This window comes from Martes martes (assembly GCF_963455335.1).
Source record: "Martes martes genome assembly, chromosome: 9".
NCBI classification, from domain to species: Eukaryota; Metazoa; Chordata; class Mammalia; order Carnivora; family Mustelidae; genus Martes; species Martes martes.
The window spans coordinates 107,436,146-107,580,324 of record NC_137896.1 but is presented as its reverse complement, the minus strand read 5'-3'; the positions used below and the strand labels follow the sequence as shown (position 1 = coordinate 107,580,324).

Sequence of the window (144,179 nt, the reverse complement as noted above, 5' to 3'; positions counted from 1 at the left end):
GTCAGAGCTGAGCTGGCAGCCGTCCTGAGAAGGGCTCTGGAAAGTGGGCTGGGGAGCTGGAGCATTTTCACCGCAGGCAGATTCGGTTGCCTTGGTGAAGTCCCCACGCATCTGAAGAACCGCTCATCTGCTCCTGGTTGGGGAGCCCCAGTGCTTCCCCAGGCGTGGCCCCCACCAGAAAGCCTGGCCGGCTTAAGAATCAGCAAACAAAACAGACAGTTGGATTCACCACATTTCCGAGAGGACGAATTTTTGGAAAAAGAAAAAGCAGTCACAGGAGAGTTTCCGGTGGTGTCGGGGCCCTTGGACACCAATGGCAAGTTCTGAAGGAGGAGGGGAAAGGGAGAGTGAGACCCAGCAGGGAGGGGGTGGGGTAAGCGGGGAGAGAGAGTCTCAGCAGTTGCCTTGGGTGCAGAGAATTATCTAAAAAAAGATTTTAAGGATGTAGCCTTCATGATAGGCTATGGAAAAGCCTCTCACTCCGCTCCTTTATGAAAATCACTAAATATCCACAGCCCATTCTTTCCAGTGTAAGGACCAGGAGGCATGTGCAGATCCCAAGCCACTGAAGCGTGCCTGGTCCAAACTCAGATGTGCCTGGGATTTTGAAAAATTTATAGGGAAAAAAGAATGTAAAACATTGGCGTCACTGAAAACTTTTTACATCAAATACTTGTTGAAATGATATTATCGTTCATATATTAGATTGAAGTACATGATTCAAATTAGTTTTACCTGTTCCTTTTTATTTTTTTTTTTTTTAAACATGTAGCTTACTAGAAAATTGGAAGTTACATCTGTGGCTCACATTATATTTCTATTGGATACAACTAATCGGCGTCATCCTTCAGAGATTCTGGGGTTAGATTCGGGATTATTTTGGATGGGTAGGGGCGGTGCTGCAGGGTGGTTCCAGCAGACCTTCACCTCCGTGCCTACTGTGGACCAAAATGGAAGGGAGGGTTGGACTTCATCTGTCACAGTCTCCAAAAGGAGCATTTGTCAGCACTCTGAGGTCAGCACATGTGTGTGCTGAGAGTAGCAGGCATAGGCATGCAGAATCAGAGAAACATCCAGGAGAGATGCAGTCTGACTTCAATATGTCAAAAGGAGACCGAGTTTTCCTACAAGAATGGAACTAGTGTTAACAGAGAAAGCTCAGAGGGCAAGGTCGGAAACTAAGGGTGAGCCCTGGAGAGAAGATGTAGCCTCCTGGGTGAGTGTGACCACCACGTGTCATGCCTCAGTCACACAGGCTGGGAGGGAGGAGAGCCAGGAAAAGAAGAAAGGAAGGAGGGGAATAGTAGAGAAGGAATGGAATGGAACTGAATTGAGAAAAATAGCTGGGCAAGACTAGACACCGTCCATGTGGTTTCTAACCGATGTTGTGTTTGAAACAGCTTGAGAAATGACCACCCCACGCAGCAGAAATCCTCTGTAAAACCACCACGAGCTAAGGAAAAACGCAGGTTTCCTGAATGTTCAGTAGTAGCCGCCTTGAGTCTATGTATTTGAGAAATGGCTTGGAAGCTGCCCTCTTTCTATGTGAAGACAAGACTAGGGAGGAAGGAGCATTTGGGTGAGTGGTGAGGGAAAACGGCTTCTGGGGTCCTCGAGGTCTGCGATGGAGGTGTCCCTGAGCGCTCGCCACAGAAGGTCCGTCAGGGCGGCCTAAGGGAGGCCCTGGCTTGGTATGATTATGTCTCACTGTGTATAAATCATCGATGCAGAGAACATGTGGGCCCTTTCCATAACCAAAAAAGCACCCTTCGTTTCAGTTTACAGCAAGAAAAGACTCTTACTCCAAAGAGTTAGTAGAAACACGTGAAAACGCTCCCACAGACTTCAGCCTATGCTCTGAGTCTGAACAAATTCAGTTCAATTTCTTATCCTCTAACTCCCGTGTCTATGGAACTGGGCAATGAGGATGAATGTTCTAAATAATGACCCGGGGCTCTGTAAAAGCCTGAAGTGCCTCACAAATCATCAAAGGAAGATTAAATTATGTCCCAGACTCACCAAAGCCAAAAAAAGTGAACTAATAATATATTTTAGAAACAGTTGCTCTAGGAGCTGAGACTGAAAACGTGGTAGTGATTAACCCCAATTTAACTAGAACATCTAAGTAACCAAAAGGCTCCACTCTTAAAGCTTCCCAGTTAATTGACGATTCTTTTGCACACTGGTAACAGGTATGAAAGGCTTTTATGTGTTAGGTTTTCTTTCAAGCAGAATTGTTAACACTACCAGCTTGGCAGAGCAGCCCATAGGTTTAGTGGGACTAGTTAGAAATGCAAATTCTCAGGTCCCACCCTAGACCTAGTGAATGGATTTAGCATTTTAGCAACATCTGGGGGCAGGATTCATAGGCACTGAAGTTTGAGAAGCACTGGTGTGTGTGTGTGTGGGGGGGTGGATTCTAGCTCTTGGAAAGGGAGAAATCCTCTTTTTTTCCTCTCTCTCTCTTTTTTAAAAATTTGATTTTATTTTTTCAGTGTTCCAAGATTCATTGTTTATGTACCACACCCAGTGCTCCATGTAATACGTGCCCTCCTTAATACCCACCACCAGTCCCTCCCAACCCCCCACCCCCATCCCCTCCAAAAACCCCAGTTTGTTTCTCAGAGTCCACAGTCTCTCCGCCTCTGGGAGTTACAACAAAGGTTTATTTTATGTTCTAGGCACAATGCTAAGAACTTTACGCGATTCATCTCACTTTAATCCTTCATCAGCCAGCTGGACAGTAGTATAAAAATTAATCCCATTTTACAGATAAGGAAACTGAGATACAAAACCATTAAGCAATTTGCCCAAACCCCCACACACTCTGTCGTGGAACCAGGATTCACCTCTAGGCTGCTACTTATTGGCTTTATAAGTACAGGTCATTATTTTGTCTTTCTTACTTAGGTTTTGAGCCATCTATCTACAAAGTGGGCAGATATGGAGTTCTGTTGGTCTTATCCCCACGAGTTTTCCTTCTTTCCAAAAAGCCCAGAATTTCCTGCTTGAAATGCCCACAGAATCTAGACAGTGGCATGACATTCAGTAGTCATTCAGTTAATGGCATAATCCTGGCTGGAGAGTAGGCTTTCATATTACAATTTAAAAAAAATACTGAAAGCAAAAGTGAGACCAAAAAATTGATCTGAAATATCATTTTTCTGAAATAATATGTTAAATTTGAAGGTTTATTCTTACATGACTCAAGATAGTTCAACTAAAGGGGACTTATTTTAAAGTAGAGAGAAGAGGGAGACAATGAGACCCCTCTCTCTACCCATCTAAGTAACAAAGCACACATTCTGTTTCCCTGTCCTACTCCTCTCCTTTCTGCAGACAAGGCTCTCTGCTTCCTATTCCATTCGCAGGTGACTGAAGATGGCCAGCCAGCCCTGATTTGACAATATCCTTCACAATCATGGGAACACGGTCTTTGTGTCTCTTGTCAATTGCTACTTAGAGAATTCCGGGCTATTAATTGGGTTCTCACTTTAATCAGCCAAAGTCAAGTTGTTATTAAAACAGGGCACCCCCTCCTTTTAAAAAAAGATTTTATTTATTTATTTGACAGAGATCACAAGTAGGCAGAGAGGCAGGCGGGGAGCAGAGAGCATGATGTGGGGCTGGATCCCAGGACCCTGAGATCATGACTTGAGCCGAAGGCAGAGGCTTAACCCACTGAGCCACCCAGGTGCCCCAGGGCACCCCTTTTGGTAAGGATTGTAGGTGGGGGTTAATTCTGAATCATGGATCGTGGACTAGGCAAGCATGCTCAGATAGATCTACCTCAACTGTTGAAATACGAAACGAGATCATGCTTCCTGTAACTACTTTTTTCACTTCATATTTTGGCAACATACCTCCCCGTCCATAAATATGATTGTACCTCATTAGTGTTACTGACACTGCAGTATCCTGTGTGGATCTCTGCCTCAGTTTGCCCAACTGCTTTGCTATTGCCGGGTATAATTTCCTCCACACATTTGCCATGAGCACGAATGTTGTTATGAACACTCCTGTCCAAAATCTTCGTGACCATTCTGAATCTTTTTTTTTTTTAGGGTAAATTCTTAAAAAGCCAAATTGCTAGTTAACAAGTATTCATTTTATTTAAAGGCTTTCAAAATACATACTCAAATTGCTTTCTGAGAAAACTGTACCGGTTCATTCTCCTACAAGCAATGTATCATCCCTTCTCACGGCCTCACCAGAACTGAGGATTATTTTTTTTTAACTTTGCCCACTTGATAGGGAAAAATGAAGCTCATTGTTCTTTTAATTTGTGTGCCCACTGAGGTGGAACAGTTTTTCATACATTCATTGGCCTTTTGTATTTCTTATTTGTGACACCTTTCTTTTTATTATTATTATTATTATTTTTAAAGATTTTATTTATTTGACAGACAGAGATCACAAGTAGGTAGAGAGACAGGCATCAACAGACAGAGGAGGAAGCAGGCTCCTCACTGAGTGGAGAGCCTGATGCGGGGCTCGATCCCGGGACCCTGGGATCATGACCTGAGCTGAAGGCAGAGGCTTTAACCTACTGAGCCACCCAGGTGCCCCAACACCCTTGTTTTTTAAAAATTCAACTGTACTTTACCCAGGAAAAGGATTTTAGCATTTGTCATTAATTGTCGTTTGATCCTTACTCTAGTTGTAACTAGTGGCTTGCTTTCTTTGATTACCCCCACTTAAAGATAAGCCAGCATCATGTTTTTTGCCTTAGGATCATATTATTTGAGTCTTAAAACAACAGGTAAAGCTATGCCTGTAGTTTGCTATCCATCACTGTCCCATGAACCCTTTATGGGGAATTGATCTTCCAAGCTCTGTGATAAAATGCCCGAGACCAGAATCCCCAGGTGGGCTGTAATGATGGCATTGGAGTGAAGGAAGAATGTGAGAGATGCCAAGTTCATCTACTCCCAAGGCAGTTGAAGTTATTAAGGGAAGAAAGTTTTTCGTATCACTAAATCTCACCGATCTCTAAAGAAAAATGAGAAAGCTGTATGGAAAGCTGTTTCTTTTTCATAAATCCTTGCTTTACATCTAGCATGGAAAGAATCGACCCCCATCTCCTATTAAAGTTGAAATCTGGGTAGTTTTGAGCCTTCTTCTTGTTCTTCTTCTCCTCTTCCTCCTCCTCCTCCCCTCTCCTCTTCCTCCCCTCTCCTCCTCCCCTTCTCTTTCTTCCCCTTCCTCCTCTTCTCCCCCTCCTTCCTTTCCTCCTCCTTCTTCTTCCTCTTCCTCTTATTCTTATTCTTATTCTTATTCTTATTCTTATTCTTATTCTTATTCTTATTCTTATTCTTATTCTTATTCTTATTCCTTCTTCAGTAGGCTCCAAGCCCAGCATGGAGCCCAACATAGGGCTTGAACTCATGACCTTGAGATCAAGAGATCAAGACCTGAGCCAAGATGAAGAGTTGGATGTTCAGCCGACTGAGTCCCCCAGTCACCCCTAATTTTGAGTCTTCTTAACAATCACTTCCCAAGACTTTGAGGTAACTCAGGATAGAAGATTCCCAAGATATCTGATTGTGGACAGAGTAGGTTCATTGAGAATCTTAAGCCAAGATATTTTGAGAAGATTTGTGGAATGGTGGGGCTGGGTGCACAGCTCACAAATGTCCTTTTGTATAGGCAGGAGCCTCTGTGTTTTGAGTCATCAAGGGTTTCCTGAGCTTCTCTCATAATAAAGATGACCTGATGCATTTACTACGAACAGACAGTCACAGGTTCCATCTGAGACCCATTGATTCAGACTCTTCAGGTGAGGATCTGATGATTCCACCATCAGGGAAGTTAGGAAAACACTGATTTTAAGGGTTCCCTGAAGGAAAACCTCTTTAGGAGATAGTTTTTAGGATGTCCATCCAGATAATAAGATACCAACTAACATAACTCCCCACCCATACGTAGGAACCGAGCATATGTGTTTGAGCTAGTCACCCCCACATCCCTGACCCTGAAGGGAGCTAGGCTGTACCAGTGAGATTTTCTTTCCACAAACTAGAAATGGTTTTTAGGGATGGACAGGATGTCTCTAGAACTGTAACATGGAATCTTTAGAACATGGGATGACTTTATTCTGCTATGTGGTTAAAGAAGCAGTTAAAATGGTCTACAGGAGAGAGAAGAATGAAACAGTGTCCCTTTTGGCTTGAAGTAGTTTGATTTGCTTTCAATAACTTGCATCTCAAGACCAGGATGTTTTAATATATATATTTTCTTAAATCGCCTACACTTAACTAAAACTTTTACATTGAGGATCAACCGGAGTTTGTTAATAGATCTTCTATTTTAAAAATGCATATGCTTCTGGAAAGATTACAGCTCATAATTTAATATAAATTACTTTAACCAGATTACTGCAAACTGGGGGAATAGGAGTGTTATTTGTGGGGAGTGGCAATTCGGATGAGGTGAGGAGGGGCAGACTAGGTGAGGAGCCCCAGTACCAGGTGTAGAGACCAATATGGAAACATGAAGACTGGCTATGGTCATTTCTATGTGGTGTTTTCACCGCCTCTCCTCGAGAGTGTGCAGGTATTTCCAATTCAGGATGATCTGTTCACCCGTGTGGATGTCAGGTAGCACTTGGGATCTGTCAGATTCAGATTTTCATGGCTAAAAACACTATCTGGTTAGGATTTTTGAATGAAGCTTAAAAACATGAATGGGTTATTTGAAGAGAACTCAATGTGCTCGATGGAGTTGATTCCCTGTTCATGTGTTCATTCATCCAGTCTACTCATTGCACAACTAGTTATGTTTAGCCCTTGCCCAGGACACAAGGGTAAGACAAATTTTTCCTCAACAGGGATTTGGCAATGGTTCCCTAACTCTTAGGGCTGGGTGCATACCTCTCCCAGGCATCCTGATCTGCTTTTCCCCCTTTGTTCACCATGAAAGGGCTTATGGACTCCTTTGGGACATTGTCTCAGTGTTCCATTTTGATTACAATTTCTAGACTTACCCGTGGAGTCAAAGAGTTGTTAAACCAACTGAAGGTTCTCTTCTGCTTTCTGAACTTTTAGTCTTCTTTGATTCTACTATTTCCTGTTTCCCATACTATTTTCCTATTTATTATTTTGTGTGTGGAGCTTGTGGGAGGCAGGCTTGCTGTCGTAAAAGGAAATGTCTGATTCCTTGGGATTTCTTTAAGATCCTTCATGCTGCCCTTCTTTAGGTAAGTCCCAAACTCACAGGAGGAGGTGAAACACTGACAGTTAGGTGTTGGCAAACTTCTGAGGATCCAATGCACTCCTGCCTTTAACCTTGTATCACCACGTTAGTGGTTCATTTTGTTGTCTTAAGGGCTTCCCTTCCTTTGCCAGGCAGGTCATTTTGAATTTTACTCTAAGGTCCTGAGAAGCTACAAGTGTGAGCTTCCTCTAGGTTGTTCCATGCATTTATACTTTTATCTGATGATCTGGGGAAAAGATTTAGAAAAGGAGTATCTTGAGGGCTGGTCCTGGAAGTCCAAGCCTGGATCCCTGCCTGAGTTCACAGGGAAATTACATGGCCAGGAGGACATAGCAGATCTTTTGGAGCCAAAAGGACCTTGAGGCTGCATTCTGACTGTGAATGGCTGGCTCTGACCCCTGCCACTGGCTCTTCAGCTGGGGGCTGGGACAGCATGGGAGAGTGAAGCTCAGATAATCTGTGTTCTCTCAATACCTTTCAAATGTGGGGTCTAACGTAATGCATGATCTGCATTAGAGTAAATTCCTTTCTGTTAACTCTTCTTTGGGTTTTCAGGGTAATTTGCAAATCTGAACTCCCAATCTCACTGCCTCTGCGCGTTGTTTCTCTCATTTATGGCCCTGCGATCAGAAGCATAAAGACATCCAATGGCTCGTCTGAGATCACCAAGTTAGTGAGGCAGGCGGAGCTAATAGACTGATCATCTCTTAGTACATGCCTCGCACAGCCCATCTGCCCTCACACTTGGTCTCAACATGACAGCTGCCACTCACAGCTCCTTAGAAAAGGGGAAATTCAAATGCAGATAAAGGAATGGGAAACGGTTTCAGTCCAGTGTTCTCTTCACACTTCACCCAAACCTGGGCTGTTGGGTGCGCAGCACCCACGTGGTTTAATATCATCATGATTAAACTCAGTCTAAAGAAGAAGAGCGGATGCACAGTAAGCTAACACTAATGCATATTTGGGGAGAAAACTGCTGACTTCAGTGAAATATACATTATTTCAACCACATGAACTTATAGGGACTGTTGTTTGTTTCTTTCTGTTCACTGAAGGATTAAATTGAGTTTAAGCCACCCGGAACCGTTTGATGACTCTTCCTTTCAGCCATGGAAAGTGCCAGGTGTCCAGCCTCTGGAGGCCGACGGCCTATTGGTGAGGATAATCCACAACTGAGGTCCTTCGGCTCCATGCAGGCCGATCTACAGGCTGATTTTGTTAGGGTTGTCAGTGACATGAGAAATAGATCAGAATAATGCAGAGGTAAGAGCATGAGTTTTGGAGACAAATGGTCTTAAGTTCGAATTCTGCGACCTAGTGATGGTGTGATTGAGAACTCCCTGAGCATTACCTTTCAGGTGATGGATTAGACAGCATACACTAGGTGGGTAATAAAAATGACAGTAATAATAAGGATCATTATTATAGGAGCTACCATTAAATGACTGCTTATTACATACCAGCCACTGTGCTAAGTGAGCTCAATGTCAGTTGTTTTCTTCCTTGACTGAGCAAGTATTTACTGAGTGTTGGTTGCATGTAGACATGGTACGAGGTGTTGGTATTCAACGTCAGATAGCTTGTGACCCCTTCTCTCAAGGAGTTCTCCTATTCCTGGGAGAATGGGGAAGAAAACAAAGGAAATATAATATGACAAGGACAATCAGCAGTATGACAGGAGCAAATGGAAAGGAGAATATAAGATAGACTTGGAGTCGGGGAAGGCTGGACCTCAAGGGTGTGGGGCCAGAGAGGTAGCTGGACTGCCAGAGGTCATGGGCTTCTGGGTTCAAGTCTATGCCCTCTGTTAATCCGTGCTTTCTGGATTGGCATCTTCACTGAGACAAGGCTCTAGGAAGATTCTTCCCAAGGAAAAGATTACTTTAAGAAAAAAAAAAATGAGGTTTTGTGGTGAAGTTTTCACATTCACACAAATAGAACAATAGACCCCTTTGCCAATTGCCAGATTCAATAGTTACCAACATTTTGTCACACTAACTATGTGAAAAGGACAATTTTAAGGGGGGGTCCTTCTGTCGCTCTGCTGGTGATTCCAGCGAGACTGAATAGATCCCATGTCCATTGCCCCTTGTCCTATATCCCTAAACTGGATCCTTTCCCCTCCTTCTCTTGGGAGGACACCCTCTTAACAGAGAAGTGAGTGTGGGACCTTCACTGTGATGATGCTAATACAGTGAAACAGCTTGTAGAGGCTGGGGTAGCATCTCTGTATAAACTAAGAAGAGCATTATTATTGCTGTGATCAGATTTGCATTCTCCATATATGGCACCTTTTTTTTTTCCCCCTTAAACATCAGTCCTACTGCCTGGTTTGGTGAACAATGCCTAATCATCACATGGTTGGGGTAGTGCGGGCGTCATTAACACATGGATTGGACACAATGAGGTCTTAGTTAGGATGCTAGACCTCATCAGGTGACTGCTGTCACCCACATCTCTTACTTTGCAATCATCTGGTGAATGCTAGATCTGATTGAGAAAATAGATCTGGTCTTCGTCTTCTCCTCTTTTTTTCCTTCAGCAGCCACCGTCCCCAGAATAGAGTCTGTGACAGGTTGCATGAGTGGCAATTTTGAAGGCAGGAGAAAGAACAAAAAAAAATTATGAGTGCTTGGATTACTAACCTGTGGGATTTATTTTGTGGTGCATTTTTTGGATTATAAAAGAACTGACTGAGTTTATAAAAGAAGGGTAAGTCATTCCTGGAAGGAAAATTCTTTTTAGCATTCAGTAAAGGGATAGACAGAAGTTTACCCAAGTTAGAATAGGACCACTTTTGTTAAAAAGGTAGTAATTAGGTACAGAAGAAAGCATTTTGAATTGTTGGACAGGAATCTTAACTGCTACAAGTCCCAGGCTCCGCCTTTGAAGACAAAGGTAGTATTTGGCTACGCCCTTCACACCTCTGGCCCCAGGGTCTTTAACCTGTTTGTGTGTGTGTGTGTGTGTGTGTGTGTGTGTTTTAAGATTTATTTTTTATTTATTTGACAGAGAGAAAGAGAGAGAGAGAGAGATCACAAGTAGGCAGAGAGGCAGGCGAGGGGGTGGGGGAAGCAGGCTCCCTGCTGAGCAGAGAGCCCGATGCTGGACTTGATCACAGGACCGATGCGGGGCTTGATCCCAGGACCCTGAGATCATGACCTGAGATGAAGGCAGAGGCTTTAACCCACTGAGCCACCCAGGCGCCCCCCTGTTTGTGGTTTAAAGAGAGTTTAATGCAGTGCAGTGGTTAAAAGCATGGTCTTTTGGAAACAGATAAAGCTGGGTTTCAAGGCTAGGTCAGCTGCCCGTTAGCTGTGTGATCTTGGAAAACTTACATAACCTCTCTGTTCTCCATTTCACCATCTGTAAAACTGGTGTAATAGTAATAGCTACAGCCCAGACTTATAAAATTAAATGTATTGTGCTTTGCATAGAGACTGGCACAATTTAGACGCTCCACATATGGGAGTTATTATTATTATATGTCCTTGTTACCCTTTATACCCTATTCTACCTAAATAATCAGAGATCCAGGAAGAAAAACAAAAGCCCTCAACAAGATTTAATAGAAAAACGAAGCAGAACACTTGTCGCTAGCGAGCATCGTTTTCACAAGTACTTTGCCCTGACACAGTGCTGACGTGCATGAAGAAAGGACGCATTATTAGCTGCATGTCAAGGCTATGGTTCATTTTTAATCTCATTCATTGAAACAACCCACCAGAAATTCAAGTGTGTTACCTGTTTACCATGTCTTTCTTTCCCTGTGATTTGTGAAAATTCTCTTGGATTTGGAATTCAGAGGCTAGTGCCCTAAAGTCAGATTTCTCTGTGATCCTGTTTGGTTCAGATGTGTCCCCACAACCCCAGATTCCCTGCGCTGAAGTCTGCAATCAGTACAATTCTTTTCTTTCTAAGAAGAATTTCTTTGGAAGAATATTTGAAACAAACTGAGAAAACGTGCAGATGTTTGGACAGTTACTTGAAACAAATGAGCAAGCAAACAAATGAGAAGAGCGAGTAGCCTGGTTCCACTTTTTTCCCACAACACTTTCACTTATTTATTTGAGAGAGAGAGCGTGCGCATGCACACACACAAGCAGGGGGAGGGGCAGAGGCAGAGGCAGAGGGAGAAGCAAACTCCTGCTGGACAAGGAGCCAGATATGGGACTTAATCCCAGGATCCCGGGATCATGACCCAGCAGACGCTTAACCAACTGAGCCACCCAGCCGCCCTTAGCCTGGTTCCACTTTAAGAAATAATAAACTTGGTTAATTTGGGCTGAATGCTCACTACGTGCCTGGCAGTGCTCTAACCTCTCTGTATATAATAATTCATTAATCCTCACAACAGCCATGTTAAGTCGATTTGGTGATCATTCCTGCTTTGCTGGTGAGAAAAACTGAGGGACAGGTAGGTTGAGTTATTCGCTGGTCGGACAACCAGTACGTGGCTAAACTGGGATTTAATCTCTTTCAGTCTGACCCCAGAATCAGGTTCCTAGAGTTTCTGAATTGCACAAGATACTTGTAATAATTTTCTATTGTTTTATTAAATATTGAACTCAAGAAAATTAAATCATAGCAGACTGCAAATATAATTCAAACTTTTATTAAATGTCAGAATATCAGATCCTTGGATGTATTTTACTTCTGGGCAATTATCCAGGTTTGAAGCATATGTTTAAGGATTTGCTGCCCTGGTACTTGCCTTGACTTCGAGGGACACGTTGGATGATGCGGCGGCGAGAATGAACTCGCTGACACATACTTTCGGGAGGATGCCTTGGAATCCAGGTGTGTGGGTTCAGATGTGACCTTATAACCAGCCGGCCCCTTGAAGTCTGAACGTTGACTTTGAATGGCCTCCTCTATTGAGAAAGTTGTCGTTTAACTTGGAACTTGTGAGTTTTGAAGTGGAAATTTGTTCTTTTTCCTTCAGCAAGGTGCAGACTCCCCTGAAAGGAAATGTTCCTGGTTTGTGAGTAAATTTATAGCTACTACCATAACCATTTTCTCTTTAGTTTGGAAAACCTAAAATTGTTAACTATGCCATCTTTTTTTCTTCCTAAAAGTTCTCTCAGATGCAGTTCTTTTTAGTGGAAATAAAAGATCTTTCTCTGCCTGTCTTCCTAGACTGTAAATAGTCATTTTTCGAGTCTGTGTCTTCTCCAGGAAGTATCCATATCACTTCCTTCTTGTATGTGTCTTTTCTCTCTTCCTGCTTCATCCTCCTGAATTCCTTAAAGTTGGCTTTAAAATGGACCCAAATCCAACCTCATGTCCACTTCCATTCCACAAGCAATTCTGGCAGGTGGCCTCACCTTAAAGATTAGTTCACAATTCCCAGCCTGGGTGTCCGGTGACGTGGCCACAAATGCCAGTCTTGGCGTTGGCCCCGAGAGCTCTTGCCTCTCCTACCATTCCCACCGGCCGCCTCCCACCTGCTGTCACAACGGAGGCTGCCCTACGAATCTCTTGCTACTGGGTTCTTCCCTTTGGGCTGAAGCTCTGTGTATCCACAAACTCTGAACCACAAACGCTGACTTCACAATCCCTCTTGACAACTGCACCTTGAGCCTAAGTCTGAGCCTTTCTAAGCCCAAAGCCAAGGGCAAAGGATAAGCTTGGGATGTTGGGCTGCCTGCTGTTGCCGGTGGGGGCAGCAAGCAGCCCATCAAGGGGGTAGAGCCCTTACTCTACTCCCATAGAGTAAGTCCTGAAGATAAGCTTGAGGGGTCATGATGCTCACGATGCTAGAAAAGCAGTTGGAGCATCTTGAAATGAGGAGGAAGAAGAAACATCATCACTGGAGGTGAGGGGTGGCTACCAAAAAAACAGATGGCCGGGGTGCCCAGCTAGAAGTGCATGGAGCTGAAGCGCATGGCTGGTGAGCCCCCTGGGCAGGGCTCTGGCAGGGAGAGAGAGGGCAAGAGTGGATCTTGCAGGCTCTGTGGCCTCCGTACCGGCCTGGGCGGGAGCACCTGTCAGACTGGACTCAGAAATCTCAAGTTTGCAGCTGGCCTGGCTTTGACTCTGCCTCACGCTGCCCATTCCTGCCTGCCCTTTGCTGCCAAGGCCCCAGCAAGCCTCCTGCCTGCCTAAGCCTGGGCTCTGTCCCATTTTCAGTTTAATAGAATTGATGTTACTCAGCGCTCCCAGGACACATGGCATTGCTCCGTTTGGCTCGGGCCTGGATCTCAACAGAAGGGGAGAAGAAAAGAGAACTGCCAACGAGGCCATTTCCTTCAACTGCGAGTCCCGCCGCGCTTCCTGCGTCTTCTGAGTGACAGCCTGAAGGGTTCTGAGGAGGATTTTTGAATTCAAATATTTTAAGTTCTCAATCACAGGACATAAATAGTGGAGGGAAGAGATCATCTCTAGTTAAAGTCGGCAAGTGTTTATCAAATGTCTAATGTTCGGCATTATCCCTCACCTCGTTATAAAAGTCACAGAGGCAAAAATATAAAATGTGGCTCCAGCCTTCAGGGGTGTCCCCAGAAGTCGTTATGCCGTGAAATCGTCTCGTGTATGTAGAAATTCACTAATACTCCAATATGGTTCCCGGATTTCGATGTACAATGACTCGAATTATGCCAACTGAAAAGAAACCATGCGGAGAACCCTTGTTACAGTCTTCCTTTCCAGTCCCTGTCTTTCGAAGAATTCTAACTTCAAGCTCGAAAGTTCTGGGAGTACCTATTGTTTAAACTACTAATAAAATCACACACACCTGCGTGCATATGGGCACACACACTTGTACCTTGCGTCGCTAATCAGTTGGATCAGACAGAAAGCTGGCCAACAGACAGCTAATGACTGGCTGGCCCATTGTTGGGCAAATTGGATCAAGCCACAGCAAAGTAGCTTCAGATAAAGTGAATGATTTAACATAATTTACTTTCTCATAGTGAGAGGCACTGTTTAATTTTCACACCCCTGTGTCTGATGTCTGTTCATGAAATATATTAGTCTACTTCTCAAAACTTCCCTGCTGGTGAAAGACATGCATTTATTTTTTTTAATACATTCTTAATTTGGGGTCTATAGGAATAAACTGTGCCTCTGGGAAAGAAATGTGTTGCATGGATACACTTGGTGAAGGTAAACACACAGAGGCATTCTGCTTTCTGTTAATTAATGATAGTGATGCCAAGTTTTTTTTTTTTTTTTTTTTTTTTAAATTTTTTTTTTTAAAGATTTTATTTATTTATTGGACAGACAGAGATCATAAGTAGGCAGAGAGGCAGGCAGAGAGAGAGGAGGAAGCAGGCTCCCTGCTGAGCAGAGAGCCCGATGCGGGGCTCGATCCCAGGACCCTGGGATCATGACCTGAGCCGAAGGCAGAGGCTTTAACCCACTGAGCCACCCAGGCGCCCCAGTGATGCCAAGTTTTTATAGGAAACCAATTTTGCTTTGGAACACTAGGGAGACCTTTAAGCATAAGAAACGTTTCGATTTAGGAAAACTATAGCATAGCCCAGAGTCCAAACGTTAACAGGTGAATTACAGTCGGTCTAGAAAATTGGATGCATTAGGAATTTGTCCATGAATGTTCAGGAAATACAACTGGACTCCTGAAAATATTGTCTCGAAGCTGAAGATCACTCTGAAAGTTGGGATTTGTTCCAGCATTTTCCCAGAAGTTGGAGTTGAGATGCATAGACTGGGACTGTGGGAGCTGAGAGAGGCTGGGTTGTGAGCAGCCCCCTGGGTAGAAGTGTGCCTTGGGCGGGCCAGAGCCTTGCCTGGCTGATGAGGGATCAATATTCCATCTCCAGATGGAGAATGAGTCTGACCTTATTGCAGAACGGTAGTTTTGGCGTCCTTTTGTTTGTATTCATTAGGAAGTTATTTATGAATGCTCCCTAACTCTGATGTGACCTCCTTGGTATATTTAAAGCAACCCTAGGCTGCCGTTGTCAAAAGTTTCATTATCCACACAGATGCCTGGAGTCGGCAGGAACACCAAGTTTGACAGGGAGAGAGGCACATGAAGTGAGGGCTGAGTCACTCTGCAGAGCACGCCAGATAACCCCTCTTACGCAACGGGCTCTATTCTGGTCCTGCTACCAGCTCTGCACCTTCTAGACTGCTGCAGCCTTGGGCTTCTGCACAATTGTCTGCCCTGAGGCGTTGCTGGTAAAGAAGGGGCGAGGAAAGTCAGCACAGTTACTTCAAGTGAAAACGTAAAAGCCTGGGTTCTCTGAGCCCTCCCAAAGGGTCTACCCTTTGCCTTGCAGAATCAGTTCTGCAAAAATACTCCAACAAGTGTCCCCAAATACATACACCGTGAAGCTAATTACGGAATTGTGCGTAGGCATGACAAATTGGGAACCACCTAAATGGGAGGGGGCCAAGGAAGATGCTAGGGCCATGCAGGAGAGTAGTATGCGGCTGGGAAAAGCAGCCAGGCAGCTTTACATGGCAACCTATGTCCACCATCCATTTTTAAAAAACTTGTTTTATTGTATTTTCATTCCAGTGGAGCTGACAGAGGGTTGTATTAGTTTCAGGTGTACGATAGAGTGATTCAACCGCTCCGTATATCAGTGCTCTCAGCAAGATAGGTACTTGTAATGCCCCTCACCTCTTTTACCCATCCTCCCACCTACCAACCCTCTGGTAACGAGTTTGTTTTCTCTAGCTAAGAGTCTGTTTCTTGGTCTGTCACCTTTTTTCCCTTTGTTAATTTGTTTTGTTTCTTAAATTCCACATATGAGTGAAATCATATGGTGTTTGTCTTTCTCTGACTGACTTCCTTCCTTTAGCATTATACCCTCTAGATCGCTCCACGTTATTGCAAATGGAGAGATTTCATTCTCTTTTACGGCTGAGTAATATTCCATCGTGTACCATCTCTTCTTTCTTCATTCATCTATCAAGGGACACTGGGACTGTTTCCATAATTTGGCTATTGTAAATAATGATGCCACATAGGGGTGTATATATCCTTTTGCTTAGTGTTCTCATATTCTTTGGGTAAATATCCAGTAGTGTGATGACTGGAGCATGGGGTAGTTCTATTTTTAATTTTTTGATGAAACCCCATACTGTTTCCCACAGTGGCTGCACCAGTTTGCATTCCCACCAAGAGTTTGCATCCTTGCTCACACTTGTTTCTCGTGTTTTTTATTTTACTTTATTTTATTTTTAAAGATTTTATTTTATTTGTTTGACAGAGAGATCGCAGGTAGGCAGAGAAGCAGGCAGAGAGAAAGGGGGAAGGAGGCTTCCTGCTGAGCAGAGAACCCAACGTGGGGCTCAATCCCAGGACCCTGAGATCATGACCTGAGCTGAAGACAGAGGCTTAACCCACCGAGCCACCCAGTCACCCTTGTGTTTTCTATTTTAGCCATTATGCCTGTCCACCATAGATTGCCAAAGGAAACATACCAAAGGGCATATATACATATATCATATATATATATGTGTGTGTGTGTATATATATATATATATACACACACACACATATTTGGTTTGTTACCATTTCTGTGTTTTAAAAACTATATGTGTGTAACACTGCTGCCTTTGGGGGTTGGAGTTTGGGAAGGTGAGGGAGGGATGATTGCTTGAGCTTCCTACGTTCTTGTGTTGCTAGAAAGTTTGCAATTAACATGTATTACTTCTGTAACTAAATACATATTTGCAAAAGGAGATTAAATAATTTAAAAGCTTTTCAGTCAAGATTCCCAAAGTAATCCTGGGATTACACAGTAGCCAAGAAGAATAAATCCATAATTACAAACAGAGGTTCTACAGTAGCTCCAGGCTACTGGCCGAAGTATTTCATCCCAGTGTGTTTCTAGAATGTGGGTTCTGTCTTCTGAGAGAAGGTGGAACTATAAGTCCAAGCCATTTATCGATCTGGCCCTTTTATTCCATCAGTTTAATGATACTATTAATAATATACATTATTCATTCCCGAGTTTACAGTTTACAAAGCACTTTTCACATCTTGAATAATGCAATGAAGCTGGGAAGAGATACTATTATCCATATTTGCAGAAAGAGTAGTTGAGGTTTAGGAAAGTTAGTTGATGTGCTCTAAATCACACAACAAGTTCGAGTAGAATTGTAGTAGAAGTCAGATAGTGATTCTACCCCCAGTTAGCCATTAATTTTAGATAAATCACTATTTTTCTAGGTCTCAGTTTTCTCAACTATAAAATCAAGTTGGGTAAGTTTTCTAAGAGTATACAATAATTTAAATGAAACCAAGTAAACCTTCTACCCTCCACCCTCAATTAGTTTTGGATGACTCCATGGATACGTTCAAAGATAATTGTGTTATAAAGACATGGCAGACATGCCCTCCATTAGCATACTTAGGTGTGAGTAAAAATCTAGATATTCGTAAAGAGATTTAAAGGACGAATTATTATAGCTTCGTTGGAAGGAACCCAAGGTCATATGGTCCTATTATCTCTGCTGTGGCCCTCCTTCCCAGGTGTCACAGATGGGAAATCATGATGCACCTGCACAGCGAGCATCTCTACTAATTCAGGTAGTCCTGGCCCACCAGAGATGAATTGTTCTCTCCTGATCTTGGGAATTACAGCTGCTTACATAAGGGTTCCACCTAAATAAGAGTAGAGAGGTTTTTTTTTAAAAAGATTTATTTATTTTAGAGAGAGAGAGAGTGAGAGAGCTAGCATGATGGGGTGGGGGAGAACAGAGGGAGAGAAGCAGACTCCCCACTGAGCCTGGAGCCCCACACAGGGCTCGGAGGTCTGAGATGGATCTCAAGACCCTGAGATCCTGTCCTGAGCCGACATCCAGAGTTAGACGCTCTATGCACTTTGCTGCCTGGGCGCCCCTAGAGAGATGTTTTTATGCAGATCTAGTTTATATACTGTAGATCTAAATAAATATTTGCTAAATAACTAAATTTGCAATGTGAATATTTGGCAAATTTAGGTCGGAGTAAAAGAATTGACTTTTCTTATGACTGAACTATCACCTTAGTCTTATTAGTCCGCTCAAACACCCGAATCCTCATGTTTTACTAATCAACACAGTTTTCATGAGTCTACACCCAGACGGCTGTGTCCTTTTGCTTGCCTGTTTGTTTTTTTCATAGGGCTGTATTTTGAGATGCAGATTTTGTTTTTATTTGAGCATGGGGAGGCCAATAGATGAAGAGATGACTGCTACTGAGAAAGTAGTTTGTTTCTGAAGGTTCCCAGGAGCCAGAGCTAAGCCATGCCATGCCATGGTGGGGGGTGGGGGAGTGGACACAGGGAAGCACCAGGATCAGCCAGGAGGCAGAGGGCATGAGGGGGAAACACAGCTTTTATTATGGTCTCTATAGGAAGAAACAGGTGAGGCAGGGTGAAGAGGCTTAGGATTGGCTAGTTGGAATAATTCCGGTGAGTTCTGGGGTAGAGGGGGGTGTCTCTACTTGCTGGGTACCTTGCTCTGGGGTGATTAGGGCAGGATACAGTGTCTCAGCATGTGGAACCCCAGGAAAGGAGGTGGTTTAGGTGTGGCTCTGGATTGGCTGGTCTGCCTATGAAAGCCAGGTGAAGTTTTTACCCTCCAGGAACTGGTTAGCCCTGAGAGGGGTCATCTCTCCAGGGTCAACAAAGCCCCAGTGGTCAAAGCATCAGAATGAAAAGACATAAATTAGGGTAACCTCAAAAAGAAGCGAAGAGGGACGCCTGGGTGGCTCAGTGGGTTGAGCCGCTCGCTGCCTTCGGCTCGGGTCATGATCCCGGGATCCTGGGATCGAGTCCCTCATCGTGCTCCTTGCTTGGCAGGGAGCCTGCCTCTCTCTCTGCCTCTGCCTGCCTCTCTGCCTGCTTGTGTGCTTTCTCTCTCTCTTTCTAAAAAAAAGGAAGCAAAGAATTGGCAAACAGGAGTGCTGATAAAATTGGATCTATAACCTATCACTCCGTATAATGTGTACTAACATATGACTATTCTATTGCCGATCCCTGATTTGGCATTAATAAGTATGGGCAAGGCTTATTTATTTATTTATTTGGGAAGGCTTGCTCATATGTTTTTTTCCTCCCAAGACCACTAGATTACTTTGTCATGTGAGCTAGCTTGTTTTTTCAGTTTTCCTGCAATTAAGGTATACAATTACCAGGTGGCGGTGGGTTCTTAGTGGTGGAAGCTTCTGGTCCCTCCCCCCGGCCCATTATACATACACATGTATATTAACTCACTTGTCAAGTTGAGAGGAGCTATATATTTATAAATGTGTGTGGGTGTATGCACACTTCTCACTATCTACCTTTTAACAAGGTACTGGAATCTAAAATAAAAACCTTAATATTAATTCCCATGGAATGTCAACAAAAATGCATCTTAAAGTTGCAAAAGATTTATCACATTATTGCCCCTCTACCCACGAACGCCTGCCCCTCCCCTTCTCTAGTTAGAGAGAAAAGATTCCTGAAAAATGTACAAATAAGCACACATCATCCATTTTTTTAGGAATGACTTAGGTAAAGACATTATCAGGATCAATGGATTTGTTTGCTGTAACCTGTGGTACCCTGAAGCAAGCCTACATCGAAAATGAGCCCACATACATTATTGAACATGGGTTTGTTTTTACAATGAATGGTTAATGCCACTGACTCTATTCTCTTCGATTTACCCACCTGGGTGGGCACACCCTCTGGAACACTGGTGAGGCAGGGTAAGTCACAGAGTACGAGGGGGTCAAAGTGCTTCTTGGCCTATGTATTGAGGATTTTCTTCCATGTAGGACTGGCAAGACAATGTTTATATACAAACACTTATTATTATTATTATTATTTTTTTAAATACCTATGCCCATTTGCTGGTTCAGCCAGAGAGGAAACAGGTCTCTGGGCCAGGAGCGCTCTTTGCTGGAAGGGTCCAAGTCAATCCTATAGACTCGTAACTAATTTCTTTCTTTCATGATCTCATTTATGGCTTCAACACACCCTTCCTCCAACCCCCTACTCAGATCTCCTCCCCAGATGGTGCCAATTAGACACATGTAGCCCAACTGTGTTTTTGACACCTTTCAACTTTTATAGTGTTGAGAATATTAACATTCTTTGGTTTCTCCTTCCTATTTTCCTTATTGTCATGATAGCTTTTTTTAAAGGTTTGATTCTTTTTTTCTTGAAGCATAGTAGGCATACAGAATTTTATTTCAGGTGTACAACATAGCTATTCGACAGTTGCAAACATTAGGAAATGCTCATCACAATCAGTGTGCTTAACGGCTGTCACCCTACAAAACTCTTTCCTATTTTGTTTTTTGTTTTGGGCTGTTTCTCCGTAAAATATTCATGATCTGTCCACATTCCCTTGGATTTATTAACTTAGCTCCTTTTATTTCTACTGGTTACCCTTGATGTCTTTCCTTCCTGCTGTATAGTAAATTCCTCCTTGGAATCAATACTACTCACCCAGTATATACCTGCCTTATGAGTAACTCTCAAGAAACTTGGGTCCTTTTTCGGAGTCAATATTCAGAGTTCAAATGCAACTTCTAGGGCCTTGATAACTTGGGTTTAGGTAATTGGGGCAATAGTTACATATGCTTCATTCTGTTAAACACCCGGTGGACATCCATTATGATTGAGGTCAACAGAAAGCTGAAAGGATCTTCCCGGCTGTTTGAGACCAGAAACAGCTCTGGGTCTGCACATGATCTGAAGAACCCACTGGATGTGATGGTAACAGACAATTGTTTGCACTTAGGTTTCTCTGTTCCTTTCTGGAGCATCCGCTGCCTTTACTGTCAAACCTCTCCTATTCCTGGATGGTAGCTAGACCAGCACTTTGGGTGGGGGAAGGAGGGCTCCGCCCAAGTACATGCCTGAAGAAAATGGCTGCCTGGAGCTCAGAGGGATTGGCTCAGACATTCCATCTCTGGCTGTCAGGAATTTTAATTACCTTCTCTTTGGAATGCAGTAGACCCTTGGAGGATGACCAAAGAGGGAACAGGGTAAAGGAAGAGGGGAAGTAGTGGTGAGTTATAGGCTACCTGTCTGAAAACTGTATTAGTTTCCAGTTGCTGCTATAACAAGTTACCACCATCGTAAGGACTTAAAACAAGACAATTTATTTTCTTACAGTTCTGTAGGTCAGACACTCAGAATTAGTTTTGCCAGGCTAAAGCTGAGGCACTGGCAGGGCTGAGTTCCTTTCTAAAAGCTCTAGGGGAGAATCTGTTTCCTTGCCTCTTTTAGCTTCCAGAGACTTCCTGCGCTCTTTGGCTTGTGGCCGACTTCCTCTGGGTTCAAAGCCAGCAATGATACATTTCTCTAACCCGGCTCTCATTGTACACCTCTCTCTCTCTCTGGTTTTAAGAATGCAGGTGATTAGATTGCTCTCACTTGGAAAATCCAGGATAATCTCCCTATTTCAAGATCCTTAATCACATCTGCAAAGTCCCTTTTGGCATGCAAGGGAACACGTTCCTAGGTTCAAAAGCAGGGAGAGGAATGAGTCTGTCCTACCACAACCACAAAGTTGTGGTAGAAAAAGGAAACTTCTACCTTTGGACCTACCTTTTTTTGTCTCCCTCAGGTCTAATGAGATATTCATAGATTTTTTTTTTTAATTCCCTATTTGATATCAAATCAGTCTGTGACAAATGAAATTTTATTAAAATGTAAGCAATAATAATATTAGTGATATCATGCTTTTTCTTTATTCAAATTATTTCTTTAATTTCCATCTTAGAGGAAACTTTGGTCTCTCCATCTCCATGTCTTTTCTTCATACAAACGTGACCTTTCTCTGTCTTCAAAGACTAATCTTTCTGGCCTCTAGTTATAGAATGATTCTTCTCCCTCCTTTGACTGCCAAAGTTCTACAAAAATTATTCAACTTGTGTTACCTTTTTTCCCTGTCAACTTTTTCAACTTCTGTTCATCCCTCAGACCTGGAAATTTTATTCCTGCCTTAACCTCTCTATTGACACTGACCGCGGAAGGCTCCAGGGATCATGCCACTGAGGCCCTTTCTCTCCCTCTACTGACTGCTGGATGTGCCCGCAATTCTCTAACCACTGACCAGGCCTTTTTGAAACTCCCTGCCCTTGGCTTGTGTGGCTCTCCTGACTCATTCACAGCAGGCTGCCAGACCCTGGTTCCTTGTCCTCCACCCCTCACTGGCCTCCAGACACAGCCCCCGCTTTCCTTTTCTACATGTACCCTCTCCCCCGCCACCAGATTTCTCAGCATAGTTGCCTCTAGGTGGATACCTGAGAAATCTACTTGTCTAGTTAGCCAGTGGACAGTTCCATACAGATGTCCTTCTGTCTTCTCAAACCCAAATGGTCAGAGCTAAGCCTTCAAATCCATTCTCCCTCCTGATTTATTTACCTACTTACCAATTTAAATGTTGTTTATTTGTTTTAGCAACAGATCCATCGTTGTCCTAATCATCTTGGCTTGAATTTCCAGAATTTGTGTCTCTTTTTTTCACTTCAGTTGACCTATTTACCATTTTCATTCATAATATTTCTGGCATCTCATCCTTTGTGTCCAATGCCACCATCCTGACTTTCACCACCATTGACTTCATTGCCAGTGCTAGAGTTAATTCCTAATCTCCCTTCCTCCATCAATCATTCTTCTTTTCTTCATCGCCTAAAATCTTAATGTTGTTTAAAGCCTCTACAGTCTGAATCTAATCAATATTTCCAAATTTATCCTAAACTTTTCATCACAATCTTTCCATTTTAGCAGGACCAGGATGCTCACTGTCCCAGAAACATAACCTTGTTTGTTACTATATCTGGGTGCACGTGGTTTTCCATCCCTGAAATATTCTCTTCCTCTCTACCAATTTACTCCCATAGATCTTTCAAAGCTCAAGTCCCAATTTCCTCATCAGTACTTCTTTGGCCATCTCTATTTATAAGATTTCTCCTTCCTCTGAACACATTAACATTTTCTGAGCATAATATAGATCAGCAGAGAACTTCCATAAGGTCCAATCATCCACCCACCCATCTTCCTGCAACTGTCATCATGTCCTCAATTTCTTTCACTGTTACTAGGGATGAACTCTGCATTCACCTACCTAAGACAGCCTCTCCACTCACCTACTCTTGGCCATTCACTGACTTTGCTCCAGCAGTTCTGTTCTTTTTTTCTGTATCAATTTCTCCATCTCTCCTAGATCAATCCCATCAGTAGGCAAATAGGCTGTTATCTTCTCATCTTCGATAAAACAAACCCTCTCTCAATCTCACTTCTAAACTCTCCCAGTATCCATTTTTTTCTCCTTCATTTCATGGCAAAATTCCTTGGAAAAGTTATCTGTATCCACTGCCCCAACCTCTCTCTTCCCATTCTCTCTCGAATGCATTCCAGTGAAGTTTACACACCCAACAATCTGCTGAAAATGCTATTATTAAGGTCACCGATGGCCTCCATTTTGCTAAATCCAATGCTCAATTGTCTTTTCTCATCTTGCTTAACCAGTCAGAAGCTTTGAGAACTTGATGACTGTCCCCTATTTGAAACATTCTTCACTTGGCTTCCAGGATGCCACACTCTCCTATCTCTCTGGCTACTCCCTTCAGTCTCTTTTGCTGGCTCTGGCTCATCTCCTAGACCCCAACTTGTAGCAGTTTTCCCTGTCTCAATCCTCGGCCCTATTCTCTTTTCTATCCACATTCCCTCCTTGGGTGACACCATCCAGTCTCATGGTTTAAAGTGCCATCGGTATGTGGATCTTGTTGGCTCCCAAATTTCTATCTTTAGGGATGCCTGGGTGGCATAATTGGTTAAACATCTGACCTCTTGATTTAGGCTCAGGTCATGATCTCAGGGTCCTGAGATTGAGCTGCAAGTCAGTTCTGTGCTCAGCATGGAATCTGCTTGAGAATCTCTCTCTCCCTCTGCCCCTCCCTGACCTCTAAAATAAATAAATAAATAAAATCTTAAAAAAAAAAAAAAGTAGAGGTAGGCGAGAAGATCAGGCGAATCGTGGAAATGGCCATTCTCCTAAGCATGAGCCATCCAAATTTAAGCACCCAAACCCACACCGACCCAGGCTTGGGAATTATTGTTCCAACCTGCTCTGACCCGTGCCTACTTCTTGGTATGTTACTCATTTTGTGCAGCTTTTACTATATAGATTTATAGAATAATAATACATAGGTAACATTTCTAGATTGTGTACTATTTACTATCGTTGCCTCATTTTCCACTGCTTCTTGATAGCAATTTCTGTAGCTCCTCTTCTCCAAGCTTCCTTTGAATTGCCAGGAACCTCAGACAGCCTTCGGTCTGATCCTGGCTATATTCTGGGTTGATCTCCCCCTTTCCGGATTCCATATCTAGTTTGCTGTCACTGCTACCAAATATAACATTTAAAAGGGTGCTGTACAAATCCAGTCAACAATTCTCTGTGAGAGCCATTTTAAGTTCCGTTTTATTGACACAAAGAACCTGAGCTTCTGGGCTAAAGTGGCTGATATGAAATGGAAAAGGGTAGAGTGCTGAGTGAGAGTGGGAAAAGTAAGTAATGAAAACTCTCCCCACAAAATTCAGAACCAAAAAAAAAAAAAAAAAAATCAGACAGTAAAGGAACTTGAGAAATGAAAGAATTTCCCTCAATATCCAGAAAGCAACCGCTTGAAATTGGGATTAAGCTTCAATGTTTTAAAAAACTTCAGAGAGTTTTTTTTAGCTAAATATTGGAACGCTTAGGAGAGAATCCCTTTCTGGTGTGTTTTTGTCTCAGCAGGATTCATAAGGGCACATGGTAACCTGGCGGGAAAACACTAAGATATATCTCCCCTACTGCCGCCCCCCCTCCCTGACTTGCCACTCACACAGTCCAAGGCTCTTGATCACATACAGATTGTAGACACCAGATAAATTAGGCAGATGGAACTCATACATCAAAGCTACCTACTTGGAATCCTTTTTGGCCATTGGTGCGTTTCCTCTCTCTCTTTTTAAATCAGCCTCATAAATCTGACCCTGACAAGGTCCTACCTCTCCATACCAGCAGTCGGAGGTGAGATGGTAATTTGTCCTCAAGGTTTCATTTGCTTCTCCACTTAAGTGACCCTCAGCTCCACGTGCCACCCATTCATTACAGGGGCTCAGGTGCAGCTGTGGGGAGGTGTGAGCCAAGTCCTGCAGACCTGGTTACTCCTTCCAAAAGCATGGGATGGTTCTCCAAGCACCGTGCACATCAGATGTTTACACTCCACTGTGTTGGATGAAATCCTTGGCATGCTGACAACCCTAAAGAATATAGCATATTGTTACGTGTTCTCCAGAGGATCTCCTTCCTGACAGCTAGTCGTGTTCTGGCTAACAATTACTTGGACCCAAATAACTATTTCAAGAGGGTTATCCAAATCAAGATTGAAGCTAAAAAAGGAGTTGTCCAGGATGGTGAGCTCTCTGAGATGGTGGCAGCTGCCTGCAGACCCGTGTTGAATTCACCCTTTTCAGGCACATCTGACTCAGTTCTTATCTCCCGGTCTTGAGAGTCTGAACCTGGAACGCTGACCTAGCTCGTGCGAGCCAAGCTTGGATTTCTCATCATAGGTAGAGAACTTCCTTCCGACTTCTAGCAGCTGCTTCTTGGCTATGTCTCGAGTCCTTCTTGAGTCTTTGCTCTTTTCTCCCGGGCCTTATAAGGAGACTGTCTCTTTCACTTCTCTCCTCTAGATGCTATCCCCTGCTGGCTTAGTGTCCTCTCGCCCTCTCTGGGTTTCCTCAGCCCCCCTGCTGAGGGAGGGGCAGGTCCAGGCACGCTCTGCATTCTCCTAACATGATTGGTACCCATACAATGCAGCAGCTATGGGCAGTCATTTCTATGGAGGCATTTCTATCCAGTCCATTTAAAGACCTTGAGAAATGCAGATACCTTATTGTACTCCTGCAGCTTATTTTGGCTATTCACAAAATAGCATTAAACCGCCTTTATGGGCTTATAACAGAAGAGCCTATTGAAAGAGCATAATGGTTTCTCGTACTTTTGAGTGTCCATCATTCTACCAACACTATAGGCGATTTATGTTTTTCAGGGCCTTATGGTAAGCCTCCAGGCTTTTCATTAGGGCACAATCCTTGGGAGAGTGGTGGTCTGTACTGTAACTGGGACTATGGTTTGCAAATGGGAGCAGTAACCAAATATTATTGTTGGAGATGATAAATGACAAGAGTTGCCATTCATCTCGAGCATTTACTATAGGTCAGGCTTTACGCTCTGTCGCTAAGTGTTTTGTATTCACTGTGGATTTGATTCCTATAGCAACCCTAAGAAGAATACTTACTCCTTGGATCCCCATTGTAGAGATGAGGAAACAGAGGTTTGGAGAGGCTATGTAAATCCCTCTTCCCCACAAAGAAACAAAAGACAAAACAAACAAACAAACAAACAAAACCCCAACATGCTAGAGCTTGAGCCCAAGTCTGTCCGACTCCACATCCCAGACTCTGCTGTCTCTCTATGTGTCACCATAGCATATCACTGGACTGCCCTGCCTTGGCCGGGGGACATGCATGGTCTTGATGCTTGAGGGCCTACAAGGGGCCCTTGACCTGAATCTCTCTGTTCCTCGAGCTACACTTCCCCCTAAGCTGTCTTATCCAGTCCTGAGAATTTAAATATCAACATACATATAACACTTATATGCTGACATCTCTAAAATCTAAATCTTCATTCCAGACTCCTTCCCTTCCTCTCAGGCTCATAGAGCCAGCTGAGATTTCTAAATGGCATCTCACACCTAACAAGTCCAAAACAGAATTTTTACTTCTCCCCAAGTACGCCTGACATTCCATACATGATACCATGGTTCAAACAGACCAGAAATGGAGGCGTGGTTCTTGATTTCTCCCTTCCCTCCTCTGGACCAATAGTAATTCTATGACATTGACCTCCACCCACTTCTCTGTTTCTGTTGCTGTCTCTTTAGTCTAAGCTACTAACAATACACCGTGTCTAGACTGTTGTAATAAGACTCTTGACTGGTTTCCCTGCTTTTGCATCTGCCACCCCCAGTGCCAATTCATTTTTCACATAGTCTTCTGACATTTAAAATGTGAATTAACTCATGCTCCTCCCTGCTTAGAACTCTTCCAAGGTTTTCTTTTGTCTAAAGTCCAAACTCCATAGCTTGGCCTTCAGGACTGCATACGATCTGGCCCTTGACTAACCCTGCAACTGAGCCTTATACCACTCGTGGCCTCACTCCCTCCTCTCTAGTTGCAGTGGTCTCTTTTCAGTTCCTCAGTAGTACGAAGCTCTTTCATGCCTCAGGACCTTCACACTGGCAGTTCCCTCTACCTGGAATGTTCTCTCCCTGGCTCATAGGTTGCTCAATAATGTCAACTGAACGAATGAGAACAGTAGATTGTCTCTCCTACAAGAATAATAGAAGCAATATGAAAAAAAAATCACATCATTAATAATATAGTCAGCCATTTGTATTTATGACATATAAATGATATGAGCTTAATATAATTAGGCCATGGGTTTTCTGAAGCATGTTTGTATGTTTACATGAATGGAGTAGGGACGAGAAGGGAGTGGGGGTTGGGAGGAAACATATTTAACATGTGGCCGTCATGAATCCTGTGGAGTAGATTGTTGATATCCCTGTTTTTCCAAACTTAGGTGATTTGGGGAGCTTAGGTAACTGGCCAAGAGCAAGCAGGTAGGAAGTAGCCACCTGGAATTTACAGGTGGTCTGACTCCAGCACCTCTGTGTGGTTCCCAGGTCCTGGTGTCTTAGAGCAGACCCAGCTGAAAGAGGACGTTCAAGGGTAAGGAAAAGGGGAGACACTGGAAACACTAGCTCTTTTGCTCATGTGGACAGCAGCTCAGGCTGCTATGAACTGGAGAGACTGAATATCTTAGCTGTATCCAAGTCTCTGCTGGTTGTCAAACATGGCCTAAATGAGCTGCATTAGACCTCAACTTCAAAACCCAGTATCCACACACACAGATAAGGCGGGGAATACAGCTACGTATGGCAATTAATAAGCCACCATCTGCTAAAACATCCCACTCCGAGTGGGATTTAACATGGTTATGGGTTTCTTTGAATGTGTGTGTGTGTGCGCGCGCATTTTCCCCACCATATGTGTTTAAAGGCTCCAAAAAGGAAACAGCTTAATCCAGAAATGTGAAAAAGAATGGTGACATTCTGTGGTGTGTCACTGAAATGAGAAACTTATCAGGCACCATCTATTTTGGGGGTTTTGTGGTATTTTATGGTTCCAGGCTTCGAGTTAGTGACAAAATGGCACTGCCAAGATGACTTAACCACATACGTGGGGTAGAGAGGAGTACTGTGGTAGGCACTGCTTCTAAAATTTACTTTTGGCTTTGCCCTGGACTGAGTTGACACACATACAGAAAATCTCCCTTCTCCTCCAAGGCCCAACTGAGAAAGCATCTATTCTACTTGGCTTACCTATATTCTTCCCAACGGAAATGAATCCCTCATTACTAGATTTTCCTGTGTGAACCTCTGTGATGGCTCTCATCCCAGGCAGTCCTTCCTTGTAGCCTCTTGGTTTCTATCTCTCTTCTCCACTGACCTAGTGTTCCTTGAGGGTACAGACCGTGGTGTTTTTCATCTCTGCATAAACCAGTGGGACCTAGCGCAATAACTCACTTGGGAGGTACTATATATATGTTTTTGAATGAAAATGAAATTGTTTCACGGAAACAATGTAGGGTGGTGACTTCAACCTCAGTTATTGGTAGAAATGACATACTGTAGATTAACAACATAATTGACTCCATCCTTATGTTAAAGGCTAAAAAAATGTGTGATATTTTATATATATATAAATTCTCATTTGTTATGAAAGCCAGGGTGTGGTTTTGGTGAAATGGCATTGTCTAAATCCTGTGGAATCTTAATGTTTGAAATGAGGGAAGATATTGCTTTTGGTCTTAGCATTGGAGCAAAAAAGAATATTCATGGTTAGCATGGGTGGCTTAGTATAGATATGTCAATAAATCATTGCCATAGTGCTGTGATGATTGGAGATCTGTGTGTGTATGCATACATACACACATGTGCACACACACACAGACTTTTTTTTTTAAGATTTTATTTATTTATTTGAGAGAGAGAGCATGAGAGAGGAGAAGGTCAGAGGGAGAAGCAGACTCCCCGTGGAGCTGGAGCTTGATGTGGGCCTTGATCCCAGGACTTCGGGATCACGACCTGAGCCGAAGGCAGTGGCTTAACCAACTGAGTCTCCCAGGTGCCCACACACAGACATTTTATAAGGAAATATTTATTTAAGAACTTCCTGACTGTCAAGAGAAATACAATGAATGTCACAAAGCACCTAGATATTATGATAAGTGTGTTTGCAGAAGACAAAAATATTTTGTTTTCTAAATATTTAAACATGGCCGACATGTCAGTTGGGGTGTTTAAATGTTATGGGAATAAAGAAGGACTCCAGAGTTATATAGCAGATGATTCTTTCCAACTTAGAAAGGAGAGTTGGAAGCTGAAGGATGACATAATCAAAGTAATATTTGAGAAAAAGGCATTTGGCGACAGTATCCAGGATAACTGCAGGCAGGGCTGCTCCCGGAACCATGGGGGCCAAGGTGGAAGCTGTAATGATAGTCACTTGTAAGGTGATGGAGGCGTCGTGATGACAAGTGATAGAATGTAGAGGAAGGATTGGCTATGAAAGACATTTCAAAGGGAAAATCCCTATGATTTTTGTGAAGGTGATAGATAATTCTAAAATACTGAGTCGGAGTAACTTGAATGACTTGTCAACACCGAGGAAGGAGAAGTGGGGAGGAGCAGCTGGACACAGGGAGATAGAAAGGTTTGCATTTGGACACGCGGAATTTAGTAAGGCAGTGAGACACGGCAATGACAACTCCCTGGCTCCACCCTGTCATTTTTGGACACTGTGGTCCTCTGGGGGACGCGCGGGGGAGATCAGACCTGGGGACAGCAAAGAGGAAAATTGAAGACAGGCAAAGAACCAGCGCAGTCACAGCACAGCCACCTTTGAGACCTGCCGCACAGCTCTGGCCGGGTATCTGGTCTCCTATAATTCTGAGTCTCTGCCGGGCTAAGTGCCCTCATCCACTGACTGTATTCTGGCTTCTGCTTCTGCTTCCAGTCACCTACAAGTATTTAGCTTGTCGTCAGGCATTAGAACCTGTCAGCTTTACCGTTTGAAAATGTAGAAAAAAGTTCTTATTTTATGGTGGCCCCAAATAGGAAAGCCTCTGAGCTTGTGAAGTAGATATACAAATCAAAGCAGTCTATTCTGACTGTAATGCCAGTATCTCTGATCTAATCCTCTTGGTGAAATTTACCTCATTCTTTGGCACTAACTTAGAAACCTCTAAGTAGCTTGCCTGCTTCCCCGGGCAGGAAGTTTTTTCCTTGTCCTCGTTCGCACAACTCTTCATTCTCATTTCTGCTCCAACACATGGAGCAGTTGATGTGACCATCTCTGGCCACTAGACTGGCAGCATCTTGAAGATGGGAACTATCCATTCATCTTCGTATCCCCACTCCTCTAACAGAGTGGGGGTTAGTGGGTGACACTTGGTAGTGGGAAATATCCAAAAGAGAAGTTTTAAGGACACGGATGGTGCAACGTGCAGTTGCTTTAGCAAAGCCTGTGTGCGTATCATGTGTCCCATCCCCACTGAGGCTGTTGATACCGCACCAGCAGAGGCAGCGCTCTCATTACATGCTGCTGGCCCATATTTGTAATGTGTGACATTTTTTTATGAAATACTATCAAGGGTAATCCATCATACAGTAACCTTTGGATTATATGCTGAGGCCAGTCTTAAACAGAGACATAAATGAGCTTCAAAAATAATGCTCTTCTCTAAGAAGGGTATGATCAAAGAGTTGTGGCTAGGAAAATAAAGCAGAATTATGCTCTTTAAAGTTAAACGAAAGTGCCTGAAAAAGAGGTTTCCCTCCGTCCACTTCTGTTGGGGACAGGGTTATTGTGTGAAGATAATCGAGCGGCTCTGAAATGTGGCAGGCTGTTTATGTCTTGTAGGGTATTGGTGTATGAAAATGGGGTGAGGGCTCGCCAAAGGTTCGAGAGCCCTTGAGGCTTGCAAGGTCTGTAATCACCTCCTCTCAAGAGGTGGTTTTTTGTTTTGTTTTGTTTTTAAATAGCAGGACACATGACAACTTGAGTGAATTTCAGATGTCAACTGTAGGCTTATAGTTAAAGGTATTTCTCTCTGCGTATCCATAAAGATCTAGGGTTTTACACACATTATAGTGTGTAAATAAAAGAAGGCTTCTAAGTCTCGTCATTTTGGTGTAAATCCAGATAAGACTCCTTTGATGAGCTTAGCGTTTCCTGTTAAGGAAAAGCTTATAGGTGAGAGAAACACTAAAATTATAATTCTTTGTCTTCCTTAATTAGACCAGAGCTCCCCATAGATCTTGCTGAAGCTGAGAGAAAACCCAAGCAATAATTCACACTGTCAGGTCAGCAGATACAGGCACAGGGGTCCGATACGACGGAAGGATTTGCTTAGGTGACCTATCTGTGAACTAAACAGCTCAGAAGAGGTCTACAACCTTCAGTGGAAATAGATGCTCGGAAGATGCCGAGCACAAACAGCAATGAAAATAAATCCCAGCAAGATTCTCATTCCACCTTTACAGATGTCATTCCAGAGGAAGTATATAAATCCCATTAATACCAATTGATGTGGGGCACTAATTAATAAGTCCCGTTAAATCATGGAGTAATGACATTTAGCGTCTAATGAATGCCTCATAATCTCTTGATCGTTAATATTTTATAGCATAAGAACACAAGGATTGGCATCCTGGGCTCCTGCAGCATGGTTCTCTGTCCCTGACATGGCCCCAAGGGCATTTAGTGGCACAAGGGTTTTGCACCTCTGTTGTAAGACTACACAGCATAAGCAGCTGAATCTTCCAGTAACCCTGGGTTCTAACGTTTCCTCATTTTAGTGAATGTGAATCTGTCAGTCTCCTAATTAACATCTATGGGCTGCACGGCGCCCTGAAAGAACAGAAGGGAGCTGAGATGGGGACTCCGTGGTGTAGCACTGCTTTCTGGTTGACCCTCCCATTCCATGCCAGAAACTTGCCTGGGAGAAAATCATTACTTTGATTTATTACCGGGGGGCTTTCTTTATTCAAATGCAATAATCACCTCATAGAGCAGGTGCCAGTGCAAGGGTTTATTGATCCTATGCTCTTCTAGAAATTCCAGGAGGCCATCACTCTGCCCGGAGATGGAGGTGGTCAAACAAAAAAGAACTCAGTCTCAGAGCAGCAGGCTGAAGGGAAGTGGGAGAAAATCCCCGGCCACCGTTCTAACGCTTCAGTGACACTCGGTGCCTTTTTTTTTTTTTTTTTTTTCCTCCTCCAGAAGAGAGGCTGGAGGAAAGAGAACGCTTAGAGGTGGCAGTGGGCAAGGGAGAGGCAGAGAGCACCGCCAGAGAGCTGCCAAGGGGTCTAAGAGGCTGCACCCTTCAGGCGTCAAGAGAAAGGGTCTTCAGCTCCAGACCACGATTCCAAAGAGTTAAATTTTACCACGCAGCCCGATCTGGATGGGATTTGCTTCTGGGTACAAAACGGGACACTGATCAAAATCAACTTGGACAAGTGACAAGCCCGAGTCTGATGTCGGTGGATGTCTTTTAAGGTCGTTGGAGGGGAGAGGACGCGAGGCAGTGTGCTCAGGGGTAGGTGGAGAGAAGCTTCGAGTCCAGGGCAGGGCTATAAAGGGACACGGAGTCCGCAAACAGCGAGACAAAACGAGTGGGGAAAAGAGAGAGGAAGAGTTGAAGAAAAGTAGGGGGAAGTGGGGACAGGGTTAGGGGAGAGAGGAGGGTAGGAGAGAAAAGTGAGGGCGGCAGGGAGGGTTTAAAAGGGAAGGGGGATCGCTGGAGAGAAGGGCGGACGGCAGACCCGGGAGGTGGAGAGGGAGCGAGGGGACCGAGCGGGTGGGGGGCGCCGAGAGGCGGGCGAGGGGCTGGGGAGGAGGCGGAGGGCTAGAAAGTGCGAGAGGCGCGGGGGGCGGAGGGGCGGCGGGGAGCCGGGGGGCCGGGAGGGCAGTCGGAGCCGTGCCGGGGAGGGGGACCGGGAGCGAGCTGGGCCGGGAGCCGAGGGCGGGGAGGCCGCGGGAGGGAGGTGGGGGGCAGGTGGGGGAACGCGGGAGGGAGCGCGGAGGAGAGCCGAGGCCAAGTGCATTGTGTCTGGCGGCGGCGCGCGAGCCCACGGGCGGCTGCGGCGGGGCGGGAAGCCATGGAGCCGCGGGCGCTCGTCACGGCGCTCAGCCTCGGCCTCAGCCTCTGCTCCCTGGGGCTGCTCGTCACGGCCATCTTCACCGACCACTGGTACGAGACCGACCCCCGGCGCCACAAGGAGAGCTGCGAGCGCAGCCGCGCGGGCGCCGACCCCCCGGACCAGAAGAACCGCCTGATGCCGCTGTCGCACCTGCCGCTGCGGGACTCGCCCCCGCTGGGGCGCCGGCTGCTCCCGGGGGGCCCGGGGCGCGCCGACCCCGAGTCCTGGCGCTCGCTGCTGGGGCTCGGCGGGCTGGACGCCGAGTGCGGCCGGCCGCTCTTCGCCACCTACTCGGGCCTCTGGAGGAAGTGCTACTTCCTGGGCATCGACCGGGACATCGACACCCTCATCCTGAAAGGTGAGCGGCGGGTGCGCCCTGCGCCCCTGGGCGCCCGCTCGGAGAGCGCAGCCCCCGGCTCCCCAGGGGCGCGCCGGTCCCCGCGGCCACCTCCCCGCCGCGTCCCCGCGCTCTGCTCCCCGGCTCATTCTTTCATCCTTCCCGGCCGTCTCCTTTCTTCATTTCTCTCCCTTTCTTGACGACCCCCTTCCTCCCTTCTTCCCTCTCTCGCTCGTCTTTCTTTCCATGACTCTCTTCTTTCCTTCTCATCCTGCTTTCCCTCTCCTCTCCTTTCCCTCAAGTCTGTGCCTTAGGCGCTCCCCCCCTCCCGCCCCTTTATCTGCTTCTTTCCTTCCTTTGCCTCCGTTTCCCTTTTTCCTTTCTTCTCCCCTCGTCCTTCCCTGTCTTTGTACACCTGCCTGACTTGGAATGCAGGTGTTGATTTTCTAGACGCTGCTCCCCTACGGAGGGTAACAATAAAAAAGACCCGACCCTTCCCAGCCGGGCACCTCTCAAGTTGTGCTTTCCTTTTAGAAATACCTTTGGAAGAAAAGTGGTGCAAGCCTCAGAAGAGGCGGCAAGGGGCTTTTTCTTATACTGTGCTGGTGTTGGCGTTAGATGGAACTGGTGTGGCCATCCCAGCCTGGCAGGCTAATGGGAAGCTAAGAAGGCCCAAGACCTTCTTCCCAACCCCAAAGTGCAGGGTTTCCTGTTGATTAGACCTCAGATAGCATTAATTCATTGGCGAGGCAGTTGAACACCGATAGGATATCTACTTTTTTTCCAACCTTCCTGGTGACTCCACACTCCATCCTCAACGTCTAGGCACACCAGGGTGAGGGGAGGAGAGAAGCTTCCCAACCCTTTGAAGTGCTTCTCTCTTGATTTGGCCGGGAATCTCTGGTGTGTGATACCTTGTAAGGTTGCTTTTGTGGTAGTTTTGGTTTTGGTCCCGAGTTGTAGGGCATCAGTTTGCTCTTTTGAAATCTATGCAGTGCCTGGATCCCATGTGTGGTTAATCAGAAGTTTGATTTTTTTTTTTTTTTTGTAGTCTCATTCATGTAAAAATATTCAAGTGACAATCCCATTGGTGAAGTTTCCTTCTAACTTTCAGAGCTCCACTCTTAATATAAATTCTTTTTCTCTGGAATGGGGGGGGGAACCTCTTTTCTTTTCCTTGGATTCATTATTGCAAGAAAAAGACAAAGTCTAAAATCACTGCATTTTAGTATTTAGTAGCCATTCAGCAAAGCCAATGAACAGACTGGTGTGGAATTGCAGTGTGGAATGGGATTACATAGAAAGGAGGGGGTTAATAACGTTTTGCCTTCGGAGTCTTGTTAGTTGGCATATTCTTCATTTCTCATACATGTCAACTTCCTCCTTCTCATGGCTAGCTCAGCTGGGGACTGCCATCTCAAATCTGTCTGCATGGAAGGACTCCAGCTCTTTTGGGGGGAATAAGATACAGTAACCTTCCTTTGGGAAGTGCACCTTTTTCTTTCTTCTCTAACTCACATCCAGATCTGATTTCACCTCATGAAGATGCTGCATAATTAATTCTGATAGTAGCCTAGTACATGAACAAACTGTAAAAGCTGGATTTGGAGGCTCAGTTATGGAATGCTCATTTAGGCAAGGCAATTTTGAAAGCTAAGCAGTGTAGTCTGTCTTTGGAAATGACAGAGCTGCATTGCCTTACACTCTTTCTATGCCTACAGTAGTTGATTGCATGTAAATTGCATATAGAGGAATGCCTGAAACAGCGGGGCAGAGTCTAACCCAACAACAGGAGAGAGACCCCCACAGGATACTACACATTCCCCACCTCTGGAAGTGCCCTGGCTGGCTGAGGTGCCCAGCTCTGGGGTAGTCCAGGATCAAATAATCCTAAAGGTAAAGGGACTTTAGAGGTCATTGAATCAGTCTCCCACCTATTGTTCAAAATCCCTTCTTCTATAGTCTTTCTGGCAAATGTTTGTCCAGCCGAACACTTCTGTAAGATACCCATACTTGTTAAAATCATTGGCTTTTTTTCATCATGAGTGCAGTGTTTTAGATTAAAACAATATCAGCTTTGTTGTATTGGTAGTGTTTAGCTAATCATTTGTGCAGAACAGCGAAGGGTTCTAGGCTGTAACCAGAAGACATGGGCTCCATTGCTAGCTCTACTGCTCAGTGCAGTGCACCCTCCAGGAAGGGTTCAGACCTCAGTGGCCTTCAGTTTTCTTGTCTATGGTATTAGGAAAGCTGACTCTTCTTTAGGGAATATTCTAGTTCTAAAATTTAACATTGTTGTAATAATAACAGCGTAAATTTAGCTTTCTGGGAAGTTAATGAGCTGACATTATTACGACATGAGGGGTTTGGAGAGAATGACAGATATCATTACATGATAGGATCATAATTTGTTGTTTGGGAGATGGCCAGAAATGCTTCAAGTACTTTTAACATTGCAACTAGCCTACCTCGGGCTAGTTACATAACCCTTCTGGATCTCCATTTCATTACCTATGAAATGAATAGGCAAAATGAACAGCTTTAAAATCCTATAATTCCATGAATAATTTGATTTTGATCATTACCTTTGTTTTAGCATCTGACGTTAGTGGCTGTGACATGAATTTCTTAAATGAGTCATATGTATCCAGTGGTTGACATTGCATCTAATTTAAAAATTTAGATAACTAGGGTCTTATGGTCTATTTTTACTTTCTTCTCTGAATTACCTTGTTTATGAGTTTTAACATTTAGCAATTTTAATCATCAGAAAAGAAGAAAAATAGCCTCAGATGGGAGAGTGGGGTGAGGTGGGAAAGGACCCCAGAACCACCTGGGGAATTTAGTGAGCTTTTGAGAAAAAAAAGAGATGAGCTGTTTTTCATAGGACTCAGAAGGAAAGCCTGGAGGTGAGTAAAAGTTGCAGAGAAGAAAGTGTGAGTTTGTAATATGGAAAGCATTCTCACAGTTGGAATTATTTTCATCTCATGTTACTGGAGGCCAGGGGAGTATTTCCAAGAGATGTAGCAGAGACAGAAACAGTCCATGTAAACAATGAAAAATTAGTTTAGAAATGAAATGTACAGACTAGCTCATCTTAATCTACTTAAGAGAAATCTCATGAGCCAGAAAAGCATCGATCTCGATGGGACAAGTATTTGGGAAAAATTACCAAATTCTAATTGTCACCCTTCATTATGATTCTAGTTCACTTCTAGCCCAGAGTGACCCTAGAAGGTCTAGACTGGACCTCTGAGTAGGACCTTTGACTAGATTGGTGGTAGAGCTATTCATAAATGCATTCAGAGCCAAGACTAGAACCCTGTGCTACTCTACCAGACTGACAAAGAACCATTCACCAGCATGGTTTGATTACAGGTGTTTTTCCAGCTGCAAGTCCTCTTCCTAACACTGCATTGGTCAGTCCACATTTTTACTTTCTTGCCCTGTGGGATAACCTGCAAAATCTTTTGAGAGATTAGGTTCACACGCTATTCCCATAGTTTACTATCCAGTGCAATAAATGCCCATTGAAAGCCTGTTATATGCCAAGTCACGAGGAAGATGTGGCTCATGGGGTTCTTTTGTGTTTGACTTGGCCAGTTGATTCTAAATGATTCTTCCATATAGTTCCTTCCTGTAGCTAACTTTTGATGCTAAGGGAGCTGCTGTCCTGGTCAAAGTGAGTGCTGTATGCAAGTGAAGGCATCCCCCACTGAGCAATCAGAAGGACCTGAAAGTTGAGAGAGCCTAGTTGCAGGAACTTGGGAGAATGGACTTAAAGCTCAGAGCTCTGGCCCTTCTGTGCTTCTGGGACTGTTAGAGGTTTGAAAGAAACCTGTCCATGTAAAAGTCAGGGAAAACCAGTAGAGCAGGAGACATGGCGTGGATTACGTAAGAAGCCCTGGAAACGAGAAGGGGTGACCTACAGATGGGTTCTCCATTCATTCATTCATTCATTCATCTGATTTATTCACTTGACAAATAAATATTGGGTGTCAGGTATTGCTCTGGGTATAGAGGATACAGATGTCTGTCCTCATAGAGTTCATATCAAGTGGTGGAGTTTCTAGTGGGTAATGTAGGAACCACCCTTAGTAGGTTATGGGAGGAGCACACGGGGAGGGCTGCTAGCACTGGTAGGCAGATGATGGAGGAGACGTGCAGAGTGATGGAGTGCTCTGCCCTTTGGGGGACGCCGGCCCTTCTGTTCCAAGTACAGCTCTTCTGTTTAAACTACTGGATGAACATTCAAATAGGAGGACAGATGGAAGGAGACTCAGTTGAAAACATTATATAATGCTTCTTTCGGTTACTGAAAACACTCATTTTAATAAATAAACATTGATGAGACTTGTGAATCCATTATGTAGAACTTCGGAGAAATTAATTTTGAGTGGGAATTAGTCATTGAAATTGTATCAAAAGTTCCAACTGTTCTTAGTAAGCTTCACTTAAATTTTCTAAAATTTCTTAATTAAAAATTTTCATTAAAAACAACTAACATTACATTTCAAATATATGTACCTTGTTGATGTAAATCAAATCCTAATATTACATATGGCCTGCAATAAACAAAAGGAATATTAATGTTGCAGGGTTTTGTTTTTGTGAAATTTAAAGGGGTAGAATTTCAGAAATGTGAAGATGGTAATTTTGTATGCATAATGTTAACTTGTATAAATCATTTGGGATTGAATTCTTGAAACTTGAAATAAAACATGTCCTTGTGGTTTCAGAAGCATTTTTCATCTAATGAGATAAACAGAGATATCAAAGACAGTGGGACACATATACTTTGTCATTTTGTTCTCTGCAAGAGAAAGAAAGTAGGAAAATTGGTAGGAATTCATTGGATCTGCTCTTCACTCTGCTAATGATTTATCTGTTTCCCCTGTTGCTTATTTTCCATGAAATTAATAGTCTGTACAGGACCCACCAAGTTCTACCTGACACAGAAGTAGATTGATGCTTTTCTTCAGCTCATTTGTAGACCAAATTATCATTTGTGTTAGAATAATTATCGCCCAAGAGTCGATGATCTAGAACAGTTGAGACCAGCACTGTTTCTCCTCTCTGACCCATTGGCTCTCTGTTTTCCGATCTTGTCTTGAACCAGAAGATGCTGCTGGCAAATGGATTCTTCAGCTTTGGGGGTGCTGGGGATAACAATAAGACTTTCTTTTTCTTTTTTTACTTGGAAAGCAAGTGGTCTCTGAAATGGTTTTGAGCCTCGCTCTCTATAATTTATATTTACTCATTTTTAAATTATGTGCATGGACCGTACGAACATATGCATCATAGAACGCAGACAAAAGCAAATTTGGAAGTGGGGTGGTAACAGATATCAACACAAGTTGAACTATTTTCACCCTACATTCCAAAAGATTGCTTGTATACCCCCTGGCGTGTGCTCACTCCACTTTGAAGAGGGCTTCTCTCACTGCTCATTAGCAGAGCCAAGTTCTCATCTGAGCCAAAAAGGAGGGATTTTTCCTCCCTCAGCTGAACTTTACGGGGGGCCTCCCGGTGCACTGTTTTGTCACACACATTCATCTTGCACAGCGGAGAGAGACACATTTGATTTTCTGTATCCTTTCTGACACCAGGCGCAGTATTAAATGAGCCCTTTTTGATTAACCAACTGCCAGCTCATGCTACACAACTCTTAATGACTAGATTTGTGGTTTTGTTGCGAAGTGTTTTGAGGTTGAACATAGCCAAGAGTAGTACTTTATGATTCAACACATTCTTTTGCTAACGCTCCTGAAGGTTGTGTTGAATAGAAATTAAATTCTTACTTGCCACTCCGCTCTCAAAAAAAGACACTTGCTTAAATCCTTTCCACCCGCACATAGGAATTGTCTTGTAAAAGTCATTTATAAACACAAAAGTGGATGGGGTTTTAAGTGGTTTGGGATCAGAATTGCCAGAATCAATGACATTCGTATCTACCATGTCTCATGGATAACATTTAGCAATGGCTTTGAGGGGAAAAAAAGGAAGACTTTTTGCTGTGTCATAGAAGGTTCACATCCAATTATATCCAACTTGCTGTGATTTTTTTTTTTTCTTTCCTTAGTTACTGATTTTTCTTCTCCAGTGCTCAAAAAGAGCCCTCAAACCCCATCAGGCTGACTACTGGTAATTGCAAGTGTTCTTGATTGCTGTAGGCGATAAGCTTTTGTTAGGGGAGCATCTGGACGTTAAGATCCATTGAGGGAGAAAGGGAGACTCCAGATGTTAAGCTGGAGCTCAGGGGGAGTGGGAACATAGAAGAAATTTAGGCAGGTCACAGGGTTTCCCAACCGTTAACCAAGGATGAACTTGCCTTTCATCTCTGTTACACCTGAAGGGCAGTGTACCCCAGATTATTGATCTGTGACCTCTGCCAAGCCAGCTGTGACCTTGGTGTGGCTGTCTCCTGATTCCCTCTGCCCACCTTTCTCCTGTTCACCTTCTCTCCCAGGGAACTTCCTCTGTCCTTTCATACTCAATTATGTGGACATCTGAGTTCTATTTTTTGGTACTATTTGCTGGCTGAAAGAATAAAAATATGAGATTTGGTCATCCTCTTCACTTGCCAGCCCCTTGCAAAAGCAACTGGTAAAATAGAAAGGAAAATTTGAAAACAACCAAACTGAGGATCTCCAGAAACTTCAAAGAGCAGATAGGTTTCCTTTGGAGTAAAAAGCAGTTCAGCCAAGATTATCTGAACCATGTAGACTTGCTTCAGGCTTAAAAAATTAGTTTTCCTACGGTTGTTATTTAAAACACACACACATACACACACAAAACACAAAAAACCACGACAACACTGACATTGTCTAAAGCTTTGCACAACTAGTTGTAAAGATTGTTATCAAAATATAGGCATCTGTAAATAGAAAGTGGGCTTTATCTTCAAAAGCTGATAAAATTTATGACAGTTGATTTTTTTCACTTTCTTATAGTGTTTCCCTGTGGTTAAAAGTGATTGCAGTGATTAATCTATCTTATTGCCAGTTTTAACTAAAAGGATGTAACTGAACTTGGAGCATGAGCCACTCGGCGTCGGGGTCTGAGGCTGACAGCCTTTGTTTCCTGCAGGGTAACTGGAAACTCTGTGCTGCACTCCATCTTTCTTGAAATTCAGCCAGATAAACTGATTGCAGACTTAACAATAATGTCATGGGAACACCCATCAGAGAATGCATTAGCAAGTGAAAAAAAAGGGGGGAACAATACAAGCCATGTTTTAGTTTCTGTTATCTCAAATGACTGAGGACACATGGAATTATTTTCTATAACTTGCTAGATATCCCCCAGTGTTCAGATTTTTTTGATATTCTGTTCACAGGTAAAAATCAGTCCACTAATTTCTCCTCGAAGGACGTAAAGGTGCTACTGTGTTCCCTTTTGGTTTTCTCCAAGTATTTTGATGCTATATAGGTACACGGGGAGAGATTCCAGAATTATAAGTGGGAAATTCTGAATGTATCGATAATTCCAGAAGGCTTAATTGTCCCTTTGCAACAGGTCATTCTACTGCAAATCAACAGTGATGCTTCCATCTGCCAATAAACACTGACATGTCCGTTTAGGGTCTATCACAGTGGAAGAGGCAGGGTGGGGAGGCAAGGGAGGGAGGGCTATATTAGGCTCTAATCTCTTCTGTTTACATTTTAAGGAATTTTTATTTGGTGTAGGGGATGTGGGCATTTGCATCACTCAGTCAGTCAACAATGTTACTGAGTGTTGTTGGTGATAAGAGGCTGCTTAGTGAAAAATATGGGTTGCTATGTCATCCTGTCTTGTGGGGTTGTGTTTCCCTAACCATACCCAGAGCAATGAGGTAGGAAGTCTGGGTAGGTGACAAATTTGACTTTAAATGCCATTTCTTAAGTTCTCACAATTTTGAAAACTGCTTACAGTGATGTTTACAGTTGTCATGGAATCTTAAGCCTGGGCATCCCCTTAAATGTCACTCAGTGAAGTTATCCTGAAAAACAACAAAAGTGATCACCTGTCATGTGATTGAGAAATTATGATACTGGTCATCGCCGTGACATTTTGATGTCGCAGGAGACAACCGTAGGGGTGAAGAAACCAAAAATATAATCGAGCCGAGGCCAACTGGGGCTCAGTATTTGTTTTACGCCACTGATGCCTCAGAATCCCTTGGGCCAGGTCACTTCATTCTTTTCATGGAACATACTGGAGGACACCTGGGTGTTCAGAGAATGGAAGTATCTGTTGAAGAAGCTGAAACTCACAAGTATTCAGCAAATAATGAGATAAGCTGAAGTAAGGAGTGGCAGGAAAGTGACAGTGACAGCTAACATGAATGTTTCTGAAAAATGGTGTCTTTTGTTTAAGTGTGGAAACAAAACAAAACAAAATACACAAGGAAAGCATTTGCTATTCAACAGTAAAAGATAACATCCAGCCAGAAGATGTCCGCTGAAGCAGCATCAAAGTCGTATTGTCATTTTTTCCTTTTTTTTTTTTTTTTTTTTTTTTCATCTCAAGAGTTACCTTTTCTTTCTGGAGGAAACTCAGGTTGATGGGAGGAGAATGGGTGAGCACATATAAAATCAAAGATCCACAGAGTTGAAAGGAACTTTAAGCAATGATCCTCACCTTTTCTAGCTGTGATGCCCATGATGGAAGATCTTCACACGTGCTTCCAGTGCCCATCAATTTCCAGCAGACCAGCACCAATTCCTTCCTTTGCTTTCTGAAAGCGTCTTATTAGAATGCCTGGGAGGGAGGGGATGTTGTATTCAGCATCATTTTAAATTTGTTTTAATTAATATAACAGAGTCTATCATTTGGATCAGGGAGGCCTTTCCGTCTTGTGTAGTAAGAAGCTTGGAGACACCAGTCTGACTGGCAGTGGGGATAGGGACTTCGTCTATAATTTTTTAGGGGTGGAGTGTTGTAAGGGAGGCTGATGGATATCATATGAATGGGTGCTTCTGTCCCCCAAAGTCATCTCCAGACAACACCACTGATTTGGAAAATTGGGAGATGTATAAAGAACTCATTACCTCTTCGTCTTCTGAACTGGTCCCAACACACCTGATTTGGGAAAAATTTTTAAAAATGATAAGAAAAAGCATATAAAAGGTCACAGTTTTGTATGCCCTCCAAATGTGGCACGGTTATTGAAATAAATATGTCTGAGAGCCCCTGAGAAGCATTAAACAGAGTCATTCCCTAGTCTCCAAGCCACACAGACAGATGATTCTGCAAGAATATTTTGATTATGCCATGGGGGAAATTGAGTGTTTCTTACTAACAGGCCCTGGATTTTCATTTTGGAAATTGTGGCAGGGGTACGTTTTAGAGCATGTTTCTATTTCTAAACTCTGACAGAGTTTTTGTGTTAGCATGATTCCACTTCTGTTTACAGGTTAAAACGGCAGACTTCCCCCTCCTGTCCCCCCACCATATATGTAGTTTTCTACAGTTGTTTTTATTTCTGAAAAGGTCAGGTACAGCAGCATTTCTGATTAGGTATGAAACATTATAATTTGAGCTGTGGGTCTCTTTTTTTTAATGCAATTAATAAAGTGCTTGATAAACATCTACTTACATAAGTGGGTTTATCAGTTAAGGATTTCTTAGTGCCAAATAACAGAAATCCCAAATAAAATGGCTTAACCTACAAGGAAAATGTATTATCTCCCATAACAAGATGTCTGGAGGAAGCTTGTACGCAGGGCTGATTAAAGATTCAGTGCTGTTGGGCTTTAGTCGTCCCAACATGGGTGTTTTTGCCTTCAGGCTTGTCTCTTCCTGGTCACAGCAGAGCCACGAGTCACTTCCTTACACAGTGATGTTCAAAGCCTGGGAAGGAAGGGAGGCCATGCCCCATTTTGTGAACCTTTTTTTATTGTAAGTGTAATTTCCCAAAGGTTTCTGAGCAGACTTCCCACTGGTGTCGTTGGTGGGACCATTGTCACATGACCATTCCCAAACCAATCTCTGGCAAATGGGATGGAATTATCATAATTCCCTTAGACCAATTAAATTTTCCCCTGGCCCTGGGGAAGGGCCAAGTCTCCCCAGGGAAACATTTGGCTGCCTGACAGGTGAATAGGGTTTGGGCTCTGTCAGCTAAGGAAATCTGGCTGGTGTGTATACAATCATAGTGCCCACCACAGCAAGGAACTCCAAATGTCGTCCTGTCCTACCCGTGATCATTGTGCAGGTAGAGCAGGACTGAAAACCCAGATTTTTTACTAGCTTACTACTAGCTTTTCCAAATATACTGTGTTCTCTCTCCACATCCTGCCCTGACGGGCACAGGGGAAGAAAAACATCTTTTTTCCCTTTCCACTCTTAGCTTCTCTGGTTGGGACCTGATAAATCACACTGACAGAAGACAGATTAATAAAAGAAAACAAACAGAAGTTTAACATGTGCACGATGCACGCACATGGGAGCACTAAGAGATAAGTAACTCAAAGTGGTGGTTAGAACTTGGGCTTCTATAGTATCATAACAAAAGAATAATACATTTTTTAAGAAGAGACCATACAAAGGAAAAGGACTTTGAGTTTCTAGGACTGACAAATTGTGGGAAGGCAAATATATGAGGAAAACTAAGGATAGATACGGACTAGTTTCAGTGATTTTTTTTTTTTTTTTTTTAATGTAGATCATCTGGTACTGTCTCTGGGCTGATAAGGGTCTAGAATTTTCTCTTGTGTTTGGCTTCTATCCTTCGTGGTAGAGAGGGGAAGGAAGAGAGCAGAGAAGTTTTCTTAAACCTTCTTCTCAGTTGCTTTTAGTTCATAATAATCCTTATGCAAAAGTGACATATTTGAAGACAGCATATTCTACTACCTTTTTTGGATACATGGAAGTATCTGGAAAGCCTGGTGCCTTTGTAAGAAGCCAGTTGTGATTCTTTAATCTCTAATCTTTAATTCTTTGTGGTTGTTTCTAAGGAGACCTGTTGGTAATTACACTTTTAAAAATGGAATGTAAAATGTCTAAAATTGTGCATTTTAGGGGATATAGATGTATCCTAAGGTCTGATAGTGCTGTTGCTATAAGTTCAAGGCACACTGGTTTGGTGAGGGCAGTGTTTCAGTGCTTCCTGGTTATACAACATTTGTTCCCTCCCCCCCACCCCTGCCCGCAACTTACACAGAAGTTCTGTGCACATCAGAGAAGAGCTCTGTGGAGATCATTATTCTGAATAGGCCTTGCACCTACCCCCAAGCCAGCTTGGTTTATAAAAATCTGTTCACCCCACAGTATGACTCGTTTTAATTTCCAGTAGGAAAACAACAGTGACAATCATATGTTTCATTCTCATCCCTTGACTGGTACCTGAGTGACCGTAATTATAATGACCAAGTGCATCTATCACTATAACGACTTGAGAAGGAAAATTAGTAACCCTCCCCCAGCTGTTGTCTGTGTCTTGATGTGTTGGTAGAGGCCCAGGTTCAAAACCCGAGAAACTAACCAGTTCCAATTTGACATGTTGCTAGTGTCTTTAAGGGCTTGAATACGCCATGAAATTTCTGTGCGGAATTGTTTGCTTTCAAAATTGCAAACCCAGAAGGCCATGTGAGGAAGCAGTTGTTTGGTGGCTGTGTGTGATCTTGGGTTTGAAGGAGTGGGTGGAGGGAGACTGTGTTAGGATGAACCCCAGTTATCTCAGCAGGCCAACCCACTCCAGGGCACCTCACATTTTCGGATGGAATTACTAGGCTCCTCTTGGACATCTCATTTGAAACTGAGAGTCCTATTTATTAAAGATTGATGCCTCTTTAGAGCAGGCATTTCAAAGCAAGAAAACAATCTGAACCATTACAGATGGGATGAGCTAGGAGGATTTTAGCACAGAAGCCTCAGAAGATGGTGTAGAGCCGCAAGGTATGTGGGTGGACATATATTTGGACCACCAGATTGCATGCCAATTTGTAGGTTCAAAAAAAAAAAAAAAAAAGCAAGAGAACAGGCAGAAAAGAAAAGAAAGCAGGAAGGAACAAATGAGCAGCTATCTGGTGACTTTTCTACACAAGTGTTCATAGCGGCACTATTCACATGAGCCAAAATGTGGACACAACCCAAATGCCTACTCATTGATGAACAGATAAACAAACTGTGGCATTTTATATAATGAAACATTATTCAGCCATAAAAAAGGAACGATATGCTGATTCGTGCCACAATAAGGATGAATCATGGAACCATTAGGCTGAGTGGAAGAGGCCAGACACAAAAAGCAATGTATTGTATGATTCCGTTTATAGAAATGTCCAGAACAGGCCAATTCGTAGAGAAACCAAGGAGGGAGGAAGCGGTAGTGACTGCTTAATGGGTTTTCTATTGGGTTGATAAAAATATTCTGAAAAAAAGGGGCAATGGTTATACCATGTACTAAATGAAATGGAATTATTCACTTAAAAATGGTTACAAGGGTAAAAAAAAAAATCTTGGATGGTTTCCCACTGTTCACAGCTCTAAGTCTAAACTTCTCAGCAGATCCTAAAAGTCATAAAATAATCTTCCCCGTGTAGCTCTAACTCCCTTTCCAGTGATCTACCCAGCCACTCCTCAGTGAAATCAGGATCGGGCTACCCCAGCCTGTTTGCTCTTCTCTCCATACAAATGCCCTTCACTGTTTGTATCATTGCATATTCTGTTTCCTCTGCTGGAAATACCACGCCCTCTTGTCCATCTGGGCTCTCTTCCTTGAAAGCTTCATGCCATAGATACTTCCTTGACCTGTGCCTCAGCCCCTCACCCTACAAAGTTAATTACTTTATTAGCTGAGACCCCAGTGTGCTTTATCCACACTGCTTATTTATGACAGTACTTCCTACATTGTATTGAGGCTTGTTTCCTTGTCCATTTGTTCCCTGCCTTAAGGCCAGGGACAGGTGCCACCTGATTAGTATCTGGCACATGGCGATCTTTCCATAGAATGGCTGCTAAAAAAAATTGCATTGGCTTGACTCATATCACGGCCGTCCTATCTGGTTTGCTTTCTTCTCACCTACTCCATCATTTTTTGTTCAATTCAAGGTTAAGAAGAAGGGAGAATTATTCTCCATTTTCCAAAGCATCGGACTCTAATAATTAATTCAAAAAGACAAAGTCCTTGGCATTTTTAAAAAAGTAGTGATAGTAGTAGATGTAAAAAAAAAAAAAAAACCAAAACAAAAACATTTATGCTATGCTTTCCTTTTGAAGTGTTCAAAGAATCAGTGTAAAATTAACAGGGTGCTTCTTTGTGGGGGATTTTCCTCATAAAGTGTTCTTAATCCCGAACTAAAGGATTGTATCATTATTGAGGTTTTCTTGTCTCCCTGCTTATCTCCGCAGGAAGTCTCTACCTTCAAGGAATGGTTCTGTTGTCTGTGTTCTCTCCCAGGACCTAGTAGGGGGCTTTAGAAATACTGGGAACTCGGTACATACTTAGTGTTTTGCAAAGTTCATTCCAAGTATTTCTTTGTACAGTTTTGGTATATTAAATACTCTTTTCTTTCCCAATAAAACTGTTGCAAGTCCAATTACATACTTCCTTTGGCCAGAGGGCAGAACAGCTGGAACACACTCCAGAAAGACTCTTGGTGGCTCATCTGCAGCGGGCTCATTGCTTAGGAACAACCCTCCCCCCAACAGAATCGTGGGCGATGCAATGCAAGAGTGCTCCCCTAGGGCTTTTCTGGCAGAAGTGGCTCTCTAAGAGACCAGTGGCTTTGCTGACGTTCTGAAGTGATCTTTCCAGCAAGTTTATTTTGCAAAAGTTTTCTGAGGAGACAGGAGTCCGGAGACTTGGGGCATCTTCTCCACTCTGTGATTAACTCACTCTGTGACCTTGGGCAAGTCACCTCACCTCTCCAGAGCCTCATTTTCTTGTTCGTAAATACAGAGATTGGATCCGTGTAACCTGGTGGGTCTTTTTCAGGCATTAACCGGCTGTAATTATAGGATGCCCAGAAAACAGCAGCTTAATTAACTCTGCAAAGTGTAAGGAGAGGAAAAGTTCAGTTCTTTCTAGAAGCAGGTAAGCAAGCATTAGGACAATCCAAATTTGAGAGCCTTTTCTTGTTTTCAAATTGTTCACCCATAGGTCTTTTCTCTGCTTTTTTGAATGTGACAGGCTTTCATATTGCTTAATTTTCTTTTTCGTTTCCTGAGGATTTCAAAGGAGAAAGCAGGACTTTCTATATTGTTCCAGGAATTCTCTTCTGTGGGAGCAATGTTTGCCATTTGGTTGGAAGAATTCAACTGTATTACTTTTTTCTTCTTCTTAGATGATTTCATAAGGAATTGGTAATAATAACATAGATCTGGTTTTAGGGACTGGAGTCAGAGTTTATAAAAGAGAACAAAAGGGAGTACCTTTTAGAAAATTGCATAGTACAATTTAAATTTTGCCTTACTTGCTCATTTTTAAATGTCTTTGGGGAAGTTTTGAAAAGATTTTGATGAAAGAAAAAAATCGTATACTTTTTTGGTTACTACAGGAAAAATTCTAGCTTTATTCTTTCTTTGCTTCGAAGAGTATTTAATACTCATAATCCATGTGAAGTCAATAATTATGTGTGATGCTTCATTTCGTTCAAAAGTTTTAAAGATATGCTCTCCAAATTTAATAATCCATTATGTTAAATACCCGGAAGTTATATTCGATCAGTTTAATTTAATTCATATTTTGAATCCTGATTATTCATTTCAGTTTCTTTTTTCCCCCCTCAAAGGATATTTTCAGTGGCTTGCCACATATTGTAACTGGCATAATAGTTAATTTTACTGAAAGCCTTATTCAGAAAATTTGAACGTGATATGACTTGCGTTGACCCCAAGTTTCCTACTTTGCAGAGGAAAGGATATACCTAGATGACCTCTTTGGTCATCCATGGCAATGATTATAATGGCCTATTCGCCATGCAACTTTCCGATCCTTGATGGGACCAGTTGTTTTTACTTAAATCCTTCCACACAAGCCAGAGACTAGGTAGGTAGGCCATTCTTCTGCATCATCTCCTCAGGGTCAGGCTGGTTCTTATGGAGAGAGCCAGAGTGTGACTTCCAGAAGACAGACTGTATGTGGTCTATGGTATTGAGGTGGTACACCACACCCTTGCCCCTCTCCTAAACTTTGGGCTCTTTGGAAGACTTACTTAGAAGATAATCTAAGAGGAGGAAAATAAAACTGTTCAAAGAAGGTTAACTAACCTCCCCTAAATGGTGGTGGGGAAGATAGGAGAGAAGCAAGTCCATAGAAAAGGAGAGGCGAGCCATCACATAGTGATCTTAATTTTGCTCTCTTGGTTTGGGAATATATTTCTTAGAAAGTTTCTTCATTCTTTTGGGATTTTGTTTCTTTGTTTCCTTTTACAAACAGTAATACAACAGGTTTACACAATCCCTGGGAGATTATGAATTAAGTAAGTGAAATGTCTCTGTAGTAGCCATATGACAAGGAATGAGATTCTCAGGGAGTATAAAAGAACACCTTAAACGTACACAGCACATTCCTTCCACATCCCTCAAAGCAGCTTTTCACAAGGAGAAAAAGGACACATGTACCCTGAGTAAGCCTAGGTGGTCCAGGGGAAGGACATTGGAACTCCTGGTAATTACCATTTGTATGCAGAGCAGGGGTGGTCCATGTGGTGGTGGGGGTTGGGCAGGAATGAGGAGAGGGGTTGGGGGGTGGAGCCTGGAGTGGGTGGGGGGTATGGGGGGGTTGGATGAGGAGACTTGGGCACCAGGATCTCCTGGCCTAGGCCTGGCTCTTCCTGGGACCTTGGCAAGTCACATAAACCTCTCTACAGCCCTCTTGCTGGTTTTCCAAAGTAAAGGGTCAGACCTCATGATTTCTAAGAGTTTTCCAAATTGTTACATTTCATGATTTATTTAGAGCATCAGGAAGTCAGGGTGAGTTTTCCAGAGAGCTAAAACCTACCTTTCTGTGCATCTCCATGGATGGATGTATTTATTCAATGGGTGATGCCCATCCTTGCCTTCTGAAACAGAGAGCACCAAATTTAACTTTTGCATCATGATTCGGGTCATCATTATGAATGATGACGTAATACTTAGGTACCATAGGGCATGCAGAGGTGTGTAGAACTGTGTGCCTCAAAACTAAATAAAACACAGTCTACTATTCTCTAAAAAAAACTGTGGTTGCTCTGATTTTTTTTTTTTTTTAACACTGGCTGCTTTTCTAAATATCACTTCCTTCTGCCTCTGTGGTCTGCCTGTAGCTGACCTTTTATATATTCCACTTTGCTGCTTCTAATGGGCTAGGAACAGGGCGCCATAGATGAAGCATGTAGGAATTAGGTGTGAAGTTAGAGCGAATAGTCTCTAGACGGTTTCGGGAGGTAGGCTGTGGGATGTGATTGTCACTGCAGGAGACTTTGGGGGGGGGCTTCTCTTCTGTGTGGCAAGAAGCAAGTCTTGTGGAAGTACAGTATGAAGGTACTATTTATGGAATGATGTCTAGTTTGTGACCATTCTTCCTACAAAGAAATAGAGAACTGTGACAAGGCAAGAATGCCAAAAGGGCTCAGAAATAGAAAGGGGTCACCAGGAGGGCAGGTGGGCAGGTCTGTGGCAGTGTCTGGGTGATGGACAGGCATGGCCTGTCATTTGTAGGGCATCCCAGACAATCATCCTGCTCACAGCCTTGGCTTGCCCGCCATTCGCTACCAGGACTGCCCATTATTCCCTCCTTTAGATAAAGCAGATGCCTGGGATTGGCCGTGGCAAGGCTCAATTAGGACCCACGGGAAGCTAAACTTCTAGTTGTCATTCTATTGATCCTGGAGACCACTTGTAGTAGATTAAGAAAATGTAAATTGGTGATTCATTTGCTGTGTATTTACATGGAAATGCCACTTTATTAGCTTGCAAAGTACAGTATCTTCCATTTCAGCATAAATTTGGACACTGACTAATTTGCACTTGTTTAATCTTGCAAGCTTGGCAATTTTGGGAAGCCTCCTACTTCCCCCATCCTCCCTCCCCATAATCTCACCTCACCATCCAACAAAGCCAAGAATGTTGCTTTAGGCAATGGGAGGCATATTGCAAAATACCACTGGATTTCTTTAAGCTTTTCTGATGTTAATTAATTAATTAATGAATAAGCATCACATTGGTCAGTCTCTCCTGGGGCTCTCTTTGCTGTGCTTTGTGGGTGCAGTCAGAAAAGCAGTCAGACTTGGTGCTCTCCTGGGACCACAGCTCCTTTGCCCAGGTGGAGGACTGGGAGCCCATTCTGGGCAGGAGGGAAGCAGAAGGTCTAAAAGCTGTGTGGATGGCTTCATCCAGGATGTGTTTTTGTAACTCCTGAGAGCGATAGGGAGGTGTGGAGGAAAAGCCCTGAGATGACCAGTCATTAGACAAATGGGACTGCCCGGGCCATCCCTTCTGGCATGGAAGTCAAGCTTGCGGCGATTGTGTTAACCACCCCGCCTCCCAGGTTAAGTTTTTCCTCCTTTTTAACAATCAGCGTGGGTGATGATGGACACAGTGTGGGAGCACCTTCTGCTTTCTTCCCGACTAATGCTGGCCCTTCCTCACTTCCAGAAAAATACTGTCCTACTTGAGCTCCAGATTCTGGAATGACAGTCCCTGTAACAGTATAGCCTGCGGCCTTATTTATCCAAGGTTTCAGATTGACTTCTTCTTTATTGATTTGGGCTGATAATCATGCAGTCTGTTGGACTGTTTCTAATTATTTCGGCTATCTTAATTATTGGATTGTGCATGATCTGCTCTGTTCAAATAATTTCTCAGCAAAAAGAATTGAACCAGCTCAAGAGTGTATACACATGTCCTTGGTTTCTATCTGCTCTGCCTCTAGCCCTTTGTGTCATGTTAAATGAATCATTTTTGCCTCCCTGTTTTTCATTTTCCTCTCTGTGAACACAGAGAGAATGATATTATCTTGTGGCTGAAGATTTAGGGTCACTGGATATCAGGCACTAGCAAAATGGAAATCATTGCTACCTGTTTGATAGGACCATTCATGCTGAGTTTATGTTGTTTAAATCCTTACATTTTCCTCATTATGAACTTTCATAAACATATGCTCATTGTAGACAATGCAGAAACCTAGAAAGAGGAAGACAAAAATCATCTATAGACCTGCAACTTAGTTATATAAGCCTGTGAAAGTTTGATTTCTTTTCATCCAATCTTTATGCAGATATATACACAAAGACATATTTGAGAGAACACAATATATCCTGCTTTGTATCCAGCATTAAGCCACAAGAATTTTTCAAATTTCATCATTTTTAATATCGGCATAGTATTTTAACCTGTGGATGCCCGGCCTTCTAGTTAATTTACTCTTTCTGACTCTCATATGTCCTCATATCTCTTTTTTGGCCCAACTGACAGGATCATGGATCTGAAATGAAACTCGATCGTATCGTTGGTCTGCTTAAATCCTTCTGTGGCTCCTGATAACTTCCCAGATGAGGCCTGGCAGTGGGGGGAAGGTGTTCCGCGGCTGCTGCTCTCTGCCAGCCTCCCCTCTCAGCTTCTTATCCTCCTCACTCACTGTCTCACGCTTTATGCTCCGCAGCCTCAAACCTCCTGTCCGTCAGTCCCTGGAAACGCTCCTTACCTCTGCACTTACGCTTTTTGCTCTTCTGTCTGGAATGCCCATTCCTCCCCCTAATGTCACCACCGAGGACCTGGCTGATTCAGACTGACTTTTAAAATTCACCCTAGGATGGCCTCTCGGACTCCCCCCTCCCCCCGAATATGTTTCCCCCTGGCAGTTCTGGAGCAGCCTTTTTGCATTTGCATCACGGAGATGACTCCTGGCCCCCTCCAGTCCGTTCCCCACGCTAAGGCAAGGGTGAAGTGTTTTATGCTTGTTTGTTTCAAAAACAAACAAACAAACAAAATCAATTCTGATCATGTCTTCAATTATCATTTCTCATCTGTGGTGACTTCTTTTGAGGCTTATGATAAAGAGCAAGTTTCAACCCACCTTCAGGCTTTCCGTGATCTAGCCCCACTTTCCTCTCCAGTGACACTCTGCACCCCAGTCCCGCACACCTTCTTCTTCAAAGCCCTGCCCATGCCCTTGCTTCTGCCCCGCAAGGATATTCCTGCCCATCCTTGAGACCTCAGCCTTCCTGGACTGCCTCCCTCTTCCCCTCACGGCTCAGGCATCCTGTTCAATGGTCTCAGAGCCCTGGGGTCCCCTTTATGTTAGTCTTGTCATTTGCCATCTATTTTTGCTATTATTTCAATAATGCCAGCGTCCAGCAGTAGACTCTAAGCTTCCTGAGGGCAGGGTGTCTGTTTTCACGCACAGTAGACGTGGGATTGGATTGGGGGAAGATCACAACGTCCCACAGCCCAGGTCAAATTCGTCAACAGATCGGGCTGGAGAAGACCGGTTCGGTTAGAAGGACCTAGTCGGGCAGTGTGGGAGCTGCGGACTGAAGATGGTCATTTACAAAAGCGCCTGCTCTTATAGTCCTAGGAAGACGCCGTGAAATCAGTATTATCTGCCCCATTTTACAGATGAACTAAGACTGCGAGGATTTCATAAAGGTAGCAGGTAGGAGGGCCCTGAGTTAATGTTAGGCCGACCTCCAGGAGGGGGAGGGCAAGGTGGCATGAAGGACAGGTCCCGTCTAAGAAGAGATGGGCTCCTGGTGTACGTTGTGGAATCCCTTTCTCTTTGTGTGTCTCAGGTTGCTTTTTGGCAGCTGGTGGGCTCATCGCGTGGGATGAAACCAGTCAGCAGCGAAAAACCTACAGCCAGAAACAGGGAGCCCTGCAGAGGCTGATTTCTTCTCATCACATTTGTGCCCCTGGCAATGAGTGGTGTTGTCTCCGTCCTTTTGTGCTGCCCTACAAAAGAGAGGGGGCAGCTGCTGGCCTGGGGCACCGGGGTCCTCAGAGGGCCCTGTGCTCAGCCTCAGGGAGGAAGTCACCAGGTGCCGAGACTGGGAGAACAGGGACTCAGGAGCCCTTGAAGGAAACACGTGGCCCTTCTACTTCTGGTCCAAGGCTTTTTAAAGTCACTGCCCTGAGGAGGCTGAGAACTGTGGGATCCCTGGAACACTGGATATCTAGCCCCGGGCTTTGAAAACCCAACAAAGGAAAACAGAAGTCTTCTGGCAAAGGAGAATAATCCAGAAAGGATGTTGCCAGAGAGTTTAAAAAAAATTTCTCCAGAATTTTCTTAAATTAGGTTTTCCTTTTAATTACCTAGTTATCCTTCAGAAACTTGGAACAGTCCCATTCCTTATCAACATATTCCTTGTCAGTTATGCACAGGCTGAGGCTTCTGGTGCCGAGGGTGATGCTTAAGTAGCAGGCAGCTGCAAGTTTTCCCCTTGGGTCGTGGGGAGTGTCAGGAATGCTAATGTGCTGGGACTCCGGGCTGGGCTGGTAGCTGGAGGGAGAGACCGCACTGAGCCCAGGGCCTGGGGGCAGGGTGGGGAGCAGATAAGCAGCTCAGGGGCCTGCAGGTTGTCCTCCTCCCTGCCCAAAAAGGGCAGGGTGGCTGGCCCCACCAGGTGAAGGGGGTTTGGGGTGTGGGGCTGAACATAAATTTTTAATTTTTGTGCTTTCTGATAGGCCCTGCCTGCTCCCTGGTTCGAAACACTGTATTTTCAAATAGAGGATTGAAGTGATGCTTCGCAAAACCGCTTATTGGCACTTTTAAAAATTTTCCCGTCTGGCTGTCTCTGTCATTCATGCTGCTTGATGTAAAATTAGGGCTGGAAACATTGCGTGGGCATGTTCTGATGAGATGTGGGCTGGAATGTGGCGGGGCGAGTGTGTGACGGGATCCAGCGGGGACAGCCGTGAGGTGCGGCTCCTCTTCCTGTCCTCCGTGTCCTCCGACGAGGCTTCCCGGGCCGCACGGGATCAGCACAGGTGGTCAGAAGAGACGTACAGCTCGGCTGCACGCTGTCCTGGGAACTGGACTGGAAATACGTTTATATTTCGGGCTCAAGCACCTGACGGTTGTTTTGACGGCGGGAACCGTGTGGGTAGGTGGGTGAGTTTCTGGTAGGATGAGCAGTGGGGACTTCACTTTGGAGTGTGTGGCTGTGGGGGCGGGCCTCTCCGCACGCAGAGATTCCCAAATGGATGGCAGTTCCAACTGGGTCAAGGGGGAGGTTTTCCCTCACTTTGGGTACTGAGCGCCTCTGCCGTCAGTCTGGGGCTCATGTGTGTCCAGGGCTCTGGGGTTACAGAGCGATGCCAGCTCTGATCTCTACCCATCGTGGTCCCCCCCCCCCCCCCGCAATCCTTCCCACCTTCTTCTTTCCTCAGCCACTCCTTTGTCCCTCCTCCTGTTTTTCCTCGGTCCCCGTCTGGGGTTTTTGGGGCCTGACCACCTGCTCAGCAAGCAGGAAAAGAAATCCTTTGGACAGTGGTCTCCTGGAGTCTTTCTTTGTATCCTGGTGGGTAGAGGGCAGTGTGAGAGCAAAGGGGATGGAAGTATACAAGAATTCTGTGATAAACGCAATGCCCCATCAATGCCCCCACGTCAACGCATGCCTGCCGGCTTTGTGTTTGTCCCTGTAAGAGGACTAACTGGGTATGATCAGGTGCAGTCATAGTGATTCTCATCTGACAAAGTCTGTTAACATATCAAAGACTGGCTTTGGAGGGAGATGCTAATTCAATACCAGCTCTGCTACTTGTTAGCCATGGGACTGCAGACAGCTGACCTAAGCTCACTGAGCCTCAGTTTCTTCCTCTGTAAAACAGAGGTAATGATGGCACCTGTCTCATGGTGGAAATGTGAGTAGAGCTCTGAGCACAGAGCCTGGGATGCAGCAAGGCTTCCGTAAATTATTATCACAACCACTTAGGTATGTGGCCATGGGCAGACCACATAAGTGGTCTGTGCCTTGTTCTTATTTGTAAAAGGAACAGAATGTCTTCCTTATGTAACTTACAAGGATGTGTGGCGAGGCACTCTGAACACAGCGTAACATGCTACGTAATAAATAAAAGCTTGATTATCATTTTCCTACAACCACGCTCAAGCAGTGCCGGTGGCCTCACAAGGGTGCTTGTCTGGCTACAGATTTATGCCCGGACTTAGTGATGCCTGTGGGGCTGCTGGAGGAATCAGCACACATGGGAAAGGCTGCCAAAGACAGAGGGTCCTGCCTGGACTGCCGTCTTCTTACTGCTGCCGCAAATGGCTTCGGGATTTGGCTTCTTCCTCTACCATAAGTTTTTTGCCGCTGGAAGGTGGTGAGTGCCATGCTCCTCTCTCCTTCCAGTGAATCCTCGATAATTCATTCAATTTGGAGACTTTATCCCCCTTCACTTCTTGTCTCTGGGGTCTTGCAGGCCACAGAACTATGTGGGGGCTGGGGGAGAGAAAGGAAATGAAAGCAGACTTGTCAGTTTTGCTTGATCGTTGCTTAGAGTTGATCATTGCTTGGAAAAGGTTGAAAATATTGTTTCAAATCAATTTATATTGTTTTTTGAAACTGATTCCAATAGCCTACCAAGGCCCAGGAGGACAGCTCTATCAATTATCGAGCGAGCAATGGAACAGGCGCTCTCTATAGATCCCCAAGGCTGGCTCTAAAGGGCTCCCAGTTTCCATTTATCTTGATGTGTATCTGTGACACGTCTCATCATAAATCCAGCAGCCCATCTGGTGAAGGGGACACGAGAACATTGTTCATGGTAGCAAATATGTTTAAATTTTTTCACAGTTTGAACAGAGCTATTACCCTTGTCTCTACCGTCATAAATTAGCTCTACCAAACATTGCTTTCCTAATCTCCATCTACACTGGTAATTAGTCAATACAGCTTGATCCAGGGTTCATTTTCATAAAGGAGACAAACTTCTGCAAGTGCAGCTCAAAGAGTCTATCAAGCCACCTGGAAGGGGCCAAGGGTGCACTGTTTTTAAGGATAATTTGCCCTGGAACACGGTCAGCTCACTCCACAACGGCCCGTCTTTCTCCAGCAAGTTTCTCTTTTCTGAGTATTTGGGAAATTGCTAAAGCCATCAGTGTTCATTGGTCCCCGTGTGGCAGGTGGGAGATCTCTCTCTCTCTCTCTCTCCTCTATCCCTCCACTCTCCCTTTACCCTCCCTGTTTCAGACTCATGGTTTAGTTTCAAGTCATTAGTTTCTCATTTTTGTGGAACCATATTCTAGATTCAGAAAGTAGGTCCTCTGTCTAAAAGGCACTCGCTCAATAAATCCTTTATTGAATGAATGAATAAATGAATGAGTGAAAGAAAGATTACTTGATGGTGTGATTGACTTTGGTGGCAAAAGGTAATGATTGATACTTGGCCCCTGATTTTTTTCCCAGATGCTGGAGGTGAGGATGAGGTTACACAGGCTGCAGTTCCTCAGGTCAGGACCCACGCATTTCTGGTCCTTCTTAGAAAGAGAGCTGGAAGAGGGAGTGGATGGACGCTGTCTCTATGGACTAGATGTGATTAGGACACTTGGTATATATGGATCTCATTCGGTCCTCATAACAAGTCTGTGAGATTGTATTATTTCTACTTCACAAATGAGGAAATGGAGGCTCAGAGTGGTTGAGTTTATTGCTCAAAGTCACACAGCTGGTTCCAAAGCCAGTATTCTCCTTTATACTCCAGGACACTGCTTCTTATAAGCACATATTAAATGTAAAACACACACACACACACACACACACACACACACGCACAACCCCATAATTCCAAGTTTCTCCCCGTATTTGGGAGTATACAGGCTTAACCTCCCAATTAAAAAAAATCATATTCATCGATGTCCATACTAATTGAAAAAGTCATACTGGAGAGTGAATAAAGCTTACGTTTGCTTCCTACACGGACTGGACGCCTTCCAGAATCCAGGAGATTTGAACTTCAGGTGTGTATTAACAACAGCTTTAGACTTGTGTACTATTAAGACAGGTTTTGTTCGGACTGTATTGATCTCTCTGAGGTCAGCATGTCATGACCAGAGCCAAGAGTAACTAGCAGTTAACTGTCAGGCTGTCCCTGTAACATGGTATCCCCTGTGGGAAGGCAAATACCACAGTGTACTGAGTTGGAGCTTCCACCGAGCCAATGGCTGTATTTGGTTTCACAAGAATCAGAGCCCGGGGTACAAGATATGGCGTAGGGTGTCTGGCTTCTTGCCAGGGGAAGTCACATCCCCCTTGCCCACCTTGGCAACTCTGAGCAAAAAAGAAGGCATAGAAGCTGCCTCCTGCTAGAGAGAGAAGGTGAAGGGAAGGTAAGGAGAAAGGGGAGGGAGAGAGAAGCAGTGGGCACTGAGCTGGGCTGAAATCCCCCATAAGCCACAAAAATCCCGTCCTCTCTTTGATCTCCACTCATGAATTCCTGTCCTACCAGCTAATCACCAGCCATGATCACCCATGGTCAGCCACCTCAGAGCCGTGCCATGATGGCTCTGAGAAGCTGAGAATCCCTGGTTTTGATTTTTCCAAGTTGTATTACTTTTTATGGTAGATATAGCACAATAACTCCATTAAAGGAAATTTCAAAATGAATTCAGCCAACTGGTGGTCATTCACTGCCTTAACGCCCTGAGAGTTTCCACCTGTGTTCCCCAGATCGTGCTTCTGGAGCACTGTTCTTTCTGGTTTGCTCCAATGCTCCTCCCCTTTTCCACATCCTGTGATGATGTTTACTCTGAATCTGTCAGGCTTGTCATTGAACCCTGCCTCTTTGGCCCCTAGAGTTCATGTGTTTACAGTTCAAGGAACTCACCAGAGTCTTGCCTTTAAAGAACAGTCCAGCGGTCTGTGTTTGTTCAGGTAAATAAAGGAGCAGTAGCAGCAGTAATAATAATATTAATTATAATGACGAGGTTGATGGAAGCTAACACTAGCAGTATGATGTGTCTTATTTAATCCTCCTCTGAGATAAACGGACTACCTCTGTCCATATATCACAGTTGAGGAAACTGATGCCCAGAGAGGTTAAGAAGCTTGCTAAGGAGGCACAGCTAGTGAGTGGTGAAGCCAGAGCACAAATCCAGGTTGTCTTGCTTCAGGGAGAATATGGAGTGAACACAGAGACAATTTCACACAAGTGAGGAGCTGATTCTCCATTACTAATAAGAAACAAGGGTAGCAGAACAGGCTAGTAGGTTGTGCAGAGAGAGTCTAAACACAAAACAACGTTCATACCTTTCAAGTACTTCCTAGATCAAGCACTTGCTCTCAGTGGCTTTTACTTTATTTGGAATCTTATTCACCATCTGGAACTTTCCTCTCTCTAGAACAGTGGCCACCAGTCACATGAGACTATTTAGCGTTTGGGATGAGGCTTATAGGGAAGGAGTTGTGCTGTAAGTGGAAAGCACCAGATTTCACAGATTTAGTGTGAAAAAAGTATGTAGACTGTCTCACTAATAGGGGCTCCTGGCTGGCTCAGCTGGAAGAGTGTGGGACCCTTGATCTCCGGGTGGTGGGTTCAAGCCCCAAGCTGGGTGGAGAGATTACTAAAAATTAAATAAACTTTAAAAAAACCCTCACTAATAATTTTCAAAATATTGATTGTATATTAAATTAAAATATAATACAATTAATCTTACTTTTTTATTTTTTGTAGCATGGCTATTAGACAATTTAAAATTCTCTATGTGACTTGTAGATTCTCTGTATTTCTCCTGGAACGGTGCCCCTCCACTGTCAGTAATTTTTAATCTCTCTCCTCTCAATTCTGGAGACCTGATGATGGGTTTGCTCTTAGGACTTGACTTCAGGACTGGTTTTGGCCATTTGAGGCTTAAAAGTCAGTGTTGGGCCACTACACTCACTGTATTTGTTTCATTTATCTAAGTGAGGGCTGTTCATACCCCCTACAGGAGGCGAGGAGGAAAGCATTTTCTTTTGTCTGCTTAGCCCCTGATTCCCTCTGAAATGAAATTTGAGGACAATATGGCAGCCATGCTGCCCTGTGACCCCAGGTTGGATCTTGCCTTTCAGACTGGGAGGGGCGCAGGCAGAGACAGTGAGCAGTTCTTTATTTTGCTGCCCACGGGCCAGTTATGGAATTCCAAGTTGCCTTTGCAGTGTTCCAGGAAACAATGCAGACTGGTCACTGACCGTTTCATCTGCTGGAGAACCCGAAGCAATGATTATACTGCTGTTGTCAGCAGCTGGGGCTACCTGAGATCTTAAACGTCAGGGACCCAGAAAGAAGTCACAGCCTCGGCTCTTCAGGACCTTGGGACACTCAGAGGGAGGCAGAGTTTCTGATCTATTATGAAATGACAGAGACTTAGTGATCAGGAGCCAGATTGGGAGGCCCAGCCTCTGACATCACAACAAAGCCAGAAAGTTGAGGGAGCTGCATGGGCTGCTGCGTTCCTTCTGGAAGGCATTTTGAATGAAGGCATTCAACCGGGACATGGGGAGGCAGATGTGCTTAGGATGTCTGGGGTTGTCCCAAGATGATGGCCATAGAGCTGTATAAGAAATGGCCACTACCTTGCCAAGATACACCCCTGGGAGGGATGGGGATAGCCCTGGGGACCAGTTGCACTTGAGCTGGACCACAGGGATAAATGACAGGGGTCTAGAGCCTGGGTCTGATTATGGTATGTCCTTGGATAGAGGCAAGACAGAGGCAGAGGATGGAAACCTCAGGCTTTATTGCTCTAAGTGTGCACCAGAGATTTTCTCATCTTCTGTTTGCCCAAGTGTGGAAGTCAGTACATGGGCACAGCATTAAACCTATCTAATAAGCTGTTATGTGGCATTTACTATGTGCTGGGTACTTTATTTTTAAATAAATATGTAATTCTACAATAAATACAAAATTACTTTATGGGAAGTAAAACTGTGTCCTGCTGAGAGTAATCAATGTAAAGAAACACAGCAAGTGCATGATAGTGGAAATGGTAGGTGGACATGGCAAACGTCTTCAAGGCTTTCACATCCTGAATTACAGATGGGCAGCCGAGACCCCGGGGGCTCCAGATCTTCACACAGCGGATTTATCCGGCAGACGCATGAGGGTGGGTTGGAGGGTGGAGAGAGCAACGGCAAGGAGGCCAGCTGGCCAGCCGTTCAGGAGTGAAGTGGTGGGAGTCTTGCACTGAGTGTGAGCGGAGACGAGACCTGCGAGCCCCTGGGCAGACTGGTGTTCAGGCGGCCGTTACCTCTGTCTGTCTCTCTCTCTCTGCACACTTGGGTTAATCTGCAATGCACATTAAGGGTGCAGACTGTTAGTGTGTGGCAATAGTTCTGTTATGGCGAATGGGAGCAGACGCCAAGAGATATTTCATAACCAAATGCTGACATTTGTTGAGTGCTGTGACTGGCTGCGTCCCGTGCTACGTCCTTGAATGACCTCTTTCATTCCTTGCAATAACAGAATAAAATATCTGCCATTCTTCCCCCTCTTTTACAGATGAGGGAACAGAGGCTCAGAGAGGTTAAGTGATTTGCCAAAAGTCACACAGCCAGGATTCAAATCCAAGTCTGACTGCACGGCCTTTAGCCACCACACCTATTGCCTTGTCATTGACTGGTACACAGGGACTTCTTACAGCATCTTCGGTTTCTCATGTTTTTCTCTCACTTAACCTAGAGTATGGGTTTCTGTAACTTAGCTTAGAATTCAATTCCTCGTTCGAAGCACCAGAGACAATAGAAATTCACCAAACCCTAAGCCCCATTCCTAACCTCTGTGTGACATATTTATGTCTCTTCTTCTGTGGTTTGTATCATCATTAACGTGGCTCTACTTGGCCCTTTAAGAAGCTAATTAATCACTAAATATAGATCACAACTTGTTCTTTTCAACCCTCTGCATGTTTCTTCCCCCCATTGTGTGATGCCATCTGGTGCTATGAGCTCATGCTTTTCTGTGTTCCTTTTCAGGGAGCCAGCTTCATTGCTCTCTCTACCCAGAAAGCCAGTTAATTTCAAAGTTTGCATGCACGGCTTTGAAAAAATTGGAATCGAATGCCTCCTTGTGGACTTTCACAGCATCACTCTTTCAGAGAACATCGCAGGGAACTTCCGTCTTTACCACCATCCGCGTAGATGCGTACACTTGTCCTTTCATCAGAACGACCTCATTTGTCTTTGGCGAGCTGTCAGGCAACCCCAGGTCTTTTCCTGTGTGATGTTAGTCTAGTTTCATTTTGTCAGTTTAAAGCGTATGCTGTAGGAAGCCGACCTTAATAAAATACTCACCCCCTCGCATCTCTCCGACTTTTTGCTGGAGCAGCGGAACCGGTCCTTAAGAACAAGGAAATCATGCAGCTAACGCAGGCCTCTGACATTGCAGCTGATCCGTCCTTCACTCCCACTTCCTCTCCTAATCCTGCCTGGAGTCTCTAATCATCTTCCAAGGGAGCGGAGCCCGGGAGCTGTAGACTGTTTTCTTGCCAGCTCAGCTGAGCTGCTCTGGGCTCACCACCGGGCTCCCGATGCGTGGGATCCTGGAGAACTGCTTGTTACCGTCCAGTCCAGACCTTGCCCCTCTCCACACTCCTTTCTCTCTTCTCATTTCAGAGCTCTTGGCAGTTTAAATTTAGCCTGGGAGCCTAGTGGGGAAGGAAAAGTAATTTGGCTCTGTGTGTGCGGCTTACCTCACTCCTGGCACAAGCCAGATGCCCCCGGGGGAAGCAAGAGTGCATTGGCCTGCTGCCTACCTCCTTTCTGCTGTCTTCCTCCTGAGATCATGCCTGTTCCCAGCAAGGGGTTGAGGAGAGGAGCCCTGAGAATGTCCGCAGTGATTTCCCCAGCACAGAAGTTGTTCTAAGGCCAGCCCCTCGGACTCTCAGAGAATGGTTTCTCCCCGGTGCACACCCCATTTCCAGCCATAAGCAGCTTCTGCGAGATGCAGGTGGGATGAAATCCCTGAGTCAGCCACAGAGCCAAGCCAGTCTCCAAATACCGTTATTGAAAGATGTGGGTAATATATGGACAGAAGCCTCGATTAGGTATCAGCTTTGTTTCCAAAAGAGTGTATGTTGTTACTAAACAGAAAAAAATGGGTTTTTCACTTCACATTGATAGTTTGCTGCTTAATACAGTTCTAACCACCCACAGAATTAAGATGCACTCCTAAAACACTAGGATTTCTCATTTTCCTGCATGAGTAGAATACAGAGTTTGGGTAGCAACGCACGTTTTAGAGCTCGGTTATTGCTTTGCACTGTGGCCTTAGGCTAGTTCCTTGACGTCTCTGAACTTCAGTTTTCTACTTACTTAATGGAGTGAATCCTACTTTTCTTTTTCTTAATCTGATTTGTAGGGTTGTGGGTGAGTATCATGTAGATTTTGTCTAAAGCTTTTTCTGCATCTTTGAGATGAGCTTGTGGTTTCTGTGCTTTATTCTATTGGTAAGGTCTATTATATGAATTGATTTTCGTATGTTGAAGCAATCTTGCGTTAATGACATCAGTCCAACCTGGTGCTGATGTACAATCCTTTTTATATGTTGCTGAATTCAGTTTGCTAGTGTCTGCTGTGGATTTTTGCATACCTATTCATAAGGAATACTTTGAATTATTCTTTACTTATGATGTTTTTGGTTTTTGTATCGGGGGGTAATACTGGCCTCCTATCATGATTTGGGAATTCTATTTTTTTTGAAGATTTTATGAATGATTGGTAATTCTTTAAATATTTGGTAAAATTCACCAGTGAAGACATACTGTCCTGGACTTTTTTCATTAGAAGTTTTCTTTTTTAAAGATTTTATTTTCAAATAACCTCTATATCCAATGTGGGGCTCGAACTCACAAACCCCTGGATCAAGAGATCCATGCTCTACTGACTGAGCCAGTCAGGTGACCCATTATTGGAAGATTTTTAATGAGTTATTTACTAACTGAGTCTCTACCTATTATAGATCTATTCAGATTTTCTATTTCTTCTTGAGCCAGTTATGGTAGTTTGTGGCATTCTACAAATTTTCCATTTCGCCTGTATAATCTAATTTGTTGGCATGTTTTTTTTTTTATAGTATGCTCTTAAACTCCTTTTTCTTTCCATAAGATTATTGGCAATGTCCTCTATTTTATGCCTGATTTTAGTAACTTGAGTCTTCCCTTTCTTTATCATGGTTAGTCCAACTAAAGATTTGTCAATTTTATTTTATTTATTTATTTTTTAAAGATTTTATTCATCTGAGAGAGAGAGCGAGCGCACGAGTTGGGGGGGAGAAGCAGGGGAAAGAGGGAGAAGCAGACTCCTTGCTGAGCCTGGAGCCTGATCAGCAGCGGGGGGGGGGGTGGGGGGGTGGGGGGGAGGGGGGGGGTCCTATCCCAGGACCTGGAGATCATGACTTGAGCTCAAGGCAGACACTTAACTGTCTGAGCCAACCGGGAGACCAAGATTTGTAAATTTTATTAATCTTAGTGCCAGTTTTTGGCTTTGCTTATTTTGCTATTTTTCTATGCTCTGTTTCATTTATTTCTACTATAATTATATAATCTCTTTTCTTCTGCTTAGGATTTAGTTTGCTTTTCCTTTTTTAGTTTCTTCAGGTAGACAGGTTATTGATTTGACATCTTGTTTTTTAACATGGGCATTTGCAGCTATAAATTTTCCTCTAAGCATGTTAGCAGCATCCCGTAAATTTTGGTATGTTGTGATGTTGTTTTTTGTTTTCATTAAGGTAATTTTAAATTTCTCTTGTGATTTATTTTTGGATCCATTGGTTGTTTAAGAGTGTGTTACTTAATTTCCACAAATTTGGGAATTTCTCAAATTTTCTTCTGTTATTGATTTCTAATTTCATTGTAGGATGGTCAGAAAACATTGACTTTACATGACTTTATATGTCATTATGACTTTAATGTGACTTTCTGTCACATTGTAAGTTTAATAATTTTAAATTTATTGAGATTTGTGGTCTGTCCCTGGAGAATGTTCTACGTGAGCTCAAATGGAATGTGTGTTTTGCTGTTGTTGGGTGGAGGAGTGTTCTACAGATGTCTGTTTTGTTTAATTTTAGAGTGTTGTTCAAGTCTTCTGTTTCGATGTTTGTCTTCTGTCTACTTGTTCTACCAGATTGAAGGTAGGATATTTAAATCTCCGACTATTATTGTTGAATTGTCTATTTCTTCCTCCAGTTTGTGCTTCCTGGATTTGGGGGGGGGGGGATTTGGGATTTTGCATCTGTTTACAATTTTATAAATTCCCAGTGGATTGACCTTTTTGTCATTCTAAAATGCCTTTGTCTCTAGTAAAAATTTTTGTCTTGAAGTTTATTTCGTCTGATATTAGGATAGCCATTCCTATCTCTTTTGGTGATTGCTTGGCATATCTTTTTCCATACTTTTATTTCCAACCTATTTGTGTCTTTGAATCTGAAGTGTGTCTTTTGTGGACATTATATAGGTGGATCATGTTGTTTTATTTATAATGCCAATCTCTGTCTTTTGATTGGGATGTTTGTTCTGTTTAGATTTAATGTAATTCCTCATCAAGGAGGACTTACATCTTCCAGTTTGCTATGTGTTTTCTTTATGTTCCTCTACTCTCTTCCATTACTATCTTCTTCTGTGTTAAATAAATGTTTTCTGGTAAACTTTTAAAATCCCTTTTGTTTTATTTTCTGTTTATTATTTTTTGTTATTTTCTTAGTGGTTACCCTGTGAATTATAATTAACATCTTAGTTTATAACCATCTATTTTGGGTTAATACCAACTGGATTTCATTTGTATATAAAATTTTGCTGCTTTTTAGCTCCATTCCCTGTCCTGTCCTTTGCACAGCTATTACCATACAAATTACAGTGTGTGTTCCTCAACACAGATTTATAATTATTGGTTAATGCTTTGTGTCTTTTAAATCAGATAGGAGAAAAAAAGTTACAGAAAACACAAACAATACATTTATACCATTTTTATGTTTACCCATGTCATGGTCTTGACAAATGTTCTTTATTTTTTCGGGTGGATTCAGTTACTGTCCTTTCATTCCATTCAGACCCTCTTTAGTGTTCCTTATTGGATAGGTCTAGTGACTAGACTCTTACTCTCTCAGTTTTTGTTTAACTGGAAATGCCTTAATTTTTTCTTCATTTCTGAAGGATGACTTTGCTGCTTATAGAATTCCTGACTGATTTTCTTCCAGTGCTTTGAATATATCATCTCACTCCCTTCTGACTTACATAGTTTCTCATGAGAAACTCTTCTACTCTTTGGAGGAAACCCTGTATGTGATTAGTTGCTTTTTTCTTGCTTCTTTCAAAATTTTTTCTTTGGTTTTTAGGAGTTTGATTATGATGTGTTTGGGTGTTGCTTGCTGTGAGTTTATCTTACTTGTAGTTCATCAAACTTAGATGTAAGAATGTAGGTTTTTCATCACATTTGGGGAGTTTTTGAAAATTAGTTCATCAATTATTCTTCTTGGCCCTTTTTCTCCCCTTCCTTCTGGGATTCTCACTATACTTACACTGGAATGATTGATGGTGTCTCACAGATCTCTGTGACTCTGTTTATTTTCTTCACACTTTTCCCCTTATTTTCTTCAGACTGGATAATCTCAATTGACTTATCTTCAAGTTTGTTGATTATTTCTTCTGCCCCTCTAGTGGAATTTTCATTTCAGCTATTATTTCTTTTCAGGTTCAGAATTTCTATTTTTTTTCCTTCTTCCTATACTCTCTATCACTTTACTGATATTCTCTGTTTGGTGAGACATCATTCTCATACTTGCCTTAGTTCTTTGACTATGATTTCCTTTAGTTCTCTGAACATAGTTTAAGCAGTTGATTTAAAGTATTTGTCAGGTAGGTCCAACATCTGGGTTTCCTCAGTGATAGTTTCTACTGGTTGGCTTTTTTCCTCATGCCTGGGCCAAAGGTTCTTGCTTCTTTGCATGTTTTGTACTTTTCTATTGAAAACTGAGTATTTAAAATAATATTATGTAGCAACTCGGGAAATTAGATTCTTCCTCCTCCCCAGGGTTTCGTATTGTTTTGTGCTGTTGCTGTTGGTTTTTTAGTGTCTTTCTTTAACTAATTCTGTAAAGTCTGTATTCTTTGTCATATGTGGTCCCTGACGTCTCTGTTTGACTACCTTTGTGTGAAGCTAATGGACAGAAATGTCCTTAGCTGCCTGGAGCTAATAAGTCCCAGTCTTTGCCTATGGGCTTTGTGCGTATGTTGGGCATGTCTTCAGTTCTGCCTTAGTCTTTACCCCCTGCTTACATGGAGCCCCAAGGTCACCCTGAAGACGAATATCAAGTGGAATGACAGTTTTGAAAAATACAAATGCAAGCTATTAATACATTTGCAGCATGATATCTGCTATTGTTCTCATACCAGATTGTTTGTTCTTTGTAAGCACAGGCCTTTTCTGACTTATAAACAGCTAATTCCTATGCCTTAGACCACATAACCACTGCCGGGGGCTCATGTTGAAAAAAACAAAGAATAAAATAAAAGAGCTTTGAACTTGGAAGACTCTGTGCTTTCATAAGGAAAAAAAATAAAAAATAAAAAAGCTTCCCAAAAGCAGAGAGGGTCTTGGGCAGTGTTTCTCAAGTGAGATTCAAGGACTGCCTGTCTCAGAATTACTTGGGATGTTTGTTAAAGTTCAGCTTCCTGGCCCCACTCCAAATCTTTTGATTTAGAATATCTTTGGGTGGGTCCATCCAGGAATCTACATTTTTAACTAGCTCCCCATTGATTCTTGATGTACACTACTGTGTGAGAAACTCTTTAGGGAAGATGATCCTATAGGTGCCTACACTTCAGAGATGGGCTCATAATCCATCAAATAGTAGTTTCCCCTTCTAAAAAATTCACTTTATTTCTATAGTTCATCAAATCCCATCAATTAGAGGTTTATTTGCATCTGTGAGGTGTTTTTGTGTGTGTGTGTGTGTGTGTGTGTTTTGTTTGTTTGTTTGTTTTAAGATGCTGCCAGGGTTATCATAGGACTCAGGCTGAATCATGGGACTCAGAAGACTTCAGGGGAAAAATAAACTCATATTTATTTATGCAATTAAAGCCTGTGTTGGGAGGGAAGGTAGAAGAAGGTACCAGATAAAGCAATGGGTATTCTTGCCCATTTCAAAATTTTGCACCTAGGACTGGTCATGTAACCAGAAAAGGTAGGGAGAGTTTTTTTCTTTCTCCTCTCTACTTTTATTTTTATTTTTTCCCCCTGTCTACCTTTAATATTACTCTTTCTCTGGGGGACCAGAATTTAGGTCAGTAAAATTTGTGTTAAGGAAATACATCAGCTGCCCTGGGGTTAAAGAGCCTGTTGAGGTTTCTCTGGTCACTGAATCACCACTGAAACCACCAACAGGAAGGTTGTTTTCATGGAATGATGTCTTCTGGTTTCCAAATAACACACTTCTTATTGATCTTTTTGATGCTTCCCATTTGTGAGCTTGAGATTGGATCAAGTTCAGGCTCATGTAATTTATCTGGGTTAACTTAAAATTTTAAATTGATTTCCCCCAACCATCTGTATACTTTTGGGCCATTTCTCCTTGTGGAGTTTTGTGTTTAGTTAACACAAACTCAGTGTTGAAAAAAAACACTTAGGAGAGTTTAGATCCTTATCAATTTTAACACATTCAAGAGTGAAGCATGATTTAAAAAATCATGTCATGTTTTAGGTGTTCACTGCTCTGACTTGCCCGTGTTACTGCAAGTCATCAAGAGATTCCTATCCCTTCCCCGATTCAACCCAGCTTAGGGACACATACTCGGCCGTAGGTCTCCAGAATGGTGTTAAAAATGCCCAGACTAGTAAATCCCATTTCTTATTTCCTTCAAGGTATTGCACAGAGATGCACGGCTATCAAGTACCACTTTTCTCAGCCAATCCGCTTACGAAACATTCCTTTCAATTTAACCAAGACAATTCAGCAAGATGAATGGCACCTGCTTCGTGAGTATTTCTGGGAAAGGGTCAGAGAGGAAATGGAGTCTTTCTGAACAAAAAGTATTCCCACCAGCCCCCTCAAGTTTGAACTGAGAGATGTTGTGCTGAGCATTTGTGGGCCTGTGGGCCCGATCCAACTTGGTCAGGGACTCTGAGAGTCATTTCACTACGCTCCACAACTTGTTTACAGATGGAAAATCTGAAAATCAGGCCTGAGGCTTTGTGAGACAGGGCAGTGTGTGTTTCTGCCCTGGCCGCATGTGTATACAAATGGCCTCTGAACACGAATGGCCTTCAGCATCTTTTCTTTACCAGGTCATCTGGCACGGGGACCTGTTCTGCCGCTAGTCTTAGTAAACCAAGGAGATTGTACCTTAGGTACTCTCAGTTTTGTTTTGTTTATACAATATTCATTTTAGCCACCATGTCTACCTCAGGCCTTTGTATTTCTGCTAAAATATCTTTATGAGTGTATGTTGTAATTTTCTTAGAGGATGTCTGTCATCAGAGGATATCTCGACGATGGGAACCACTCTTTTCCACAGTCAGGAAAATGTGAAAATCTAGAATGTAACACTAAAGGGGGCAATGTAACACTAAAGGGGGCTGATATTTACCTGAAAATTGCTGATTGATGCTGCCTGGTGATAGGTGACTCAGGAAACAAAAAAAAAAACTAGACCCTAGTCAGAGGTCAATGTCATTTTCCAATGAAATAAACAGCAAGAACTTTGGGGATCTTGTTTGGTGACCAAAACCACTGCAGAAAATCAAGCAGAATCTCATTTTGTGAGGCAATATCTGCTGATCCAAAGATTCTGTTTTGAATCTCAAACATGGACTTGGAAGTTCTTATGACACTGGTTTAGCCGTGGTCTCATGTTATACATATTAGGATTGGCAAATTTAGGACTTGGAAAGTCATTGTCTGAAATGTGGCTTATTTCTTAATGGTACGACTTCCTGAAAATTCTTTCTTGTTGGCTGATCTTAACAAGGATTTCTCAGCAGATTTAAGCTAGAGTTTTGTCTAAGTGTTCTTACACCTGAATTTTTTATGAGTGTGTTTGGAGTTCTTTGTCTTAATCAACAGTTCTGAAAGCCCTGTAGTCACTGGTTTTAAGACCGGTCGGTGAAAAAAGATCAATGTAGGAGCCTGAGAAAGAACCTCACCTCTTTACTCGAGGAGTTTGTGGTTTGCTGTTGCCCAGCAAGGCAGTATTTGAGTGTTCTCTTGATCTTTTTTGAGGTTCTGACAGAAAGACACTTCCAGCATTTGCATGCATAGCTCTTTGTAAGATTGTCACATTTGTGGAGGTGTACCAGGTTTACCAGATAAGCTTAACACGCCTGGTACTAATGCAAATCCCATGTAGATTATATCTGAATCTCATGCCTTTTCAAGGTTGTAGACAATAGAACTACTACTTAAACCGCAGGGAATTTAGGAAATTGAGACAACAATGGCTGACCTATGACGACATTTCCCCTGCTTAGTTATGGATGTCGCAAAATGACTTACTCCCTTAACATTAAACTCGGTCCCTTTAAGTGATCACCGCCTGTGGCCTGAGGTGTCTATACTTCCTCTTCTAGGCAACTGGCTTTCATTTAGATGCTCTGAGCTGGAAATGAGAAACCCCTTTAAATGAAAGGAATGGTCCATGTGGGCCCAGAGCTGTTGACTGGCTTCTGGGGCAGCCCATCTATGCTTGGGATCTACTGTTTTAAGAAGGATCACAGACATTTAGATAACAATTTTTAAAACTCACTTTGTTCCCGCCAAAAAGGGAAGGAAGGAAATAGAAGAAGGAAAAGAGCAGAGGGTGGGCAATCAGAGCGCTGCTTTAGGACAGCGATCACAGTGAAAATAAGCCTGGGTCCATGTCATCGGTCCATGTCTTGGTTTTGCATCGGAGGTGGGGGAGGGGCTGGGCTTCTGTCCTAAGGATCACGATTGTGTCTTTATGACAAAGACAAATAAAATAATTGGCACCCGTGGTGCTCAGGTAAACCCGTATTTCCCTGCAGCATAGCTTGTAGGCTCTTTCTCCAAAGCCGGGCTAAGCATAGCCACTGCAGCGGTGGTAAGCTGCATTCCCGTTGCTCTTTTAACGGAAGTGGAGATATTTCACTCTCCCGTTTCCTAAGTAACTGCTATCTAGGAGCCAGGTTTACTCGGGCATTGTCCTCTGCTTTGCTCTCTGCATGGTGCAGACGTCTCCGTGCACGCAGAGAAGGTAGACTCTGACCCTGTCTATCTTCTGGTGGAAAACCTGGGGAGAGACTTCCCTAAACCACCCCAAGCCTGCAGACCCCAAGACTGCCCGTGCCACTGACTAGTGTTTGCAATGTACGCAAAGCTCTTCATTCTCTAGTTTTCAATAACTCTGCTCTTCCTGATTCCCATTCTGAATGTCTGTACCTCGAGAGTAGACCTGAGAAGAATCACGGCTGGCTTCCTGGGCATGGCGGTGGCCGTCCTGCTTTGCGGCTGCATCGTGGCCACAGTCAGTTTCTTCTGGGAGGAAAGCTTGACCCAACACGTGGCCGGACTCCTTTTCCTCATGACAGGTACGCTGAACACCTCGGACATCTCTCCAGGCAGAAGGGAAGGCTGCTCTGCATGTGGCCAGCTCTGCTAATTTTGCTTGCACCTGCGAGAAGAGCAGCCAGGGGTCATTTGGCTTTGGTGGGTGATGGAGAATGTAAAGAAAACAACAGTGTTCCTAATACAGACCTGGTTTCTGCAGCCCAGCCCTAGCCCTGGCCTGGACTCTTCGGGAGCATTGGCCATTGTTTATCGGGAGCATGCCCTGAGAGAGAGTGATCCTCAAAACCACCCCCCTGAGCTGAAAGTCAACTCCAAGTACTTCTCTTAGTGACGGAGCCTTTGGGGTCATTTTTACACACAAATCATTCATTCATTTAACTTCACAGATAGTTTCTGAGGACTCAGTATGTACCAGGCACTAGTTTAAGTACTAGAGATACAATGAATAAGGGACACAAAATCCTTCTCCATTTTCATCTAGAGGAGAAGAAGACAATAAGGTGTGATGGTAATAAAAGCTGTGAGGAAAACAAACAAGGTGTAGTAGGGGGCCCGGGGAACACCTTGCTGAGGTGGCGATTTCCAGGCTGAATTGTGAAAAGCAGCTGGCTTTTAGGAGTGTGCTTAGGGGTGAGCCAAGCCTAGGGGCAGGGATGCATTGGTGTGTTTTGAGCCACAGAAAGAAGACCAACCAGTGTGGCTGGAGAGCAGGGAGATGCAGACAGTGGCTTGGATTTCAATCTAAGGGTAATGGAAGCCACTAGTGTTTTTTTTTTTTCTTTTTTTCTGTTTTTAAGATTTATTTATTTATTTGAGAGAGAGAGATAGAGAGAATGAGCCATGGGGGAGGGGCAGAGGGGCAAGCTGACTACCTGCTGACGTGGGGTTTGATCTCAGGACCTTGAGATCTTGAACTGAGCCAAAGTCAGACATTTAGCCCACTGAGCACCCAGGCACCTCGACCACCGAGAGGTTTTAAGCAGAAGAGAGACTTGATCTTAAAGCAGGGGATTGGAAGGGGTTGGTGTGTGAAGACATGTCTGTGGTCTTTTTGATTAGCAAATGAAGGAGTCAGGAGCTGAGCTGACAGCTAATACTAAAGGTGGCTACAGGGAAGAAATCTTTTTTCCTTCTGCTCCTTCACAAAAATAAAAATTAACATATTAGTGATTAGTGAATGTCAAATGCACAGGTTCACAAGCATACTCAGTATCAGAGCTAAGATGACTTTGGATATACAGCCATTTTGAACAAGCCTATTTCTGCTTCTCTGGAGTTCAGTTTTCAAGTGACCGTGCCCGGGTTTGCCAGCACTTCTCACTTAATGGCCCCTCACGCACGCGTGCGTTAACTGGAGGCAGCTGTACCTGACTCTCATTGGCTGACACCATTTTCTTTCTGCCAGTCTTTCAGGGTTGACCGGTAGGTGGCGCTTTGCTTTCCTGGTCAGCCAATCTGACGCCTGAGTAACCCAAGTCACAGGCAGAGACCCTTCCTTCTGATGGCCAGGGCCCCTTTCTCTCCCTGTGAGTAACATGGGTCATTGTTGTAAACATGCTGACTGAGCATTCCGAAATCATATGGCCCCTGTAGAGTCTGAGCAGAAAACTGACTTAAGCTTTCCAGAATTTGGTGATTACACTAAGACTGTAGCACAGGGAGGCTTAAATTCTAGTTCCTGAAGTTTTGGAGGAGGATTTGAACCCTGAGACTAGCCACGGGGTGCCTCATTTAAAACTCAAATGACAGAATGAGTGGGTCAGGGCAGCAAAGAAGCAGAGAGAGCCTGTTTCTGCCCAGAAGATTCCTTTAAGCCTCTCCTGGGCCATAAGAGTCATTAAAAATCTTCTCTATCTTCTTCCCGCCCCTTATTAGTTGAGCCCCCCATTTTTCTGTCAAAGGACTGCAGATTGACTCCCCCCCCAACCCTGGAGAGGCCCACATCACGTCCCCTTGTCAGGAAAATGAGGGGAGCTACAGACAAGAAAGCCTTAGTGATGGTTTAAAAACATACTTTAATATGGATAATGCATAAATAATTTAGAATGCTCTTAGATATAAAACAATTATTAGCAAGGAAATAAATCACTGGGCCCTAAAAGCCAGGGCTAGTGAGAGCTCCCGAGAAGGTTGTGAGCCAGTCTGGTTTTAGATGAACGGAGGGTGGTTGTTGAACCCAGGGTGGGCACGGAGGAGAGCTAGCCTCCAGGTGGCCAGCTGCCAGCTCCGCCTTTCCCTGCTCAGCCCTCGTTTCTGATCCACACATGGACTGTAACTCCGGCCATACTGGCTCAGGCATCCTCAGAATTTATCATCAAAAACCCCTGTGCAACTGATAAATAAAAACAAGACCAACAAAACATAGCCACAATAATGTAAACTCCACAACCACCAAACCCCCCCCAAAACAAAAAACCCCAAACTTATCAATTTGATGTTTGATGATGACCCGTCCTAAGGGACTAACAGACACAAACTAACGTTCTTTTGCTTTCTTTGCTTTGGTTGGCCAAGCAACATTTTTGGAATAAAGGGGACAATCCTGTTCCCACCACCTGAAAAATTAAGTGGTTTAAATATTTTTTCTTATTCTGAATCAAATCTCACTGATGAGTTTGCCTCATTAAAAAAAAAAAAAGAAGTTCACAACCATCATCCCATTAAAGAACTTAGTTTTCTGGGTTTCCATTTACTCTCCCACCATAAGCTTGTTACGCTGTTCTACTTGGTGGTTTTCAATAATGTTGGAGAGCTGCAGGCCCTTGCCGTGGGTGGATCTGCTATGTCGTGCTCGTCTGTTCCCTTACTGTTGGGTTTAGAGAGGTTTGTTTTATTTTTTTTTTTTTTTTTGCGGTTTCAAATACTGCCTTTACCTTTCCTTTGCAAACCCCGGATAACTACATGAATCCATTGCCCGAGATAAATTAGCTGGAGGCTGTTCGCGTGCAGTAGCTACAGAGGCGAGCAGCGAAGGGTTAAAAGAATTGATTTTAATTAAGCAGAAGTGTCTTCAGCAGCCCTTGTCAGCATCTCTCCCACAGATTTCTGATGCTAAACTTAGCTGCTTCTAATGTGCTGGCATCTCCATTCTCCGCCTGAACTTATTAGCCAAGCCTTCAATGAAGAGCGTCAGTGATGTGACAGTTTGAGATGTTAAAATGGAAACTTTGAAACAGTCTTCCTCCTTCTGCCTTATTGCTTGCAGACAGTTCTTGATTACCCACATGTGGGCCAGCAGTGCTGGTGTTTGCCCCCTTCCTTTCCCCTGGGGCCTCACAAAGAGCCTTCCAGCCTGGCCGGGCATGGACTTCATATCCCCCAGGGGCCCCAGATGTGGCCCTTGGACTTCATGACCTCTGAGATCACACACACACACACACACACACACACACACACACACACACACACAAACACGGTAGAAGAGGTACAGGCAGAGGACTGAGGGGGTAAGACACTTGCAGCTCATCTGCTGTTGGCCTGTGAAAGCACTTGCCATCAACATGTGATGACAGATTATATTAGATTGCCATGGTGCTATAATCCAAATGATTAGAATTTTAATTATGTATACAAAGATTTGAAAGTGTTCATTTATTCAATGTAAGCATTTTAAAGTATAATGTTTATGTCGCTGTTGCTCTTGTTTTATTATCTTTTAAAACACTGGGAATCTCAAAAATTAGTTACAGCTTGGGCCTCCCTTCATGGGGGCCTCACTCTCCACTGGATCCATTCCCCTGCCCAGGCAGGGCTGTCCAGTTAGTACTGTGACAGCAGACAGAAAGGTGACAGGGCCCAGGCTGCCCAAGAAAGCTCAGGGACAGTCAACAAGGGTCGGTTATCCCTTCTTTTGCTTCAACACATTAAAAACAAAACAAAACAAATCAAATCAAAACAAAACAAAACAAAAAAACAAAAAGAAACAAAAAACAAAACTAAAAAACCAAAAAGCCACTCTAAGTAGAAATATAGAATTATCTAGGTTATCCGTTGATTATGACCTAAAACCACAGGACCTTAGTGTCTGAGTTGAAACATTGGGAGCCAGATATGTTTTGGAATTCAGGATTTTTAAATTTTATTTTAGAAAGGTAAATATGGGGCAGAGATCTTATATTATCTAACACCCTCAGCACGGTCTAAAATCAAATCCATTAACATTTCTGCAGCAAAACATATGAATATTCACATGAAGCAGGATCAATAAGGACTATAAATAGCCTCATGTCACACCAGGTCAGGGTTTGCATGAAATAAGATTGCTGAGATCTTTCAGGGAAAGATGGGATTTTTTTCTTTTTTTATTTAGTAATTGTGCATTGGGATCTTCTATTTTACTTCTTAAAGTGTTGTCTGTTTCTTGCCCATTCATTTAGGAAAGACAATTTAGGAATGGCTTTTTGAGCAATCTGTGTGAAAGTAGCATGAGGCATTTTTGCTGGAAGAGCAAAGAGACCAGGATGATGGGCAGGCCATCTTTTGAAGGACTAAAAAAAAAAAAAAAATCAATGTTTATGCCTTTGGGTGTTGTAGTTGTGTTATTTATCAAGCAGGCTAACTGGGGTGAAGCAGCTCCCACTCCTATCACACTGTTAAGCACATCAAAGGAGCATGGTCAGAAGAGGGGGCCCAGTTACCCTAATTACAGCTTGCCAGCTGGCCACACGCACCTCGAGGAGTTCAGGGAAGGAAATTGGGTTGATGATCTGGGATGGTTGCATAAATTTACTTCCATCCTGATCCAAAAAGATCCCTTCCAACCCTGTAATTCTGCAATATCCTTGTATCTTCTAATTAAGAATATTGGTGGAAAGCTTTTTAATATGTTATAAGAAAAGTAGTTGCATCCCGGGCTTTTCAGAACCAGTAACTCTTCACTCTTTTGAAGATGCTACGGGCAATAACCATGACCCAGCCTGGGGTTCAAGCTGGGCTGAAGAGTATCAGTGCTGGCTGCAGGGCACTGCAGGAGACTCCTGGCTGGTCAGGGAGTGAGCGGAAGGGAAGGAGAGCCTAGGAGAAGAATGGAGGCGAGGCGACCTCTCTTCTCATGGATCTTCATGAAGGACCATCAGATTTTGAACTTTTTGAGTGCAGGGGTGGTACCTTATTTATCTTTTTGTACCCCCGCTGCATACCTTGCATGAACTGGATTGCTACAAACAAACGTGTGGCATTATCTGCGATCACTTGCCCCCTGGGTAAGTCTTATGGGGGTAACTTGGGATGCCCCGGTCCTGAGGTTGGTAGAACTCAATGTGTTATAGAACTCAGTTTTGTTTGGCTGGTTTTGTGGACTCCCTGTGCTCAGCACTATTAGGATCCATGTGGAACTTTAGTCCAGGAGGTGTCTCTTACCTTGCCCTGAGATGCATGCTGGGAAGTGGACTGGGAAGTGCACCTGGGGTTCCTGATCACATCCACGTCAAACCAATCACAGCTGTGATCAACGAGGACTCATTAAACCACCTCTAAGATGATCAGACCCGGGGTGGGATGTAGTAGATGCTTGATAACTAATTGCAGAATCACTGATTAACATTTAAAAATAGTAAAGTCTTGCTAAGACCCATAAAAGAAATAGAAATATACTTCCTACATTGATTGCACACGCATAGGATGTTATGGGTTGAGTCGTGTCCCTCCCCAAATCCCTAGGCTTGAAGTTTAAACCCTCAGTACCTCACAATGTGACTGTCTTTGGAGACAAGGTCTTTAAAGAGGTGATTAAGGTAGAATGAGATCATTAGGATGGGCTCTAACCCTATAAAATGACCAGTGTCCTTACAAGAAGAGTCCATTTGGACACAGTTACAGAGGGAAGACATTAGAAAGAGAAGTAGAAGACCACCATCTACAAGCCAAGGAGAAAGGCCTTGAAAGAAACCAGCCCTGCTGGTAGCTTGATCTCAGACTTCTTGCCTTCAGAACCATGAGAACATTTCTGTTGTTTCAGCCACCTAAGGTTCTGATGCTTTGTGACGGCAGCCTAAGCAAATACAGGAGCACTGGGAGATGTGCATATGGAGCTAAAATAGAATTCTGCAGTATATTAAAAAAAATTTTTTTAATTAAAAAAAAAAAGGAGGGTGCCTGGGTGGCTCAGTTGGTTAAGCATCTGCCTTCGGCTCAGGTCATGACCCCAGGGTCCTGGGATCAAGTCGCACATTGGGCTACCTGCTCAGTGGGGACTCTGCGTCTCCATCTGCCTCTGCCTCTCTCTCATTAATAAATAAATAAATAAATAATCTTTAAAAAAAGAGAGAGAGAGAATTCCGCAGTATCAGCATTGACCTAAGACTAAGAATCCAACTACAACAAAGATGTTTTCTTCTATTTAAGTCACACTTGGTATCTTTGAAATGAGGATTTTTTTTACCCCTTTCTAAAATATCTTGAGTGGGTTAGGCCTCTTTTACAAAATCTTGTTGGGCAAGTTGCAAACAATGCTTTCTCTCTCTCAGTATGTTTCCCGGTAATAATTAGAAAAGGCCTGCCCATCCCACAAATGACAGCTGTGGCGTCTCTCTGTGTGCCGACTCTGAGACGTGAAGCTCTAACAAAGAGGAACTCTTGCATTTGCTTTTTTGTTACCCCTTGCTTTCCTCTTTCTCAGAACAACTTCAAAAGCGTCTTGGAAGAATTAAAAACGTCACCAAAGGGCACCCCTGTGACAGAGTCTGTGGGAAGGGGGCGGGCGGATGGGGGCATGTTTGTGGGCTCATGGTAACCCTCCCCACCAACCTGAAGCAGAGTGCATAAAGACAACAGAAAATAAGGCAGGTTTTTGTCAAGATTTGACAAGTGTCCTCTTCCAAAAAGAATTTAAGTGGCACAGACATGCATATATATCACCATAAAATAAATAGAGAGAAGTGATACAAGTAAGAAAAAGGAGCAATCGGGTTTGCGAGGCAAGATGGCTCTAAGGGTAAGGTCAGTAGCAAAAAGCATGACATGAAGTGCCCAACTCTTGCGGGCCACTGATTAGCTTTAGGGAGTTTCAGTGGCTCCGTCAGAGACAGAAATTTCTATCAGTGACATCAAGTGCAGCGTCCATGAGGTCCACAGATGGAAGGCACAATCATTCGTGACACCGAGGGCAGAGAAAATCATCCTTTTGGTTAAGTCCTCAAGTTAGCTTATTTCTTATAATCTTTTTCTATTCTGTGTGAACTGGTGGTGTTCCCGCTGAGATTCATTTCACCAAAAACAACTTTGTGGAGCTGGAAGGGGAGAGGGGCTAACGAAGTTAATGTTTAATATAAAATCAAAGGGAGCATGTATAATATATACACAGCTTTCTTCTTCTTCTTTTTGGTGGGGTTTGGGTGGGGGAATGTTCTTGCTCCATGCCTTTTTTTGGAATAGCAAAATCACAGGAATTTGACACAGTAAGGGTGTTCAGTAACCAAGTCCCCCATTTTTTTTTTTTTCCCCTGGATGAAGAAACTAAGACTCAGGTTAGGTAATTTCAAGGTCACACAGTGATTAGTAGGAGATCTGGGGACCAAAATACGCATTTCCTGCCTCTCAGCTTAGTGCATTTGGACTTCAAAGGATGCTTAAAATCTTAGTTTGAACTCAAGTTTTCAGAGGTCATTAAAACTACATTACTCGTAAAAAGCCTTGCTTTTAGGCATTCAGCTCTGTGCAGACAGTTGAATGCAAAACAGAGTTGTTTTCCTGTGATTGGGTCATTGTTCTATTATTATATTTTACCTGTTGATACTCCAGAGATCAATTTTTTCTAACTGCCTTATTGTTCTCTTACCAGCATTCCTTAGAAAGACCTTATTATATATAAACATTTTCTTTGTTGTGGTGCCAGTGAAAACATTGATGTAAATGTAGGAACATTTGCTCTTCACAAGGTTTGAAAAAAGCAGAGGAGTATTAGTTTTTGATGAGTCCATTCCTTTATGAAAGAATTATTTCCATCATGATTTTCGGAGAACTCAAAGTGATATGTTTGCCATAATAATCTGGAGCAGGAAGTCACAAGATAAGATTTTTATCCTTTTTGGGAAAACAGAATCCCTTTAGATTTTAAAAACAGAATTAGACAAAGGGTAGGAAATATCAAATTATTGCAGATCGAGTGTCCTTTTAATTTGAAACATTTCTTTAATGAACGCACTTTTGGGAAAGGGTTCAAGCAATGTGCCTGTATGTGATTTGAGAGCAAGCAGAATTCTGACACTTAAAAATGGCATTGAGGTCGTTTTTATTTCCTCCCAGTTGCTGCCTGCTCTGAGTTTGGTTTTCTGCTAGTGTTTCTGATCCCTAGAGCTCCATTAAAAAGATCAGGGGAAATCCGCTACTTCTGGACCTCTCTTTTGAATCCCCAAATCTGTGTCTCTGTCACCTATGGAGATGCTCAACATATTCCCAATATATCCCCAAAGCAATTTCCAGCCAATAGATGCAATCTCCATTGTATGTGGGATAAACCAAAGTATGAAGAAGAGAGGCACAGGATTTGGAACAAACTGGACATTCCAATACTTCACTAGGTGTTCATTTCTGTTTTCATGACCCATCTCTGGCAAAAGCCTCATTTTGATCCCCTGGCCATCCCAAAAGAGCATCCATAAGGGGTCCACTATGGTGGAACAGAAGCATCTAAATCCTTGGAGCGTCACTTAAATACTAAAAATACTGTGTTTGGGAAATTTTTATCAGAGCTCTGATTTTAGTCTTCTGGAAGGACAGTTAATTATACATACATGTGTTGGTACAAAAAAGTAAAACTGAGCATCGGTCCGCTTTCTTTACGTCACCCAAATTATCTCCTATTTTCTGAATGGTTGAAGTATGTGTTCTCCTGACTCAGCTATTTTACCTCAATTCCAACATCCTGGATTTAATTTGTATCATTTAAAAGCCTTTGTTTGGGGCACCTGGGTGGCTCTGTCGGTTAAGCGTCTTCTTTCAGCGAGGGTCATGATCTTGGGTTCCTGGGATTGAGCCCCATGTTGGGCTCCCTGCTCAGTGGGGAGCCTGCTTCTCCTCCTGCCCCTCCTCACCTTTTGTGCTCTCTTAAATAAATAAATAATGAATAAGAAAAAAACAAAAGCTTTTATTCATCCATTGAAAAATACAATTTGTTGAGGCCTTAGCATGTGTCATGCTCTGAACCTTAAAACATAATTTAGCACATGAAAAACACATTTAAAATATTATTTACAGGGAACATGATAAATACTAATGATAATGGTAGCTGAAAAGGAAAACAGACATTATATGATGCTTGCAACTATATAAAAATGTGTCAGATCAGGTATAGAACAAGGAGAAAAGAAGACTGTTTTGTCTTAGATGTGAGTCATTCTAGAAGATCTTTTCCTTAAAGATAGAACTTTTATTTCGTAGCTTTAAGAACAAAACCCCAAAATAAATTCAAATATACATCACCATCCGAGCAAGATAATCCTGAATAATTCAAGTTATCAGAATATGCTCCTGTGTTCTTTACTTGTACCCTCCCATACCTAGCGTACAGTCTGGCGCATAAAGGTTTTGCCAATGTTTGTTGAGCGAATTCGAGTTAATTCCAGCGTGAGCATTATAGCTCCTTTACTAATTTGGAGTGACCACCTCATCAGTTGACCTGATTTTCACAAAGGCCTGTCTGGCATGTGCCTTGTAGCAGGCAACACTGTAACCAATCATTCTGTTCTCTTTGCATTATTTATAGGGATATTTTGCACCATTTCCCTCTGCACGTATGCTGCCAGCATCTCCTATGATTTGAACCGGCTCCCAAAGCTAATTTATAGCCTGCCTGATGATGTGGAACATGGCTACAGCTGGTCTATCTTTTGTGCCTGGTGTAGTTTAGGCTTTATTGTGGCAGCTGGAGGTCTCTGCATCGCTTATCCGTTTATTAGCCGGACCAAGATTGCACATCTAAAGTCTGGCAGGGACTCCACGGTATGACTGTCCACACTTGAGTTCCCTGCTCGGTGGCCCATCCACGATGCAGACAGCTCCTGAGAGGAACGGAGTGGAGTTCAAGTCGGGATCCCAAGCACAAAACGGTCTTTTTACATTCCAACCTGTTGCCTGCCAGCCCTTTCTGGATGACTGATAGAAAAAATCATGCAAAACCTCCATACCTTTCTACGGACAAGACTACTGTGGATTCAAGTGCTTTAATGACTATCTATGCTTTGACTGTGAGACAGAGGGAGCAGTGCCATGGAACATTTCTAGGTTTAGAAAAAAGAGGAAATTGCAATGGAAAAAAAAATTTGTATGATTGCCATTTATTTCAGAAAGTTTGTATATAACAATTACCTGAGAGTCATTTCTATTTGCTAAAGGATTCATAACAAAGCGAGTATAATTTTCTTGTCATCGTACCACGCTTGTTCAGTTTTAATGCGGTATCTTTGGAACTTGTCCTGAGGGTGTCTTGTTGTGTCAGCACCAAATATTCGTGCATTATTCGTGGATGTTCTTTGTCAACAGGAAGATTCCCCTTCTGTTGCCTTATTTATTTATTTATTTATTTATTTATTTATTTTCAACTGGCGTCTCTTCTCTGTCTTCGTACTGGAATCCGGATCCTAAGGGAGACAGACCAACCGCGTAAGAGCTAATCCGTGACACTATGCAGTATTGTTCGATGTTTTACCTGTTGTTTAACCTCTGTCTCTTTCTGGTAACTGGATTTCTGCATTAAATGGCTGCCCTCTTGTTAACCTGGGTGTGTCTTCTTTCAGTGGTGGGCGATGGGTCTCCTTAGCCATATGGACAGAGGGAAACTCTCTTGTTTTACTAAGACTCTCATGAAGTCTTACTAATTGCTTCATTTCAACTAGGTGGGTCATTAACCTGCTGTTGACAAAAGATGTCATTTTCAAACTTCTTTGAAAACCTTACCTTGGTGTTCTAAGTTTTCTTCTTGTTCTTCCTTTTACCACCTGCTTGGTAATGGGCTAGGGCTAAGGATACGTAGTTTCTCCTTTGTTCTTGGATCTCCTGGGGCAGTGGGTTTCCATTTTGGCTGCACATTGAGAATCACCTAGTGAATTCCTCAACCACACCTGGACTGGGCCCCTTCTCAGGCCAATTGACTCGGAATGTCTGCAGCTGGATCCAGGCGTGAGTATTTTTGAAACAACATCCCAGAAAGTTTGGATGTGCAGCTGGGACTGGGAGCCACTGTTCTGGGCCAGAGCCGCAGTAGTCTCCATGGCTGTTAACATTTATTTAGCACTTCATGTGTGCCAGAAACTGGGCTGTGTTTTTTTGTTTTTTTTTTTTTCCCCAGGTATGATTTCATTTAACCTTCTGGAAAGCTCTGTGAGACAGGTACAATGATTCCATTTTCGTGATAAGGAAGCCGAGGATCAGCCTCAGGATGTTTGCTTCATTTTTTCTCAATCCTTTCCCCATGCCAGGGTATAGGACAAAAGTTAAAATCCTTCCATTGTGTCTCCTTATCTTTAGATAGATGGGTTGGCACCAGCTAACTTCCCAGCTTTTCCTTTTTTTTTTTTTTTTGAAAGATTTTATTTATTTATTTGACAGACAGAGATCACAAGCAGGCAGAGAGGCAGGCAGAGAGAGAGGAGGAAGCAGGCTCATGACCTGAGCCGAAGGCAGAGGCCTCAACCCACTGAGCCACCCAGGTGCCCCCCAGCTTTTCCTTTTTACTCCAACATTGTCCTGTTCCCTACGCACACGGTGTGCTGAATGGAGATGCTGGGTAGAATTGAGGAAGATGCCACATCCAGAAGTAAGGCATTGTTTCAGATTTTAATTTCGTGAAAGGTGCACTTTTCCTTTGTTATAAAAACCGATTTGGAACTTGAGAAAGGGGAACGATAGTGAAATCCACCCCTTCCCGCGCCCCTCCCCCACAAATAAAGCCTGACTTGCAAATGACAGTGTCCACATATTGTCACGTGAGCCTTTTCAGAGAGGTTCAGTGATTCCGGTGACCACACAAGCTCCCGAGACCCGTGGAGAGACTCCTCAGCAATCTCTCAGGCCTGTTTAATAAACCCATCCCTCAGGGTGAGATCAGAGACATACAGAAAGGGGAATTATTTTCATTTATTACTTATGTGGGCAATTCTCAAAGCAGGAGAGCTGTTTCTTTGAAGTCTTCTTTAAAGATCCCCATAGAGAATGTCAAGACTCCTCAACATTTATATTCCAACCACCAAAGCAGTGTCTGAGTGAGTGACTTTTGAAGTCTCTGAGAAGCTTCCTAGGGATTTGAGGTGAGAATGGAAGAAAGCCTCGGAGTGACAGAAGGTTGAAGGGTTCACACACCAGAAAGGTGCCCAGAAGCCAGGGGAGTTCAGTTACATTCAAACTTGGGTTGGCAAAAACAGCCTCCTTGCCTTCCAGCCAAAGTGAGCTCAGAGCAAGGAGTGCTGTGCCCAATGTTCCTTGCTTTCTATTTACTGTCATGGAAGAGTGAACAAATGTTGCCGAAGTCACACATCGTGTCCCCACCCATGGGCTTCTCCAGGAGGTGTTTTCTTCACTGGCTTATGAATGAAGGATGATGGAAATGGCCGCTCACTACTGCACAGAGCAGAATAATTTATTGAGACCATCTGTTTGTTCTTCTTAAGTTCTCTCTGTCCCACTTCTACATGCATGCCACGCCCAGACTGTATTTCTTTGCCTCGGAGATTTTTCTGCAAGGCAGAAAGCAGAGGTGGTTGAGATTGAGAAATGCAGGGGATCCAGAGGGGAGGACAGGATCAGGACTGAGGTTGGGGACTTCAAGCGCTCAGGGGCATCCCAGAGGCTGAAAGAGAAATTCATGGCAACCATGTGATAGCTGGGCCACACATTCCCTAAAGGCATCAGGACCACAGAGAGGATGTCTGTGTGGGGCATCCAGGGAAACTGAAGCCCTTGGAACAATGGCCTTCTCACTGGTAGCCAGTCTGACCCTTGGAAGGCTCAAGGATATTGGCACAACTGTGCGTGAATGTCCCAAATAATGAGTGAGGGCCAATTTCCTCCCAGTCCTGCAAGATAGGGCTGGGAAGTGTATTTACAGAACACTTGGGATTGTAGACTAAGAGTCATGTCCATCTGCCATAGACAGACAATGTATACCGAAAAGGGAGCTTTATCCAAAACCTGGATAAGATCATCATAGGCCCCACAGTCCCCTCCTTTTAACAGTGTCGTCCTTGGTTTACTGGCAATGTTAGAACAATTGTAGCTCACTCTGAGGGAACCCTAACCCCTCTCACTGGAGTACTATGGACGCTTTATAGTCCATGATGTAGGAAACTTACAGAGAATGTAATTTCTCCATAAAAGTCACTATATCTTTCAAGAAGTATTTATTGAGTGCCTACTAGGGGCCAAGCACTATTCTAGGCCCTTAGGAAACATCAATGAAAGAGAACAAAGGTTCTGGAAACAAAACACAAACAAGACACAGTTTATACCCTGGTAGTAAAATGCAATAAAGTACAAGCAAAAATTAAAGTCACCCTTTTAAGCCCCAAATGATTTCCTAAGTCCAGGATTAAAGTGATTCAATACAGTTACTAAAATAAGTTTCTTTTGAATTATACTTTCATTGGCTGTGCATTTCACTTCATATCATTCTTAATTGAATCTATCCTCAGTTACACAAAAAATAACATTATTACTTGCAGGTGAGTGGCCTCTCAAAGATTTCCCATTTGAAATTTAAACCTGAGAACCACTAAAGGTAGACTGCCCAGGTAGACCTCAATTACCTGAGCTAAGGAACCCAGGTTTTTGGACTTTCAGGGTTACCTGGGCTAAAGATGAAGACGAATCTAGGATCCTAGAGACTCAGAAGGCCACAATGTCAAGGTGAGCTACCCAGGGAAGGTCACTGGCTCCGTCCTTGCTCAGGCTGTTTCCACTACTGGGGACTCCCACTCCCACTCTGCCAGGCTCAGGCTGATTTTTCCTTGTGTGTCAGCTTCCATACAACCCTCCTGAAGCCTGCCTGTTGCCGGTTACACTCTGCATAGTAATCACTTGTTCACCCCTACCTGGGTATATACTGTGTCTTGTTTGTGTTGTGTTGCCAGCGTTCTGCCTAGGAACACAGTCGGCGCTCGTAAATCTTTGCCAAATAAATGCATGAATTCAGATCACAAAGATAAACTTTCTTTTTCCCTGGACAGAAGTGACTCCCTTAGCACCAATTGTAGGGAGCCCATCAAAAAATATATGGTAGTATAATAGGCTAAATGGAACGAGAATATAGCTTGGCAAGCAAGTAAGCCTCATTAGAATAATTAAAGGGACTATTAACCCAAACTAGCCCAGACGTAACTTGAAATGTGTTATGAACTAAGTACTATGGAACATTTATTTGATGGCTCAAACAGTATTAAGTTAGTAACCTCAATATGGTTCTCCACCTCCATTTAAAGCTTTCCCATTTATGTGCAGGTATGTTTTAAATCTCTAATTGGAATTTTGAAAGAAATGCTTCAAACGTGACTTCCTTTGAATGCAAACAGCTATACTGACCAAGAGCCCTTTTTAAATTGTATCAGTTGAGTTTCTCCAGGACCCTGTCCTTCTTGCTGCAGGACAACCACAAATGCTTCAAGAGGCTCAGGGTACCCCATCACAGTGGGAACTTGCCTATCAATATACTCCCTGCCCATATGCAACCTGTATTGTTGCTAATCTTCAAAGCAAGATTTCTACTTATTCTAAAACGTATTAGCATGTATCTTCTTGTAGCTTCCATAAAAGGAAAACAAATTGGTTGGCTATAAGATACTTTTCTGTTGCTATTTCCTGTTCTTTTTCCCCATCAGCATGTATGGTAAAATACTGCCTGCTCTCTGCTGTCCTGGGCAGTGCTTGGGCCTCTCCGCGGGTAGGAGCAGGGAGACCAGGGTCCTAGAAAGGCGAGAACAAGGGGGCAGTGGAGCTGGTGAGATTGTAGAGATAGGGCAGAGCTGTGTTGGCCGCCCTGAGGAGACTGGGTTTTACTCTGGCTGTGGAAGGCAATGAGAGTTTAAGGCAGTGAGAGTTTAATCACATCACAGGGATGTGATGTGACTGTCATTTTAAAATGTGAGTATTGCTGCTGGATGGAAGATGGATTGGAAGAAGCTGGTGGAGGTGGAGAAGACAGTTGAAGAGAAGAGTGTGGCAGGAATCCAGGAGATGCAGTGGTGATCTGGACTCAAAGGCGGCCGTGAAGATGGAGACAAGAGGGTGGATATATTTCAGAGATGGAGTTGACAGGACCTGCTGGTAAAGGGGTTGGAGAGGGGAAAGAAAGAGACCTTATCAAGGATGGCAACAAAGCAGTTTTTAGAGTTAGGTTGTTTACTAAGGGATTCTTGTATCAAAGGGGGATAAGGGGGGAGGGGCGGGGTGCCTGGATGTCTCAGTAGGTTGAGTGTCTGTCCTAGGCTTGGGTCGTGATTCCGGGTGGGATCAAGCCCAGCATTGGCCTCCCTGCTCAGCGGGGAGTCTGCTTCTCTCTCCCACTTCCCCTGTTTGTGCCTTCTCTCTCTCTCTCAGATAAATAAAGAAAATCTTTTTTTTTTTTAATCCAACCAAAACAAAAGGGGGGATAGGATTTGAAAGTTACTAAGTGTCATGGTAAACCCAGTGTCACACAAGATGGCGGTTATCCTTAACCGAGTAGAGCCCAGGACTGAAAAGCTTTGGGTAGGAATATGGTCCAATGACCCCAATGCACCTTCTCCCTAACTATCCACCTGCCAGCTTCATCCTCTTTAATTTCTAGTTGTTCTCCAGAAGTTGTCTATGCCAGCTGCACTGCTCAGTTTGAGTGTGAATTTTGTCAATTAATGGTGACTGCAAAGATTCCAATCCAGCCACAAGGGGAATGCATGTAGTGATTGTGAGTTAATGAAAGAGACAGATGTCACCCACTAGCCTCCTCAGCTCACATCATACCTGATAGACTATTGGCCATGCTTCCTGTCATGTGTTAAGGCTGCCATTGCCAACATTCACAAGATGCACAGACCACGGCCCTTTGATCTGGTCATTTTGGATGACCAAGACCTTGATGACATCACTGCCTTGAGTGTGGGTTGTGAGGATGGATGAACTGTAGCCTCAAATTCTTAAGACATGTCCTCAATCTATACAGGACCTTATGGTAAATTCCCTTAATAGTGGCATAGATGTGCAGTGACATCCTCTGGGAATTCTGGGAATTCTGGAAAGTATATTGAAGACTTGCTAGAACAGGTTCACGGAGAATCCACTCTATCTGGACAAGAAGGGCCTGGGACTCCTTTGACTACCTTCCCAGAACACAATCGGTACCTCACAATCACAGCCAGATGTCAAGATGGGGTGTTTAGTTATTGAATCATAGAACACCTTTTATTTGTATCCTTGTGGCTTTGCCTGTGAGTCAAGTTGGCTGTGAGGAACACATAAACCCTTTAGAAACTTGCCTGAACTAAACTTCACTCAGCGGTGGCTTTGGCGGGCTTCAAACTCATTCACCACACAGAAAACACACCCAACTCATCACATCGGTTGACACCGTTAAGCTTATAAGAGCGCAAAAGGGGGCCACCTGGGTGGCTCAGTGGGTTAAAGCCTCTGCCTTCGGCTCAGGTCATGATCTCAGGGTCCTGGGATCGAGCCCCACATGGGGCTCTCTTCTCAGCAGGGAGACTGCTTCCCTTCCTCTCTCTCTCTGCCTGCCTCTCTCCTTACTTATGATCTCTGTCTGTCAAATAAATAAATTAAAAAAAAAAAAAAAGAGCGCAAAAGGAACCCGAAAAACTGCAGAGATTGTTGTGGTTTTCTCATTTCTCCCAAAGCTTGTATTACTTCTGGACTCTATTGGTGCTCCAAAAACCAACTCTGCTTTTCAAGCACTTGATTCCAAAAGAATGGTGCTGGAGTCCCATTCCCGTCGGTTCAGAGGTTTCCTACATTCTTCTAAATGTTAGATATAAATAAGAAGTGCAAAAGACGGCTCTCTCAGAATCCTCTCCAGTCCTGTCTCTTGGCATTGATGAGATGCTCAGTGTAGGGATGAGTCAGCGTTTCCTTAGTGACGGGCCATGTTCTTTATGAACTCTGTCTTGTTGTTAGTGCCTCTAATTTATGGATGGAGAAACTAGGGCTCATAGAGGTTAAATAACCTTCCCCTAAGATACTAAGTGGTGAAGCCAAGTTTTAGATTCTGGCCTTTTTACTCCCAAGTCGTGATTTCTTCCACTTTCCTGCATAGCATTCTCATCGTGCCCGAGACCCATCACATACACTAATTGTGCCTCTCTAACCATATCTGAGCTTCCCCCTCAGATTTTTATACATCTAGATTAACATTCCCCCATGGTTTTCCTGGTTCCCCTTGGAAGCTACTGCTCTGCAGTTTTTTAAGTTTATTTACTTCTTTTTTTAGAAATCTCTCCATCCAACACAGAGCTTGAACTCACAACCCTGAGATCAAGTGTCACACGCTTTTCTGACTGAGCCAGCCAGGCGCACCCACTCTGCAGTTTTCAATCAATGAGCTGCATTTCTGAACCAGAGCACATACTGCCCTTTGTAATTCTGTAAAGAATGCCAGACCTATTTTTATAAGCACAGAACCTCTCTTTACTGATTGACCTTCAGGAGCCCTTGTCTTTGGCGGTAGCCTAAAGGTATGACAGCAATTTTAATTACCTTCCTGGCACTGCCCCCACAGAACATTCTGAGAAATTCCCATGTCACCAAGGCTGCTCAAAGATTAACATTTAAGTGGGGTAGATCCTCCTTACTTTGTCCTGTGAAAACATCCCTGGTGGCTTTTTGAAAATTATTTCAATGAAAGCAATTACTCCAAAAAGAAGGCTAGCTAGTCTTGTGGTTAGAGACAGGCTAGGAACTCCGAGACTCAGGACTTCTAGTCCTTATTTCATGACTCTGTAGCTGTGAGCTCCTGAAAGTCAATCATCTCTCCTGGACCTCTGCAGACATTCAGGAGCTGATGAGCTTTCCAGGGACACGGGCAAGGCCACACGTGTAATACGCCCATGAAATACTTTCAACGCCTCTGCAAATTTTCTATTCTTTTCCAAGTTGAACGTGAACTCATCCTTTGTAATGTGAACTGATTTTAAAAGCACAGCTTGTAGATGACACCAACAATGCAATGAAGCTATCCGATGCTGTGTCAACAGAAGGGTATCTTCCCAGCTTCTGAGTACACATCAAGGAGGGCACTTCTTGTTCCGCTTCTCTTTGAGAGGTTGGTCCCTGTGCAGCGACTTCGAAACAAAATGTCAGGACAGCCTTGGGAGGAATGTGGAAGCTCTGGCTGTCATCCCTGTCGACCATAGAGGAAACAGACTTTGAGCCTGAACCTAACGTCTCTCGGCCAGTCTCTGGCAAGGTGTCTAAGGCCCCAGCCAGTGAGATCTGTAGGTTTTGAGGTCCACGCGTCTAAGTACCTGTGTTCCTGCAAACACGTCGATGAAGCACTAGTCTCTGCTTTATATGCCTCTGCGGTGACTACAGTAAATTGCTATCGTGCCAACATATTTCTTAAATAAAATGGACTTGGGAATTGAAATTAAACCAACTGTGAAAGGTAATCTGGGGGACATAACGCCAAGTGATTAATGCAATATTGATCCAAAGGCTGAGCCGGTTCTTAAACAAAGGGTTTTCCAAATAAAGTAACAGTTTAAAGAGGGTTCACAGGAGTGGGGAATGGTTTCCAAGAGAATTGGAGCAACATGAAGGAAGAATGTGGGAGGCGAGGTGAGGCTGGTGGGAGGGCAGAGCCACGAGAGCCACGTGGAGCCACGTGGAACCACACCAAGCAGGACACGTGGACACCCTCTTCCCTCAGCCCTTGTTCAAAATATCAGCTCTACTGCAGGGAGCCAGATGAGTGAAGAATGCAATGGGTTAAGATGGAAGTTAATGTAATTTCATCATTTTTAAAGCAATCGGCCTGTGGGTCTGTGATACGCCTACATAATCAAGAAGGGTGTCACAGAAAATGTCAAGCTTTTACCTAGGAACGATCGAGCAGCTGGTTCTGTGTTGCATGATTCCATACATCCCCATATCAGGAAGGAAAAAAAAATCTTCCTTTGGGATATAACAGTCAACATTTTTTCTTCTTTTCCTTCGTGACATTGGAATGCATGGATTTGATGGAAGCAAAGGGGAGCTGGGTCCAGCATCCTGGAACTTTCTGGCTTTGTTCACTTGGTTGGCAGACAACCTTAAAAAGTAACCTGCGTGTGGTCATCTGTTTCTCAGATCTATACTGAGGGACTGTTTTGTGCCAGAGACTGACTTTGGTGCAGGGGATCATCAGTGAGATCAACAAAGCCATTCCCTTCAGGAGCTGGAGAGACAGACAGCAAGCAGACAAGTCTCCTGTGCTGGAGGGAAGTGCTATGAAGAGAAATGAAGCCAGTGAGGTGGTGGCTTATTGAGACAAGGAAGCCAGGGATGGCCTTGCTGATAGGGGGACATTGGAGCAGAGATCCTGACCAATGCAGGTGTGGGAGGAAATGCCCCTGGAGAGAGGACAGGAATTGCAAAGGCCTGAAATGGGACAAAGCTTTGCATATTCCAGGGTCAGTAAGGGGGGCAGAATGCAAGAGGCAGGGTTAGAGAGGAGGTTAGAGGGCATCTCGGGACACCAGGTCAAATGAAAAGTCATTGGAGGCTTTTGAGCAGGAGAATGATATAATCCAATGTTATTAAACACAAATAAAAACAAAAAACTTCTGGCTCAGTGAATTAATTTTCCTTGGTTTCCATGTCAATATCGAGAGGCTGGTGCTGGGCATTTGGGGCATATAGGCAGACCACATCGTTAATAATCCCACTCTTCCAAGATAAATTCAATCTCTAATAGCATGGAGGTATCTGGGGCAGAGTCACAAACAGGCGTCGGAAGCATGACCACGAAGTGGTAGAAATAATGAGTAAGAGGGAGGGAGACCTGGAGTAATTGCTCTCCTTTGTTACACCCCCGAGAAAGATGTTACTTGCTGAAGGAACTTGATGAAAACTGACAATATTAAATGATTATGGCATTCAGATGGCAAAATTGTACTTCAGATCACATGACTCTCTCGAACATAATAAATTCATGGAATTTAACTGAAAGACAAAGAAAGCTGAGCTCTTCCTGCACCTAGGCATGTTTTCAGTTGTTTTAAATTCCCAAGTCCATTGCTTGTCACTCAAACATTTCCTTGGATTTCCTTCATCTTTCTCTGTGGAGCTTTTCCAGAGAGTGGTTTCATACTTCCATTTCCAGAAGTTAAGGGTAATCCTCTTTCTCTTCAACACTTAGACTTCCAGCTGGCACCCCTCACTCACCCCTGACCTGCCTCCTTCCCGATTGCTGTCAAGGCAGCTTTTCAGGCAAGTCCAGTCTACCAAGGAGCATCCCTGAAGCCTGACACAAAGTAAGTACTCAGTCAGCGCTTGATAGCTCAGTGAATGAAGGAGTAGATGAGAGTGAAAGAATCGGAAAACAGAAAAAGCTATACTACATACGTTGTAGGATATAGAGTTGGTATAATATACATAAAAAGACTCCCTTGAGATTTCTTAATGATCAGGATTTTGCATCTCACTTAATTTTAGTCCAAAATCTTTCCTGTATAACTCTTTGAACAATCATTTACCTTATATCCAAGTGAGTGGTTCCTCTTGAAAGTTTACATATATTTTGAAAGATTTAATTTATAGTTTGTCAGAGAGCAGGAGAGAGAGCACAAGCAGGGGGAGGGGCAGGCAGAGGGAGAAGTAGGCTCCCCTCTGAACAGGGAGATCCACCCGGGACTCCCAGAATCCTGGGATCATGACCGGAGGCGAAGGCAGGTGCTTAACTGACTGAGCCACCCAGGCATCCCAAAAGTTAATATATTTTGAATCCCCGATGAGCCTTAACTTTCTAGGTCATAGAGGAAGTAGGTGTCCCCCTGACAGCTGTCTCTTGCTTTCTGAATGTCCCTTCAATTCACTATCCTCAGAATCACAAGCATTTATTTCCTCCCCTCCAGCAGGAGCCAGTACAATTTAGTTCAAGGAATATTAATCGTTCTTATGTACCACACCCTGTGCCAAAGGTGGGGAAAATACTATAAAACACTCCAACTAGAAGATAAACTCATATTTTGGAAAATCCTCAAAAAGCTGTATTGCCTTATGCATTTGATATTAAAGATGCTTTAGCAGAACCCAGAACTGTGATTTAATTCTGTGAAATACACTAAGATAATTAGAACCACGGCCTCTGATGATCTCTGATGCTGTCATTCAAGTCACAGAAGAAACACATTTTTCTGTCATTTGCTGCATCTTGGTTACACACACAAAGGTATCCACCCCCTCATGTATTTTTTCCTCTGAAAGATGAAAGCAAGGCTTCAGCACAGAGCAAAAAAGGCAGTATTGTTCAAAATCGTTGAGGCCAAAACATTAAAAATTGAGACCTGGAAAATATGGCGAAAGGGAAAATGCAAACTATACGGAAACCCTCCATTGAGATTGACACAGACAGACCCCGCACAACACGAGCGTGCTTAGAAACCTAGGTGTGCGGGACGGGGTTCCCAGGGGCCATCAGCAGTCCACTTTAGGTAGTTTAGAAGAAAAGGAGTTCATTTTGGGGCGCCTGAGTGGCTCAGTGGGTTAAGCCTCTGCCTTCAGCTCGGGTCCTGATCTCGGGGTCCTGGGATCAAGCCCCACATCCGGCTCTCTGCTCAGCAGGGAGTCTACTCCACCTCCGCCCCCCCCCCCACCTCTCTGCCTACTTGTGATCTCTGTCTGTCAGATAAATAAACAAAATCTTAAAAAAAGAAAGAAAGAAAGAAAAGGAGTTCATTTTAAAATACATTAAGGTGCTCAAGAAGGCCAGAAAATGTGTCTGGTTGACCATACAACGAGGAACACCAGGCATGAGGGGATTGTTGCCACAATGAGCCCCGGCAGCTTCTGCTGGACACCCACGCCGCAGCTGGCACCATTGATGGTGGACCCTGAATGCTGCCCTCTGTCCCTGCTGACCTTTGAGACCCCATGTTTATTCTGCCACCCTTCCAGAAAGCGGGTTCCATTTTGCCTGCTTAGTTAGAGGTGATACGGTAACACGTACCCCTGCCCACTCTCCCCCATTGGGCTCTTTACTCTGATTTTGGGAGAAAGAGCTCCATCTATTGGTCAGCGGGCCACAGCACACACGGCGCCCGGCAGGGAGGCGTCTCACCCCGGGCAGGATTTCTCTCTGCCAGCACAGCAGGTAGCTCACGCCACTCCGTTCCGGGGATGGCGAACTTGATGAGAAATCCCAAGAGCCGAGGCCTGTGGTCTCACTTCCACCGCTGTAACTGATCTCTGGTGGGAAGCACTGTGGCGCGTAAGGGAGTTTGGTAAATCCACGCTAGGTGCCGCTGCCTGGAGAATTCAAGTCTAGGATGAGCAGTTGTTCCCGCCAAGACGAAGTATTGCCCTCTCCACAAGGGAAGGGGTCTCCACTCTCATTTTCCTCCCGAATGTGGTATTATACCAAGTCTCAGGGGAGGTCACTGCTGCTGAAAGTTAATCAGCAGTGGCGGCGGGCACTTGGTGACCCGTCCTTCATTGGGCCAGTACATTACCTCCATTCCGGAAACCACAGCCGCCTTGTCCATGAGGCCACCGAGCAAGGGTGGCTAGGGGAAACAGAAGGCACCGGGCAGGAGTCTTCCACCTGCGGATTTAGAACCTGACGCAAATATTCTCCCATACTGGGCCCTGTTCTGAGGTGTCCATTCTTGCCCTGACCTTCTTTCACGGCCCTGGCCGCCCTTTCAGACCCGTAGCCCGCCATGACAGGGTGAGCATCTCCCTCTCAGGCCGTCTCTCCTTCCGGGCAAAGGGGACCATGTAGACCACTCCACGTTTTGCTCCCGGGGAAAATTTCCTTTTCTCCTTGTCCCTTGGCTCCGGCAGGGCTGAAAAGCCCCAGCAGTGAAATTCCAGCAGGTGCCAGCAAGACTTGCAGAACCATCTGTAAGCCAGATTGGACTTCTTTCCTCCTTGGTGAACAGCTCATGGGGAACCCCCCACCATGGGACCGTGGTCGGGGGGTAGGGGAGGGATGCGGAGAGCTGGAGGCCCCTGGCAGGGTGAGGGGATGACTGTTCCTGTAGCTCATGAGGGCGGTCAGCCGTGGAGCTCGGTGCTGATGTATACTGGTTCCCCCTGATGAGAACGTGCTGGTGGGCTGGGCTGGGCTTATTGACCTCTGGCGTGGTGGATCAAAGCTGTCTCAGTTCAAGATGGGCAGGCTGGGTCACGCAGTCACCTGGTGTCCTGTGGTTCAAGCCCTCAGTTGCCAGCCAAGAATTCTTTCTATTTTTTTTATTTTTATTTTTTTTAAAAGATTTTATTTATTTGACTGACAGATCACAAGTAGGCAGAGAGGCAGGCAGAGAGAAAGGAGGAAGCAGCCTCCTTGCTGAGCAGAGAGCCCAATGCGGGGCTCGATCCCAGGACCCTGGGATCATGACCCGAGCCGAAGGCAGAGGCTTTAACCCACTGAGCCACCCAGGTGCCCCCAAGAATTCTTTCTAAAAGGAGAATAATTACTTGCACAAGAGAGCTTGGGTTTGCTCCAAAAGCGAAGAGGCTACAGCTATCCTTGCCCTATGAGGACTTGCTGCAGTCTTCAGCCAGCGTCTGATTGCTCACAGACATTCTGAGTATCATTACCTCCGATGGGTCATGAGGATAAACACGCAGAGCTGCTCACAGTGGGCCTGGACCAGCTGAAGGACCCTCCCTTGCGGGAAGCCTCCATTAAAAGTAAATGAGTCAGAAAAACAAACCCAAAGGTGCCAAGATTGCCTTTGGATACCAAGGAATTTCATCAAGCATCTGTGCCTCTTTCGTAACGGCACTAATAGCTGCAGTTCTTACAAAGGAATCACTGCTTTTGTTCGGCCATTTTGGTAGGATGGGGGAGGTGGGGAGAGCCTGAGGAAGACGGGATCTTGGTCCTCCGATAATAGTCACCCTTACTCCATGGTTTGGGAGCCATTGTAGAGATTCTGCATTTGCTCAGGGCACCGTTCCAGGTGTAGAGTCAGGATCTGGGGAAATTACCACATAGTTTTTCACTGAGAAAACTGAAGCAGTCAGAAGAGAACTTGCACAGTCTACCACCACCACATCCGCCCACCCTCCAGCATCTGCTCCCACTTACAGTCTGTTCTACAGTGTGTGTTTCTGTAATAGGCAGTCACTCAAATGTTATTGCTAGGTTGGGGATGATGTCACTCTAAAGTGGAAATCGGGTCGGTTCATAAGTCATTTTTCCCTCCAGCACATTAATACTTTGTGCTACCAGATAAGAGCAGCTGAACATGAAGGCGCTAATGGAATGAGCTGAATGAGTAAACTGCAGAAAGAATAAGGTAGTTTGCATGAGGCCTTCCCTCTGCATCTTCTTACTGATTCCTTTGGGCCACGGGTTCTGTCTTGGAAGTCCTTATTGTGTAGGTAGCAGCCTCTACCCTTCTTCTACCAAATTCTATTCAACCTGACTTTGCCCTTTTTTCTTGGAAAGGTGATAGCCTTTATTTACTGATCAACAGTTGACCCTTGAACAACATGGGTTTTAACTATGCGGGTCTACTTTTATGGTTTTATTGTTTTTTTGTTTTTTTAGATGTATTTATGTACCGTGCACACGTGGGGTAGGGAGGGTAGGGGCACGGGGAGTGGGAGAGAATCTCAAGCAGACTCTGTGTTCAGGGTAGCGCCCTATTCCAGATTCGATCCCATGACCCTAAGATCATGACCTGAGCCCAAACCAAGAGTCACTTAACTGACTGAACCACCCAAGTGCTCCTCTCCTCCCCTTTTAAGAGTTGACCACAAAAGCCACAAGGGCGTTTATTTTTGGCTGCCCACCTCAGCTTCCATGGGACCAAACAAAGGTGAAGGGAGCAGAGGTCATGCCTGCTGCCCTCTGAGGAACTGGCGAGGCCATGGGAGACCATGAACAGACCTCTGGGGCCCAGGACCAGGCAAGGCTGCAGGTCAGCCCGTGTGCTGACAGGGTGGTTGGTTGGAGAGCTCAGGCGGGCAGGGAGGAGGCTAGGCAGACATAGAAGGACCATGGCCAGGAGGCAGGGGTGGGGCTGAAGCTGGTTAGCCCCGCCTCATGGGGGGTGGCCTCAGTGGGCCTGGTGCAGAGGGAGGCCAGCAGCTGATGGCCATGGGCTGGAAGTATGCCTTCTGGAAGACTGTGCCCGGCTGATGGTGTTCCTCACCGGCCTGCCTGTGGCTGCTGCTGTTGAGGTGGGGACACCGGGCTTGGTGACCACGCTGTCCCAGGGCCCAGCCCCCTGCTGCCGCTGCCTTTGCCCTGCCCTCCTAGCCGGCCTCCATGGTCTGTTTTCAAGAAACAGATCTGCCATGCTACCAATGTATTTTCTCTTTCTTACAATTTTCTGAATAACATTTCTTGCCTCTAACTTCCTTTAGTGTGAGAATCCAAGGTATAATCCGTATAACAAAGTAGAGGCTAACTGACTATTGATGTTGTTGGTAAGGCTTCAGTTCAGTGGTAGGCTGTAAGTGGTTGAGTTGTTGGGGACTCAGAAGTTATAAGCGGGTTTCGGCTGTGTGGGGGTAGGGCCCCTTCACCCCTGGGTTGTTCAAGGGTCAAGTGTATTTATTTATTAGGAATGTTAACCCGTTCTTTCAAACTATGTTGATTGGCGTTTTTGATAGTATGCCATTTCCGAAGTTGGATAGGTTTAGAATGGTCTGGCCGGTATTTTTTCCGTAAATTCTGTTATTTTTAGTGCATGAATTTGAGAATGAAACATTTTCAGGAGCACATTTATCATGTTATTGCAGAAATGCCTGTATGCCGCCTTCCCACTCGTAACCATGGAGAAATTATTCATGCTCTTATCGAACGCTAATTCCCCCATGTGTGGAATGTATTCCAACCCCCTTTTCAAGGACACTGCTCCCGCAATTATCCTTTCCCTACCTCGTGAGTTTTTCACCTTTCCCGGAACATTCTCTTCAATATGAAAAACATGCTGCTGCTTCTCCCATCTTAAAATATATCATTCTCTTGATTCCACGTCCCTCACCGAGCTACTAACTCCATTTTCCACTCTTTTCAGCAAAATTAGTTGCAAGAGTCATTTGTATTCATTACCTCCAGATTTCCCCACTATTTTCTCTTAATTCCAACCCAGGGTGGCTTTGCTCCTTCCCTAGGCCACCCAAACTCCCATAGTCAGGGTCACTCACTGCTAAATCCAAGGGTCAATTTCTAGTCTTTATCTTTTCCAGCAGCATTTGATAGATCACTGCCTCCTCCATATCCTGTGTTCATTTGCCTTTGGGCAACCACTCGCTTTCCTCCTGCTCCCTTGCAGATCTCTTCCCTTCTCTGGACCTCTTAGTGTTGAAGGAGCCCGAGGCTCAGCCCTGTTCCTCTTCCTTCTTCTCCTCCATTTAGTCCTTTGGTGATCCCATCCAGTTTCAGGGCACCAATATGCTGAAAATCCCCAAATTTCTATCTCCAGGGCAGAACTTCGTCTTAAACTTCAGACTCATGTGTTCAATTGCCTACTCAACACCCCCACTGGGATGTTTAATGCACATCTCAGAGTTAGCGAGTCTAAAAATGCCATCTCACACCCAGCCTGCCCCCTCCACAGCCTTTCCCCCATCAGTTGATGGAAGCACCCTGTTTGGGGGGGCTTGGCCAAGTATCTGAGAGTCACTCCTGCCTCCTCTCCACTTATCACACCACACATCAAACACATCCGCAGATCCTGCCGGTTTAAGAAATGAAAGATATTTCAGAATCCAGCTGCGTCTTACCACCTCTGCTGCTCCTGCTGGGCAGGCTACCATTTTTTCTTGCCTGGATTATTGCGAAAAGCTCCCAACTGGTCTACTTTCACCTTTGCCTCCCCCCACTACAGTCATCATAGTGGTTCTCTAAAATGTATGTTAGATTTCTCCTTGTTCAAACCTGTCCAGTAGTTTCAAGTCAAAGTCAGTCGTCCTAGCGATCTGCAAGGTCCTGTTTGGTCTAACCTGCCCCTGCTGCCTGCCACTGACTTGCTCGTCAACCTCTCCTTCTCCCCCTCACTCACTCTGCTCCTGCCCCACTTCCTCTCTGCTGTTCCTCAGATACATTAGGCATGCTCTTGTCTTACGGCCTTTGCCACTGGCTATTCCATGTGCCTGGAACACTCTTCCAAGTCCTTTAAATATTCGCTCCAATCTCCCATTCTCAATGAGGCTTGACCTATTAAAAGTGCAAAACAGTCCTATCCCCATCCTCCTGTTTCCTGATCACTTTACTCTGCTTTCCTTCTCCCAACCCCATACTTATCACCTTCTAACCATCAAATAAATTATTCATTATGTCTACTGTTTCTTATCTGTCTCCCCTGCTAGAGTGTTTAACTCCTATGAGGGCAAGGATCTTTGGTTCACTGACGTGCTCCAAGGACCCCGAACAATGCCTTGGCAGAGAATAGGTATGCAATCAATATTTGTTGTATGAATACGGGACAGGCTCAGATCCCACTGGGATTACTATGAAGTGCTCTCAGGTAGAAATTCCACTTATCACCTGTGCCCCACTAGCCCCACACTGATGAGTGGACTATGTTACATGCCACGCCCCAGCTGGAAAAGACTCTTCAGTTTCTCCTTTGGAGAGGTGGGATTCACAGGTGAGAAATTTCCCAAACATGGAGAGGTTGTTAAAATAGTAAAACAGCCAAGAAGCCAAGCCACTACTTTAGATAATTGAAAAAAAATAAAAATCATATTCTCATCAACTTCCTGTTAAGAAGATCTTCTTCTCAAGTAGTAAACACAAGGAATGTATTTAATTTAAAAAAGGGAGAGGCGACAACTTATTAATGCTTTTATAAAAAGAGCAAATTTTATTTTCCATCATGTTGGAGGATACTGGCTTGATTCATATTGTTATTATTCCCATTAATGTTTTATGTAACTCGGGATGTACAAAAGGTATTGCAAATAAAAATTATTTTTATTCCAATGGAGAAGATAATTATACATTTAAAAATCAAGTTTAATATCAAAAGAAGTAAGACATAAAAGTTTCTACATTTAGAAAAATCTGATCGTGAAAACATCACCAACCTTGTGATGACTGCAGTATACTTTACATGAACCCCTGAAAACCTTTGTTCCAAGTTTCAGTTTCTGTTCAGAAATAGTGCAGGCGGAGCAGAACTTTTCACCTTCCGACAGAATACGAAATTTAAGAGTCATTTGGCATAAATGTACATTCATTGGTTTTGGTTGGCAACTTTAATTTTTTTGGGTGTAAAGCTGATCTCTACTCAGAACCTGTGTCCAGCAGCGATGCTGGACCTCAGGGGAGTTTGCTTCCTTGGGACTCTGGGGCCCTCTGAGGGTCCCAGGACAATGGCCTTCACTGCTGTGCAGCTGCCCTGACAGGACTTGAACCTGGCTCACAGCAGCAAGCCTGCTAGAGTCCCAAAGAGTGCGACTTCCTGTATTTGCATATGAATGCCTCTGTCCTTCCAAGGCTAACTTGGTAGCATTCCACTGGCACTAAAGAGCCAACCGGTGGCATTTTGTCTAAGGCCCCCTGGCTGCTGGCTTCCGATGAAGATGACACTGTGTGTGATAGGTCAGTCTTCTCTCTGGGGCTCAAGCACTTCTTGATTCCAGGCTCATCTGTGTGGCTGCCCTTGGAATTCAAAGGGATGCCGTTCTGTTCACAGTCTTGGAGGCGCCTGTGGTGATCATTGCTGAGCAACAGCACAATGGTTCCTCCAACGTGGAGCACTCTGACGGAAGATGGTAATTGGCATGAGTATTTCTTTCTTTTTAGACAACAAACAATCCCATTTTATTTTAAATATTTGGTGTTTTTAATTTGAAATTTAATTTTATCTATTTAAACACAAGGATTTTGATAATTAGGTAGTAGCTTCCATAATACATATTCATTATAGTAATTACAGAATCACTAGCACAAATCTGCTTTAATTATCTATTTTTACTCTCCTTAAAAGGCAAGCCTCAAAGTAATTCATAGTCACATTCTAATAAGTACAAAGGAAAAGGCAAATGAAAGAATCCTAAAGAATCAGCATATATTAGAGGTAGTAGGCTGTTGGCAGAAGAAAATCACCAGAAAGAGTGAGGACATGCACAAGGGAAGGACAACAGGGAAGACCAGAAAAGGGAAGGGAAGACCCTGAGAGGAAAACATTTGAGCAAATTCTGCACAGCAGGTCTATGTGGACAAAGTGACCAACACCACAGTCTCCGGGGTGGCTAAAGAGATTACTGACAGTGGGACAGAGGCCAGCAGAGAGCTCAGGAGGGTGGCAAATGCTCCAGGCTAGTCTGAGGTGCCCCAGGAGTGCATTAGGTGTGTCCCAAACCTGCGCTGTGAGTTAAGGACAAGCTGGAGTGAGGCAGGCCAAGTGACAGTGAGGGGACTGGAGCAGGGCAGGCAGCTGGAGTCAGCAAAGCCACAGACAGGAAGACCATCAGGTGGGGGAGGCACTGAAAGAAATTCAGCAGGGGGGGTGAATCTGAGGGGGTGGGAGAAGGAGGGAGGGAAAGAGCCTGTTTGGAATGTGCCGAGGGACCAAAGGAACAGGGCAGGGTGAATTCCAATCCACAGCTGGAGATACAGCCTGGAGGCAAGGAGAAGACCAGTGGAGGTAGAGATTTCAGAGTTTTATAGCACACAGCAGATAAAGCCATAATGGCGGAGGGCATCATGGGGGGCGGGGGCAGTACCAAGTGAGAAGAGCAAAAAGGCCGAGGAACAGAGACTTCACGTTTAAAGGAGGAGAGAGGAGGAAGGGTCCGTAATCCTACAAGAAAGTCTGGACAACAGTGATGGCACGAAAGCCAAAGATGTTCGGTTTCCAGAAGGGAATGGTCTCAACAATGTCTAATGCGGCAGGACTATCAAGTGACTAGGATTACAAGAAGTCATCAGTGAACCTGGGCATGCAATCTTGGTTGAGGGCAGGTGCAAATTGCTGGTCTGCCAGAATCGAAGGGGGACTGGAAGGTGAGGAAGCAGAGATGTCAAGGGTAGGCTATTCTTTCAGTAAGCTTGGGTGTATACGTAGGGAAAGAGGATGACTGCTTGAGGGCCAGGAGTTACAGGGAATCTCTCCCACACCCGACAAAGATGTCAGTGAATCAAGACAAGTTTGTCTCCAAACTGCACTGTGTTATGCTACACTGACTGTATAAAGCTTCAAACTATGTAAAAAGTAAAAAATCAGACCACCGAGTCTGTGGGCAGGTGTCAGGGAAGCATGGTCATAGAAGCTCCTTATGTCCAAATACATACACTGATCCAACTGAGGCCTTCAGATTAGGGGGGAAATCCTGAATACCTTCTGGAAAGTTCCAGGCTAAATGTAAATCACTGCTCACACATACGGTATTTCACCATGAGCTGGCTTAATAGTGTTGCTGGTGAATTACCTAGGTAGGCACAAAGGCTGTGGTTATGAATCCTGGCTGCACAACAAAATTAGGCCGGGACTGGTTAGGAAATACACCCATATTCTACTCCAGACCAATTAAATTGGAGCCTCGGTGGGGAGGGGTGGAGAATGAGTGTTAGAGTTTTTCAAAAGCTCCTGAAATGGTTTTAATAAGAACTCAGGGTTGCAAAATCTGCTTGAGGGTAACATGTACAGGAACTGAGGAAATGTCTGAATTATGGGTGTTGCCCAGAGACCTCACATAATTATGTCAAGGGTTAGCTAACTGTGCAGCAGGGGAGGTTGCCTAGAAATAAGATAATCCAAAAAGAAGTGTGGAGCACCCAGTTCACATGATGAACTGAGATGGCTCCTGGTTCATGTCAAGCTTTAATTTTTCTTATGGAATGTCGGCCTTGACACTGAATTTTTTCTACCCAACACCCATGGCTCATTTTTTCTGTTGGTGACATTATTTATATACAGGCTCTCAAACATCTATGTTGTCTTGCTCTATCAAATGCCCAAATGAGTCGATTTCATGAACTGACCTTTTAGTCATATCTTTTTATTCCTCTATGTGTTCTAGGTTCTCTCCTTTCTCAGATCAGAAAACAGGTCTCAGTGTTTGAACCTCTCAAAGAAATACTTTCACTGAATTAGATTCCCTGAGGCAGACCTTAGAAACCATGACATGAATAACACTTCGTTTTCCTTCTACAATCAGCAGTGTTGTAACCTCTCTAGGTTACTGATGGTCCCTGTGTGAACTGCTGTGTGGTTTAGTAGCTGGGATCTAGAGAAAGTTCATCTTTCTGGGTCCCAGTTTCTCATCTGTAAAGCATGGGGGATTAACACACAGCAGGCAGGGTTTTTGTGAGGATTACAAGTAAATACATAAATTACCTACTCAGTGATTAAAATACACGTCACTACTTCAGATGCTCAAATTTCAGGCAATAATGACAAACTGGTATCTTTTTCAAAGTAAAACTTAGAATAGTGTAAGACGATATGGAATAACTATTTCAATTATAAGCTTCTGATTTGAAACCTTAGAAAACTGAACTACAAAAGCTTTGGATAAATCTTCACTGAAGAACTACAATATATTTTGGTTAAATGTCCAATAACTCAAAATTTGTAAGAATAAACTCAACAACTTACCTCTCCATTTCTTGTAGAATGTTTTTGATGTCTTTCCCTAACTTAAACTTTTTCCCAAATGGAATGTCAGAAATAACAACATCGACACTCTCTGAGGGCAGTGGCAATTCTGAAATACAGAAACCAGAGAATCCAGTTATATTAAGTTCAAATATTTACAACCTAAATATAAGAAAATTGAAGTATGCCAAATTATTTTTGCATATTAAATAAAATTTAGGGTTGCTAACATTGTTTCCAAGAAATTACAAGTTTCTAAAAGGCTTTTCATTAAAAAATAAATGGTAAAGTTATTACATTCTGTTTTTTGAAAATTGGTTTCTCTGTTATGACAATATGATATAAATTAAGCAGAATCTTAAATTAATCAGAAAATTGAATTCTCTAAACATACTACATGACTAAAAAGTTGCCAGATCCAAGAAGAAATACGTTAAATTGTCTAGAACCTTCCACGAACCATGTTCTGTAACTTACATTTCTCTCTTCATAGTTACTTATACAATTTTGCATGTGTAGATATACTTGCTTTTAAGGGAGATGATCTTAGCTTTCACTGAAATTTTAAAGGAGACCCAAAAGGTTAAGAACATCTACTTAAGTCCTAAGACCAGAGAAAATGCTAAACAAATCAACAAATGATTATCACTAAACAAAATTAAATATAGTGTTTGATTACTAAATCTAAATTTTCTCTTTACATTTCTCAGAAATTAGATTATCAGAAGGTAATACACATAAGCTTAACTTCCACATTTTTTGAGTATACTTTCCATTTTCTACTTATTTTACTTGCTACCCATCATGTACATTAGATATTCATAAGGTATTCAATAGCATCTAATTCTATAAAAATATAATAAAATGTAAATAATCTTTATTATTTTGAATACCATATACATTTTTGTTGGCTGGAAACTTAAAAACAAAACAAAAAGTCCCAATACCTGGGAAAGTCTAATGAACACTTGGTAAATCTCACCTAGGTCTAACCCTTGCTTGAGATTAGTAGAATAAGAATAGGTTGTTAGAAAAGCTTCAGAATAATATTCTTTTAAAGCTAGGCAGTAATTCTTTTTTTTTCTAAGTCTTATATATTTCTTAAAGATTTGTCTATTTATTTTAGAGAGGGGAGGGAGCACAGCAGGAGAAGGACCGAGAATTTCAAGCCAAAACCAAGAGTTGGTTGCTCAACTCACTGCATTATCCAGGCGCCCCCCAAGTCATATTTAAACTTCACACATTTAGTTTTAGGGTGTTGATATAGAACAAGTACATTTAAATAGTTTCAATATTTTTGCAGAACTACTCAAGGCAATGTACAGTTAAGGCAATCGTGGTTATCGGATATTTTATACATGAGAAACCACAGAGTAGTTTACTGTTGAGTTTGAGCCCACATCTTTCTTTTGCATTCACAGACACATACAGACACACACACAGACACACACACACACAGACACACACACTAGCTGCCCAATTTGCTCAGGTTTGGTTAACATTTTTTTTTTCTTGTCAGTCTCTATTTTTATTTGCAACTTTCCTACTCTGTATTATATAATTTGCTAAACTGCTTTAAATAATTTTAGAAGTTGAAGGAACAAACTTCACAGAATAATTCTTTCAAAAAGTTCTAGAACTAAGCAACACTATCTTCCCATAGAACCTAAGATGAGCGTTTGTGGGTATGTGTGAGAGGGCAGGCAGGCTCTGGTATTCAACAGCCTGCATTTGGCTCTGTCGCTAAGTAGCTAGGGGACTTTGGGAAATTACTGGATCAGTTTCCTCATCTGTAAAGTGGGTACTCTTAAGTTGACAAGTGAGGTCTTTTATGGAAAGCATCTGGAACGGCGCCTGGCACGGAGTGAGCACTCAGTAACGGTTAGGTCTTGTAGTTATCATGAACAACGTTCTCTCTGTACAGGCGGATGACAGCTAGGTGGAGATCAGTGGGCTGGAATCTTTCAAAGCAGCTCTGCACAACACAGCATGTCCTTCCCCTGGCTCCTCAAAGGCCACGTAGGGCAACTGCTTCCAGATGGGCCTCTTTCCTACTCCTTTCCTCCTGCGGTGGTTGTCAGAGCCACAGTATCTCCCGGGCAGCGTCATCAGGAGCTACAGCAGCAGCAGTATCTCCTGGGAACTACAAATGCAAATCCCCACCCCCTTCATCCCAAACCTACTATTTACTGTGTAAATTTACTGTGTATCAGAATCTGAACGGCTGGTGAAACACAGACTGTTGGCCCCACCTCCAGGGTTTCTGGTGAGGAAACTCCTGAAAGCAGGAGCACCTGACCCCTGATTTTCAACACAGTAGAATCTGTTAAATTATTAAATGCTTTGAACTGCCTGAGAACAAGGAGTTTGCCTGTAACTAAGGAGATAAAATTCTGAAATAGAAACATAGCTCAAAACAAATATGTAAAAATCATCTCCTTTACAACTCTGCAGGATGATTCAAGAACATGAAAAAAATTTAACATACTGGTGTGTCTTGAAAAAAAGAACCACTCTATGTCTCCCTCCTTCCAGGAGAAAAATGGGTAAGAACTGCTTTAAAACTCAGGATTATGGCCGTAATGTGTTTTCTTCCAATAGGTTTTAAGAGTCTTTGAGACATGTTTTTGTGCTTATATTTAGACAAATGGTTAAATAAATTGAGGTCTTCTACAAAATTGGACACACCCTTCCTATGTTCTTTCATCATACTTCCTCCTGTTTGAACATTCTTTATAAATTCTGTCCAGATTTATAACATTCTTATTGTTCTGTGTCTGTAATTCTCATAGTTGTTTAAAATCAGTTGTATATTCAAGTTGATTCAGTCCTCATGACCAATCACTTTGTCTTGGCTTTCTTTATTTTTCAGTTGATTTATCTCTTAGATGTTTGGATTTTATTACAATTTTCCCCTGCAGGGTTTATTAGTGAAATGTTGCCTGAACTTTTTTTTTTTTTTTTAAAGATTTTATTTATTTTATTTTTAGTGAGAGAGTGAAAGAGCATGTTTGTGAGCCAGGGTGGGGGTGGGGAGCAGCAGGCGGCAGGGGTAGGGCGCCTCTCCCATTAGGGAGAGAATCTCAAGCAGACTCCGTGCTGAGTGGGATGCCCCACACAGGGCTCAGTCGCACCCTCCTGAGATCATGACCTGAGATGAAACCAAGAGTCAGGCTCTAAACTGGCTTAGCCACCTAGGTGCACCACCTGAACTTTTTTTATATCTGAAAATGTCTTTGCACTAAAATGACATCTTGGATGGGTATAATTTTTGGGGTCACACTTGTTATTTACCTTGTAAACAGCCACTATTCTATTGACAATACTGCTCTATAATGTCCTGTTTCTTTCCATTGTGGCCAGATTTTTGAAGTTTATTGCATATAGATTATGCCCTTTGGTTGCTACTGCTGATTTTTTTCCTTCTATTTTTACTATTCGTTTTCTTATTTCAGTAAGTGCAGGAGAATACAAATCCTTCAATAAAGTTTCAGTCTGTTGTCGTAATCCAGAAGCTCATAATCAGTCTTAAATGTGCAAAATGTAGTTTGGCATCTGGAACTGGTGACCTTTTAACTTATAGTCCAAACAGGTACATTTTCAAGAACAAGATGATTAGAAATAAGAATACATACTTCTTAAAATATTTATTGGCTGACAAATTGTTTATTATTATAGTGGACCAAAAAATAATATCTGGGCACACTGAAATAAAAAAAACCCACAAGCTTAAAATTAATGGATATCTTTCTGAAGAATATAATACTTTTTTAATAGGAACTTCAAATTTTTTTCATAAAATTGCCTGTAATATTCTTCAAAGTTTTACTTTAATGGCTAATAAACTTCTCTGTAGACTCTAATATTTTTACTTGAGAAAATAAGTAAAGAACCTTTCTTTACAGGTTCTAAAGTAACAGTAGAGCTCAGAGCAAATTCTGCTAACTGGAGGATACTCTCAATTTTATTTCTTTCATAGGGAAAGTCTAAATATTTCAGCCCTGCAGTTCAGTCTCTTCATTTATAGTGCCTTTGACAAACATCTTCATGACACAGAACTCAAATAAATTGTCTCTACTGTTCTTTTAATTTGCTTACCAAGTGTAGAGCCTGCAGAATCTAAGCCCTTCTCAATTTGATTCCATTCCATTCTAGAATATACATTTATCCAATTAAAGAAAGCCATTAGAAGCTTCTTTGTATAAGATATGCAAAGTGTATTTATAGAATTTCAGAATTAAATCTTGTTCATTATTAAGCTCTCAGTTTTAATTTGTTCATTTCTTCCTTGGTGTTTTTAGGGATTTTAATGTCCTCCTGTTTTGTTTTTCATAACTGCAATTCATCAAAAATTGCAGAAACTTAAGTTTCGGGGCATTAAATTTGTTAAATTCTTTGATTACAGATTTCCAACAGATTTTTTGAAAAACGCAACCACAATGAGCCTATTGGTTTATTTTAAAAAACTTTTTTAGTACAATTATAGAATACTTTGATCCAAAAAGCCATTCTTTGAAGGCTTAAATATTTTTAAGTGATGACGGGCAGGGAAATAAACTGTGTTCTGTTATGAAGTTTGTTTGTTTGTTTTTGCAACCACCTTCATCACAAATAGTTTGCAAGTCAGTTATCCCATGTATATTTAAAAAATGTTTTTCGAAAGTTTATTATTTTGGTAACTTAAGTTTCTATTTCATTTATAGAACATCAGAGCTTGTTTGAAGATAATTATGAATTATGTGGATACCACGCCAGATTTCAAGTACATTTCTGCTTCATAGATTTCGCTAGAATACTAATTACCACTAAATACTGCATAAACAGACACACATGCAGTTCTGAGCTGAATTTACAGTAGCACTCACAATTATGAAAGATGTTATCTTTGACAGAAAAAACTTCCTTCATTTCCGAGAACTGGGAACAAGAAAAGCTAAACCACCACTGGAACAGATTTAATGGATTTTCTTTTTGAATACATCTGATAACAGTGATACAAAACTGGCAACACCTAACCGTCTGCAAAGGTCTTCAAATGGAACCAACAAATTAATGGCTATAGCTTCATTTGGTTCGCATACATAAGAAAACTTGGAATTGAAAGTGAGCAAAATTAACTTAGAATAGTCATTTGATCTAAATGAAAAGTCATGCTTCACAGAATGATGGTTAATGCATTTTTCTCTAGCTGCTTTTGATAAGTGGCTGTTTGGGGCTCAATCTCCTTAAAATAATTACTATGTTTTGGAGTAAGTGCTAGATGCTTCTATAAACACATCTGTTTCATTTCATCAGTGATATCACCTTGGCCCTCACAGTGGATGATAAATGTCAACAAACATTTTACTTAAGTAATGTGTTCACCAGCTTTCTTGAGAAATGAAAACTCTTTATTAACTTTTTCATTAAACATGTGCCTTAAAAAATTTATTACTGCTGAGTTTGTTCCAGAATGTAAGTGTTATCAAATAATAAAAAAAGATTGATACCATATAACAAACTGTAAAGCCATTATACCAAAAAACACAACTCTTTGTGGGAAGCTTCTGATTCCCTATTTCCACATACTCTGTGTACACCTAACCCATCACTTCCCACATTTCCTTCTGATTCCCCAGATGGGCGGCCTGGCAGCTTCATGAGCCTTGCATAACATGACATGGGCCACAAGACACGTGGCCAGAACACCAGGGCCCAGGCCAGCAAGGGCAGGAGAGATACTGGAGGAAAATGCACACTGATATGAAAGAAAATGCAACCACCACATTATGGGCAGCTTCTGGGTGTATTGTAAAAAGTATGCTTTACTCCTACAAGAGTTGAAATGAATGACACCTGAGAACAAAGCACAGTTGTTAGCAATAAGCTTGTTATAAACTCTCACCGAAGTAATGTGTGACAGACTATAATGTCTAATTGGAAGGGAAAATGTTCCTTTTTTCTCCTGTCGACAATTTTGTCGTCTTAATTAACTTATACATGTGTTTCTTTTGCTCAAATCTGTATCTATTACAGCTTTCTATCTTATCCTAGGAATGTAAATATATCTGTAGATTAACAAAAAACAAAGCCTAACCAATGACTAATTAGTTCCTAAGATAGCCTGTAACATAATATTCATCTGGTTCCAAACTTTCATGGTAATTAAAACTTAGGAATAAACACAAGCAAGTTCTGCATATTAAAGGATCATCTTCTTTTATACCAGTAGAAAGTCACAAAGTAAACATTACTAAAAAAGTAGAAAAAAATCCAGTCATTAACGCACACAAAGAGAACAAAGAGAGTGATTCTGCAGAAACAAATCACAATGGGAGTATTACTAACTTCCTAGACATACCCACGTTGACTGAGGTCTTTATTCGTGCTGTGTGTTAGGCAAAGTATTCAATGTGCTTACGGGATAAATCCCCACCATGGGCTCTAGGAAGTAGGGATTATCCTCATACTGTAGACGACAAAATACAGAGGTCCAGGATTTTGTTGAAGGCCACACACTGGAGAAACAATGGTGGAGCGAGGATTTATACTCGGTCTGTTGGACTCTGAAGACCCTGTGTGCTCTTACTATAGTAAAAAAGATGTGAGATCCTCACACCTGTCAATGTTGAACAAAGGATAATTCTTGGGTCTCAGCATTCTAAATTGTGTTTATGATTAAAGCTTTTAAAGGTGGAACCAAATTAGTGAAGAAAATAAACACTAGGCTCTAGCTACAATGTCTACTTCTAAAGTAAAGATATGTAGTGAAGGGCTAATTATTATTATTTTTTATTAAAGATTTTGTTTATTTATTTGACAGAGAGAGACACATACACAGTGAGAGAAGGAACACAAGCAGGGGGATGTGGGAGAAGGAGAGGCAAGCTTCCTGCAAGTAGGGAGCCTGATGCGGGGCTCGATCCCAGGACCCTGGGATCATAATCCGAGCTGAAGGCAGATGCTTAATGACTGACTCACCCAGGTACCCAGGAAGGGCTAGTTATTAAATAGTTAATACTGGCCCCTTTGTACACCAGATAAATATGGTTCCCTCATCTGAAATTTAATGTAAAAAGGTTAGGATGTTGAAATAATTTAAAATAGATGGCTCATTCTTTCTTCCAGAAAGTTACTCCGAGAACAATTCACAAAAGAACAATCTACAAATGACATAATGTGAAAAATGTTTAATCTCACTAGTAATTAAGGAAAAGTAAGTTTGAAAAATGTATCAAATTTATAGTTCTCAAGACTGCAATCCTGTAATACGATGATACTATCTGGCCTCAACAATGGTTTAGGGAAACGTGCCCTGCCGGCTGCTGCTGGCCTGGGGTAACCAGCACAACTTCTCAACTGCTCTCTTGAGCTGAGGCCTCTTTCCCTTCTCTATACTCATTCCCTAGGTGATCTCCTGGATTTAAATGTTACCCGTACTGATGATGCCTCACCTCTCCCCTCACACTCCAGATCTGGGTATGGGGCTACTAACTTTCCATCTTCTCCACTTGGTGCCTAATGATCCAGAACTCCAACTTGCACCCCTACCATTTTCCCAACCCAGTGAATGGCAACCCCACCCTCCAGCTGCTCAAGCAAGGAAGCTGGGTCATTCTTGCTCCTTTTCACATGAGGCCACATTCAATCCAACAACAAATCCTGCTCACTCTACCTTCAAAAATTAAGTATCTGACCTCTCCTCAACATCTCCATGAATAGCACTTGGGCCTGAGCCACCTCACTCCTTACTGGATCATTGCAAGAGCCTTAACTAGTTTCTTTGTTTCCGGTTTCCATCCTCCTTGCTCTCGTCCATTACTAACATGGCACTTAGAATGATCCTTCCTTTATTTGCCTATTGGTGCCCTAGAGAACCTTTTGTTTTCAACACTTAAAAACAGTAACTGAACCCTTTTGCTTGGTTTTAAAGTGAAATCTTATGGAAAATGCCCCCCACACGAAAGTAGATAAAAATGGAGTTGGAAACATGGCAGAGGTCAGACAGACAGCTGGGTACTTCCTTCCTGACACCTCTGAGGCCCTCTGGAGACTGTAAAGTGTTGGAAAAAGCACTGCTCTGCGATAGCGGAGGAAGCCATCCCAGTCTTCTTGAAAGTCCCCCCAAAACAGCTTTCTGAAAGAAATTAGAGTTCACGAAAGCTGATTTCAGCCTTCTCGTCCATTGGTTTCCTCTAAAAACCTGTGTCTTATGCACAGAGTCCCATTAAAAACCTTGACAGAGGGGCGCCTGGGTGGCTCAGCCGATTAAGCATCTGCCTTCAGCTCAGGTCATGATCTCAGGGTCCTGGGATTGCGTCACGCATTGGGCTCCCTGCTCAGTGGGGAGCCTGCTTCCCCCTCTGCCCCTCTGTGCATCTATCGGCCCCGCTTGTGAGCACACGCTCACATTCTCTTTCTCACAAAAATAAAATAATAAATAAATAAATAAATAAATAACCAAAATTTAAAAAGGGAAAAAAACCAACCTTGACAGGTTGAAAAAGTAGTTGTTGGCAGCAAACAACATGAGATCTTAATCAACAATGCAACTTCTTCTTTGGGGGCTGCTCTACTATGTTTTTATGCATAAGTCACCCAAATATTTTCTTCCTGACACTCTATTACTTTTCCACTACAATAAAAAATTTTAAAATAACATTTTGTTCCTCCGGATTATAGGTTTAATACTGGGACCATCTACTACCTGTTTACACTGTTTCAAGAGAATACCATTTTCTTAGCAGGGAATTAAATGTGCTTATTTTTTAAGGGAGAAAGATGTACTAGACGAAAGGGAAAGAAATAAGGAATGTAAGGCTTGTCTAAAATGGTCTAAATACTACAGGCCTTAAGGAAATATTATTTTGATTAGACTGAGCAGAGTTGATTTTTAGTCATGTTTGTCCCTGCTGATCCCCCATCAGTAAAAGGTTTCCCTCTATCTCACAGGGTGACCAACTCTCCTGGTTTTCCATAGGCATTCTAGTTTTAGCACTGGAAGTACTGGTTTAGCAAATAAACCAGCAAAAAGTACTGGTTTAGCAAATAGCAAATAGCAATACTCACAATACTCACAATACTCAATTGTGAGTATTGCCTCACAATACTGTCCAATGTGAGGCAAGGGTAAGGTAAGACAATTCAGAGCATTTCAGTTTATCTGGAAGAAGTCTGAAGTTTTGGGGCACCTAGGTAGCTAATTGGTTAAGCGTCTGCCTTCGGCTCTGGTCACGAACCCAGGGTTGGGGGATCGAGCCCTGCATCAGGCTCCCTGCTCAGTGGATAGCCTGCTTCTCCCTTTCCCTCGGCCTACTGCTCTGGCTACATGTGCCCTCTCAAATAAAAAATAAAATCTTTAAAAAAAATCTGAAGTTTTATTATTATTATACTATCCTCCTTATTTTATGCCTACATTAAATGATTATGATGTGAGAAATGGTTCAGATACAACAAACACATCTTAAAAAGGTACTTTCACTTAAATGTTTAGGAAGACTGAATAAATGTTACTAATAAGGAATCTTTCAAAAAATAAGTTATAATTATACTACTGGAAATAAATCAAGGATTAAGTCCACAGATATATTCAACCTTTATATTAGAAAGTGAATTTTGTTTATTATGATTCTAAATATATTTAAATATGTTCATTTTCCCAAAAGTTTGCATTTTTAATATCTTACCTGTAACAGAGACTTTAAGTAACTCAATTTTATCCTGAAGGCCTGCAGCTTTCAGATTATCATATGCACCTAGTAACTGTGAATCACTGACATCAGCGCCCACATAATACACATCCTATGAGGAAAGAAAGTCCTGTTTTAAGTATGAGTTAAACTATCAGTTTAAGTAGTTCAGAAAACTGCCTTGCTTCTTCTCAAATAATGAAAATGAATTTAATAGATTTGTTAATTCAGGTTAAAACAAATTTATAGTATTTCTTTCTTTTTTTTTTTTTTTAAATTTTATTTATCAGATAGAGATCACAAGTAGGCAGACAGGCAGGCAGAGAGGGAGAGAGGAAGGGAAGCAGGTTCGCTGCCGAGCAGAGAGCCCGATGCGGGGCTCGATCCCAGGACCCTGAGATCATGACCTGAGCTGAAGGCAGAGGCTTTAACCCACTGAGCCACCCAGGCGCCCCTATAATATTTCTTTAAAATGATATTCAATAGTAAAAAATTACAAGTATTTGTTAATTTTTAAAAACTATTTTTAAAAAGCCTTATTATACAATAACAAAAACTATTTTTAAAAAACCTTATTTTACAATAGCAAATGTCTAAAGATTTTGGGGATTAGCATAATCTATCATGACTAATCACCAAAACTGTTCACATTTTCCTAAATTTATCAGTCTTTTAAGCAATTTAGTTAACCCTTCATAATCCATTTTGACAACAGGAAATAGCAACTCATGTCATCAAAACCAATAATCCTAAAAAGATAATCTACTTGTAAATCATTGGGAAGTGAATATACATACAATGATTAAAGTAAATATATTGCTTGGTTTATCCAACTTTAGAACTTACTGGCCATTCTTTAGCAGCTTCCAAAAGTATTGTTCCAAGTCCACACATTGGATCTAAAACAAATGCACCAGCCTACAGACAGAAATATTGATTTGGTATTATTCAGCCTATCATAAATATGTATTATAAAAGAAACATAAATTTCAAGAGTAATGATTACTTTTTACACCTTATTCAGAGTTTCAGGTGGCTAAAGGCATAAGGCAGATGTATGCTGGGTATGTATGAAGGTCCCTGGTGGTGTTCATGTGAGAGGTAGTACGGGGTTATCCTGCACGTGGGAACAGTCCCCGTACCTTAGAGGTTGAAAACAATACACGGCTCATGCTACACCCCCACGGTAGGGCATTGGGGGCTTCTGCTTCTTACTGGAAGCCAGGCTGGTCAAGTGGTCCCCATCTGGAGTGCTGCCATGACTGTGGCAGAGGGGAAAGAAAAGCATTACAAATGGTGCACTGGCTCTTATTAAAGGTGCCATGTGGAAGTGAAGCACATTACGTCCACTGCCATTTAACTGGCTGAATGAAGCCTGTTAGACACATGACACACATTATTTGAAGGGGCCGGGAAAGTCTAACCTACTTGTGCCTGGGAAAACCAGAAATGTGGAGAAAAAAGAAATTATTCCCATTCTGGGGGAGTCACCATCATGGCACAACTTGTAGGTACTCCAACGATTCTGGTTCTGTTCTGAAGAATGGGAAACTACTGGAGGGTTCCGAGCAGAAGAGTAACATGACATTTACTCCTCAGAGGGATCACTCTGGATGCTCTACTGAGAATGGACCAGAGAGGGTAAAAGTCTTAATAGGGAGGCTAGTTAGGGGAAGCAGGCAAGAGAGGATGGTGACTTGAATTAAGGGTGTTATTGGTAAAAGTGGTGAGAAGTGGTTAGATTCCACATATATTTTGAAGGTGGAGCCAGTGGACTGGACATAGAATGTTTAAGGACAATAATCAGAAATTAGACTAGAGTTTTTGACCTGAGCAACTGGAAGAGTTCCCTGTTACTGAGATGGGAAGAGATGGGAAGGAGAAGCTTCGAAGGAGACAAGAGTATAGTTCTGGACATGTTAATTTTGAAATACCTCTTAGACCAAGTATGGACATCAAGTGATTTGTTGAACATATGGGTCTGGAGTTCAGGGGAGAGGTTCAGGCTACAGATATAAAGTTGGGAACACTCAGTGTTAGTCATAAATGATATTTAAAGCATCAGAACTAGATGAGTCATCTAGAAAGTGAGAGAAGTTAAAAAAGAAAAGACTATGGGTTGGACCCTAGTGATCTCCTAAGTATAGACGTTGGTAGATGAAGATTCAGCAATGCATACTGACAGCAGCACATACTGATGTAGGAGGAGAACTAGAGTGGTGTTCCAAAAAACTGTGGAAAAAAACATTTCAGGAAGGAGAGTGATGACAGTATCAAAGTGCTAATAGGTAAGCAAGGTGAGCAGTGTCAGTGGCGTGCTGATGACGACAGCCTGCTGGAAGTGGGCACAAGAGAGAAGGGGAAGCAAGGAAGTAGTGACACCAAATAGGGACAACTATTTTTAAGAGTTTTTCTGTAAAGGGAAGCAGAGAAGGAGCACGTGGGTTCAGGAAAGGGTTATTTTCTTAAATTGCAAGATATGTAATCAAGGGTACATGCTGCTGGGAATGTGCAGTAGAGAGAAAAGTCCTGAAGTAGGCATGAGGTAATAGAATCCAGGAAGCAAGTACTGGAGTGAAACAAGGACAATTCACTTACTGCAATGACGATAATGCACAGTATGTGGGCACAGACTCCAAGATGTTGGTAGATTTGGTGAGGAGAACATGTTGAAGTTCTTTTCGGATTCCAATATTTAAGTCAAATAAGAAGCAAGAGAGTGAAAAGTGTGGGCAAGGAAATGACTATAGTGGCAGAACATAGAATCCAAGCTGTGAAGGAGGGGTGAGGACAGGTGGTGAGTAATGGACAATGGTAAGGTCAAATGACTAGAGGTCCCAGGGGTTAAGGGGCTGTGTGGCAGCATGCTAAAGGAATTGAACAGGAGGGAGAAAGAGGCTAAGAGCAGGATTCCTGAAATTGAGGTATTTGGACGGTATATCCCTCTGGGTATGACAGGGTCCAGGATATGGCTAGGGTAGATCATTAGAGGTAGGGAAACCGAGACATTAAAGGGTCAGGTTACAGAGTGGCCACTGAGATCATAAAGAACTATGATAGGAATAGCAGCTTATACTCTCATAGAAATGACAGCAGAAGAGCCAGAGACATCTGCATGCGCATAATTTCATGGCATGTGCTTCAAACGCACAGAGGTTCTGGTCAGAAGGAGCAATGAGGAGTGAGGAACACACCTACCACCTCCAGGCCCACGGTCCCCTGATATGTTTACAGAGGAAGCAGAGTGCTCAGTGGACAGCCAAGTTTCAGTCAGAGCCAGAGGGTACCTAATGGAAAGAAACAATGTCCTTCAGGAGAGGGAGAGAGAGATTTTCCCGTGGGTGGAAGTTCTAAGGGGAGTATCCCATGGATGCCCCATGAAGGGGCGGTTAAGTAAAAAGAATAAGGATCTAAATGACAATTTAGTTAAAAATAACAATGGTACGAGAACTAATTTTTATTAAGATCTTAATATGTGTCAAACACTGTGCTCTTCCTCCCCACAACATGGTCCATGGTGTAATCTGATCTTAAATGTCTTAATGTCTTCATGTTACCACAGGCCCTTCTCTAGCTATGACATCTGGGTACCTGGGCAGGAGACAAGTATTTCTGTATGCTTATATTACTAACTAAGACTTACAGAACTTGATTTTCCTTGTTCAGATATGTAGGAAGGAGAACAGCTTGTGGTAAACATGAAAAATATCTAACATCCTCATGTTTAGATTTCACTGTTAGTGGCCCTGACATACCCAAGTTTGGATACTGGGATCATTTACACTGTGGGTCATTATAATGAAGAAAGTCCCTGCCCTAAGAAGACACTACCTTAAAAGGATTTTACACCACCCTGGAAGGAGTCCTCCACCCTTGCTCATGGGATCAGGTAGATGACAAAAACCAGACTGGGTGACAGGCACGTGGAGAGTTAATCAGATTAAAACAGTCCGCCAACAAGCCCATAAAACCCCTTAGATCTAAACTGGCAAACCTCTCCGGTCCCTCCTTCTTTGGAAGCTTTCTATTCTCAATAAACTTGGCTTTGCTGCCCACCACTCTTCATCTGGTCTACCTCTTCATTCTTTGAAGCTGCGTGACCAAGCATTGCGGGCACTAAAGGAAAAGAAATCCTGTAACAATTGCTAAACTCCTCCAAAACAACTGTGCTGTGCTACTTCTTATATGCTTTAACAGACGTCCTATGCTGGTGATCACATTTAGAGAAACAATTCTTACTCTAGGTTCTAGCAAGGCAAACTCACAGTAAGGAAAAATTTTTATCTAACATTAGCTTTGGATATTTTAATTTACTTTCTACTTTTCTGACAAATGGATGTTTATGTCAAGATAAAGGTAACATTTCAAACTTGTATAAGGTGGTTATATAAATTTATATTTATATAATATGTATATATATGTATATATACACACATATATATAGTTATATAGTTATATAAACTGTGGTGAGATCACTGGCAGTTTGGTAACCATAACTCTCTCTCTTTACACTAAAAGAAATTTGGACTAAAGATTAAAATCAAATAAAAAAGAAAATCATGGATTCTGAGAACATGATAATCTTAAAGTAGCTTTCTTCTTTTCTCTCAGTTCCAAGCTATTTACTTCTCCTGGGCCCAAGTGATGCTCTGACGTAGAGGCAATTAGTGCTAAGAGAAAGAAAGCCCTGGGTTTCATTTGGGTCTGGGAAGAAGGAACTAGTATGGGGCCTCTTAGCTATGGCCTGGTGGGAGATTAAGAGACCAGCCCTGGAGCCCAGAGGGGAAAATCACTGGAACCAGGGAGAACCTGGTCTTCAGAGATCTACAGATCTGCAGGGAGAGCAGTGAATAGAAAAGCTTTTACTTAGAAAAGTTTTCAGCATGGCTAACAGATTCTCCTTATCCTGCCAACCTCAGTGGCACCAGAGATCCATTTGCCTTCTGCCATTTTTAGGATTTTGGCCATTTAAAGTATTTTAATAACCACAGTTGAGTCCCAGTGAGCCAACGAGAAAATAATGGCACATCCAAAGGGCAGGGGTGGGTGAGTAGCTAGAGAGTAAATAGGCAGAACACTCAGAGCATACATCTAGTGACACGGAACTCCTGGAGGAGACAGGTAAGTATTCGAACAAAAGAACCAAGAGCTTTTAGAGATATTCAAATGTAGTGTGCACACACACACAACTTTCAGAGCTAAAAAACCATGATTTTTAAGCTAAAAATTCTGACGAATAAAGTAGAACATATCTCTATGACTCTTGCTATAGCTTGGAAGATTATGTTCAAGAATAACTCAAAATGCAGACCCAAAATATAAAGAGATGGAAACCATGTGAGAAAGGGTAAGCAACTTGGAGGATAGCTCCAGGAAGCTTAACATGTTAATAATTTCAAAAGCAAAAAAACAAAGTAGTTTAAGGTAAAAAAGTCACTAAAGCAAAACAGTTGAGGCAATAATAATTAAATAAGTAATGAAAGAAAGAGTGTGTGAGACAGAGAAATAACTTTTATAATTATTATATATTCCTAATAATTATTATAATCATTATTGCCATAGCAGCAGCTAATACTTAAACACGTTCTATATGCCACACACTGTTCTAATCACTTAATAAATGCTAATTCACTTAATCCTCACATGACCCTAGGAGTTTATTTTATTTTTTTTTCAAGATTTATTTATTTTAGAGAGCAAGTGAGTGCATGTGTGGGGATGGGGGAGGAATGGACGGAGGGGGAAGGAGAGACTCACAAGCAGACTCATTACTAAGCGTGGAGCCTGATGCAGGGCTCGATCTCACAACCCTGAGAATGTGACCTGAGCTAAAATCAAGAGTCTGACGCTTAACTGAGTGAGCCACCCAGATGCCCCCCTAGGAGATAATTATTTTTATATTGCAGGTGAGAAATGGAGATACAGGGATGTAGAATATCTTGTCCCCAGTTTCGCAGTCAGTTAGTGGTGGAGCCAGAATTAGAACTCAAGCAGCCAGATACACCAAGTTTGGGGCTGAGTAGAAAACACACATGTAAGTATATCCTGCTAATACTCCTGAACTTCAGAGGATTTTTTTTTTCTTCCAAGATTTTATTTAAATTCAAGTTAGTTAACCTATAGTGTGGTATTGGTTTCAGGAGTAGAATTTAGTGACTCGTCCCTTGTGTATAGCACGCAGTGCTCATCACAACAAGTGGCCTCCTTCATGCCCATCACCCATTTAACTCATCCCCTGAACTGTAGAGGATTAAAGAGTAAACTATTACAAGCCTCCCCCCAGCAAGAACAGACAGCTAGATAGGAAAGGGAAAATCATACTGGCATGTATTATTCATCTAGAACACAGGAAAGTAAATGGCAACAGGACAGCATCTACGATCTCTGAAGGAAAGGGACTGCCACTCAAGACTCTTATATCCAGCCAAGATGGGTGTGTATCCCAGGATAAAAAACAAATTTGAGGATAGCAGGAATTTCAGACAGTGTATTATGGGGATACCATATCTGAGGAAATTGCCTAAGAAAAGGCTTTAACTAAGCAACAAATGAACCAGAGCAGAGAAGTCAAACAGGAAAAGACAAAGTGAAGAACAATGGGGAGGAGTGCTATATGTTGCGATATGTCTGTGTATTTATACAGAAAAGTGTGTGTGTAAACACAGAGCTTAGTGATTAAGGATAGGCTGTTTAATGTAAGTGCTAAATATGGACTTTTGAAACGGAAGGGGCATATTTCAAGGGAAATTCTGACACATGATAAATAATTTAGTTCAATCTAGTTGTTGGGGGTTGAGGGTCGAAGGGTATAAAAATGTTTCAAAGGTCTCGTTGTAGGGAGGAGTAAGGTGAGTCAGGAGAAGAGAAGAAAAGCTCTCTAGAGGCTTCATATTATAACAGGGAAGAGGGCCAGTTTAGAGTTTCTGGTGGTTAAAAACAGTGTCTTGACAGTGGAAAGAGTTCGTATCTTGTTTTAAAGAAACAGCAGAGTCCTATGTGTTTAATCAAGAGAGCTGGGAAATAGGAACCATTAGTAGAACAGAACAATAAGGTATAGTCTCCAACCTCAAGGACAGAAACGAAGTGATTATCAAGTAACTTGATCAAATTAGCAAAAATAAAACTAAGAAACAGTGTAAGATGTTATAAACAGAGTAAAATAGGAGGAATATAATCAAGTATGTCTGTCGTAATACTGTGTTCTCTCACTGGAAGACCGAGACTATCAGAGTGGATAAAAACAGAGCCTAAACCAGGCAAAGACCCCATCAAAAAGGAGAATTTCAGACCAATATCCCTGATGAATATGGATGCCAAGATTCTCGACAAGATCCTAGCTAATAGGATCCAACAGTATATTAGATTATCCGCCATGACCAGGTGGGATTCATCCATGGGATGCAAGGGTGGTTCAACATTCACAAATCAATCAATGTGACAGAACAAATCATTAAGGGAAGAGAGAAGAACCACATGGTCCTCTCAATTGATGCAGGAAAAGCATTTGACAAGATACAGCATCCGTTCCTGATTAAAACACTTCAAAGGGATAGAGGGAACATTCCTCAACTTCATAAAATCTATCTATGAAAAACCCACAGCAAATATCATTCTCAACGGGGAAAAGCTGACAGCTTCCCTTTGAGATAAGGCACACGACAAAGATGCCCACTCTCACCACTGTTGTTCAACATAGTACTAGAAGTCCTAGCAACAGCAATCATACAACAAAAAGAAATAAAAGGTATTCAAATTGGCAATGAAGAAGTCAAACTCTCTCTCTTTGTAGATGACACGATACTTTGTATGGAAAACCCAAAAGACTCCACCCCCAAACTACTAGAACTCATACAGCAATTCAGTAATGTGGCAGGTTACAAAATCAATGCACAGAAATCAGTTGCTTTCTTATAAACTAAAAATGATAATATAGAAAGAGAAATTAGAAAATCAATTCCATTTACTATAGCACCAAGAACCATAAGATACCTGGGAATAAACCTAACCAAAGAGGTAAAGGATCTGTACTCGAGGAACTACAGAACACTCATGAAAGAAATTGAAGAAGATACAAAAAGATGGAAAAGCATTCCATGCTCATGGATCAGAAGAATAAACATTGTTAAAATGTCTACACTCCTAGAGCAATCTATACTTTCAATGCCATCCCGATCAAAATTCCACCAGCATTTTTCAATGTCGTGGAACAAACAATCCCCAAATTTGTATGGAACCAGAAGAGACCCCGCATTGCTAAGAAAATGTTGAAAAAGAAAAAACAAAACTGGGGGCATCATGTTGCCTGATTTCAAGCTTTACTACAAAGCTGTGATCACCAAGATAGCATGGTACTGGCACAAAAACAGACACATAGACCAGTGGAACAGAGCAGAGAGCCCAGATATGGACCTGCAACTCTATGGTCAAATAATATTCGACAAAGCAGGAAAAAATATACAATAGAAAAAAGACAGTCTCTTCAATAAATGGTGCTGGGAAAATTAGACAGCTATATATAGAAGAATGAAACTCGACCATTCTCCTACACCATACACAAAGATAAACTTGAAGTGGATAAAAGACCTCAATGTGAGTCAGGAATCTATCAAAATCCTAGAGGAGAACATAGGCAGTAACCTCTTCAACATCGGCCATAGCAACTTCTTTAAAGACATGTCTCCAAAGGCAAAGGAAACAGAAGTGAAAATAAAATTTTGGGACTTCATCAAGATCAAAAGCTTATGCACATCAAAGGAAACAGTCAACCAAACAAAGAGGCAACCCACGGAACGGGAGACAATATTCTCAAATCACACTATAGACAAAGGGCTGATATCCAAGATCTATAAAGAACTCCTCAAACTCAACACTCAAAAAACAGATAATCACATCAAAAAATGAGCAGAGACTTAAATACACACTTTTCCAAAGAAGACATACAAGTGGCTAACAGACACATGAAAAAAATGTTCATCAGCATTAGCCATCAGGTATACTCAAATCAAAATCATACTGAGATACCACCTTACACCAGTTAGAATGGCCAAAATTAATAAGACAGTAAACAACATGTGTTGGAGAGGATGTGGAGAAAGGAGAACCCTCTTATACTGTTGGTGGGAATGCAAGTTGGTGCAGCCACTTTGGAAAACAGTGTGGAAATTCCTTAAGAAATTAAAAATAGAGATGCCCTATGACCCTGCAATTGCACTACTGGGTATTTACCCCAAAGATGCAGATATAGTGAAAAGAAGGGCCACCTGTACCCCTATGTTCATAGCAGCAATGGCCACAGTCGCCAAACTGTGGAAAGAACCAAGATGCCCTTCAACAGATAAACGGATAAAGAAGATATGGTCCATATATACAAAGGAGTATTATGCCTTCATCAGAAAGGCTGAATACCCAACTTTTGTATCAACATGGACGGGACTGGAGGAGATTATGCTGAGTGAAATAAGTCAAGCAGAGAGAGTCAATTATCATATGGTTTCACTTACTTGTGGAGCATAAGGAATAACACAGAGGACACTGGGAGTTGGAAAGGAGAAGTAAGTTGGAGGAAATCGGAAGGGGAGACAAACCATTGAGAGACTGTGGACTCTGAGGAACAAACAGAGAGTTTTGGAGGGGAGGGAGGTGAGGGGTGGGGTGAGCCTGGTGGTGGATATTAAGGAGGGCACGTATTGCATGGAGCACTGGCTGTGGTGCATAAACAATAAATCTTGGAACACTGAAAAAATTAAATTAAAAAAAAACAGAGCTGTGTGTGAAAAAACAAACTGAAAGCAAAGTTGAAAATAAAGCAGTGGCAAAGAAATGCAGCAAATACAGAGAAAAAGAAAGGAATAAAAATGTAGGACGTGAAATTTAAGTTTAAACTCACTGATCAAGATAAAGAGAACTTTATGTTCCAATAAAAAGGCATGATTCCTGATGAAACAGTAAAAGTTATAAATGTGCATATAGGAAACTAGACAGCAGCTGACTAAGGCAACAACTAGAAGTGCAAAAACTTAAAAATATTAATATAGTAACCTAATGAAATTTTGAAATGCCTTTTTCAGAATTGTGCAGATAGTAAAACAGTAATATGGCAGACATTCCTTGACTAAAAAAAATAACCATTTTCTTCTATCCACCGAATACTCACAAAAATTGATTCAGATCTTAGTCACAGAGAAAAACTTAAAATTTAAGTAGAGGTTTTACAGGCCATGTGATTGTGACATAAAAGATTTGAAATAATAAAAATGTAGCTATCTTTGGACTGGGCTTTTTTATAGTCAAAATACTCTCAGAAGTTCAACAATATATAAAACCATATCGCTGTAGCAGTTCATAAATGTAAGGGCAACAGAAAGAGAAAGAAAAGGATAGAAAAAAAGAGAAAAAGAAAGGACAAGAAAGCAAGCAACCAAGATCTCCACCAATCAGCTGATTATGCAAAGGAGCTTGCTATTATTAAGAATGGAAACATTTTCCTTACCTTAATTTCAGCAAGAGAGGCCATTGCCCATGCTATGGTAGACCTCAGGCCTGCCGTCTTGATGTAAGCTCTGCTAGCTAAAGGAATCCTACAGAGAAAAGAACTTGATGATACACTCGGTATTACTGTACGGTAAAGAAGATCCTGATATAAATAAAAATGACTAACCTGTTCACATCTGTGACTCATCTTAACATATTCATCTAACATACAGCTAAGTATCTCTTAAGTTATGGAATATTTTAACCTTTTTACAAAAATAACTTCTCTAATTGGCACCTTGTCTAACCAGCCAGTGTGGTATTTCAGAAAGGTAGATTTGTGGGGTGCCTGGGTGGTTCAGTCGGTTAAGCACCTGCCTGCAGCTCAGGTCAGGATCCCAGGGTACCCTGGAATGCCCGTACCGTGGGATCATGAGCCCTTTGTCTTTGGGCTCCTAGCTCAGCAGGGAGCCTGGGTTTCCCCCTCCCTCTGTCCCTCTGCCCACTTGTAATCTCTCTCAAATAAATAAATAAAATCCTTAAACAAAAAAAAAAAAGGAAGGTAAATTTGTTGGAAAACTAAAATTTAAACTCTTAAGTGTTTGGCTTATAAAAATCTAATCATATAAGAGGGAAAAACCTTTCTCAAATTGTTAATGTACTTTCCTGCTTTCCCATATGGAATATACAGGAACTTTTCTTGCTGATCTGGAGTCATCAAGAGGAACATACTGTTCTGTGATGTGGATGTAGTATGGGAAGTAGGGCTGAATGGATGCTAACCCTTGAAATCTGTTTTCTAGAAAAAAATTGCTTTTGTAATTTGTTCTTTGCTCATTTGCATCTTCCTCAGAAGGTGAAATGAAGCATGACATTGCATTGTCTAAAATAATTTATGGAATGAAGAGCTGAAGCAGACATCTCCCAAATGAGTTCACTGGCCTCCATTATATATCACTTCATACTTTATCCTCTACCTCATCACGGTTACTATCAGTGTTTCCAGATTTGATAGGAGTTTTCAAAATATTATTTCTATCTTTCTAATGCAATGAACAAGAAAGCTTGAGAAGAGCTATTACAATAACCTTAAGCATTCTTTTTTACATCCTGGCTTACAGATGCATAAATGTGAGCTTAGAGCTAATGAGGTATTCCTATTGAATTTTTATAATCTTTAAAAATATTCCATGCCTAGAATCCAGAAAAAGGGTATCTAAATCACATTATACTATGTAAACAGGGATGTGCATATAAAATGTTTAGAAGATGCCAATGGCATTTACATGCTTCCAAGGAACTGAAATCACTATTTTCATCCAATAGCTCTTTCTTCCCAGAGCATCTAGAAAAGTACCTGTTATATGATCAGTGTTCAACAACTATTTTGGAATAGGGAAATGAATCATTTGCATTTATTATCACATAGTACTCTGCAAGATTAGAGAGATACCTGAAGTAGATTTTAAAAACTGAAAATACTCTCCCACGATAAAAGAATAATGGCAATAAAATTTGTAGAATGTTCACATGTGAATTTTAAGAACTGTGCTATATTTTCTATTTTAATAAAAACTCCAGATGCTAACAGACTAAGGGCCTGTGAAAATCATTTAATAATAGAAATAATTAGATATAATTTTCGGTATGAATCACATACTCAGTGAATGATTACAATCAAATCTTTTATAGTTCTAACCAGCCAGATTAAATCACATGCATTAAGCACCAAGAACACACTTTACTGGCTCAAGTAAAGAACTTAAATGCTTTGCCATTAGCCCCCTCTGTTATATTGACGTTTCATATTATAAATAAGAACATGAAGTTCTTACTTTTACAGACTTTAAGGGACAAACATGAAGCTTAGAGAATAATATCTACCTGAACACAGGGATTCCCACCACGGAGTAAATGTCATTTAGATGTATGAAGATCTGAAAGAACAAATAGAGAAGTTAGAACCGAACAGGAACTGCTTTACCAAATGCACTGACAACTGGAAAACTTCCACTGTGAAACTGTTTTATTTTTTAATTTACTTTATATTTTATTTTATAAATAATCCATATTTTAAGTAAAAATTCAAGGCCTTGTTTATCATATAGGGAAAGATGTCCCATAATATTTTTTCTTGAGCAGAGACAAAGTACATTTTTAGTAGATTCCACAGAAAGATTCTGAGGATAGTTCAGTATACAAGGTATATGGAGACTCATGCTCTGAAGACATCTTGAGGTCTTTCTTTCCAGAGATTCTCTGAATAATCATAACTGGATCAGACTTTTCAGCATTGTGGGCTAGAGAAGACTTTCTAAACCCACCTTAATTCTAACTTCAAATAAGATTGGAGGTCACACAGGACCATCACAAGTTACACATATTTCCAGGATAACAAAATTTTCTTCAGGCCAAAGACATCATAGCAAGGGTGATCTTTTCTCTCTCTACCATCCATCCATAAGTGAGCTTCTTCCTCTCTACTACCCTTCTTCTGTTAGGACATAAAGAGGATTTAAATGTCTCAAGTATAATTAGCAGCTCAATTAAATTTTAAAAATTAGATTCTTACTTTCATAGTCTGATAAAGTTTATGGAATATTCCGACTCTGCTGTTTGACCTCAAGAAGCATTTGATCTCTAATACTTTGACCCCAAGGTTATTTTTACCATATAGTTTAATCAGAATTACTCCAATTTTGACAAAATTTTATAAAGAAAAAAATGACCTGGAAAGGACTCCACTGAGTCAATTTAAATCCTTGATCATTAAAGCTAAACTTTCCAGTGTTTTGCATTATTTATTTTAGCAAAAGTATTTATTAGGATTCTTTTCTATTTAAAATTGATACTCAAGAAAAGATACACTGATATTTTTATATATCAAATGTTACTAAGACTAGCTTCTCCCACTATAAAATTTTTTCTCTGAATTTTGCTGAACAAAATTTGTTAAGATTTGATTCTGTTGTTAATTTTGGTCACAGTTTTTACTGTGTGATTTTACTGTTGTCAATTATGTTAATAGCTATTATTAATTATACTAAATGGCTGGTAGGAATTAAATGAGCTATATTTATTTAGGAGCTAAACTACGAGAAAAGTGTAATTTTGAGGCAGTGATACAGGGTCAAGGGGAAATAGGGAGATGGGAACCAGCAGAGTACAAGATAAGAGAACTGGAAAGAAGAAACAGAAGGAGGACACCCTCATGACAAAACATTCTTGAGGTCAAAATATTTTTCTTTTTCTCTCTCTCTTTTTTAAGATTTTATTTATTCACTTGAGAGAGAGAGACAGAGAGAGCATAAGCTGGGGGAGAGGCAGAGGGAGAGGGAGAGGGAGAAGCAGACTCCCTGTTGAGCTGGGAACTGGGAGCTGGATGTGGTGCTGGATCCTAGGGCCCTCTGCTGAAGGCAGAGGCTTAACAACCTGAGTCACCCAGGTGCCCCAAAATATTCTTCATGACAGTAATGAAAAACATACATCAGGTATTACTTTATAAAAGTGAGAATATCAAATGAAAACACTGAAAAATAAAAACACAAAATTTTCTGATATGGTCAGCTATTACTGCATTCAAAGCTATAGAATAATAAATTTATGGGTCAATGAATCATGAAAATGACTAAACTACCTGTCAAATTTATCAGATAAAGGTGAAGAATATATATATATGATTTATTTATTTATTATATTTATTATATTTATTTATTATATGATATATATATTTCTCTAATAAATAATAAATAATAAATAAATAAATAAAAAAGAAAAACATGATCCCAGAATCTGAACAAAGATCTGAACAGATCTGAACAAAGTCACTATTAAAATAATATTGGATTTTTTGTGGGCCTTTTGGTTTCCCATTCTTTTATTTTTTTAAACTTTATTTTAACCACTCTTTTTTTTTTTTAACATTAGCTAGAATTTTTTATTTTAGTGATTGTTACGTATTATAATACGTATATTTAGTGATTGTTACGTATTTAGTGATTGTTACGTATTATAGCGATTGAAGAGAGCATTTTATATATATATATATATATATATGATTTATTTATTAGAGAAAGAGAGAGAGAGAACCACATGAGCTGGGGGCGGGGGGGAGCACAGATGGAAAAAGTCTTAAGCAGATTCCTGATGAGCACAGAGGACCCTGAGATCATGACCTGAGCAGGAATCAAGAGTTGGACCCTTAACCGACTGAGCCACTCAGGGGCCCTGTGAAGAATATTTTTTATAGCTAGCACTGGTTTCCCCATATAAGTGTTTCACTTTGTTTCAATGAAAAAAAAATCTCATGTAACCTCATTATGTTCATTTTGAAAATAGAGAAAAAAAAGAAAAACATGATCCCAGAATCTGAACAAAGTCACTATTAAAATAATATTGGCTTTTTGTGGGCCTTTTGGTTTCCCATTCTTTTATTTTTTTAAACTTTATTTTAACCACTCTTTTTTTTTTTAACATTAGCTGGAATTTTTTATTTTAGTAATTGTTACGTATTATAGTGATTGAAGAGAGCATCTCTGCAACCGTATAATAAATTTTTAAAAATTCAACTGTAACAAAATAATTCCATCCCAAAACATCTTCTTTGGATAAGACATTTTCACAGTGAAAAGTACTACAAAATTACCTGCACTATTCTAATGCTAAAGAGAAAATAGACTGTTGGTTCCATCTAGACATGCTTTTTAAAAAATTCTAAAGCAAAACTGAAAAGTACAGTACAGATAGTTGATATTGTCTTTAAACAATTAGGTTACAGGCATATAAAATAAAACAAACATTCAATACCTCTAAATTTGGATTCCTCAAATCTGCTTTCCATCCAAACTGTTTCATAAGAGCAATTCCAATTACTCTTCCTACTTCCTGAAAAAACAGAAAAGTTATAGAAAAGAACACTAAAAATGAAAATTTTACATTTAAATGTAAGCAAAGACTAAAGAGTATGAGTCAGACTATCTGATGGTAACTTAGGGTTACAATATTAAAATATGACACATAAGCATTTTCTGTTCAAGGCAAGAAGGCTGCATTTTACTTCTTCTAACCCCCAACGTATCCTATGGCATTGATATCTATTCATGTGTAATCTCGATTCTAGTAATAACCAGATCATGAATTGATAAAAATGATCATTGTGGGTTTTAGGAAACAGATGCAAGGTGAAAGATGAAGTATTTGAGCTACTACAATCCTATATGTTGACAAATTACCAGAACGATAGCATTAGACTCAATCTTTAGGGTCTACCTGATTTTAAGGCTGGCCAAAGGACCCAGATCTGTGCTCTTGTATCACTGAACTTCTTAAAGGCCAAATGATAAAGTGTTTTGAAGGAAACTATGTTCACTCTCCCGCAGACAGTAGAGACTTCGTGTTGTATTTGTGTCTTTGCAGTCTGGGTGCTGGTGACAATCACACATACAAGGTGTAGTGTAGAGCGACCATTTAATAAACACGGAACTGAAGAAAAACCCAAAAAGCTTAGGACAGAAATATTAGAATTTCCAAGTGTAAAGGATATCTGTTAGTTTAAGGAAACTTTGGGGGAGAAAGTATAAAAAGGAGGTCATTACATGGAATGGCATACCATTACTCTTAAGCATCTGAGATAAAGGTAAAAAGAAAAATACATTTTTAAAGAGATTTAATTATATGAATATAGGCCTGGTTATCTGCCTAGGCAGAGTTATCTGTTCTGTGAAAGGCTGCCATCTCATTTTAAATCTAAGAGTGGTTAATTCAGAAAATGGAACTTCACCCTGGGAGGGAAAGTGTACCTGTGCAGTAAAGGTCTTGGCAATGGCTCCACTGCAGCGACAAGAAACTCTGAACGTCAAGTCCTTCTGGCTTGGGTCATCAGCTGCTTTTACTACCTCATTCTGAAATGCTTCTTGAGATTTTTCTCTGTTCATGAGAAAATCTCCTTGCTTCGCTGTTTCTTCTTCCATTTGCTTTTCCGGTTGGCATTCCCTGCTCTCTTGTAGCTCTTGCATTTGTTCTGTTTTTAATTTCTTAGGATCCGTGACATCATTTTCTTCTACTTTTCTTTTTAGTGGGTTAGCATCTCTTTGAGAAAGTTTGTCCTTTTTTGCATCAAGTTCAAGAAGATTTTTCCAAATTGAAATGGCACTCAACCAGCTCTCTGGACCATCATTTACAAGTCTTTGCATTTCATTAAATATGTTTCCTAAATAAATAAGATCTCAATTTATCCTATACCGAAGCCTTAAAGACAGTCTATTACATTCATCACCCCTAAATTCCATTACCTTTATTTCTTTAAAATAAGTTTTACTAATCTACTACGTGAATAGTGGGTTCACCTTCATCTGGAATTTATATAATCTAACATAAGAATATTGTGCAGAATAAAGTTCTTACTTATACTCCATACTTAACATCAAAACTATTTTAAAATTCCTATAGAATTACCTTATATTTTAGCAAGATCATTTGTCCTATGATAATATATATCTATACCTTCAATATATGCATACTCCTAGAGTATTATTGATTTTTGATATATAATGCTGATATTGCCTATAAAACCTAAGTTTAAAAAAAAACAGAATAAATTGCAAAACAGAGCTCAGAAACAGAGAAAATGAATACTGAAGCTATCTCAGACCATACAACATTAGCGTACATCATAAAATGAGTTTTCATATAGTAATGCTTCAGATACACAACCCATTCATAACTTATGGACTGCCAGCACGCTCAATACATTGTAATCTTTTTTTGATGAACAAGGTTCATCAAGGTGACCCAAGAGTAATTACTGTATTCTCTAAAGATGCGAATGTGTGGAATGTTGGGAGTAAATTATATTGACCCCATGGTATAACACCTTAGGATTTGCTGTATAATAACTTTTCTGACCTGTTTTGACTTCTTGCCATTTGTATCTTTACAGACACAGTTCAGTACAGACCACAATATTACATGATCTCAGAGATTAAAACAAAGTTTAAGGAAATGTCTAGTCTAGTAGTATCTGACATTTGCTTCTATGAAAATCCTTAAATTATTTTAGTAGCATATTTATAAAATTAGAAAGTGGAGAGGGAAACTCTTAAGCCCCCTTTAACTGTAATGCTTTAGAAGTGGGTATAAATTTATTCAAAACCTTAAATTTAAGGTCCCCTAAGCAGGAGATTTTATTACATAGTATTTTTTCTAATTATATAATTCATTGGTTAAAATGTATAAAGTGACAGTTTTGATCTATTTATAAAGCCATGCATTCTGGATTATTACATGCTCCTAGGTCTAAATAAATGGATCTGACCGTATGTATCTCTACAGATGGTGTCTGAACGTAACTAAAATGGAAGAAATGTGACTTAGGACACTACGGCTCAGAAAATAGGCAGCAGATTGCAAAGAGAAAAAAATTAGCTGATAATGCAATTAATATGGTGATAATATTCAGGAAATATGGAAAAAGACATAATTAATGATCCCACAGGTATGAATGAATCTTAAAAATGTAAAATGGGTACAAATTAATTATCAAGTAGAAAACTTTGGAATATAATATATCATGGGGGTAAAAGCAACAGGCATATACATACCTTTACTTACAGAAGAAACATTAAGTGGAAACTGCTTTTTAATCAGCAAAAATAATCTTTCTGCAGATTTTAATTTTTTCAACATATTTAAATCAGAACAGGTGGTAAAGAAAACTTTTCCTGAAATATATTCAACCTAGAAACAAAAAAGATTAATGTAGTCCTGTGTCAGAGTAAGAATCATTTCCCTTTTCTGCTCTTAATGAATTAAAACACAGCGTCTAGATGGACAATAAAAACAACAATTTTAAAAATATGTACTATTTATCAGACACTGCGCTAGGCACTCTGAATACATTTTCCCGCTCTTGTTTATAACAACCTTCTAAGGTAGATTTTATCACCCCCATTTCTTAGATTATGAAACTGAGGTTTGGATAGGTTAAATAACCTGTATGAAGTCAAACAGTGACCAAGATCATAATCTATGTCATGGTACCTTTTGTAAAGTGTGTGTGTGTGTGTGTGTGTGCACACGCATGTGTGCGTGCACAGGCACTCCTAGGACAAATCAGGTGACTAGCCCAAGGTTAACATCATCAGTAGGCATTTATTAAACACCTACCTCGTGGTCTACTAGGAAGCATCCAGCATGTGTCCTAAAGATGGATGATAATTTAATACATATACCCTGGCATACAAATTAAAATGTTAAAAATTTATAAAGGATTTTTTATTTATTTGGCAGAGAGAGGTCACAAGTAGGCGGAAAGGCAGGCAGAGAGAGAGGGGGAAGCAGGCTCCCCGCCGAGCAGAGAGCCCGATGTGGGGCTCGATCCCAGGACCCTGAGATCAAGACCCGAGCCGAAGGCAGAGGCTTAACCCACTGAGCCACCCAGGCGCCCCAAAATGTTAAAAATTTATAAGAAAATAACTTGAATTAAACCCAAAAGAAAACAAAAAAAGTTAATATAATAAATGCATTGATAAGCTGTAGATACAAGGTAAAATAAAGAGCCTGAATAAAAACCGTCATTAGTAAAAGTCTTGGAAAAGAACCCTGTGATTTGGGAAGAGAGTTTCTAACAGAAGAAAGGGCAAGATGCAGAGGTGGGAGTGACAGGCTGGCTGAAGCAAACTATAAGTCAGTATGGCAAAATTTGCTGTGTGATTGACAGTGTCAGGTGGATGGATGGTGTAGCTCAGCCCAGCCTGATAAGTGGTCATGAAAATCTGAGTACCCCAGATGGTAATGGTCAACCATTACAGACTTTAGATGAAAGCTGCGACACACTGAATTAGCTAGCAGAAAAAAATTACTTTAGAAGAGGCATAAAGTACTAAGTGTAGATTGTTATGCTCGAGGAAGAAGCAGATTACTGAGATCGAAATAATGAGACACGTGGCTGTGGAACTGGAAAAGAGACAACACCAAGAAATATGCATCACATAGAAAGAGGCTTTGGAGACAGGATGGATATGTTATAAAAGCCAGAGAAAAAATGAAAATAAAAAGTGCACTGACAATAGAGAGTCTGGTGAGGTATGGCAAATGGTGTGCAATACCAATGGACTCCTAAAACTTTTGGGATCAACCCAATTCTCTCAAGCTCAGGATGGATGTGGGTTGTCTTAAAATTTTCCTTTAATGGTGGCCATGGGCTGACTAAGATGGTTCGAAGTTATCTCCTAGAACTAAAGTAATGGGGAATTTGGAGAATCCCATGTGTTTAGGCAGCTCCCATCCAATGGGAACTTGAATTCCAAGTATTTTTGTACTCTTGATCTGATATGGTCTAATTAAATTTTTGGGATGGTAATCTTTGGGGTTACCATTCTAGCTTGATGAAGAAGAATCACTGCAGAGAAAGCCCTAGGTTGACATCAAGTAAAACCCAAATACTTCATTATAAGATTAACAAGATTTGGGGACCCAATGTACAGAGTGGTGATTACAGCATATAATACTGTATTATGTAATTGTAAGTTGCTAATAGCTTTAAATGTTCTCCCACAAAAAAGTAATGACAGGTGACTGGATGGAGATGTTAGCTAACGCTATGGTGTTAATCATCTGCAATATGAAATTTATCAAATCAACATGTTGCACGTCTTAAACTTACACAATGGTATATATCAATTATATTTCAATAAAGCTGGAAAAACAAATTAAAGAAAACCCAAACAGCTTAGGTACTAGAAGTGCAGCTGACCAAGACAGATTGAGAAAGCAGGGAATGAAAAGAATGTTTATGAATCAACACTTAAGGGGATAAGGAGTAACAAAAATAAGAACTTCTAGTTTCTAGAACTTCTTTCTCATTACAAAAGTGACATTTTTCCACAAAAGTCAAAACTAAATAGATACCTGAAAATGCTTAGAACTTGAAAACAAAGTTTTAAAAAGTAACTTTTAAAAGTTTAGATTTTATGCTACCTGACATAAAAATATAGCTGATATTAAAGCTGTCACAAAACAAGCTAACAGACATGAAATATCTTGCCAAGATTGTGGGGAAACTGAATGAAATATTTTACTGAAAATGTATGGTTTTAAGATTCAAGTTCTATAAGCAAACTGATGAAAACATCTAGACCAGTGATTTTAACCTAGTCAGTGATCTAGATATTAATTTGTAGTTTTTAATTGTATAAAGATCTTATCTTATGTGAATATGAAGGGAAACATTTTATACAGTGAACTTCCTCTAAAAATATCATTTTGGGGAGGTGGGAGGAACAACAACAAAAGAACAAGATTGAAAATCAAGTTAATTAAAAGGAACTAAAGGCTTAATTTATTTGGGGAAACAAATCGTAAGAAGGTTTTGAGGCATTAAAATGCTAAATATATTTTCAAAACCAAAAGCAGCATTATTCTCTTTATTTAAAAATTAACATAAGGATTACATTCCTTTCACAAGTAATATGTATCTAATCAGAAGTAGTTTACTTTTTTTTTTTGAAGATTTTATTTATTTGACAGAGAGAGAGAGAGAGAAATCGATCGATCACAAGTAGGCAGAGAGGCAGGCAGAGAAGAGGGGGTCGGGGAAGCAGGCTCCCTGCTGAGCAGAGAGCTTGATGTGGGGCTTGACCCGGGACCCCGAGATCATGACCTGAGCTGAAGGCAGAGGCTTAACCCACTGAGTCACCCAGGTGCCCCAGAAGTAGTTTACTAAATTGCAAAACAGTCACTATGAGAATCAAATAATGATATATCATGAAAGCACTACCTTCACCAAAGGTAAACATAGAGTATTATATCTTAAAGCAGTAGGGAGAATGAATTTTGGTGCTTATGAGTTTAAAAACTGCTGAAGCTGGTGTTAACCTTTTTCTTTAGTTTACTGCTTATAATTTGTCATATTCAATTACAATACCCAGGGCAGAAATGTGGCATTTTAGGATATTTCATCCTAATATTTGTTATTTGAAAATTTATTTATATATAGAATCTGTTTTTTCCATTTGGAATTAAATCATAACCAAGTGTCTAAAACCACCTGGTTTTATGTCTAACACTTTTGAAGATGAAATAACAGTCTTTATCAAAGTAAAAACAGTTCTGTTGTCAGCTAGCATATCTAAGCAGTTAGTGTTTTTGCCTTTCTTTTAAAATTCAGGCATTCAAATCTAACACAAAAACTAAAAGTTTAAGTCTAGTTAAAAGTGCATAGGAGGATAGGTGATATCAAAGTTCTCCTACTTCTACAGATGCCATTTTGTTTTAGAATTAATTTTAAATTGCTAAGTGAAGAGCTGAAGTGGTACTTGAGCTTTTCTGATTCATTTTAGAAGAATTGAAAAAATACATTTTACTTAATTTTAAAAATTCAAGAAATTTCCCTCCAAAAAATGCAGACTCTTAAAAAAAATCAACCTTATACAATTACCCCATTAAATAAAATAACTATGAAATAACCCAATTATCTGGTTATCTGGTTAGATCTACCCCACTACCCTTCATCACCAACATCCCACTAAAAAATAAAAAATTGGCTGACTTATTCAGGTTCGGACCCAAGTTAAAAGTCTTTGCTATGTGGGTTTATGAGGACCAATTAATTCACTGACAGGGCCTTTCTGGCTAGCTGGCATTAGGTACACTTCTATTTTATTGATTTTATCTTAAAAATATTCTTGCTATTATTGTTATAATAAATAACAGTATTTAATACATTAAACATTGTTATAAAGTAAAGCTTAATTTTTACCAATATATTTCTTTAAAGAAAAGTAGTCCAGGTAAAATAAATATATATTATGTGTGTATATAAAATATATTTTACTAATTATACAATATAAATTAAATATTTATTAAACATACCCAGGAACCTATAAAGTTTGCCACCAGGAGGAAAAAAAAATCTAACCTGAATCTGACCAAACTCTAGATACAACTTATAAGATCCCAATTTACAGGAAACAGAAAGGACGGAGAAACATGTTAAACTACACCATGGAGATGCAACTGGCAATATCTAGACCAGGGGAAACTAGCACGGCTGTCCAACAACTTTCCATGACAACAAAAACGTTCCATTACCTGTGCTGTCCCATGCAGTCACCACTGGCCACAAGAGGCTTCTGAACACTTGAAATACAACTTAGAGAGTGAATTTTTAACTTAATTTTAGCCACCACATCCTATTGGATAGCATAGCTCTAGACTAGGGTCAGAAAATGAGGTCTGCTGAGCTAAGAATGGTCTTTACATTTTAAAGGGATGTAAAAACAAACAATAACAACAAAGAACATGTAACAGAAACCACAAAGTGATCCACATATATGACCTACAAAGCATAAAATATTCATCTGGACCTTTAAAGAAAAAGTTGACTGACCCTTGCTCTAGACTATGGGACAAACAACTCTGCTTCTTTAACAAATAATAAATTGCTGGGGGGAAGAAGAGAGGGGAAGGGAAAATCTGTAAATTAAAACAGGCTTAAAAAAATTTTTTTTAGAAAAATAAAAGATACTTAAAAGAATATCAGCCAGTCATAATGCATGGCCCTTATTTGCATCCTCATTCAAATACACAAACTTAAAAACAAAAGTGAGACAAGTTGAAATTTGAAGAGACTAGATATTTGATAAGAAATTATTTTTAGAAGTGCCTGAGTAGCTCAGTCGTTAAGCGTCTGCCTTCAGCCCAGGTCGTGATCCCGGGGTCCTGGGATGGAGCTCTGTTTTGAGCTCCTTGCTTCACTGGGAGCCTGCTTCTCCCTCACCCATTCCCCCTGCGTGTGTTCCTGCTCTCCCTGGCAGTCTCTCTCTGTCAAATAAATAAATCTTTAAAAAAATATTTTTAGATGTGATGATACTGCAGTTTATATTTTAAAAGAGCCATTATATGTTTTGTCTTCTATATTATACCATATATATTATGCTATAGGAGTCCTCTCATTCCAGATATAGGACAGTCCCCTTATCCGCGCTACAGCTTCCGGCAGTGACTGCGCTCAACCACGTGATTAGGAAGCAGCCGACCTCCGCTCTGACGTAAGGTCAACAGCGTAAGGTCACCGGAGTCAACCACTGTCCTAAAGCCCCATCCTCCTTCTGAAGTACCGTCAGAAAGTCAGTCAATAGTAGCCTAAAGTCTCCCACCTCACTTCATCTCAGCACTTCGTCATCTCACAACATCACAAGAAGGGTGAGTACCGAATATTTTGAGAGAGACGGAAAGAGCGTGAGAGACCACATTCACGTAACTTTTATTACTGTATATTTATAATTGTCCTATTTTATTTATTGTTAACGTCTTACTGTGCCTAATTTATAAACTTTATTATGGGTATGTATATATAGTAGAAGATAGTATATATAGGGTTGGCACTATCCATGTTCTCGGCCATCCACTGGGGGGGTCCTGGAACATGGCTCCCGTGGATAAGACGACTACTATATAGACAAACATTTATAGATGAAGTGGTATCTTAAGTTTGCTTCAAAATAACATAGGTGGAATGGGAGAAGCATTAAAGGAACAGAATTCACTCTGGAATCGTTCTTGCAGCTGGTCGATGAGTATGTGAGATTCACGACACTATTCTACTTTTGAGTATGTTTGAAATTCTCCAGGATAAAAAGCTAAACAGAATACACAAGTCATCTTCTATTGCAAGCCGCATGTTCAGGGAAGCACCTAAATAGAGGGAAGAGTTTGCGAGTTAAAATGCAAATGATTGGGCTTATGTCCATTTCTACTGAGAGAAACAATTTTGGAGGTGGTAACTAGGGACACGCATTTTCAACAAGCTCCCCACGTTTTTCCACTAAAACTGGAAAAACACTGATTAGAAAGGTGTGATTCATTTGTAAACAATCACTTCTGAATCTGTTTTGTAAAATCAGATTTTACATCAATTTCTTGAAGCAAACCAAACTTTCTAACAGACTCTTGTTACTGTGTGAACGATTTTAAGTATTACTGTGCAACTCATTCTTTGGGAACATTTATTGATCACCTACTAATTGCAAGACATTGTGTTCCACATGCTATCAATCTTTATCTCAAGGATTGATCTAATCCTTTTTTTTTTTTTTAAGATTATTTACTTATTTGAAAGAGAGAGGACAAGCAGCGGGGCGCAGCAGAAGGAGAGGGAGAAGCAGGCTTCCTGCTGAGCAGGAAGCCCAATGTGGGGCTGGATCCCAAAACCCTGGGATCATGACCTGAGCTGAAAGCAGACGCTAACAGACTGAGCCACCCAGGCACCCCTGCTCTAATCTTTAAAGTAGGTATTATCATCTCCATTTTATATCCAAGGAAAGCAAGGCTCAGAAATTTGAGTATTTTGCCCAAATTTAAAAAGATCTATTAAAAGAAGATTAAGATTTGAACATGTCTTTGGCCTCTAAAGTCTACATACACTCTTTTCCATCCTGTTACAAAAATAACCTACATGCTTCCGGGTGGTATCCCACCATAATTTAATGTAGTTGTAAAGCACATGGGCTTCAAAGCAAAAAAGCTTCAGATACAAGTCCCAGCTGCACCATGTAGCATCAGTTTTCCCTTTATTTCTTTGTAAAATGGAGGGGGAAATGACCTATCACATAAAATTCTTTTGAGGATTAAATCATATCCAATGTACATAAAAGTGTCTGACACAATTTAAGTGCTTTATAAATGTTAGATGCTATCATTATTCTTTCAGGATTGCCTTAACTTTGAGAGTTTATATCAGTGAAACTGAGATGGAATTTCAGAGGTTATTTGTTAAGATTCCATTTCCAAGAATATCTATCCTTATTTTTTTTTTTAAGATTTTTAATTTATTTTAGAGAGAGAGAGTAAGCAAGAGAGACAGAGAGAAGGAGCAGGGAGAGGGAGAGAGGGAGAAGCTGACTCCCCACTGAGCAGGGAGCCTGATACGGCACTCAGTCCCAGGACTCCAGGATCATGACCTGAGCCAAAGGCGGACACTTACCTAATCCACCCAGGCGTCCCAGCATATCTATCCTTAAAACATACACAATCAAAATATGAATCCTTAAATCTTTTGGCATTTAATTCTTCTCATTGCCAAGAAGTTTGTCCCTATAATTAACTGAATTTTTTTTTTTCTGTGATGAACCCTTTAGTCCTCCCATGTCTCATTTTGTCTTTAGAGAAGATGGAGAACAAGCAGAAAAGGTAATTTTTCTAATTAAAATACTCCAATTGGGTCAAGCCTTCTATTTTTCATACTAAGAACTCTAAGTTAACATTCCTTTTTTTCTTTTTTTCCTGAAATCAGTGCAGCATGATGTAACAGCTGCACAGTAGCCAAGGAACTGGACCCAGGTTCTGGCCTGCCTGGGGTTGGACATGATTATATATTCATGCCTGAGTTCAGCTTGGGTTTGAATTCCAGGTCTATCACTTTACATGACTTGAATAATTTATTGGACTTACCTATGCTTCATTTTCCTTTTCTGTTAAATGTAGAGCCTACCTCACAGGGTTGTTGTGAAAATTAAGCAGGTGAATACAGAGTAAAGACCTAAGAACATGGGCCTGACAGAGACTAAATGCGTCCTTAATGTCAGCAGTTCTTACATTGTTGCTTTTTTAGATTAGCTACAATCAGCATTCTGTTAAGTTCTGTGACCCAAACCGATACCATTTTTTCATGATCCCCTCTATCCTCCACGCCCCCAACTCCCTCATTGCAGAAAGTCCTTTTGTGGTTTGCGCTGTAAGGGTTGCTAGAGTGGCTTGGTCAATTTCATTTCCCGTAAGTTTTCCTTTTCCAAAAACACATCATTCAGACTGTCATCTAGAGCCCATCAAGTTACTGGAGTCTGTTTCGATTACATCTTTTCTCTCCGCTTTCAAGAAACCAGTCCAGCATTTTCTAGAACTAAACTCAAGTTTAATACCTCGTTCATTTCATTGAAATGAACAGATAGATATCACCAACTGTTAACTTCCTCCAGAAGTTGGACTGCGAGGCCTCCAAGACTGTATTACTTTCGTAGCTGCTATTTACTCGGTGTTTGCGGTGTAGTTGAGATACCGTTTATCATATAATCCTCCCAACAATCCTATGAAGTAAATACAGTCGTGATCAGGAAACTGGCAGGAGTCAAGTAACTGAACCTGAAGATAACATTTGTATTTAAAGGATGGAGAAAGGCTTCTAACTCTGTCAGGTCTCATTCAAACTACAGCCACTATCCTATACCTTCTTTTAAAGAATCTAGGAAATAACTTCGCTCAACGCCCCCCCCCCCCTTAATAAAACTACAGACGTGAGAGATAAGCGGTCATAGGAGGGGAGGGGAGAACGACTGGCGGTTCTTTCCAGGAGTAATTAAAGGATGTGTCAGAACTCTGAGGCCCAGGGCCGTAGCCTCGGTGGGTCCGGGGGGTTGAAGGCTGGGGACTCGCGTCGCTTTCCAGGGTCTACACGGACCCGGGCGCGGAGGGAGCAGGGCCGCCCTCCTTCCCGCCGGGCCGCGCAGTGAGGCGGACTCACCTGCGTGGCCGCCAGCCGCGCCCGCACCTCCCGCATCAGGAAGGGCTCCAGGCCGCGGCCCGCGGTGCAGAAAAACCTGGCGCCCGCTGTAGGGCGCGAGCCGGAACCTGTCGGCGACGCCACCATGGCGGCCCGCGCGGCCCCACGGCTCGGGGTCACGTGGCCTGGGGCGCGCGCACGGCGCGTCCCCGCGCTCCCGGCAGTGTGCGCCGGGCGGGAGGGCCGGGTGGAGCCCGAGGTGGGGTTAGGGGTGCGGTCCCCTGGGAGGGGGCCCTGTGGGTCGGCTTGGCTAACTGCTTGGAACTTCCCTGATTAGGCTTGTGGAACTATTTAGAATCAGATGGAAGGGATACAATTGGGGTCTGTTATTGGATCTACAAAAAGGATATATATCATCTAATCCATCTGTCTTATTTTTGGAAACTGAGGAAGTTGATCCCTAGACAGCCAAGGTATAGTTAGTGGCACAGCTGAGGCTGGTCTTGATAGCCAGTATAATGAGCTTTCTTCTATTTCTCCCGACTTACACCACTCCTCTTCTCATTCCCACCGCACTACTCTGCTAAAAAGGAGCCCTGTTCTGTCTACACCAAGAATTGGGCCAAAGCTGGGAATCCTTATGACCAAGAGCAGAAATTCCTATTCTCCAACTGAATGTTTTCATGTTCATGGAATAGGTCACATTTCTTGCACTACTAAGTTTACCACGAAGGTAATGAATGCACCATCCAGTTTCAGCCACCTGATTTAATTGTCTCTCTTAACAGTATTGAAGGGACTTATTTAATTTTGAATTTTCAATTGGCAATGAAAATATTACTTGGGAGGAGTAGAATCCATATTACAAAGTGGACAGCATTACATTAGCTCTGCAGTTATATGAAGTTATAAAGAAGTTATATATGTAGTTATATGAAGACATATAGAAACTATTAAATGGCGCTTCTCATGTGCTTCCGAGAGGGACCTAGGCAAATTAAAGGGTACTCCCTGTTTTCCTCCCCACCCCACCCCAGCTCCTGGTCTACTGGCACAGTAGTAAGAACATTCTTATGGCATTATGCAACACAAGTGTTCAACATTTCAGTCCTAAAACGTCTCACATCCTTTCATTTTGACAAATTCTTTCCTTCCTTCTTCCCTTTTTTCTTTTTCCTTTCTTTCTTTCTTTCTTTTTTCTTTTTTTTTTTTTTTTTCGGTCTCCAGACTATGTTCTCGTTCTTTTGGCAGTTGACATAGCTCATCCCAACTTCTTTATGCTTTGGGATTCCTGACACTCAAGTCTGTCTGGGGAAACCCACGAAACCTCCTTAGTACTTCCTACATTCCGTCCCCAAGATGGTGAGCACCCAGACATAGTTCGGTAAATACTGGACACCCACTCTCTGCCAGTCCTCACACTAAGTCTTGAGGATGCTAATATGAGTGAACAAGGGGTTTTGAGAATGGTATGATTGATTTAATAAGGATGTACCCAAGATGCTGTGGTAACACAGAAGGCAGCAGGGAGAGCTTCCTGATGAAAATCATTCTTGAGCCAGTCCTTGAAGGTTATATAAGAGTTAAATCACTCTCTCTGTGGGCATAGAGGGTATAGCCTTTCAGGTAGTATGAGCAGCAGATCCAAATGTGACTGTATGTGTGTCTGGAGTGGGGTGGGTTGGGGGACAGGAAGGCCACATCATCAGTTAGGTATTACTAGAGCATAATTATATGAGTTGGAAACTTGATAGAGATAAAGGTAGAGAGGTAGGTAGAGGTAATGTTATGGTGGTTCTGCCCACGGTGGGTGAAGAAGTGACTTCTCCACGGCTAGCAATATGCCTTCCTGGACAGAACCACTGCTGAGCTGAGGCTGCAGTCCTCTAGAGCCAATCTTCCTCTTACATCCTCTTTTCCCTTCTTTGCCTTTCTGTCCCCAGGAGCCTTTGGTCAGCAAGCTCAGGGGCTACTCTTGCTGTAGTTGGGGGGGGGCAGGTGCATTTGCTCACTGTTGGGTCTTGCACAGCACTTCCAAGAATGCCTTTCATACAATGCTTGAGATGAGGTGAAAGAGCTGGAGTTTTGCCTGTTTGGGGAGAAAATAATTGATTTTCTGAGAGGAGAGTTACCTGGAATTCTCTCCTCATTACTCAAATACTCTTTGCTCCATCATTTCTGCTTCTCATTAAAATATGTCTCTTCTGGAAAAGAACCACTGACCCCTATAGATGCTTAGCATATCCAGATGAGCTTTGCTATTTTAATATTGCATATTCAACAAGTAGGAAGTTGGAAATTGTCAGGAACAATTTTACAACAGATATGCTTTTAAGTGGGACCATTTGAAGAATTTAGGGCGTGATTATTTGCTTCAAGATCTCCATGTTTTGGTGCAATTGGCAATTCCTTTAATTTTTTTTCTAAAAGATTTTATTTATTTGACAGAGAACACAAGTAGGTAGAGAGGCAGGTAGAGAGATGGGGTGGGGGGAAGCAGGCTCCCTGCTGAGCAGAGAGCCCAATGTGGGGCTCAAATCCCGGGACACGTGAGCTGAGCTGAAGGCAGAGGCTTAACTCACTGAGCCACCCAGGCGCCCAATTCCTTTAATTCTTAAAAGTGTTTGATATAGGGGCATCTTGGTGGCTCAGTCAGTTAAGTGGCTGACTCTTGGTTTTGGCTCAGGTCATGATCTCAGTATCGTGGGATCAAGCCCCATAGGCTCCACACTCAATGTGGGTTCTGCTTGTCCCTCTCCCTCTGCTCCTTCCCAGCATACCTATGCTCTCATGCAGCTCTCTCTCTCTCAAATGAATAAATAAAATCTTTTAAAAAGTGTTTGACAGGGACGCCTGGGTGGCTCAGTTGGTTGGGCAGCTGCCTTCGGCTCAGGTCATGATCCCAGCGTCCTGGGATCGAGTCCCACATCGGGCTCCTTGCTCGGCGGGGAGCCTGCTTCTCCCTCTGCCTGCCACTCTGTCTGCTTGTGCTCACTCTCGCTCCTCTCTCTCTCTCTCTCTGACAAATAAATAAATAAATAAATATTAAAAAAAAAATAAAAAGTGTTTGACATATGTACTTAGATGTTAAAATGCAAATGCTTTAGGTTGTGAGATCTTTAAGGTTGGGATGACTTCATTGATCTGAGCATCCATAACAAGCATGCTGGCTTGCCTATGGTAGTTTCTCAGTTAATGTGTGCTGAATTGGATCGAATGTAACTAAATGGAAGGTCACTCACTAAGGAAGTCCTCCTCAGCTAGGAGAGATTGCAATAACCACCACACCAGCGGGGCCCTTATGAGTGAGGTATGTGTATAAGGGTAGAGGATTGAGGCCAATGGAGGGAAATGAGGGGATAGAAGGGACCCCAAAGATAACTTCTTCACAATTTTGCCTGCTACTTCCCCTCCTTCCTTAGCATCCTTTTAATTCTCCCCACATACTTTATAAATAATGTTCCTTAATTAGGAGTACTTGTCAGAATGACCTTTAGGATCTTTTCAATATGTCATGCTTGTCCACGCCCTCCGGTGTTCTGGTACATTTGAGTGGGGTTGGTGGCGAGCCAGACCCCTTCTCCCCATTCAACTGCCAACTTTTCCAAAATGCCCACTCTTTCCCTCCTCCCAGGCCTTTGCTTATACTGCTTCCTTTGTCTAGAATCATCTTCTCTTCCATTTCTTTTCTTTAAGGCTCAGATAGAATGCCACATCTTCCAGAATGTTCTCTGCTGCCTTTCTAGCATGCTTCTATTTACATATTTTATATCTTTATTATTTATTCATTCATAAATATTTATTGAGTCCATGTCAGTGTATCAGTTAATATGACAAGGTTCCAGCCTTGGTGGTGCTGGATTGCTGAGAGAGAAACATAAAGGGTGACGATACAGTGCAATATATGGAAAGGAAAGGAAAACAGTTGGGCCTGGCACATAGTAGGCACTTAATAAATAAATGGAGTTGCATAAATGAACTTATCCTGAAGCCCAGTGAGCACTTGTTATGTTGGTGGCTTTTCATCCCCCTCTGAGCATCTTTGCTAAATCAGGACATTCTTCTTCTCCTCCTTTTTCTCCTCCTTCTCCTCCACCTTCCCTTCCTCCTCCTCCTTCTTCTTTTTAAGATTTTATTTATTTGAGAGAGAGAGAGAAAGAGAGAACACAAGTGCATGTGGAGGAGCAGTGGGAGAGAAAGAAGCAGACTCCCCACTGAGTAGGGAGCCTGATGCAGGGCTCGATTCCTGGACCCTGAGATCATGACCTGAGCAAAGGCAGACACTTGACTGACTGAGCCACCCAGGCCCTCCAGTTCTCCATCTTCTGAAACTCATCTCCCCAAGGTTTGTACACACCATGGAGATACAGTGAACTCTTGCTCACACAACCCCGGGCAGTAACTGTAAGGTTTTATAGATTTTTTAGAATTCAGTGGAGTTACAACATTGTGGTAAAACTTCAGATACAGACACAGAAGTCTGTTGGACACATATTCCAAACAAGTCAGTATAGATTGTGAAAGAATCAACAAATTTTTATGGTTGCAACTACAAAAGCAATTTGAGAAAAAGCTATTGGTCACACAGTAATCATTTAAACCACTTATATGTACATGGTAACTACCTTGA

The 144,179-nt window shown here is 42.1% G+C and overlaps 2 protein-coding genes across 3 annotated transcripts; one reads left to right on the top strand and one right to left on the bottom strand.

Moving 5' to 3' along the window:
• The first annotated feature begins 33,380 nt into the window (after window positions 1-33,380).
• Window positions 33,381-81,947, top strand: TMEM178A (transmembrane protein 178A). Its single transcript, XM_080812690.1, has 4 exons — window positions 33,381-33,863; window positions 68,579-68,692; window positions 71,123-71,260; window positions 80,941-81,947. Exons 1-4 carry the CDS (start codon window positions 33,464-33,466, stop codon window positions 81,180-81,182), a joined length of 894 nt encoding a protein of 297 aa, XP_080668816.1. The 5' UTR covers window positions 33,381-33,463; the 3' UTR covers window positions 81,183-81,947.
• Window positions 81,948-99,153: 17,206 nt separating this feature from the next.
• THUMPD2 (THUMP domain 2 tRNA and snRNA guanosine methyltransferase) lies at window positions 99,154-139,737 on the bottom strand. Of its 2 annotated transcripts, XM_080812794.1 has the most exons (10): window positions 139,571-139,737; window positions 130,656-130,791; window positions 128,856-129,265; window positions 127,864-127,941; window positions 124,942-124,994; window positions 123,077-123,164; window positions 113,434-113,505; window positions 112,585-112,699; window positions 102,920-103,028; window positions 99,154-100,078 (listed from the first exon to the last, which is right to left on the bottom strand). In XM_080812794.1, the coding sequence occupies exons 1-10, from the start codon at window positions 139,694-139,696 to the stop codon at window positions 99,754-99,756; spliced, it is 1,512 nt and encodes a 503-aa protein (XP_080668920.1). In that variant the 5' UTR covers window positions 139,697-139,737; the 3' UTR covers window positions 99,154-99,753. The 2 variants fall into 2 exon arrangements, with proteins under 2 accessions (XP_080668920.1, XP_080668921.1); XM_080812795.1 differs by lacking the exon at window positions 112,585-112,699 and having other exon boundaries at window positions 139,571-139,715.
• Between the last annotated feature and the right edge of the window lie 4,442 nt (window positions 139,738-144,179).

What these genes read in the sequence shown, in the direction of transcription:
- THUMPD2 (XM_080812794.1), bottom strand. Translation starts at nt 139,696, where the DNA reads ATGGTGGCGTCGCCGACAGGTTCCGGCTCGCGCCCTACAGCGGGCGCC. An exon ending in TGAGGAATCCAAATTTAGAG is followed by an intron (nt 124,995 to 127,863) that starts GTATTGAATGTT and finishes TTGTTCTTTCAG; the next exon opens with ATCTTCATACATCTAAATGA. An exon ending in GTGGGAATCCCTGTGTTCAG is followed by an intron (nt 123,165 to 124,941) that starts GTAGATATTATT and finishes TTTTCTCTGTAG; the next exon opens with GATTCCTTTAGCTAGCAGAG.
- TMEM178A (XM_080812690.1), top strand. Translation starts at nt 33,464, where the DNA reads ATGGAGCCGCGGGCGCTCGTCACGGCGCTCAGCCTCGGCCTCAGCCTC. An exon ending in AGATGAATGGCACCTGCTTC is followed by an intron (nt 68,693 to 71,122) that starts GTGAGTATTTCT and finishes CCTCGAGAGTAG; the next exon opens with ACCTGAGAAGAATCACGGCT. An exon ending in ACTCCTTTTCCTCATGACAG is followed by an intron (nt 71,261 to 80,940) that starts GTACGCTGAACA and finishes CATTATTTATAG; the next exon opens with GGATATTTTGCACCATTTCC.